The sequence below is a fragment of the Hypanus sabinus genome, chromosome 7 (genome assembly GCF_030144855.1).
Source record: "Hypanus sabinus isolate sHypSab1 chromosome 7, sHypSab1.hap1, whole genome shotgun sequence".
Taxonomy (NCBI): domain Eukaryota; kingdom Metazoa; phylum Chordata; class Chondrichthyes; order Myliobatiformes; family Dasyatidae; genus Hypanus; species Hypanus sabinus.
Genome location: NC_082712.1, coordinates 165,426,147 through 165,570,325, shown reverse-complemented (window position 1 = coordinate 165,570,325; position 144,179 = coordinate 165,426,147). Strand labels below are relative to the sequence as shown.

The 144,179-nt window shown below is 41.5% G+C and overlaps 2 long non-coding RNA genes across 3 annotated transcripts; one reads left to right on the top strand and one right to left on the bottom strand.

The window, feature by feature from the left end:
- Nucleotides 1–63,368: 63,368 nt before the first annotated feature.
- On the bottom strand, nt 63,369–129,235 carry LOC132397370 (uncharacterized). Of its 2 annotated transcripts, XR_009513348.1 has the most exons (5): nt 129,101–129,235; nt 111,999–112,093; nt 72,372–72,484; nt 66,087–69,090; nt 63,369–65,969 (listed from the first exon to the last, which is right to left on the bottom strand). It is a non-coding gene; the product is annotated as an uncharacterized LOC132397370 (long non-coding RNA). The 2 variants fall into 2 exon arrangements; XR_009513347.1 differs by lacking the exons at nt 111,999–112,093; nt 129,101–129,235 and having other exon boundaries at nt 72,372–72,642.
- On the top strand, nt 72,466–74,430 carry LOC132397374 (uncharacterized). Its single transcript, XR_009513354.1, has 2 exons — nt 72,466–72,572; nt 74,183–74,430. It is a non-coding gene; the product is annotated as an uncharacterized LOC132397374 (long non-coding RNA).
- Nucleotides 129,236–144,179: the final 14,944 nt, after the last annotated feature.

Below are 144,179 nucleotides of genomic sequence, written 5' to 3'. Positions count from 1 at the left end.
TCATGTCTCCTCTCATCCTCCTTCTCTCCAAAGAGTAAAGCCCTAGCTTCCTTAATCTCTGATCATAGTCCATACTTTCTAAACCAGGCAACATCCTGGTAAATCTCCTCTGTACCCTTTCCAATGCTTCCACACCCTTCCTATAGTGAGGTGACCAGAACTGGACTCAGTGCTCCAAGTGTGGCCTAACTAGAGTTTTATAGAGCTGCTTCATTACATCACGTCTCTTAAACTCTATCCCTCGACTTATGAAAGCTAACACCCCATAAGCTTTCTTAACTACCCTATCTACATGTGAGGCAACTTTCAGGGATCTGTGGACATGTACCCCCAGATCCCTCTGCTCCTCCACACTACCAAGTATCCTGCCATTTACTTTGTACTCTACCTTGGGGTTTGTCCTTCCAAAGTGTACGACCTCACACTTCTCCGGGTTGAACTCCATCTGCCACTTCTCAGCCCACTTCTGCATCCTATCAATGTATCACTTTACACTTCTAATAGCCTTGCAGGATGAAACCTCAACTATCTGGTGGTTGAGGAAACTGGCTGAGATAACAGACAGCTCCAGACAACTTGCTGGAGGAACTCAGTATGTGGAGGAACTGTTAGGTTTCGGTCAAAGCTCTCCATTACACATGCTCCATCAAAACCTGGCTCATAATAAAACTGATGAAGGGTCTCGGCCCAAAATGTCAGCTCTTTATTTCTCTCCATAGATGCTGCCTGACCTGCTGAGTTCCTCCAGCTTTGTGTGCGTTACTCATAATAAAATTTCATTGATTGGAATTCCTGAAAACATATTATGGGATGATCTTAAAAAACAGAGCAGTTCTAATCAATTAATCTAATGTCATCTCATGGACCGTGACTATCAACACGATCTTACATATCTGTCAAAATGCTGGATCATTTATCAATTGGACCCAACTGAAAGCACAACTAAACTATTTACTTTAGGCAATCTTTACGGTGGAATGAAACATTAAAACAAAATCAGTATAGCTACCCTGCCTTAATAAACATGAAAGTGCACAAGAAGACTGTCAGTTTATATTAGGACTTTGAACCTGGCTCAGATCCTTTGCCAGATCCAATCATGTTCCTCAACAAGGCCTGCAGCTGGATGAGATATTAAACACTCCTGGAAATGTTAACTTTCCACTCCCTTAAAAGTGGCTCTCTTTGACAGTTTGTATTATCTGCTATCATTTCTCCAAGGATTTAAGAAATGTTATGGGGAAATGCAGCAATGTGGGTTTTAAGATCACCTTTGACATTAGTTTCACAGAAAGACTATGCACAAGGAGCTGATCCCATTTTTCCCAAAGGTATTCCGGATCCCTTTCCAATGAAGTGGGTAATGATGGAGGGTACCCTATGGATCACTGAGTCCCCAAACCAGGGCATTAACCTAAAGCATGCAGTATAAGAGAGGATGTAAACCTCCCTGAATGGAACCCACATCACTGATGCTGTGTTAGCATAACATTAACTGCTATGCGAATTTGCCATCCTTTATCAGGTCAAATCAGACTTGTCTTCAAATTTTTCAAATGGTTAATCAAAATAGTGCCTGTGCTCCACCCTCTTTTTATGATTTTCTATGTGTCTTATCATGCCTTAATCTAGAATAAAAAATACTAGAACGTCATAAAATTAAGCAGTTGAATTTTGGATTTGCATCAGCTTGCCTTTTTGTGCAATAGTTCCCACTCACCAGATTTTATTTTTAAGCATCTATTAGCAGTGTTTTACAGGAGAATGCCATATTATACTTAACCTCTGCCTATGGCATTTTATTGCCCACTCTTCTTTCTGCCCTTATAGTTAACTTAAAGTTGTTTCCACTCTCTTGGCTCTCATGGACCAGTGGAAATGCTCTAGATAAATAGATATATAGATACTTTATTGATCCCAAAGGAAATTACAATATCAGTAGCATTACAAGTGGACAGATATAAATATTATAAGAGAAGTAGAAAGAATAAAAAACAAATTAACCACCTACAGTCTGAAAAGAGGAGGTCAGTTCCCTGGCTATAGGTTGACTCATTATAGAGCCTAATGGCCGAGGGTAAGAATGTTTTGGAGCAGCCTAAGAAGAGGACTTGGCAGATCTATGTACATCCTTCAATGGATATTTTTTCTCTTTCAATATTTTTATTAATTTCTACATAGAAGAATACAGAGTAAAAGAAGATATAAGAGTCAAAGAAAAAATATAAAGTAATACCAAATACATTATATTTGAATCACACTTGCAATCTCATTAACCTATATTCATGTAAACTAAATTAAATCATAATTTTGAAATGTGAAGCCCACTACCAAGATCGAAGCTATTTGGTAAAAAAAGAAAAAAGGAAAAAACTCCTTATCATATATTGAAATATGTTATTAGCCAACATCTGTATTTTAACAGCAAATCAAAGTTTTTGAAAATAGTTCAAAAATGGTCCCCACAATGTTTAAAAGTCTTGACTAGATTAAGAAATTGAACAACGGATTTTCTCTAAATTTAAGCATGACATAACATCACATAACCATGGAGCGTAAGTAGGTAGAAAGACATCCTTCCTTTTAATAAAGAGCACCCTCCTAGCTAAAAGAGAAATGAAAGCCAAAATGTGACAAATCGGATGTCTCCAAAATAATATCTTTTCCCCCAACAGTACTGAATAAGGCAGTCAAAGGGATAGGCTTAAAATTTACTTTGAAAAGTACAGAGAAAGTTTGAAATACTTCCTTCCAGTACTTTTCAAGACTCAGACATGTCCAAAACATATGAATTAGTGAAGCTTCTCCATTGTTACATCTATCATGATAGTGAGATATATCCAAATAAAAATGAGATAGAATATTTTTAAAATAAACAACCCATTTTTCAATGGAGCTTGATGAACTAGGAGTAAACTGAAAGTTCACATTGAGCTGGTCTTCGAAGTAATGGCGATTCATTAAAAACTGCTGCATACCAGCAGACCAGTCAAAGCCAAACTACCTAAGAATGAACTGGTACAGTTATACTCAGCTGACAATATTACCAGTAAAACTACATTTAGATAACAGAATGGTGTCTACAGGAAGATTTAATTAAGTCACAGACTAGACCCTGATTACAGAATAGGATGATTACCCACATGTCTAACAGTAAATCAAATTATCTGCTACAAAAATGGGTGCACACTATATCCTAATTAACAAAGTTTCTGAAACCTGGGAGTTGTCACTGCTGCATTCTTTGTCTCTTCTTTTGTCTGCGGTTACTTGTTGCCACATTAGCACAAACCACATCTCTATTTACTAGTTATTCATTTATTAGTTATGTGCAATGTTCCCTCTAAGGTGTGCCTGTGTGCACGTGCACAGATCTTTTGCTATTAGTGCACAAAGATATTTAAACTGCGCATGAACAGTTGTCACTCTTTTCCTCATTGGCATATTAGGTATATTTCACATCCGTACACAATCACATTTCTTTTTCTGGTTCCTGTTGGGAACGGTGTTGACAACATGGCATTTGCAATGATTTCTCTGCAAATTTTAGAATTGGTTTATTTATACTGTTTTTATTGAAGAAATTATTCAGGGCATTATTGCACAGCACAAGATTTTTGTGCATACTGGTCATTACAAATTAAAGAAAACATTGGTTATGTTCTGTGTCATATGGCATGGGTAATTATGGTCTTTCCATGACCATGATTGTTCTTGGCAAATTTTTCTACAGAAATGGTTTGCCATTGCCTTCTTCCAGGCAGAGTCTTTACAAGACAGGTAACCCCAGCCATTATCAATAATCTTCAAAGATTGTCTGCCTGGCATCAGACGTCACATAACCAGGACTTGTGATATGCACCAACTGCTCATATATCCCCCATATTCCTCGCATCCATGTACCTATCTAAATTTCTCTTAAGTGTCAAACTCGAACCCGCATCCACCACTTTCTCTGGCAGCTTGTTCCACACCTCACCAACCTCTAAGTGAAGAAGTTCCCCTCTTAACACTTTACCTTAACCCATGACCTCTATCTAGTCACACCCAACCCCAGTGAAAAAAGCCTGCTTGCACGTAACTTATCTATACCCTTCAGAATTTTGTATACCTCTATTAAATCTCCCCTCAGTCGTCTACATTGTATTACACTAACCTATTCAAGCTGTCCTTATAACTCAGGTCCTCAAGTTCTGGCAACATCCTTGTAAATTTTCTCTGCAATCTTTCAATCTTACTGACATCTTTCCTGTTGGCAGGTGACCAGACTGCACACAATACTCCAAATTAGGCCTCACCAATGTCTTGTACAACTTCAACATGACGTTCCATTTCCTAAACTCTATACTTTGATTTACGAAGGCCAAAGTGCCAAAAGCTTTTGTATGAACCTATCTAGCTGTGACGCCACTTTCAAGAAATTATGGATGGATTCCCAGATCCCTCTGGTCTGCCATACTCTTCATTGCCCTACCACTCATCATGTAAGTCCTACTCTGGTTTGTCCTCCCAAAGTGCAACACCTCAACACTTATGCATTAATATCTGCATTCAACTTCATCTGCTATTTATCAGCCCACTTTCCCAGCTGGTCCAGATCCCACTGCAAGATTTGATACCTTTCATGCTGCCCACGATGCCCCCAGATATGGTATCATCCACATATTTGCTGATCCAATTTACTACGTCATCATCCAGGTCAATGATATAGATGACAAACAACAACAGACCCAGCAGCAATTCCTGTGGCATAAATCTCATCACAGGCTTCTAGTCAGAGTGGCACCCACCTACTACTATGTTCAGGCTTGTCCCATAGGACCAGTATCTAATACAGTTTACTACCTCATCCCAAATGCCAAATGACTGAGACTCTTGACCAACCTCTCATGTGAGAACTTGTCAAAGGCCTTGCTAATGTCCACGTAGACAACATTCACTGTTTTGCCTTCAACTTCCCTGCTAATTTTCTTAAAAAACTCTGTAAAATTGGTTAGACACAACCTACCATGCACAAAGCTATGCTGACGATCACTAATCAGCTCCTGACTATCAGTGGATTCCATTTAAGTGAGCCAGTGGACAATTGCAGAAGCCACTTGTTTGAGACCACTCTTAAAGAACAAAAACAAATCAAGAAAATAGTCGGGACTCTCTTCATTTATTTGGGACTCTATGCCACTTAATTAGGGCAGGAGAATGTTTCCAAACATTTCCTAACTAGTGTCAGTTGCATGCACATTGTTTGGCCATGGACACTACACCATTCATAGCGCAAGCAGTTTTGAAATAACATCACTTGCATATTTGCACTCAAAAAGCAGTGATTTTTGTCACTGATTGTTGGCAAGTAGTAAACAGTGAGACAATTCAATACTGTTTTGCTCACTGCAATTTCAAACCTTCAGGCTTGGAGATGCCAGAAACAGCCAGGACTGAAAATGAAACAATTCCATTCACTACTTGAAAAAATTAGCAACTACAAAGAATTTGAAGATATCAACAATCATCTTGAAAGTTACAATTAAAATAAAGATTTGGAGGATCATCCAAAGCAGTGTTTGAAGGCAGTCCCTTACCTGAAGTAGGTAATGTCTGCCCTGATTTTGTTCATTTACAGTCAATCAAAAGTGAGTCAGCATACACTGGATGATTTCCTCCAGCGATAATGATTAGGGTTAATACACAGTTTTATAGTACTACAGTAGTTTTGGTAGTGTTCTAATTTATTCCATATTTTGTTTAAATATATAATTTGTTACTCGGTTAAATGGTAGTTTGTCTTTTTTATACCTTTTTTAATTACTTCCATTGAACTTCAGCTAGTTGGAAAATGTGTTTAATTGGACCAAAATGTACTGGCCCCGATTTGACTCATATAACCAGAATCCACAGAACTTATACATCTGTCCTCTTAGAATAACTTCCAATAACTTACCCACTACTGGTATCAGATTCGTCATCCTTTAATTTCCCTTCTTATTTTTAGAGCTTTTCTAAAACAATGGAACAACATTAACTACTCTGGTACCTCACCCATGACGAAGGATGTTTTAAGTATCTCAGCTAAAGCCCCTACTATTTCTGAATTACCCTCCCACAGGGCTCAGGGAACACTTTGTCAGGCCCTGGCGATTTTTCCACATTAGTTTTCCTCAAGACAATAAATACCCCCTCCTCTGTAATCTCTATACAGTCCATGACCTCAGTGCTGCTTTGTCCCACTTCCATTGACTTGCTGTCCATCTCCAGAGTAAGTACAGATGCAAACAATCCTTTTAAGATCTGCCCCATCTCTTTCAGTTCCGTGCATCGATGACCATTCCAATCTTCAGGAGGACCAATTTTGTCCCTTGCAAACCATTTGGTCTTAATATATTTGTGGAAGCCCTTGGGATCCTCCTTCACCTTGTCTGCTAGAGCAACTTCTTGTCTTTGTTCAGGCTTCCTAATATCCTTTCATCCCTTCTCTTTAGGTGCAGGCATTCACAGCGGAATAAAGAATTTTTCTTTTAAGCATGTCGCACCAGTCAGCCATTCTTGTCTGGCACGTGGTGTCAGGATTGGTCTCCTTTCGGATTAACTGGGTCACGATATGAACATTCCTGACTTGACCCTTGTATATTTTATGAGGCTGAATGGACTTGCAAGGGGGATGAGGCTGAGTACAGGGCTACGGTGGGAAACCTTGTCACATGGTGCAAGCAGAATCATCTGCAGCTTAATATCAGAAAGACTAAGGAGCTGGTGGTGGACCTGAGGAGGGCCAAGGCACCGGTGACCCCTGTTTCCATCCAAAGGGTCAGTGTGGACATGGTGGAGGATTACAAATACCTAGGGATACAAATTGACAATAAACTGGACTGGTCACAGGACACTGAGGCTGTCTACAAGAAGGGTCGGAGCCATCTCTACTTCCTGAGGAGACTGAGGTCCTTTAACATTTGCCAGACGAAGCTGAGGATGTTCTATGAGTCTGTGGTGGCCAGTGCTATCATGTTTGCTGTTGTGTGCTGGGGCAGCAGGCTGAGGGTAGCAGACACCAATAGAATTAGCAAACTCATTCACAAGGCCAGTGATGTTGTGAGGGTGGAAATTGACTCTCTGATGGTGGTGTCTTAAAAGAGGATGCTGTCCAAGTTGCATGCCATCTTGAACAATGTCTTCCATCCACTCCATAATGTACTGGTGAGGCACAGGAGTACATTCAGCCAGAGACTCATTCCACCGAGATGTAACACTGAGCGTCATAGGAAGTCATTCCTGCCTGCGGCCATCAAACTTTACAACTCCTCCCTCGGAGTGTCAAACACCTGGACCTGGACTTATTTCCACTTGGCATAATTTACTTATTATCATTTAATTATTTCTGGTTTTATTTTGCTATATTTCTACTCTATTCTTGGTTGGTGCGACTGTAACGAAACCCAATTTCCCTCGGGATCAATAAAGTATGTCTGTCTGGCTAGCTCGACACTCGACCCGGCACAGATGGAAAGTTTGCTCGGGGTTGGCCCGACTTGGATTCGATCTCAGGAACCTTCGCTCTGGAGTTGGGCGCTGATACCATTGCTCCTCCAGCCGGCCAATAAAGAAATACAACATAAGCAACTACAAACTACACGCAAAGACTGACAAACAAGCAATGTGGTCAATGCACAAAAGAAGACAAACTCTGCAGTTAAAAGAAGTAAATAGATAAATAAACAACAACAAAAAATGATACTGCAAACATGAGCTGTAGAGACTTTGAAAATGAGTAATCAGTTATGGAACCAGTACAATGTTGAGGTAAGTGAAGTTATCCATGCTGCTTCAGGATAAAAACTGCTTCCGAACCTGGTGGTGTGAGACCTGAGTCTCCTGCACCTCCTTTCCAAATTGCTACTGTGTACTCCTGCATTATAAAGTGACAAACTTTCTGAAGTATTTGTCCAGAATTGAAGCACTTTGTGGTGTTTCATTTGTTATGGCAGATGCTGGAGGTATTTCATTCCTTTGACTTACCGTATCATACCCCATCCACTGCCTGACACAACATTGAGGAAACAAGTCTCCAACCTTTTCAAAAGTTCAATTATAATAATGCCTCTGCCTCCTCTTCTTTACCTAATTTTCAATTTGAATTCAATGAATGCATGTGATAAGTTGAGGAAGACAGAAATAGGCATGTAGTTTACAGTAAGGAAATTATGAGGTCAGAATAATTTGATGTTGAGTCTATTGTAAAGTGGAGGTCAAACTGCAGTTAATTAAGTGGCTGATACTATTTTTTTTAAGGTATGCGGATAAAAATCATATGAAAGCAAACTCAATGATTTAATCCCCGAAGCTCTTCATTGTTAGTCAAAATATGCATGCTCATGTCTCCTGTAATATATTTTCTTTCATTTTCCATCAGCTGGTTATGCCAACTCAAAGTCAAAGCCAAAGTGGAGTTTATTGTCATATCCACAAGTACATGCATGCACCAGTGCAATGAAAGACTTCCTTTGGAACAACTTACTTATTCCAAATTCAATATTGCAAGTCAAATCTATGCTATTATTGCAACTCTCCAATTTGCATTCCTTTTCATATCATTTCTCAGAATTTTCATTATCGATGTTACACAAAATGTTTAGCTGCCCCTGTCTAAGAAACTACGTTAAACAGTTTATCTGCCATTGAATTTATTTAATTGCATTATGTGGAATGGCAACTAACTTTATCATGCCCTTGAGTTAACAGCATTAAGAATTCCATCTCCTGTGAAGGACTTGATGATATGAAGTAAGTGTCCAGCACTACATAGTTAGGTGATAGAGAAAGGGCATGCTCAGACAGATGGTTTGAGATGTTTCTATTTTAATGCAAGAAGTATTATGAATGAAATGGATGAGCTTAGAGTGTGAATCAGTACTTGGAGCTATTATGTCGTGGCCGTTACAGAGACTTAGATGGCTCAGGGGCAGGAACAGTTACTTTGAGTGCCAGGCCTTAGATGTTTCAGAAAGGATAGGGAGGGAGGCAAAAGAGGTAGGGGTGTGGCACTGTTGATCAGAGATAGTACCGTGGCTGCAGAAAAGGAGGAAGTCATGGAGGGTTTGGCTACAGAGTCTCTTGTGGGCAAAAGTTAGGAACAGGAAAGGGTCAATAATTCCACTGGGTGTTTTTTATAGACCACTCAAGAGTAACAGGGACATCGTGGAGCAGATATGGAGACAGATTCTGGGAAGGTGTTTTAATAACAGGGTTGTCATGGGTGGGAGATTTTAATTTGCCAAATATCGATTGGAATCTGTCAAGAGCAAGGGGTTGAGATGGGTTGGAATTTGTTAGTTGCGTCCAGGAAGGTTTCTTGACACAATATGTAGATAAACCTACAAGAGGAGAGGCTGTTGTGAAGAGCAAGAGGATAAAATGTGAGAGTATAGGGCCAATCAAGTGTGACAGTGGATAAGTGTGTATGGAACCGGTGGAGATAGCAGAGGTACTTAAGAAATACTTTGCTTCAGTAGTCACTATGGAAAAGGATCTTGGTGATTGTAGGAATGACTTATAGTGGACTGAAAAGCTTGAGCATGTAGCTATTAAGACAGACGATGTGCTGGAGCTTTTGGAAAGCATCAATTTGGATAAGTCACTGGGACCAGACGAGATGTACCCTAGGCTACTGTGGGAGGTGAGGGAGGAGATTGCTGAGCCTCTGGTGATGATCATTGCAACATCAATAAGGTTGGGAGAAGTTCCGGAGGACTGTAGGGCTGCAGATCTTGATTAAACAACATTTAAATTAACCTTGAAGTAAATAATAAATATGTGTTATTGTCTCCCTCCTTTAAATAAAATGGCTTTTCAGCACCACTGTGCCCTGGGAATACAGTGATCTACTCTGGTCTGTTCTTTCTAACTCTGAGACCATACTTATTCTACAAAATAGTTATTTCATGTAAGAGAGCTCAAATAAAGGCTAGGTCTTCAATGAAGAGATAGAGATTAAAGTCTAGAAAATGGATGTAGTTGCACATAATATCCATGTGCACATCGTACATGAAGACACTTTCACCTGGAACAGATTACATGAGTCCTTTACAGTGGAATCAGTGTAAGTAATTGTGAACTATCTGGTCACCTAAAAAAAATATCAATACAATTAAAGGAGTGCAGAGAAAATTTACAAGGGTGTTGCTGGGACTTGAAGACCTGAGTTATAGCAAAAGTTTGATTAGGTTAGGACTTTCTTCTCTGGAGTGCAGGAATATCAGGGGAGAGTTGATAGAGGCATACAAAATTAAGAGGGGTATAATTAGGGTAAATTCAAGTAGGCCTCTCCCTATGAGGTTGGGTGAGATTAGAATTAGAGGTCATGGGTTCGGTGTGAAAGATGAAATGTTTCAGGGAAATATCTTCATTCAGAGGGTACTGAGATTTTGGAATGAGCTGCCAACAGAAGTGACGAATGCAGGTTTATTTGCAACATTTATGAGAAGATTGGATAGGTACATTGATTGGAGGGCTGTAGTTCAGGTGCAGGTCAATGGCTCCAGGCAGAATAATAATGCAGCATGGACTAGATGGGCCAAAGGGGTTGTTCCTGTGCTGCAGAGTTCTATCATTAAGGACCCTCACTATCTGGGACATGCCCCCTTCTAATTACTGTCATTGGAGAGGAGGTACAGGAGCCTAAAGACCAACACTCAATGTTTTAGGAACACCTTCTTCACTTCCCTCGTCAGATTTCTGAACGGACAATCACCTCATGTACACTAGGTATGTTGCTATTTCTTTAGTGTGCTGTTAACTCATTTGTTTATTGAAGAACTTCTTTTGACATCATCTGTATAATATACTCAGTGCTCTTATTGACATTTTGTTTTGTTCAGGGCAAATCATTATAACAGCAGAATTATTTCTTTCAGTTGGATAATGAGATAAATAAGGAAGTGGTTTTTACCTTTGAAATATATTTCTTCATGTCCAAGCTCTTTTAAACTAGATTATCTCCTACCCCTTGTTGTCGCTCCAGATCTGCAGCCTGTTGTGTCTACGCCTCAGCCCTGTTCTATTTTCGGAAAGGGCATGGTGTTATGCTTATGTGTGTAGAAACCATACAGGTAAGATGTGAAATGTTAGTGTAAAGAGGCAGTAAGCCAACATCCAACAGCAGAACTGCAGTGTTAGGAAACGGCATCATTCTGATCAGCATTAGCGTGCACTATGTGTCAGTGCAATCGATACAGGAAGCCAGTAGCTGTGCAAAGAAAAGGCACCTTCTCAACAAAATTCACTCTTTGTGGAAAGCTTACAGCTACTTGGCTTAAAAGTGGATTTCTAAAAAAAAACCGACAAGAGAAAAATTAGCTTATCCTTTAAAAACTTGAATTTGACATAAACGTTTATGAGCATTTAAACAGCAAATGTGTTTCAGATTCAGTTTGTTTATTTATCAAATATACATCAGATCAAATGTGTCATTTGTGTTAACAACCAACACAGCCTATGTATGTGCTAGGGGCAGCCCACAAGTGTTGCTACACTCACTTCTGTCTCCTGACACTCGCGAATTTCTGTCATACTTCTAGTATGACACAAAATAAGACCAACACAAAATAAGTATTAAGTTTGTCTGTCATTTATTTTTCCCCTATTACTGCCTCGCTAGCATCATTTTCCAGTGGTCCAATGACCACTCGAGCCTCTCTTTTACTCTTTATATATCTGAAAAAATCTTTGACATTATATGACAGCAGTGATAATTCCAATGCACCTCCTCAAGCAATGAAGAGGTCCATACCTGTGTATAGCAGCATTTACTGACCCTTCCAATAAATGGAAAATGCACTTACAGCACAAAACATTGTGCAACAAGAACTATCTAGCCTTGAAATTCAGTAATGTTACACTGTCATTAACCGACCTATCAACATCCTGGTGACACCATAGACCAAAATACAATGGGACCAGCTGCATAGTACGTTAACTGGTCATTGCAAATTAACTCATGGTTAGGCTAGGGTTAAAACAGGGATTGCTGGCAGTATGGCTCTTCTGTTATTCTGGGCTGTATCTAAATATATATATGTGTGTTGGTGCATGGCCAAGTGTTTTAGGCATTGGTCTAGTGCGGGGGTCGGCAACCCGCGGCTCCGGAGCCACATGTGGCTCTTTTACGTCTGTGCTGCGGCTCCCTGTTGCTTTGGGAAATAATTGGTCAGTATTTAATTAAAATGTATTTTATGTTAGTTTGTTAGTTTTTGAAATGTAATTCTAAATTTGAAGATTATGGTGATCTTGTACAATCTAATTAAGACATTGTGGCGACCCATTTCCTGACACATCCGAACCGGCTCACAATTAGCCAGCGTTCAGGCTAAGGGAGATAGCCTACGGGGGTTTGTGAGTACGTGACTTTTGCAGCATCCACGCCCATGGGGGGTGGGTTGAGGGAGGCTTAAAAGCAAGGCTGTTTAATTCGAATAAAGCTATCTTTGACTGCAGTTTACTGACTGCGTGTAGCACACCGCTACAACGTGTTTTTATCGCTGGCTGTCCAGAGGGGAGGTGCTGAAACGCTTTGTCGCGTGTCTGGAAGAAGTGAAAACTTTCCTGGGCAGCAAAGGGCTCACCTTTCCTGAGCTGGAACAGCCAGAGTGGCTGGAAAAGCTACACTTCATGGTAGACATGACAGCACACCTGAACACGCTGAACACAGCTCTTCAGGGGTAAGGACGTACAGCCCTGCACATGTTGGAGGATGTTTTGGCATTCGAGCGCAAGTTGACAGTGCTTGCCAGAGATTTACAGAAAGGCACATTGTCTCACTTCCCCAATTTGAGAGAGTTCAAACAAGGTCACGACATGATAAATTCGGAGTATTTACATTCTGCAATCATCGCAATGCAAACATCGTTTGGGAAACGCTTCTGTGAGTTCAGAGAGGAAAAAAACACATTATCCTTCCCAGTCACTCCCCTAAGCATCGATCCATCCCTACTGAATACGATTGCATTGTCAGGTGTGAGTCAACCTGACCAAGTATGATAAATATTTTAATTGCCTATTATTTTACGTATATTCATATGTTTTCATTGTTCAGTGAAATAGTCCTTTTATTTTTCAGGTTGACAGCTGGCTGACGTTATTTTTGGTTTGCTGCTGGCGGCAAATTTAAGTTTGGCGTTTTTCATAAATACAAGAAGGACTCAAATAGACGTTGAGTATTTTACTTAAAAGTAACCTTCAACCCAACGTCTTTTTTTCGGAGTTCAAAATGTTTTTGTTGCATGCAGAAATGTAATTTCGTTTTCTCTGCAGGAGTTCATCAATTTCATAAATGCAACACATTATAGTTTGTTTATACATAGCATAAAGGCAAAACAAAACGTTGTATGCAGTGTTATTTCATTTTAAATGTCAAACGGGTTTTGCAGCTCCCAGTGTTTTCTTTTCTGTGGGAAACGGGTCCAAGTGGCTCTTTCAGTGGTAAAGGTTGCTGACCCCTGGTCTAGTGATCTGAAGGTTGCTAGTTCGAGCCTCAGCTAAGGCAGCGTGTTGTGTCCTTGAGCAAGGCACTTAACCACACATTGTTCTGCGACGACACTGGTGCCAAGCTGTATCGACCCTTGCTCCCTTGGACAACATTAGTGGCGTGGAGGGGGGATTTGCAGCATGGGCAACTGCCAGTCTCCCATACAACCTTGCCCAGGCCTACGCCCTGGAAACTTCCCAAGGCACAAATCCATGGTCTCTTGAGACTAACAAATGCCTATATAGATACACAAAATGCTGAAGAAACTCAGCAAGCCAGACAACATCTATGGGGGGAAATAAGCTTTCAAGGATCTTGGTGTGAAATATTGCTTATTCCTCTCAATAGGTTTTGCCTGACTTGTTGAGTTTCAACAGCATTTTGTGTGTGTTACTCAAGAACTCCCCGATTACCTGAATGAGAGCAACTCCAATAACACAATTTTGGCTCAGCCAAGCACTCAGTTTCATATTCCGTCTGAGTAGCCTCCAACCTGATGGCATTAACATCAATTTCTGATCATTTATCCCCCCTTTGTGTCTTCTTTTTCCATTCCCCATTCTAGTTACCTTCTCACCCCATCTCCTCTCCTGCCCATCACTTCTGATTCCCTTCCTTCTTTCCCCTATTCCATGGTCCACTATCAGATTCCTACTTCTTCAGCTTTTTACCTCTTCCACGTCTCAGGTGTTTACTTCAAACTCCCACCCACCCACTTTCCTTCTGACCTATTACCTGTCAACTTGCATTCCTTCCTCTCCTCCCACCCCTCCCTGTCCAGTCCTGATGAAGGGTCTCTGCCTGAAATGTCAACCAATTATTCCGCTTCATTGATCCTGCCTGACCTGCCAAGCTCCTCCAGCATTCCGTGTGTTGCTCAAGATTCACTGTCGGCCATCCATTATTTCAAATATTCACTCCTTGCTTCATCACTGCATGGCGGGTGCAATGTAGACCATCTGCACTTGCTCTCCAAGACAATTCCCAGAGTGCCATCCAAAACCGAGACCTCTACCTAAACAAAAAAGACAACAGGCTCTCTTAGAACTCTTCCAACTGCAGGTTCACGTCCAGCTCACACTGTACTACCGCTTGGGAATGTATCACCATTCCCTCATTCTGACTGGGTGAAAATTCTTGTACTCCCCCCCCCCCCCCGACAAAATTATAGGACTATCTTTACAGGAGGGACTGCAGTTGTTCACAAATACTGTTTGCCACTACTTTTTGAAGATAACAATAAATAAACAGGAAGAAATCTGCGGATGCTGAAATTCCAATGCAACTCGCACAAGTGCTGGAGGAACTCAGCAGGCCGGGCAGCATCTATGGAATGGAATAAACAGTTTCAAGCTGATACCCTTCTTCAGGACTGACAGGGAAGGAGGAAAATGCCAGAATTAAAAGGTAAGGGGAGGGAAAGGAGGCTAGCTGAAGCCAGTTGGGGGGAAAGGCCATCCTTTCCAGTCCTGATGAATGGCCTCAACCTGAAATGTTACTGATTATTTCACTCCACAGATGCAGCCCTGCTTGCTGACCAACATTTGAGTAGCAGCAGAGACTTGGGTTGGGGAGGGTTCCGGGGAAGTTTACAAGAAAGATCCCGGGAGTGTCTGTTGGCTCCGGGCCTGTACTTGCTGGAGTTTAAAAGAATGAGGAGGGGATCTTGTAGAAACCTACTGAATATCAAAAGTAACAGAGACAAAATGCTAGAGGAGCTCAGCAGGTCAGGCAGCATCTATGGAGGTAAATAAACAGTTGAGACATTTCAGGCCAAGACACTTCACTTGTTTCCATCTCTTCATGGGAGTCTGTTTTTCCTCCGTACCCGGGTTCAGTTGTTGCCAGTGTTCACCGTTATAGCCAACATAGCAACCCTTACTAACCCGTACGTCCTTGGAACACGGGGGGAAACTGAAGTACCTGAAGGAAACTCGCGCTTCACAGAGAGAACGTACAGACACCTTCCAAAAAGGTAAGTGTAACTGAATGCCATTCGCAGGTGTTACACTAGCCGCTACATTACCATGCTGCCTCTTATGATTGTGTTTATGTACCGGTTCCAGGACAGGACATTCAACCGATTAATGCTCGGGAATTTAATGCTGCTGTAGGAGTTGCAAAAGGAGTCTAGGCCTTGAGTCCTTTCTTTCCCTAGCAACATATGTACTTCAAGTCACCTCTTCATGGCATCCATTCCCCAAAGCCCCTCATCTTCTCCTGCCTTCAGACCTACTCAACTTGCAGAATCTCTGGCCCAGCTTTCAGGATTCAATCTGACGCATCACATCAGCACAATATCCCACAACCAACCTATTAAATTTAGTTTCGGCCAGCGTTCCAAAAATGGTTGTCTTGACAGCGGTGGTGGGGGTAGGGTGTTTATATTTTTACGTCCAGCAATGGTAGTAGCGGGAAGAGAGCATGGCCTGGATGATGGGAATCCTTGACCGTGAGGCAGCAGTCCATAAAAATATGCTCAGTGACAGGGATGATTCATGTCGAATCTGTGCAAACTCCTTAGACAGAGGCAGAAGCACAGAGCTGCAAGTCACTGATTACACACCACACAATCTTCCTTCTACCCTCCTTCATCTAATCTTGCAAGTACATCTTATTCCTCCTTCCCTCTTGCAATTATCCAGCTACCTCTAATTTCCAGTCAGAAGCATACCGCAGTTAATGGTGGAACTTTAAGCTTATCAACAGCAGAGTGGAAAGGTTGTTCACTGCACAGTTCTCTAGGTGCTGCTTGGCAAATACTTCTGATTATGATTCATGCCAAAGCTATTGCTTTTGTTACACATATATTTAAGGAACGGTCCTAAAATAAGTGCAGGGAGGGGTGGAGATAAGTCAGTAATGGGTCACTCCACCCACACAATCACCTCAGGTCTATACTAGTTTATAAATCTGACTCAGAGCAGATTTCTGAAGCAGCCGACTTAACATTTAAGCCTTGAATATTTGTAAGCTAATCATGAAGGCTTACCGTCACATTGCTCAGTGCTGGCAAGGGATGTACAATAAATGCCAGCCTCATGTGCATGCCAAGGAAAAAGTGAAAAATAAACAATCGTCATTATGATGACTTGTTAATGGATTGATGGATGCCAGTTACCATAAGACCATAAATCACAGGAGCAGAATTAGGCTACGTGGCCCATCAAGTCTTCTCCGCCATTCAGTCATGGCTGATTCATATTCCTCCCTCAACCCCATTCTACTACCTTCTCCCTGTAATCTTAGGCACCCCATACTAATCAAAAACCTATCAACCTCTGCTTTAAACATGCCCAATGATTTGGCATCCACTGCTGTGTCTGTGGCAATGAATTCCACAAATTCACCACCCACAGGCTAAAGAAAATCCTCCTCATCCTATTCTGAGGCTGTGCCCTCTGGTTCTAGAATCTCCCAACTATTGGAAACATCCTTTCCACATCCACTCTATCCAGGCCCTTCTGTATTCATTAGGATTCGGTGGGGCTCCCCTCATCGCCAGTTGTAATAACTATAAAGGATAACTTAGAGAGTGGAAAAGGTGTACAGGCAGATAACATCTGTGTTGTATCGTGACCTATCAAAACATGACATACAGACGCTTGTCTGAAGAATAACAGTCCAGCATAGTTCAGGCCCCAGCCTATGATGTACTGAACTTTTACCCTCCTCCAAGATCAATTTAAAACTTCCATTTTCTTTCCTCCATGTAATAGACTCTTCAGTGTCCCTTATGTATCTGCTTCTACCACCACATCTGGCAGTATGCTTCACTCTGAGTAAAAACTTTCCTCTGACATCTCCCCTATACTTTCTTCCAATCACCTTGAAAGTAGACCTTTCATACCGGTACCAAAATAGTTGTTGTGATGCGTCTAGTGTGGTAGTGTAGTGGGAAGTGCTTGTCGCTCTCCCTTTCAGCTTCCGCCACTGGCTAGCGGTCGTGTGAAAAGGAGAGCTGAATGTGTAAGTCTCTCCCTGCCAGTACATAGATTCTCCAACAGAAAACCTCATGTAGTACCTCCTCACTGGTGATCCTTTCAGACTCAGGCTGAGCTACAGAGGATGGGGAGGAGGCCTGGTCTCTGCACACGTAGCACACAGGCCCACCGGTGTGTAGACATGCCCTGGTGCTCGTGAACCAGATCTTCAGCTATGAGTAACTAGCCCCACTGCCTTGTGGGCAGTCTCAGGAGAGACGAAGACTACGGGTGTAAACCCAAACAGCAAATCCAGAGTAGAGCCCCTAAGGTGGCTGGACAACACTGAACATCCTTCCGGCAGCTCCTACAGTCAAGCTGGTGCCAAACATATTGCTTCTTAAACTTTCCTTTGGATTACACTGGTGAGGCCGGGAGGAGGATCTTCATGACTGAGCGCCTCAGGATTTCTTCTGCCCAGGTTTGTGATGATAATCATCATCACCCACTCTCCTTTGAGATAGACGGATGCCAACCAACTATATTAGCCATTTTCACCCTGGGGAAAAAGATGCTGGCTGCCCATTCTATCATTGACACTTACATCTTATAAACCTCTTTTAAATCATTTCTCATCCTCCTTTTTTCCAAAGAGAAAAGCTCTAGCTCGCTCAAATTTTCCTCGTAAGGTAATGATCTCTAATCCAAGCAGAATCCTGGTAAATCTCCTCTGCGCCTTCTCTAAAGCTTCTGTTGTGTATTACCATATGATATGTGTGCACCTGGATTAAAGTAAAGGCGAAGTTACACCTATATTCCCAAACTCTCGTGTCTTTCTTTGAATTAGTTTAATGTTTTGTAACTTCAAAACATAACAGCTTCCCCATCCTTTCTATAATGAGGTGACCAGAACTGAACTCAATATTCCAAGTGTGGTCTATCCAGAGTTTATAGAGGGGCAGAAATATAAGCTGAAAAATATTAAATATTAGTAGAGTTTTTTCATTCAAAACTTATTTTTTTAACAGTAATCAACAGTAGAATGGTATACTTTTAACCAGGAGAAATGTGGAGAGGCTTCTTGCAGAGGGTGAGGCATGCCTAGAATTCTCTACCTCCGGAGCTGTGGAGATCATCAGAAGATTTAGAGTCATAGAAAAGTACAGCACAGAAACAAGTCATTCAGCCCATCGAGTCGATGCTGAAACCATTCAAAATGCCTACTCCCATTAACCTGCACCGGGACCAAAGCCCTCCATACCCCTACCATCCATGTAGCTATCCAAGCTTCTCTTAAATATTGAAATAGAGCTTGAGTGCACCACTTGTGCTGGCAGCTCATCCCACACTCTCATGACTCTCTAAGTGAAGAAGTTCCCCCCCACCATGTTCCCCTTAAACTTCTCACCTTTCACCCTTAACCCATGACCTCTAGTTATAGTCCCACCCAACCGCAGTGGAAAAAGCCTGCTTGCACTTACCCTAGTTATACCCCTTTTAAAATGGAAGTTGATAATTTTTTGGAAGTTGATGGAATTGAGGGCTAGGGGAGTCTAGCATGGAAAAACAATTGAGGTCTGTGGCAGATCAACCATGATCATAATGAATGGTAAGGCAGACTTAAGGGCCCAGGTGACCTGTTCCTGCTCCTAGTTTCTTGCGATCTTAGGTTGTTGCACTAAAGTTCCAGCAGTATACAAGTTCGAATCTCATTGTGGCACCTGTAAAGGTAAGTCTGGGCTTGATGAGTCGAACTGTCTTATTTTTTGTACTGCAACAATTCTGTAATTCATTGACAATTAGCAGCATGCTCATAAATTAATAAGAAACTGAGTAGCAAGTTCCAGAGATTACTGGATCCAAAATATTATGGATATTAATAATTTCAAAGAAGCATTGTTTGAAATTGCATTCAATCAATAAATCAGGTCAGTGGAGAAGATTGCCTGGTGTTTACTTGAAAAGAAGTTGGGAATTCTCCAGCCACTGTGATCAGTGTTCATCACTCATTAGGAGATTGGAGGCGGAAAGGGTCAATAACTTTAAATTCCTTGGCACTATTATTTCAGAGGGTCTGTCCTGGGATCAACACATAAGAGTCGTTACTAAGAAAGTAATGCAGCGTCTCTATTTTCTGATAAGTTTGTGCAGAATCGACATGTCATTTAAAACTTTGACAAACTTCTTGTAGGTGCGCAGTGGAAAGTATCCAGACTGGTTGCATCGTAGCGTGGTATGGATACACCAATGCTGAAGAATGGAAAAGCCTACAAAAAGTAGCATTCCAAAAAGTATTTGTACTTGGGCTACAAAAAGTAGCCCAGCGTACCACAGGAAAAGCCCTTCCCACCATTGAGCACATCTACAAGGAGCATTGCAACAGAAAAGCAGTATCCATCATCAAGGGCCTCTACCAACCAGGCCATGCTCTCTTCTCATCAGGTAGCTGGTACAGGAGCATTAGGTCCCACACCATCTGGTTGAGGAACAGTCAAGCTCCTGAAAAAGGACAGATAACTTCTCTCACAACAACTCTAAACTGATTCCACAACTTATGGACTCATTTTCAAGGACTCTATAACTCATATTCTGGGATGTGGTGGCATCCATCAGTCTCGAGAGACCATAGATCTGTGCCTGGAGTTTCCAGGGTGCAGGCCTGGGCAGGGTTTGTATGGGAGACTGGCTGCAGGCCTTCCCCTCTCCATGCCACCGATGTTGTCCAAACCCATGCAGCTTGGCACTGGTGACGTCGCAGAGCAATGTGTTAAGTGCCTCGCTCAAGGACACAAACACATTACCTCAGCTGAGGCTCGAACCAGTGACCTTCAGGTTATTAGTCTGATGCCTTGCCCACTAGGCCACACACCTAGTATTTGTTTGGATGTATTTGTTTGTTTATTTAGTTACTCATTTTTATTGTACAGTTTGCCTTCTTTAGCATATTGTTTGTTTGTCCGTCTTTGTAGTTTTTCACTGATTCTGTTGTATTCCTCTGTTCTACTGCGAATGTCTGCAACAAAATGAATCTCAGGGTAGTATATGGTAACATCTACGTATTTTGATTTAAAAAAATACTTCAAGCTTTGAACGCAGAACTTTGACTCATCCTAAACAGAAAAACTAATCATTCATCTCACTACGTTTGTGTGAGCTTACTGTGCACGAACCGGCAGCCAGAAACGAACGAACAACAAACAAGCAGCTCCCTCAAGCAGTTTATTGGTGCCTAGACATGGTCGGGATGTAAAAAATACTAAATAAGCCTCAGGAGAGATTCAAGTTTAGTCACTGAGTCGGAACGAGTGTGGTGGTATTGCCCACCAATTCTATCTCCTAGGTGCCTCTGGAACTGAATAATGGGAGGGGAGCACAGAGTGTGGCTGATGATCTCACTTATTCCCTGGCAGCCAAAGACAAGTTTATCCTTTAATAAATTTTAATCTTTCTTTTAGCACTAAACCTACACCAAACACAAGGTCAGGCCCATTGTCAAAGCAAAATAGTTTGGCATAATTCTTTCTTATTGTTTCTTGTTGCAGAAGTTAAGTTGCTCACTGCCTTGCTTTTTTTTCCCAATTATTGACTCCCTTCCTCCAGTTTATTTTGGACTTGCATCAGCTGTGGGTAACAGTGAAAGGGAGAGGTCTATTTTCCATCTTGCGTTGTGTCTCTGAGCCTGGGATCAGTTAATTCTGCACCTCTCAACACCAATCCGATACCAAAATACTGCAGATGCTGGAAATGCAAAGTAAAGCAAAAATATTTTGTGAGCATCTTTGCTCCATCTGCTATGCCAGCTGAGATCTCCCAGTGGCCAGCCATTTTAATTCCACTCCCTCCTTTACCCACACCAACATATCTGTCCTTAGCATCCTCCACTGCCAGGTCCAGGTTAAAAGCAGCTCACATTCTCCAACCTGGTGCCATGGAAACTGAATTCTCAAACTTCTGGTAACTGCTCCCCTCTGTGCCTTTACCCTTTTGCCTCTCTCGCTAATCAATAGACCAAGACCATAAGATCACAAGACTTAGGAGCAGAATTAGGCCACGCAGGTCGTCAGGTTAACTCCACCATTCCATCATGACTGATCTATTGTCCTTCTCAATACATTCACCTGCCTTTTCCCCGTAGCATTTGATGCTCTTACTAATCAATAATTATCAACCTTTGTTTTAAATATACCAAATAACATGGCCTCCATAGCTGTCTGTGGCAATGAATTCCATAGTTTCACCACCCTCTAGCTAAAGAAATTGCTCCTTATCTCTGTCCTAAATGGCTGTCTCTCTATTCTGAGGTTGTGCCTTCTCGTCCTAGATTTCCCCACTGCAGGAATTATCCTCTCTATATTCATCGCATCTAGGCCTTTCAATATTCAAAAGGTTTCTTAATATTCAAAAATACCTCCTTTCTTCTAACTTCCAGCAGGTACAGGACCAGAGCAATCAAATGCTTCTCATACGTCAACCCTTTCATTCCTGGGATCATACTCATGAACCTCTTCTAGATCATCTCTAATGCCAGCACATCTTTTCTTAAGACAAGGGGGCCCAAAACTGCTCACAATACCCTAAGTGAGGTCAAACCAATTCCATATAAAGCCTTAGCATTACATTCTTGCTTTAAGATTCCAGTCCTCTTGAAATGAATGTTAACATTGCATTTGCTTTCTTTACTGCCAACTCAGCCTGCAAGTTAACCTTTAGGCAATCCTGCACAAGAAATCCCAACTCCCTTTGTACCTCTGAATTTTGAATTTTTCTCCCCAATTAGAAAATAGTGTACACCTTTATTCCTTCTCCCAGAATGCATGACCATACACCTCCCTACTCTATATTCCATCTGCTACTTCTTTGCCCAACTACTTCAAGCAGGCTTCAATTATGCCAGTGCCCAAGAAGAGCACGGTGACCTACCTACAGGACTATTGCCCAGTTGCACTTACATCCACAATGATGATGTGATTTGAGAGGCTGGTGATGCAGCATTTCAACTCCTGCCTGAGGGGCAACTTCAATCTGTTTCAATTTGCCTTCTGGAGCAACAAGTCCAGAGCAGATGCCATTTCATTGGACCCTAGAACATCTGGGCAGCAAAGGTGCATACGTAAGGATGCTCTTTATTAATTACAGCTCAGCACTTAATCGATCATCCTCTCAAAACTAATCAATAAGCTCCAAGACCTTGACTTTAATACTCCCTTGTACAACTGGAAACTGGATTTCCTCACTTGTAGACCCCAGACAATCTGGATTGGCAAAAACATCTCCTCCACGATCTCCATCAGCACAGGTGCACCACAGGGCTGTGTGCTTAGCCCCCTGCTCTTCCCTCTTTACACCCATGGCTGTGCGGCTAAGCATGACTCCAACACAATATTCAGGTTTCCTGATAACACTACTGTTGTGGGCTGTATCAAAGGTAGAGACTTTAGGAGGGGGAAATCAGAGGTCCATGAGCCAGTCCTCATTGGAGGATCAGAGTTATAGAGGGTTTGGTACATTAAATTCCTGGGTGTTACTATCTCAGAGGATCTGCCCTGAACCCATCAGATAAATATAATTGCACAGAAAGCATGGCTTTCTGTTGAGATTTGGCATGTCATCAAAAACTTCTATAGATCTGTAATGGAGAGTGTATTGACTGGCTGCATCACTGCCTGGAACGGAAACACTAATGCCTTTGAACGGAAAATCCCACAAAAGGTAGTGGATTTGGCCCAGTACATCAGAGGTAAAGCCCTCTCAACCATTGAGCACATCTACATGAGATGCTATTGTAGGAAAGCAGCAGACATCCTCATTACCCTGGCCATGCTCTTTACTTGCCTCTGCCATCAGGACTTGGACCAACAGGTTCAGGAACAGTTACTACCCACCAACCATCAGGCTCTTGAACAAAAGGAGATAACTACACTCACTTGTCCATCCATTCAGATGTTCCCTCAACTAATGCTCTTACTTTAAGGACTCTTTGATTTGTTATTTCATGTTCTCATTATTTATTGCTATTTATATTTGCATTTGCACAGTTTGTTGTCTTCTAAACTCTGGTTGATATTTTATTGATCCTGTTATAGTTACTATTTTATAGATTTGCTGAGTATGTCCACAGGAAAATGAACCTTGGGGTTGTATATGGTGACATATATGTACTCTGACAATAATATTTACTTCAAACTTTGAACATTCTCCTAATCTGTCTAAGTCCTTTTGCAGATTCCCTACTTCCTCAACACTACCTGTCCCTCCACCTATCTTCGTATAGTCCACAAACTTGGCCATAAAACCATCAATTCCGTCGTCCAAATCATGAACCTATAACATGAAAAGAAATAACCTCAATACCGACCCAATTATGTTCTTCTCTTCAGTGAGGTGCTCACATACTACATCATGGTCTAATGACATATACTATTCACGTACTTATATATAATCTGCAATGAATTATTAAAACAAACAAGGAATAATTAATCAAACAATATATTTACAATATTATTCAAATATTACTGAAATATTAAATACACTACACTCCTCCATGCCTATCTGTAAATTCCAACTCGGTATAGAATGTACCTCCAACTCAAGTATGCAATGTATTTCTCTCTAGTCATCTCATATATACTCCATAATACGACTACTATAAAGACATCCACAGCATAGTAAATTATAAATTGTTCCACTCAGGCCTAAAATTGTAATCTCTGTGGAGGATTTCTTACTCTTGTGGCATCACATCTTTCCTGACAAGGGAGGTCACTCTGCTTGGCAGGAGAGACTTTTGGCTGCGAAACGATCTGAGGTGCTGCAGTCTCCTCCATGGTGGTTGTAGGAGTTGACTCTGGGACTGGAGGAAGTGGTTATGACAGCTCTGGACACTTTCTTCTCTAGCAATTGACTCTGCTGTCCTCAACTGAGTAATGCATCTTCTCCAGATGACATCAGATGCAATCTCACTGTGTAGGAGAACGGTCCAGTTCTGTCATTAATCATTCCAAGTACCGAAATTTTGATCATCTCTGTAGTCCCTCGCCAGGACTGCTTGTCCAGGTGTAAAACATTGAATCTCCTTGTTTGAGGAGCCCTCAATTTTCTCAGCATTGAACCTCCTGCATAATCCTTCTGAGATTGGGTTTGAGGAGATCAATGGGGTGAGCACAAAGGGATGACCCAGGAACAGCATAGCTGGTGACTTGTTGGTAGTGAAGTGAGCTGCATTGTGGTATGCAAGGAGGAAATTGGCGAGCTTCTGATTCAGTGTCTGTGTAGTGTGTTCTACTGACATTACTCACAGTGCGTTCTTTTAGACTCTGGACATACCTTTCCGCCAAGCAATTTGTAGCTGGGTGGTACGGTGCAGACATAATATATCTTATTCCATTCATTTGCAGGAATGACAGAAACTGTTCTGCAACACTTCACCAGTGTGCACGATTGAAGTGGAGGCTATTGGGAACACTTCTGGCCACTTCGTAGCTACACTCACTCCTACCAAGAAATTTGTGCCCATCAATATGTGCCGAACTCCTCTGCCAGGGCAATACAAGCCATTTCCACGGATCTTGTTCTTGGCATCTTCTGGACTTGCTGGCATCCCAGACAGCGTTTGGCAAGCTGCTTGATCAGCTGATCTATCCCAGGCCAACAGACAAAGTTTCAAGGCAAGACTTCCATTTTGCCCTATGTGACCAGCAAAATGTTCCTCCAACACTTTAGCTCTCAGCTTGGATGGTACAACAATTCTCAAGCCCCAAATAAAGCAACCTGCGCCAGCATTCATTCCAGTGCTGGTAAAAATGGAGGAACTAAAATTTCTGCTGCACGTCCCTGTCATTTTGGGATGCCACGTACACCCGAGACAGTGTGGGGTCTTTTTTGGTTTCCCTTTGGATCATTCCTGACATAATAGTGACACTTTCTATTTGCTTTATGGAGAATACATCAAGAAGAGTGTCCTCTTTTGTAAATATTTCAGGTATTTCCTTTTCCCAGAGTAAACGGAACAATCCATCAGCATTTCCACCATTAGATATTCTCTTGAATTTAATCTTGTGATTGTGTCCTCCAAGAAACAGAACTCATCTCTGCATTTGTGCTGCAGCTTTTAATAAACATTCTTCTGTAGATTGAAAATGGACACCAGTGACTGATGATCCGTAATGATGGTAAACTCCCTCCCATACAAGTACTGGTTAAAAATTTTTACACCACAAAGCAGACTCAAGGCTTCTCTGTCAATCTCTGTTATCGTGTGCCATTTTTCTCTGCTGCAGGAAAGGGAATGTGATACAAAGGCTATAGGGCGTCGACTTCCATCACTTGTAACATGTGACATCACTGCACCTGTATCATAAGGCAAGGCATCACAGGAAAGCTTCACTGGACAGTGTGGATAATAATGTGTGAATACAGCATTTGATGTCACCGTTTCCTTTAACTTTGGGAAAGCCACCCCGTACCATTTTGTCCACAGCCATTTCTTCCCAATCTGCGGTCAGGTATTCAAAGGGTGGAGCACAGTAGCCAAGTTTGATAGGAACCTGTTACAGTAATTGACAAAACCTGAAAAAAGGATGCAAATGTGACATTGTCTTTTGACTTTGGCCCATCCACCACTGCTTGAATTTTCTCAGCAAATTGATGTAATCTTTGTGCATCTCACACAATTCACACATGTTGCATCATGCTCTGAGCCCATGATCATTTTAACGCTTTTGGGGGTGTTTCTTGTCATCCTTATCGGTAACAAATGATGTCATCCAGGTAACACTGAGTGCCTTGGCAGCCTTGCAGCACCTGGTCCATGGCTTTCTGCCAGAGTGCAGATGCCACCCCAAAAATAAACCTATCATAGCGATAAAGCACTTTGTGAGTGCTTATGGTGAGAAACACTTCTTCCATCTTCATCTGTAGGTAGGACTCAGCTAAGCCCACTTTGCTGACATGTTTCCCTCCAGAAAGGTTTTCAAAGATATTCTCCGTCCTGGGAAGATGGCATTGATCTACTTTGTTGACGATGACCTTAAAATCATTACATATCCTGATAAACCCACTGGCGTCGCCCATGGGTACAACTCAACCTCAGAAAGAATTCCTTCAGCCTCACGAGCTACATTATCAGGGATGGTATAAGGAAATGGAAAGGCTTTGTGGAACTTGGGTGTTCCATTTTAATTTAACTCTATTTTACACATGACATGTTTAAATTCTCCAATGCCATCTTGAAACTCGGCTGTGGCATCAGCCAGTACCTTTCTTAATTCACTTTCAGTTGACTCTATTTCAGGGAGTGTGGCATGCAAATGGTTGATGGATCTCCAATCAAGCTGTAGTTGTCTCAGCCAATCCCAACCCAACAATGCTGGCCCTTCTGTTTTTACCATATACAGAGTGATGTGGCTTGTTGGTGTTGTATTTCACAGTTATAAATGTCATTCACACAGGCGTTATCTTTTTTTCCCAGTATAAGTTGGATATCTGCAGGTTTCAGATTAATATCTTTGAAATGCTGTTCAAACTCATTTTGTGCAATGACTGAAACAGCCAAGTCAGTGCCCAATTCCATTTTATTTAATATGCTGTTCACTTCCGTTGTAAGCCATATTGCTTGTCTCTTGATGGTTTTTACAATATCAGTCTCAAAGCTAGCCAGTCTGCATTGGCTGTGAGCCCCTGCCACAAAGTCAACACACTTCGTTTGGCCAATCTTGGAATTTTGTTCATGATCACATTCATTCCTCACTGCAACTTAATTGCATCTCTAGCTGCTGTTTCCTTTGAAACAGTAATCTCAACTGTTCTCTTAAATGTGTGTTGAGCTTCTGTCAGGAGCCATTTTTTAATGCATTCTTGTAAGATTCTACAAACTAAGCAATCTCTCATGGTATCATTATGCCCATCACTGAATGAACAATGCTAGATAATTTCTTCACTTCAGCCATGTAAGTTGAAATGGACTCTCCTTCCGTTTGATTCTGCTTATAAAAATTAAAGTGCTCCGGTTCTAAACTATCCTACATTACATTCACAAAGCTAATTTTGGCTGGTTTGCTTGGAGTAGTCAGACTTTAAAGAAAATTGTATGTTGTTCCACCTATTGCACTCAGTACAACTGGATCCACTTTTCAGTGACCATTTCATTTGCTTCAAAATGCTCAATTTGTTCTGCATACATCATCCGTTGTGTAATTGAACGCATCTATCTTTGCGATGGAACCGGCCATTTCAACTTAATTTTTATTTATTATTATTATCATTCGGTGCTCATTGTTTATGTCCATTTTCTGCCTTTTTTAATTCAACCATCTCCCTCCCCTTCCAAAGAAAAGCGTACTATGCTCTTTCTTAAACTCAAACATCTTGCTGTGCTTCAACAGTTAAGTAGCCAAATGGGGTTCATTTTAAAACTTACTCGTTGTCAATGGTATGTTTTGTAATTCTAGAAACAAATCAAAAGCTGGGAAATGGGTCCACTTAGTTTTATTTTGCTTTTCTTAAGTGATGCACTCACATATGATGCGGTAGTGTAATGACGTATGCCGTTTTCGTACTTGTGACGTATCACTGTAATGAATCATGTAACCAATCAGAGAATGCTTAACCAAGCAATATATTTACAATATTACTCAAATATTACTGAAATATTAAATACACTACAGACTCTTTGTCACTGGCAGCCAACCAGAAAAGCTCCCCTTTATTACTGCATACATAACAAGTTGATAAACAATTGTGTGGACCGAAATTAAGCTGAGATTGTAACAGCAGAAACTTTTTTTAAAATTCATTTTGTTGGGTTTTTTTTTTGTTTTGATACCCTCTTTCTGCATAGACAAAGGAATTAAAGACCCGAAAAAGTATTTGCAGTCCTGAGTGTATTTTTCCCAGGCCACACAACCTTAAGAGGGCAGCAGTAGACTCCCTTTCGTGATCCTCAGTTTCAAATTTTAATTGCTTATTTTTATTGTTTGCATGATTTGCTTTTTCTTTTGCACATTGGGGGTTGGACAGAATTCTTTTATTTAATGGTTCCATTGGGTTTCTTTGTTTTGTGGCTACATGCAAGGAGACAAATCTCAAGGTTGTTTATAGTGTGCATACTGTATTTTGTTAATAAATGGACTTCGTAATTCTTAGAGTATTATTAAGGACTCTCGTCAATGGAGACATGCCCACTTCTCATTACTACCATAAAGTAGGAGGTACAAGAGCCTGAAGACCCACACACTATGTTTTAGGAACAGTTACTTCCCATCCGCCATTGGCTTTCTGGGTGGTTCTTGAACCCAAGTTCGCAATCTCTTTAGTAAACTACTTATCTACGTTTATTTTAACTCTTAGTAATTTCATGCCCTTGAGCCTTGTGCTATGTGCTTTCAGCTTTTGTATCTTAAGACCATAAGACAATAAGTTATAGGAGCAGAATTAGGCCATTTGGTCCATTGAGTCTGCTCCACCTTCATCATGGGTGATCCAATTTTCCTCTCAGCCCCAGTCTCCTGCCTTCTTCCCGCATTCCTTCAAGAATCTATCAACCTCTGCCCTAAATATACATCAAGACTTGACCTCCACAGCTGCCTGTAGCAAAGAATTCCACAGATTCACCATTCTCTGGCTAAAGAAGTTCATCTTCATCTCTGATCTAAAAGGACGCCCTTCTGTTCTGAGGCTGTGTCCTCTGGTCTTAGACTCTCCCACCATAGGAAACATCCTCTCCACATCCACTCTATCAAGGCCCTTCTTCATTCAATAGGTTTCAATGAGGTCACCCCTTATTCTTCTGATTTCTAGTGAATACAGGCCCAGAGCCATCAAATGCTCTTCATTTAACAAGCCGTTTGATCCTGGAATCGTTTTCATGAACCTCCTTTGAACCTTCTCCAGTTTGAACACATCCTTTCTAAGATAAGGGGTGCAAAACTGTTCACAATACTCCAAATGAGTCCTCCCCAGTGCTTTATAAAGTCTCAGTATTACATCCTTGCTTTTATATTCCAGTCCCATTGAAATGAATGTTAACATTGCATTTGCCTTCCTCACCACAAACTCAACCTGCAAATTAACCTTTAGGGAATCCTACACAAGGACTCCCAAGTCTCTTTGCATCTCTGTTTTTTATACATAGTTAACCCTTTCATTTAAAAAAAAATAATTTATATATTTTAAAAATTGGATAGGTATATGGACAGGAGAAGAATGGAGGGTTATGGGCTGAGTGCAGGTAGGTGGGACTAGGTGAGAGTAAGCGTTCGGCACAGACTAGAAAGGCCGAGATGGACTGTTTCCATGCTGTAATTGCTATGTGGTTATATGATTATTTCTTCTACCAAAGTTCATGACTTCACAACACTATGCCATCTACCATTTTTTTGCCCATTCTCCTAATCTAAGTCCTTCTGTAGCCTCTCTACTTCCTCAGACCTACCTGCCCACCCCACCTATCTTCATATTATCTGCAAGCTTTGCAACAAAGCCATCAATTTCATCATCCAAATCATTGACATATAACTAAAAAGAATTGGTCCCAACACAGACTCCTATGGAACACCACTAGTCATCGGCAGCCAGCCAAGAAAGGTTCATTTTATTCCCAGTCCTTGCCTCCTGCCAATCAGCCACTATTTTATCCATGCTAGAATCTTTCCTGTAATAATATGTAGCTTGTTAATCAGTCTCATGTGTGCACCTTGTCAAACACCTTCTGAAAATCTAAGTACACAACATGAACCAATTCTCCTTTCTCCATCCTCCGCGTTATTTCTTCAAAGAATTCCAACAGATTTGTCAGCCGAGCTTTTCCCTTGAGGAAACCATGCTGACTACAGCCTATTTTATCATGTGCCTCCAAGTACCCTGAGACCTCATGCTTAATAATCAACTCCAACATCTTCCCAACCACTAAGATCAGATTAATTGGCCTATAGTTTCATTTCTTCTGCCTCTCTCCTTTCTTGAAGAGTTGAGTGACATTTGCAAATTTGCAGTCTTCTGGAACCATTCCAGAATCTAGAGATTCTTGAAAGATCATTACTAATGCCTCCATGACCTCTTCAGCCACATCTTTCAGAACCCTTCTCACAGCTTTAGACCACCTGGACAATACAAACACCTATGTCAGGATGCTGTTCATCGACTACAGCTCAGCATTTAACATCATCAATCCCACATCCTGATTGATAAGTTACAGAACCTGAGCCTCTGCATCTCCCTCTGCAACTGGATCCTCAACTTCCCAACTGGAAGACCACAATCTATGTGGATATAGATAATATTTCCTCCTCTCTGACGATCAATATTGGTGCACTTTAGAGGTGTGTGCTTAGCCCACTGCTCTACTTTCTCCATAACCATGACGGTGTGACCAGGAATAGCTCAAATACTATCTATAAATTTGCTGATGATACAACCATTGTTGGTAGAATCTCAGTTGGTGTCGAGAGGGCGTACAGGAGCAAGATATGCCAACTAGTGGAGTGGTGCCACAGCAACAACCTGGCACTTAACATCAGTGAGACGAAAGAGCTGATTGTGGACTTCCGGAAGGGTAAGACAAAGGAACACATGCCAATCCTCATAGCGGGATCAGAAGTGGAGAGAGTGAGCAGTTTCAAGTTCCTGGGTGTCAAGATCTCTGAGGACTTTTAACTTGGTCCCAACACATTGATGCAGCTATAAAGAAGGCAAGACAGCTACTGTACTTCATTAGTTTAAAGAGATTTGATATGTCAACAAAAACTTCTATAGATGTACCGTGGAGAGCATTCTGACAGGCTGCATCACTGTCTGGTATGGGTAGTGGGATGAGTACTTCGCAGGACCGAAAGAAGCTGCAGAGGGTTGTAAATTTAGTCAGCTCCATCTTGGGTACTAGCTTAAAAAGTCCCCAGGGCGTCTTCAAAGAGCGGTGTCTCAGAAAGGTAGCATCCATTATGAAGGACCTCCAGCACCCAGGGCATGCACTTTTCTCACTGTTACCATCAGGCAGGAAGTACAGAAGTTCGAAGGCACACACTCAGCGATTCAGGAACAGCTTCTTCCCCTCTACCATCCGATTCCTAAATGGACATTGAACCCATGAACACTAACTCACATTTTAAATATATATTATTTCTGTTTTGGCAAGATTTTTAATCTATTCAATATATGTATACTATAATAGACTGTTGCTGCAAAGTTAATAAATTTCACGACACATGCCAGTGATAATAAACCTCATTCTGAATCTGATTCTATTTCATCTTTACATTCTTAATGATTTTTTCACCTGTCTTCTTTAGTAACCTAACCCAATCTTCTAATTTCCCACTAATTTTTGCTCTACTATATGCCTTCTCTTGGGCTTTTATGTTGACTTTGACTTCTTGTGTTGATCACAGTTGTGTTATCTTTCCTTTCGAATACTACTTCCTAATTGGGACGCATATATACTGTGCCTTCCAAATTGCTGCCAGATATTCCAGCCATTACTGTTCTGCCATCATCCCTGCCAGTATTCTTTTCCAATCAATTCTGGCCCATTCCTCTCTCATGCCTCTGTATTTCCCTTTACTCTGCTGTAATACTGATGCATCTGACTTTAGCCTCTTCTTCTCAAATTTCAGGATGAATTTGATCTTATTATGATCACTTTCCCCTAAAAGTGTTCTTTTACCTTAAGCTCGCTAATCAATTCTGGTTCATTGCACAACACCCTATCCAGAATAGCTGATCCTCTAGTGGGCTCAACCACCAGCTGCTCTAAAAAGCCATCTTGTAGGCACAACTTCTGGGCTGTTCACCTCCCATTTAAGAATGCTGAGGACTCAATCCGAGATACCCTGGTACCCAGGAGGCAACATACCATTGGTGAATCTCATTCTTGCCCACACAACCTCCTGTCCATTCTCCTAACTAATGAATCCCCTATCACCACAGCATGCCCCTTCCCTTCCGTTCCCTTCTGTGTCACAGAGGCAGACTCAATGCCAGAGACCCGATCACTGTGACTTTCCTCTGTTAGGCCAGCCTCCACCCAGTAGCATCCAAGGTGATATACCTGTTGTTCAGATGGATAGCCATAGGGGTACTCTGCACTGGCTTCTTTTGCCTTTCTGACTGTCACCCAATCTCATGTGACCTGCACCTTAGGTGTAACTACTTCTCTATGCGTCCTATCTATCACCCCTTCAGCTCCTGAATTATCTGGAGTTGGTACAGTTCCAGCTCCAACTCCTTAACGTGGATTGTTAGTAGCTGCAGCAGGATGCACTTCTCATAGTTGTAGTTGTCAGGGACGTTGGCAGTCTCCCTGCCTTCCCACATCCCACAAGAGGAACATTCAACTATCCTGCCTGACATCTCTACTGAACTAACCGTGCAAATATAAGAAGGGAAGAAAAAGAAACTTAACCTGGAGCTTTACTGTTGCTCTCTCTGACTGAAGACCCACTGCTCTGACTGTCCATTCATAAATCTCTTCTGCTGACATTGAGGGGAGAAGAGCAAAGATCTTACTGAATGTCAGGATAGGCTCAAGAGGACAAATAGCCTCCCGCTCCTGCTTCTTATGTTTTTGCATTATCAGGCTTTGGAGCAGATGGGCACCACAGCTGGTTTTGACTTCTCTTGGCTAAGGAAGAGGAAAGATTATTATCCATGGGTCGGGTTAGGATAGACTGAGCTCAGCTGCTGTGCTAACTGTAGTTGACATTCACTACTTAAGCTAACATGAGGGGAATGGCCTCTCTGACAAGGTGCTGGAGAGCTGCCAGCACCTGTGGAGCTGGGCACCATCAGGAGTCAGTTCCTGCACGGTGGCAGAGAGAGCTAACAGCAGCCAGTGAACCAGGCCTTTTCATGAAAGGAAGAAGTGGCCTCTTTGCCACGTTATTCATGTCCTCAGAGTGTCCCCAAAGAGCTTCAAAGACAATTAAGCACTTTTGAAAGGTAGTCCCTCTTATTCTGTAGCAAGCATGGCAGCCAATCTATACACAGCAAGATTGTATTAGCAGAAGTTTGAAAATGACTAACAAATCCATATTATTTTTGAAGTTTTAATATCACATGAGCAAAACATTTTTTTTCATTTAAGTCATAAGGTCAGAATTAGGCTTTTCAGTCCATCAAGTCTGCTCCACCATTCAATCATGGCTGATTTACCTATTCTGCATTCTTCCCATAACCTTCGACACCCATCACAGAAAGTGGCCCTTCAGCCCATCCTGTCCATGCTGACTATCAAGTACCCATCTATACTAATCTGTAGCTTTCCGTGCCTTGGCAATTCATGACTTGTCTGGATGCTTCTTGAACATTGCAAGGGTCTATGATACACCACCTTTTCAGACAATCCATTCCAAACACACGCCACCCTTTGAGTGAAAAATACTTGCTATATTTCCTCTAAACTTACAACTCCATACCTTAAAACTATGCTGAAATACCTCACTTATTCACTCATAATGCTACCTTAAGATTCCTTTAAACTAGTTGGCAATAGTTGTTAAATAAATCAAGAAAGTGTTATCTCAGAATGGATAGACCGATCTGGAATCTTTTAAAGTATTTCAAGGGAGACAAATATTCCCGCTATATTCCAAACAACAGGTGCATCGAGTAGCATGTTGTACAGTCTTCATTTTACACCAAGTACTTTCTGCACTGATTTTACATTACTTCACCCTTTAAGGAGCCTGCGTAGAAAGCAAGTCACCCGGAAGTTATATCATTCAATAATCATCCAACCAAAAGTTTAGAACATCTGTCCGTTATAATGGAAATGGAAGGATTGTTAAGGCCCGACATATGTGGGCCATTTTCCTGACAAAGGGAATTTTGCATCTGTTATTGAATGGGCCCTTTTTTTCGTAGATGTTAGAGTTTGTCAGGAATCTGCTCGGACTGTTTTTCTGCTTGCCAAACTGTACCCTCAGCCTCCCCATCTGTTCCAGCATTTTCTGCTCCTGTGCCAAGTAAACATAGTTCAACTTAGGATTGTCTGTTTAAACTTTTTTTCTCACATTTTGCATCACCGGGTATATCACATATCTGCCATTTGCAATGACATAATAAATATCTTGTAATGTAAATTTCCCCAGTATTACAGCATAATCAGAGTGCTCATCATGAGGGGAGCAGATTTGTGAATTCTGTCTGCACAATACGTGTACTTAAATGTTCCCTTTTCAAGAAAAAGGAATGAAGACTCTATGAGTGCCTGGTATCAAGATAAGTCAAAGGTGAATGCAATTACTTGTTATATCAAGGAGGGCTTCAAGTAATTGATCGCCCTCTGAATTTGATTCAAGCATAACATATTGGAAATATTCAGTAGGTCAGGCAGCACCGATAGAAAAAGTGATTATGTTTCAGGTCAAAGTCAAGTTTATTATTATATGCACAAGTACGTGCATGCACAGGTGCAATGAAATACATATAAGCAGCATTCACAATAAAAACATAGACATTTTTTTCAATTAGAACAAAAATCAAAGTCCAATTTAGTGCGACATTATTAAAGTAATCAGATCGTGATGCCATTCTTTTTTTGTGTTGTTTCCCTTTGAATGACTTAAAAGGTTTTCTTTGCTTTCTGGCTATCTGGAGAAGACAAAACTCAGAGTTGTACATTACATACATAATTTGATAATAAATGAATCTCTGGATTTTTAAACTGTAATGATTTAGATTGTGCCAATTGGTTCAAGAACCAAATAGTTGAAGGGAAGCAACTGTTCTGGAATATGGTGGTGTGGGACTTCAGGCTTCTGTACCTCCAGTCCTATGGAATGTGAGATGACAACCTCAAGGCTCCCAGGCCCCAAGAGCTTTAATTTCACATATCAAGTACCTATAAGGTTTTTTTTTTGTTATTTGCTTGTATTCCATTCAGTTGACAGAGGGTGATATGATTTAGTACATTTATCAGAATTCACAATATGTAACAAGTAACAGTTTAACTCCCTTTGTATCCGACTCTAAAACACATCTGAAAGACGCAGGACATGCAACACAGAGCAGACGATTTGTCCAAAAGATGTTTCCTCAATTCTCAAACTGTTGAAGTACTTCTGCTGATTCAAATCTTTCAATCCATGATTGCCAAGTATCAAGAGGAATTCCAGCAGAGTTTCAACCTTCTTGTTATATTAAGAAGCCATTGAACATCATATAAGATCATAAGACCATGAGACACAGGAGCAGAATTGGGCTATTTGACGTATTGAGTCCATTTACCGTTCGGCCATGGCTGATTTGTGTATTATTCTTATTATTTCAAAAGCTCTTCCAGAAATCATGAGGAAAAAGCAATGGTTGAGGGAGAATGCTACTCAGCACATAAATTTACAACATGGGATATTCTTTGCACTATTAAAAAGGAAGACTACAAGAAAATGGAAGGATCAATGCATTAGACTTTCATACCATCCTCAACATCTGAATCACTTCCTCCTCTTCACCAGTAATCCTTCTAAGAGTGGGAGTTTTTAAAATTTTTATAATTGGTGGACTGTCTGATGCCACCTGTAAAGAAGTGCTAAGCTCCTGAAGATTCCTGAAGAAGGACATCTCAGGAAAGCCATGCAATTATTTTAGAACAGGATGTTTTCTAAAACTAAGGAAAGGCGATGATACATTCTCTGCCAGACTGCTGCTGTGTGACACGTGTCTTCACAGTGAGCGAATAAGTAAAGATAAAGAAGCAACAGAGAAAAGCACTAAGCCAAACAGATTCACTCACCATGGGTCCTGGCCAAAAATGCCAAAGGCCATGTCCTCAAAGCTCGAGAGCTCCTTCAAATTGAGAGGACCCCCACCAACACGCACACATTCACAGTGATTGCAAGCAGCCGTCTCCTGGAAGTACTCACAAGACATCCAGATGTTAAAAATTGGCACAGCCTCCAGACAGCCATTCGTGGCTAGACCACATCCTTTCTTGTGGGAGCACATTCCAATGCAACGTGCAAGTAGTTTCTGGTGGGAGCTTTGCTTCACAGGACACCCATCTTTCAGTATATTTGGGGCCTCATGGCGCAAAGTGTTTGAATGTCCCACAAAAATGTCCTGCAAACCTCTCTGCCACAGAGACAGAGGGAAGAAATTTCTATGCATGTTTGCTCTCAACTTACATTTATATATCTTTGTTAAACATAATAAAAGATATAAAGACTCTTCAGACACCTTACAGATGAGATGAAAAACCAAAGGCATTGAGTCATATAGCATAGAAACAGGCCCTTCAGCCTGTTGAGATTCTGCTATCATGCACCCATTTTAGTCCCACTATATCCCTAGATTCTATTACTCACCTACACAATGAGGCACTTTACAGTAACCTATCAACCAATGCGTGCTTTGTCCGATCTATATTAGAGATCTTAAGGATCTTTATTAAGGGGATCAGTGAAGTTATCCTGACCCATTAATATACTTCAGTCAAAATCACTAAACCCTGGGTTGAGACCTTGCTGTGCACAAAGCAGCTCTACCTTCTTTACAGTTCAACAAAAGTGCTTCAATGGATGCAAGCGCCTTAGAGCTGTCAAAAATCATCTTAAATCAAGCTCTTTTCTGTGACAAGGGGATGGTAGAAATGCTTGGTCAAAGAGTAAGGAAGCAGCTAGGCTACCTGAAGGTGACATAACTCACTGTTCTGATTTGTCCCCAGGTAGTCCTACCTCCTGAGGCTGACTGTTCCATCCTTCCATATTCCGTAGGGCTTTCCATCTGCCTACAGGACGCAGCCAAGCAAACAAAAATACCAGCGTATAGTAAACCAAAAACAGCATCCAGTTCCAAATTTCATGCAAGGCTTAGGGCATTTTACAATAGCTTGTAACCCAAGTCCTATGAGTTACACATGATGCACATGTTCAAAGAAGCGTTCATATGTAGGAAGGCAGGGTGAGACATGGTGACTGGTCTCTCCCTCGGCTACATGCTAAGATCAACTCACAATGAATCATATTAGTTCTGCTAATGTCTTCACTTCAAAGAGGATGTTGGTTAAGAAACTGAAGTCAATTATAGTTGATTACTCTTAGGTTGGCATGTACAACTGATGACTAAGCCTAGGTTATCTCAAAGTTCATTTATTACCAAAGTATGTACACTTTATACAACCTTGAGATTCATCTCCTTACAGGCAGCCACAAAACAAAGGAACACACCAGAACCCTTTAAAATAAAAAAAAATGAATGCCAAACACCCAATGTGCAGAGAGGAAAAAAAGCAATATGTGCAAATAACAAAAGGAAGCAAATAGCATTCAGAACGGCAGTTCATGGAGTCAGGCATTACTGCAGCCAGTTCAGAAGTCCATTAGCTGCAGAGATGAGTAAACCTCCTGGAGCAGTGAGTTGAACCCAGCCCGTCCCTCGCTTCCGGCACCAACACCCTGACCACTTCCGTCTGGCCAGTGCTTAAGTCGTCCAAACCTCAGGTCATTCCCCATTCTCAACCCGAGCCCTGCCATTTTGATACGCTCTCGGGCCCGGGGCCCACAGCCTCGTTTGGCCTATACTTGACCATTCCAATTCAGCTGTGAGGAAAGATTAGCTAGATTTGGTCATTTTACTTTGAAGGATAGAAAATTATAAAGGAACCAAAAAAGTAAATAGAAAGGGTCTACCTTCTTAGGAGAGGGACATACAGTAAATTTAAAAGCAATTGGTTAAAAGTTTAGAGGGGAGATGAGGGAGTATAGAATTGGCTGCCTGATATGGTGGCAGCAGTAGAAACCCTCATGAACACATAAAGTACACTCAGTGTCCTCTTTATTACACCTGCTCATTAATACAAATATCCAATCATCTGGCAGCAACACAATGATTAAAAGCATGCAGACATGGTCAAGAGGTTCCGTTACTGTTCAGACCAAATGCCAGAATGGCAAAGAAATGTGATCTGAGTGATTCTGACCATGGAATGGTTGTTGGTGCCAGATGGGGTTGATTGAGTATCTCAGAAACTGCTGATCACCTGGGATATTCACACACAACCCTCTCTGGAGTTTACAAAGAATGGTGTGAAAAACAAAGAAAAATCCAGTGCGCAGTAATTCTATGGGCTAAAACACCCTGTTAATCAGAGGGGTCAGAGGAGAAAGAGCTGACTGTTTCATGCTGACAGAAAAACGACAGTAGCTCGAATAATGACACATTACAACAGTAGTATAGAGAACTCTGAATGCACAAAACATCGAACCTTTGAAGTGGGCAGGCCACAGCAGCAGAAGACTATGAACATACACTCAGTGGCCACTTTATTAGGTATGAGATGTAACTAATAAAGTGGCCACCAAGTGTATATGTTGATGGAAACATGAAAGAAAGTGATTGTCAAAAAGGTTGAATTAGGCTGGATCATGCTTCGTTACCAGAATAGACAAATGGTCTTTTTCTGTATTGCAAATTTCCTGTGGCTCCATGATTCAAACCAGCCCATACTACAAATGGCTTACAGCAGGCACTGAGTGAATATACCCACTCTTTATTGACTCCAGGTGAATCAGGACTGTGGCTTGGCTGCATTCTCTCAACAAAATTAAGAACTTCCTCATTGGTCGGCTGAAAACACTGCCATCCTGACTTTGAAATATATTGCTTCTCCTTCACTGTTGGGTTAAATTCCTGGAACTCCCTAGTCTCGTGGGAGGAGCTGGTATCAGTGCGACTACAGTGATTCAGGAGGATGAGTCACCAACAGCAAGGGCATTCAGGACTGGACTTTGTCTTTGTCTTGTGTGTGACTTCCAAATCCTGCAAATAATTTAAAAAATAAAATTGCTTCAAGAACCATGATCCAAAGATGGTTCCAAAAGCCTTTCCTTTCAGATCATACTGTCTACTGCTTGCTTTGCCAATCTTCATAAATCTGTGCCTTTGATTTTTAGTCCACCCGACAATAGAAACAGTTTCTCCTTATTTATTCTATCTAAACCAATTTAAATCACTTTTGTCAACACTCCCAATGAAGATGAATACTCGTTGTTCCTATGGAACTCCTTTTCAGTGCTGTGGTATCCAGAATGCACAGCCTGAACCCTCCTCATTCCCTCGCGCAAATTCATAAAGGCACTTTGCTCATCTTTTCCACGTGTCCACAGCTGCTAAAAGAGCATAAGAAGAGAGCTAAATTATGCTCTGGTTTTTTTAAACATAAATATTGTCTTTATTTGTCAAAAGCCTCCAAGAGGACAACAGCCTCGTTGTAAGGTTTGGATGCTGGTGTGCCTCAATGACCCAGAGAGTTATGCTTTGACTCTTGGTAGAGTCACCCCTGCCGAACAAGTCAGACTAAGAGTGGTCACCAATCCTCCAGGTTTGGGGGTTCAACTCAGAGTTAACAACCTTGACTGGTCAAAAATTTTTTTATGGAAACAGCAATGTAGAATGTGTGTGATGGTGTTCCTGAGTCTCCACCCAGGATTTGCAAGTTTGACAGTAGCGAAAACCAAGAAAGAGCTACTGGCACGATGAAGAAAGCCAAGATTTAGCACCTTCATTGCAGCCCTGAACGCCAACATCGTAACAGGCAGTAACACAGTTACTATATTAAAACACACAGTGAATTGCACTATTTGTGTTAACAACCAATACAGTCTCAGGCTGTTCTGGTGGCAGCCCACAAGTTCCATCATGCTTCCAGCACCAACATAGCATGACGACAACTTACTAGCCTTAACATACAAGTCTTTGGAATGTGGGAGGAAACCGGAGCACCCAGAGGAAGCCTGCATGGCCATGGGGAAAACATAGAGACTACTTACAGACAGCAATAGGGGCTGAACCTGGGTCACTGGCACTGTAAAGCGTTACGCTAACCACTACACTACCATGCCTGCCCCACTCTGTGGTTACCCGCCCTTGTCCATATATGATGCAGCAATGCGGCAGAGGAATGCAGCAGTCAGTACTGCTTCTTCACTCCACCAGGGATCAGGGCTCAGTTACCGTGAACGGAGATTATATATTCTGCCCACTAGAGCATCAGTCTTACAGCTTGGGGTGCCAGAGTTCAGAGTTCAATTCCGGCGCTCTCTGTAAGAAAGTTTGCACGTCGTTCCCATGTGCATGGGGGTTCCCTCCAATTGCTCCAGTTTCCTCCCACAGTCAAAAGACATAATGGTTAGTAAGTTAATTGTTATTGTAAATTGCCCTGTGACTAAGCTGGATTAAATTGGTTGGTGTGTTTCAGAGGACCAGATGAGCCCTTTCTACAATACATCCCTAAATTTAAAAAAAATAAAGGGCAGCTTCTATTTCACTGCTATCAGACAAATGAACAGACCTCTTGAACAATAAGATGGACTGTTGGCCTTACAATCTATCCCGTTATGATCTTGCACTTCATCATAGACAGACAGACATATTTTATTTTATTTACTTTATTTACCTGTACTTCACTGTTTCAGTAACTTATACACTTCATTCTGCATGGCTGCTTTGCTATCTCAGTGCATAGTATAATGATTTGATTTTTATAAACAGCATGCAAGACAAGCTTTTCACTGCGTCTTGGTACATGTGACAATAATAGACCAATTAACCAATAAACTGTTCTGTTTAAATTAAAAGTAAAAGCATATCTCTATAGCAACACCCAAAATGCCTTAGGAATACAGCAGATCAGACTGTATCTATGCAGGGGAATAAACAGGCAACATTTCAGGCCAAGACCTTTCAACAGGACTGTCAAGTAGAAGCCAGAATAAGAAGGAGTGGGTAGGGGAAGGAGTGCAAGCTGGAAGGTGATAGGTGCAGCCACATGAGGGGAAGGGCAATGAAGTGAGAAGCTGGGAGGTGATAGGTGGAAAAGTTAAAAGGCTGAAAGAAGAAAGAATCTGATGGACAAGGACAGTGGACCAAGAAACAGTGGAGAAAGAAAAGGAGGAGGGGTACCAGAGGGAGGTGACAGACAGGTGGGGAGAAGAGAAGAGGTAAGAGGGGAACCAAACTGGGGAATGGAGAAAGAGAGAAGGGGGACAGTTGAGAAATTATCAGAAGATGGAGAAATCAAAGTTCACACTGTCAGGTTGGAGGTTACCAGTAGGCAAACTCTTGCTCAGAAGATTCTGGTGCTTGGGTTAGAGAGATTAGCCAACAACAAACATTGTGCTCAGAGCAACTAGAAATATACAGATGGGCTCAGGTGGAGAACAGGATCATATTATATTTCTCTGTTTTTCTTAAAGTCCCATGGAGTCTGTCATATTGACATAAGAAACAAGTCTGGGTCTTCCATAACATCTCATCTGATAGATGGTACTTGTGGCAGTTAACTCTTCGTCAGTACTCGACTATGAGTGAATGTCTCTTGATTGGGACTTGAGGCCAGTTGCAAGGATGTCTGCGCTCAGAGAAATTTCCATACTTGACTAATTATACAGTAAAAGAACTTCAATCTGAACCTCAGGACCAAGCAGTATTCAGAATTGTTGACTCTTAGCCAGCATTTAACAGTGGTATTTTTGTGTCCCAATGTCCTTTTGAAATGTTAGTTCTATTTTTATCACATTTTTATGTAAATATATACCATGAAAGTCTGTGTGTTTTTTTGTACTCACGTGCAAATTCCACACATTACAACCATTCAGGTAATGGGAATTTGCTTTTAAAGGATTCACAAATCCCTGCCCACAAGTTTGAGATACAGTATATAATTTACAATTGTATTTTTTCTTAACATACATTATAGAAAATCATAATGCAGATGGTTGACTAGGAGAACAACTCTCTGCTCCCCGCAATGTCTATATTGTATTTCTTAATTTTGGCAAATAATTGTTGAACTGTCTCTTCCTTAAGTTCATATTTCAGGTATTTTTATTATGTTATGTATTTAATATTTGAGTAAATATTAAGTATGATTAAGCATATTTTGTTGTTTATAAAAATTAATTAAGAGTTATACGTAAAATTACATGAATGGCATACGTCATCACGCCACAAGGCTATAAGTGTGTGTTTCACTGAAAGTAAAAATGAAATAAATACACATCTCCCAGCTCCATGTTCTCCTTTCAATTAGTTTTATGTTTTGGATTTACAAAGTTAAATAATGGCAACATGGAGGGTTGAAATGAACCCAAGACAACTACCTACCTGTTGAAGCCCAACGAGCATGCAGTTTGCTTACAAATTTAACTACTCCAACCAAACCAGACAAAGTGAGCTTTGCCAATATCATGAAACTAATGCAGTAACATTTGGAACTGAAACCATTGCTGATTGCTTTCATTAGTGGAAATAAAAGGAAGGGAAATCTATTTCCATTTACATGGCTGAATTGCAGAGGTTGTCTGAGTGTTGTAAGTTCAGTGATAGGCTAGGTGCAGTGAGAAGTTTTTTAGTTTATGGATTCTTACAAGAAAGCTTTCAAAAAAAAACACCCTAACTGAGTCACAACCTACATTTAAGCAAGCAGTTGAAATTGCGGTGTCAATAGAAACCACAGCCAGAGACATAATTGAGTTGCAGTCAGGAATGAAAGTATGTATGATCAAAATTGCAATATCTAAATAGAGGCCAGCCAAGCTGAACCATTGTGGCAGGGGCTCACACACACCAGACCAATGCAGATTTAAAGGCAAAACTTAAATAAAATTCAGCAAAGTGGGACACATGCAAAAAGCATTCACTGCAGTCATTCATAACACCTGACATGGCTGTACATACTCTATAAGACAAGTTATCACAGGCAAGCTTTACTAAACAATGTGGATCATAATGTATTAATACAACGTCTGATGTAACCATTTCCTTTATCTTTTTGAAAACCACCTCACATGCTTTCTCCATTGCATTTCTTTCTGATCTATAGTAATCAGTTCAAGGGGTGGAGCACTGTAGCCAGGTTTAGCAGGAACCTGTTATAGTAATTGACAAATCCTGAAAAATAACCACAGCTGTGACAAGTCCTTTGGCCTTGGGGCATTCACCACTGCTTCCATTTTCTCAGCACACTTGTGTAATCCTTGTGTGTGAATGGTGTCAACACAGAATGTGATGCTTGGCTTAAAGAATTCACACTTGTTGCATCATTAGCTGAGTCCATAATCTTCTAATCTTATTGATACTATCTTGAGGTTTTGGAGATGTTCCTTGTCATCCTTACCGGTAACAATAATGCCATCTAGGTAAGAGTGCCCAGGCAGCCCTGCAGCACTTGGTCTATAGCTTTCTGCCAGAGTGAAGGTGCAGCTGTAACGTCAAAAATAAGTCTTAGATGCTGATAAAGCACGTTGTGAGTGTTTATGGTGAGAAACACTTTGGCCTCTTCTTCCATCTCCATCTGCAGGTAGGGCTCAGCTAAGTCCACTGGGCTGAAGTATATTGCCCCAGAAAGATTTGCAGACATATTTTCTATCCTGGGCAGAGGGTATTGATCTATTTTCAGTGCTGGGTTGATAATAACCTTAAAGTCAATACAGATCCTGACAGACCCATTCTTCTTGACTACTGGGACCACTGGTGTTGCTCATGGGTTCCACTCAAACTTGGAAAGAACTCCTTGAGTCTCCAGGTGATATAGCTCACTGGCTACTTTATCATGCATAGTGTAAAGAACCAGATGGGTTTTGTAAAACTTGGGAGTGGCATTTTCATTTAACACTATTTTACAAGGGATATGTTTGAGATTTCCAAAGCCATCTTTGAACACTTCTGTGGCAACATCCAGTACTTTTCTTAATTTGCTTTCTGTTGACTCTATTGCAAAAGGATATGGCATGCAAATTTTGGATGGATCTCCAGTCAAGTAGTTGTCTCAGCCAATCATGGCCCAGCAAAACTCCTGTTTTTACAACATGCAGCTTGTTGGTTGGAGCATTTGTTACAAATATCATTCCCACTGGAGTTGTATTCTCTCCAGTATAAGCCCTTAATTGGATATCTGTAGGCTTCAGTTTCGTATCTTTGAAATGCCATTCAAACTCGTTTTGTGAAATGAATGAAACAGCTAAGCCAGTGTCCAATTTCATTTAGTTAATTCGCCATTCACCTCTGGTGTAAGCCATATTGCTGGTCTCTTACCCGTTTTCACATTTTCAAACTCAAGGCTACCCAGTCCTGTGCCACTTACATCAATAACAGATTTTTCATCAACAGCATGGAGAATAGTGCTCTTTTTGAAACTGTAACTTGATTTTTTAGATCTTTTTCTCTTCCTGTGTTTTTGTCTTCCTGACAAGGTCTTTTTCCTACTTTGTCATGTTTTGTGTATGTTTTGCCTTCAAACCTGCATTAATCTGGTGCTGGTAAGCCTCTGCCACAACGGTAACACAATTTGTTCAGTCAGGCCATCTTCTGCTTAGATGTTATAATTTTGTTCACACTCACTTTCATTCATGAAAGCACCTCACTTGCGTCTCTGTCTGCTCTTTCCATTAATACAGCTATTTGAACTGCTCTTTTAAATGTATGTTGTGCTTCAGTTAGGAGCCATTTTTGATTGCTTTCTCGTAACACTCCACAAACTCAACAATCGCTCAGCGTCATTACAAAAGCGACAATGTTCAGACAAGTACTTCTATTCAGCCACTTAAGCTGAAGTGGACTCCCCTTCCTTTTGAATCCCCTTATTAAAACCTAAAGTGTTCTGCAATCAACAATGGTTTTGGTTCTTAAAGTTCCACAGTATTAGCAAAACTGATTTTGGCTGGTTTGGTTGGAGCAGTCAAACCTCTCAGCAAACTCAACCAACGTTTGCTTTTTTTGAAGAAAAAAAGCGTGCTGCACTGACTCTTTTTACTCTACCATTTCTCGCTGCACTTTTTAAAAACTTTAACGTTTCACAGCACACTTCAACAGACAGGAAGTCATCCTCGATTCATTTAGAACTTACTCATTGCCACTCTTAAGTTTTGTAACTCCAAACCATAAAAACTAATTGAGAGGTAAACACAGGAGCTGGGAATGTGAGCCTAACTTTGCTTTTGCTTTTAAGCAAGGCGTACAGTTATCACATGGTAGTGTCATGACTAATGCAATTCACTTATTTTTACATAAACACATAATTGATTATTTAAACGAAGAAGGATGCTTAATCAAGCAATATAGTTACAATATTACTCAAATATCAGTAATATTAAATACACAACGTATATGGCAACCCAAAATGGCTGAAATGAGCAACAGATGTTCTCTGGAGAAACTCAGCATGCCAGGCAGCATCTAAGGAAGAGTGTAAACAGTTGATGTATTGGCTGAGACCCTTCATTGGGACCCTACTTCATGTGTCCTGATGAAGGGTCTTGGCCCGAAACATCATCTGTTTATTCTTTTCATAAATCCTGCCTGGCCTACTGGGTTTTTCTAGCACTTTGTGTGTGTTGCTTTGGATTTCCAGCATCTGCAGATTTTCTCAACTAAAAGATATTCCCTCATTTTTATCAGTGCCAGGATGAACTTGGCTTTGACCATGGTTGCCTTATGCATAGATTGAGAGTTGTTGTACCATACAATCTATGAGCTAAAGTGCTGGAGGAGCTAAGTGCCGATCATCTAGGTGTGGTCAAAATGAAAGTGATGGCTTGATGCCTTGTCTAGTGGCCTGGGATAGATCAACACTGCCTGGCACTGATTGGGATGCCAACACATACAGAAGAAAGTTACCCAAAGCTGGCAGAACTACCTGCTGCAGAGTCAGAGTCAACTCCTAGAGCCACTGTGGAGAAGGCCCCAGAATCTGAGATTGTTTTACAGCTACAAGTCTCACCTACCAAGCAGAGTGACCTCCCTGGTCAGCAATTGAATACTTAGGCCTGAATGGGACAACTTAAAATTTACTATGCTGTTGATGTCTATATAATAGTTGTATTATATTGTGTATTGTGTATATCATTGAATTTCATTTTATATTAAGTTGGACTCTATAGCTAAACAGGAAGGAGTGTTGTATATTTAATATTAGTAATATTTCAGTAATATTGTAAATATATTGTTTGATTATGCATCTTTTGTTGTCTACGTGATGCATTACGGGTTACCTGTAAAAGTACATGAATGGTGCATGTCATCACAATGCAAAGCCTTAAGTGCACGTTTCTCTAAAAGTAAAAACGAAGTAGATATGCATTTCTTGGCTCTGTGTTTTACTTTCAATTAGTTTTGCTTTGGAGTTCTAAAACACAACGTATTTGAACTGGCACAAAATGCTGATGGAACACAGCAGGCCAGGCAGCATCTATAAGGAGAAACACTGTTGACGTTTTGGGCTGAGACCCTTTGTCAGGACCCGAAACGCCAACAGTGCTTCTTCTTATAGATGCTGCCTGGCCTGCTGTGTTCCACCAGCAGTTTGTGTGCGTTGTTTGAATTTCCAGCATCTGCAGATTTCCTTGTGTTTGATATTTGAACTGAATAGCTTCTACTTCAGATTTGTTCTCGTGAAAATGAAACTACAAAGACAAGTAATGTAAGAATTAGACTGTGGAGCTGGCTGGTCAGAAATGCCAAGACAATGAACAAGTATGAAAATGAAGCAGAAGGTGGCCAGGATTTCTCACAATCCTGCTCCACCAATCAGTGAAACTAAGGATGATCTGATCTTGCTCTCAACCCAGATTTCCCATCTGCTCTCCCACAATTCAGACAAATTGATCTATTAGAGCCTCCAAATATCTCCAAAGGCTCACTTCCCACTTCCTTTTTTGTGTAGAAATTTTTAAACATTCATGGTTCTGTAGGAATTTCCTCCTCATCTCCATCTTAAATAAAGCAAACATTACTCTCAAGATCTGTCCCCAGACTCAGTAATTCCACCTATAGATACCTCTGTACAGTACCAACATTTCCATGCTTGTATACTCCATCTTGCAATGAAAATCTACATTCAGAGGCCACTTTATTAACTACACTTGTGCACCTGCTTGTTTATGCATATATCTAATCAGTCAACCATGTGGCAGAAGCTCGATGCATAGAAGCATGCAGACATGGTCACGAGGTTCATTTGTTGATCAGACCAAACATATGACTGGGGAATAAATGTGATCTAAGTAACTTTTACCATGGAATAATTGTTGGTGCCAGGCTGGGTAGTTGGAGTATCTCAGAAACTGATGGCCTCCTGGGATTTTCACACGCAACGGTCTTTAGTGCTTTCCAGAGAATAGTGTGAAAAACAAAATCATTCAGTGAGCGGCATTTTTGAGCACAAACAAAATGCCTTGTTAATAAGAGAGATGGAAGGTGAAGGACCAGACTGATTCAAGCTGACGGGAAGGCGATAGTAACTCGAATAACCACATATTACAACAGTGGTGTGCAGAAGAGCATCTCTGAATGCACAACACATAGAACCTTGAAGTGGATGGGCTACAGCAGCAGAAGGACACAAACTTGCATTCACTGGCTACTTTATTATGTACAAGAGGTATTTAATAAGTAGCCACTGAAAGTATGTTTCACTTGCTTTCTGACTAACTACTGCACCTCGAAGACAATTTTCTGCATTTCCTACATAAGTGTGCCCAGGGCAGGATTCTGTTCCATTTCAATTTAAAGTTCAAAGTTCAAAGTAAATTTATTATCAAAGTACCGGTATAATTGAAGCCTGCTAGAAGCAGGTGGGTTCCTCACACTGTTGAAGCAAGAGGTTAAAAATCTCAGTCAGCTCTCCAGCCAGTTAATCAGCACAGGTCTTTAGTATACCATATTCTGCATTTCAATTCTTCCTGCTCCACTTTTCCCCCGCATTAAGACTAATCAGAACATGAAGAGAATAGCTCTTTTTAGATTAGCGAGCGTGGCTCCTCTGCTAACATGCTGATGGCAATGCTACAATTTGCTACTGTGGTCTCCCTATGCTTTTGAACTTCAGTGACAACAAGCGTGCAAACAGACAAAAAAAAAAGGCAGTAGCTCAATGCTGAAGAAAATTCTTCACTGTGCAAGTTAAAAATATTGCAAAAAATTGTCTGCCAAGTCCTTGGCAGTAGCAGCAGCTGCTAATTTCATCTGTCAAGACTTGCCATAGCTCACTCTATCCATTGTTCTGACCAGCAGCAGTGAGTCAGAAGAAAATACACTCAAAAGAGCATCTGTTTATTCTACTTATAAAAGCATCATGCCCTTTGTAGTGTTGAAACAATAAAACCCATGAACATAACTTGTGGATTCATGACTACTGCTTTTTTTAAAAAAACACAAAAGCCATTCGGAAGGATATTCCCACTGGACTGCTACATAACTGCTTATGACAGATTGAAGGACAGATGAGTGCATTGTTTTATTGCATTACCATATGAACACAGTCTTTTTGCTTGTGCTCGATGTTGTACAGTTGACTTTGACTTTATAAGAGCAATTGACAATCTAGGGCACGTGTAAGTGTAAAATAACAGTGCGTCCAACTCTTTTTTGAGTTTTCCCCAGAGCTTTTGACTGGCAGCCCCAAAGGAATTTCGAGTCAACAGCATTCAATGATACATAGAGGGCTTTCTTGCTGTCTAAGCCTATTTGCTTATTTTTTTAAACTTAGACATACAGCATAGAGCAGGCTCTTCCAGCCCAACGAGCTGCATCACCCTTAACCGAATCACAGGACAGTTTACAATGACCAATTAACCTATTAACTGCTCTGTCTTTGGACAGCAGCAGGAAACCAGAGCACCCGGAGGAAACACGTGTGGTCAAAGGGAGAACGTACAAACTTCTTATAGACAGTGACAGAACTCTGATACCCCAAAATGTAATAGTGTCGTGCTCTTTCTACAGCTGTGATCTGGGGAGAGGCAGTGCACCATTAACCCTTTTATGCATAAATAAAACAAAATATAAAACATTAATTCATTAAGCTTGGAGCAGGTTGTGAGGAAATGTGGATCTGGTCCAAACAAACAACCAACCAACACCCCCATTTCCCCAAGCTTCATCCACCAGCCCCTGCCTGCTCCAATAATAAGAAATTAAACTTGTCATATCTGCATCAGCGGGAGTGTGCATCTCAGTGTACCTCCACACAGGCCAAGTCTGTTCATAATTTCGATCCATTTTCATCCCTTTTGAAATCCACTCAGCCACATTAAAGAGAGGGAGGGAGAGAACAGAGAGAAAAAAGCAGACCAGATGAGAGGTGCTAACAGTTGTCCACTTGGCCATAAAGCTAAAGAGTTTCCAAATGGGTGACGTGTTCTCTTCTAGGGCCGTTGTTTGAGAGCAGGGACCTTTACAATACCAGCACCTGCCAGATCATGACCCTCCTTCACAAAGTTGACGACAGCATGACACTGTTTTGCCACGCGACTGGCACAAGGCCCTATTGTTAATTTAATCCACATTGTGCAATCATTTTTCTCCCCCTTTAAAGACAGTAACACGCTGCAGGCTGTTACAGATGGACCAAAGTGGAAGATTTTCCATCTGTTGTAAGTTGTAAGCATCAACAAAGGTCAAGCCCACATGATTATTCTTAAACTCTCAGTCTGCACTCAACAAAACGTCTCCATTGTTAATAAAGGAGCACACAGTGTCATTCAATTGTCCAGCAGACACTCGGTGACTTAACACACAGTTTAACACTCTGTCTTTCTAATGACCACATTCTGTAAGGAAAGTCATTGCATGGAACCTGTAATGGCTTTTTAAGAATAAAATTATGAGGTCAATATTTCACGTTATAAATGCCATATGGCAGCGGATATTCCCACTTATATATTTCCTTCAGCAAACAGAATCAGGTCTAAGATTAATGCTTGTTTTTATTACGGTGTTATCTATTTTTAACCATTTTATTGCTAACTGCTCAATAAGCTTTGCCACTTCCTGAAAACTAAATTTTGAAAAAATTTGGCAATTCATATTTTATGAAATATCTACGGTAATAACTGAAGTTATTTAGATAAATTTATTTTCTGACAGAATATTTTTGTTTTAGAACCTATTTGCTCATCAAATTCATGCTTGACAGAAAGTAAGTTTCTGATTTTCCTTTCACAGACGAAGAAGGTTCAAACAAGGTGACAGAAGCTCACAGATTCATATTCCCCATGTCCATCATTATGCTGGGAGTCTAGTTGGTTAGCACCGGTAGATTGATTGGGGATGACAGTCAAGCCTGGCTTCATTCAACATCCATGCATGCAGAGCCTCTGGTCAGGTTCACTGAATGGCTATCGATATAGGAACCATGTGCTGATTCTAAGATACAAAGGCAATAGGGACATTTCAAATGCTGGTCAAGGTCAGATGAGCTGACAGACTAGGAATTAAATAGAGTACGGAAGTAGAGATCCTGAATGCCAAAGACCAGAGTTGGTGACTCGGGAAGTCGAGGCCCACAGGTCAAGTCTATGAGTCTGGGCCAGGGACTGTAGGTTGGAAGCCTGATATCTGTGAGTCTGAGAGTTTGCAGCCAAGGACAGGAGGCCCAGAGGTTGAAGATCTGTCTGCGTTGTGAAGAGGAGGGGAAGGGGTTTGCTTTGCTGCTGTTACCTTGTTCCGTTCTGTTGTTATTGTTGCTGCTTATGTTGTTCTGCTGTGGATCGTGGGCACGCGATGCTGGTGGGATGTGTAGCGACACTTGCCGGCTGCCCCTAGCACACCCTCAGGTGTGTTGATAGCATTTCACAGTCTGTTTCAATGTACAGGTGATAAATAAATCTGACTCTGAATCTGAGCTCCAGAGTCCCTCAATAAAGGATGCATCTCTCCACCTGAGCTATTCAGTCTTAAGTATTAAATACATTTCTTTATTCATTTTATTTTGATGTGAGTAGAACTGATCAGTTTGCATTCATTGCCCATTTTTAATTGTCCTTGAGAAAAATGTCTGTGAGCTACCTTTCTAGCTTTGAATGCAGATCACCTTGACTGTTTCCCTTTCCACAGTAACTGACCAACTTGTTGAGATTTTCCGGCATTCTCTGCTTCATTCCAGGTTTCAGATCCAGGGGTAAGACAGTAGCTAGGCAGTTAGTGCAATCGCTTCACAGCGCCAGCGGTCATCAATTGGGGTTCAATTCCTCCCACTGTCTGTAAGGATTTTATATGTTCTCCCCCTGACCATGAGGGTTTCCTCCAGAGGCTCCAGTTTCCTCCCACATACCAAAGATGTACAGTTAGGATTAGTGAGTTGTGGCCATGCTATGTTGGCGCTGGAAGTGTGGTGACACTTGTGGGCTGCCTCAGCCAAATCCTTGGACTGTTGGAATTTGACACAGAATGACACATTTCAGTGTGTGTCAATGCTTTGACGTACATGTGACAAATAAAGCTAATCTTTATCTTTATTTAAGCTCCAGAAGGACCAGAAATGTGGAAATGGTGTAACTTTTGAAAGGTAGAGCAATGGAGAAGCAAAGAACATGGAGAAAGAGCAGTTACTGAGGAAAATATATGATGGAGGGAGGAAACATTAAGTTCCCACTCCAAGGAAACTAGTGTACAAATCTAACTGAATTTCCTGGCTCTATCCTTTCCTCATCTTTGAGAGTTCACCTCCATGCTGCTGTAGGCTTCAATTCAACCTTAATGTCTTCCTGTTCTCCTAACCGTGAATGTATGTCTGCCCACGAAACGAGAGATACTTCAGTGGTAGGCAAGTTTTTGAAGAAGATCTTGAGAGGAAGGATTTAGGAGCATTTAGAGAGATATAATCTGTTTAGGGATAGTCAGCATGGCTTTGTCAGGGGTAGGTTGTGCCTTATGAGCCTGATTGAATTATTTGAGGATGTAACAAAACACATTGATGAAGATAGAGCAGTGGATGTAGTCTATATGGATTTCAGAGAGGCATTTGATAAGGTTCCCCATGCAAGGCTCATTCAGAAACTGAGGAGGCATGGGATCCAAGGAGACCTTACATTGTGGATCCAGAATTGGCTTGCCCACAGAATGCAAAGGGTGGTTGTAGATGGTTTGTATTCTGCATGAACGTCAGAGACCTGTGGTGTTCTGCAGGGATATGTTCTGGGGCTCCTCCTGTTTGTGATTTTTATAAATGACCTGATGAAGAAGAAGAAGAGTAGGTTAGTAAGTTTGTTGATGACACAAAGGTTGTGGGTGCTGTGGATAGTCTGGAGGAACGTCAGATGGTACAGCGTTACATTGATAGGATGCAGAACTGGGATGAGAAGAGGCAGATAAAGTTCAACAAAGAAAAGTATGAAGTATGAAGTATGGTTCATTTTGAAATTTCAAATTTGAAGGCAGAATTTAATACTAATGGTAAGATTCTTGGCAATGTGGAGGATCAGAGAGATCTTGGGGTCCATATCCATAGGACACACAAAGCTGTTGCATAAGTTAACAGTGTTGTTGAGAAAGCGTATGGTGTCTTGACATTCATCAACCATGAGATTGACCAAGAGCCAGGAGGTAATGTTACAGCTATATAAGACCTTGGTTAGACACCACTTGGAGTATTGTGTTCAGTTCTGGTCACCTCACTACAGGAAGGATGTGGATACCATAGAAATAATGCAGAGGAGATTTAGCCTGGACTGGAGAGCATGCCTTTTGAAAATAGATTGAGTGTACTTGGCTTTTTCTCCTTGGAGCGACAGAGCATGAGATATGACTTGATAGATGTGTATAAGATGATGAGAGGCATTGATTATGTAGGCAATTGCTTTTTACTATGTATGCCAATGATTTGGACTATGGTATTAATGGATTTGTGGCCAAATTTGCCAATGATACAAAGATAGTTGGAGAAGCGGCTAGTGTTGAGGAAACAGAAAGCCTGCAGAGAGACTTAGATAGTTTAAGGGAATGGGAAAATAAGTGGCAAATGAAATACAATATTGGAAAGTGTATGGTCATACACTTTGGTGGAAGAAATAAACAGGCAGACTATTATTTAGATGGGGAGAGAATTCAAAATGCAGAGATGTAAAGGGACTTAGGAGTCCTTGTGCAAGATACCCTTAAGATTAACCTCCAGGATGAGTCCATTATGAAGAAGGTTAATGGAACGTTGGCATTCATTTCTAGAGCTATAGAATGTAAGAGCAGGGATGTGATGTTGAGGCTCTATAAAGCACTCATGAGACCACACTTGGAGTATTGTGTGCAGTTTTGGGCTCCTTGCTTTAAAAAGGATATACTGACATTGGAGAGAGTTCAGAGAAGATTCACGAGAGTGATTCCAGGAATGAAAGGGTTATTGTATGAGGAATGTCTAGCAGCTCTTGGGCTGTATTCCCTGCAGTTCAGGAGAATGAGGGGGGATCTCATAGAAACATTCAGAATGTTAAAAGGCCTAAACAGATTAGATATGGCAAAGTTATTTCCCATGGTAGGGGATTCTAGGACAAGAGGGGACGACTTCAGGATTGAAGGACATCCTTTAGAACTGAGGTGCGGAGAAATTACTTTAGTCAGGGGGTGGTAAATCTGTGGAATTTGTTGTCACAAGCGGCTGTGAAGGCCAAGTCATTGGGTGTATTTAAGGCAAAGATAGACAGGTTCTTGGTTAGCCAGGGCATCAGATGGTAGGGGGTGAAAGCAGGGGACTGGGGATGACTGGAAGAATTGGATCCGCTCATGATTGAATGGTGAAGCAGACTCAATGGGTCTACATCTGCTCCTAGATCTTGTGATGTTATGACCATATGACTGTAAGATCCATGCTTTCAAATGCTTCAGTGAATGAGTCAGCAATGATTTGGTGCCTGGTTTCCAACAAGACTGGTTTGAAGTGAGATCCTCAAAAACATGGACCACTCGTGTGGGGATATTGTACATTGATGATGATATTTGTATTCCATCTGCATAATTAACAACACGATGGAAAGAATTTTCTGATTTCAGGGAATCCCTATCTCAATGTCCCCCTTCTCTTCTTCCAGTGTATCTCTAGACTTCCCATTTTTATTCCCTTCCCATACTCAACACATAGTTCCCATTACCCTTTTTGTCCCTCTTCCATTTTTGGCCCCATAAACCTTCTACCCATCAGATCTCCTCTCCCACTTGGTGCCATTTGACCTTTATTTCACCCCTACTAAAGTTTGCCATTACCTTCTTCTTTACTAACAGATTCCAGCTCTTGTAACTTCTCTGTTCCTGTTTCTGTCTCCACCTTTAATCTCCACTCCCCTAGATCGCTCCATCTACTGCTTTTTCACCCTGCCTGCTTTCACCTATCACCAACCTACCTTTGTCACTGTCCTCCATCATCTGGCTCCTTCTGCTGTTCCCTCACCCATCTTTGGTCCACCTATCATCAACAAGCAACACAAGACAGTGTGGATGCTGGAATCTGGAGCAACACACAAATAAACAGTCTAGTCCATACAAGGTGTCATTACCCAAAATGTTGACTGTCTATTTCCCTCTACCTGACCTACTGAATTCGTCCAGCATTTGGTGCATTGTATCACATTGGCCTGGTACTCATCACCGACCCGCAACCCTCCACACTCCTCTTTATACTTACTATCTCCCCTCTTCACCCAAGTCCTAATGTAGGGTCTCAACAGAAAAATGCCAACAATTCCTTTTGCCCCATGGATGTTACTTAAACAACCAGGCACTGGATTCGGAGAACAACCAATTGGAGTCCAAGACTTATCAATAGGAGTTGAGTAGTATGATGAATTCTGTTGATAGACTTGCTATAGCAGTGCAAAAATATTGAAAAGCTTTCTTAGAGCATCTCATGTTAATAAATAAATTGACCGCAACTTCCCATCTAATTTTGTCCAACGATGAGATATTTTTAACAACTTGGAAAAAAAACTTTTAAAACATCCACCAAGGTGATGTTGCTATTATGGTAAACTGCAGATACATCTAAAATGTTGACACTATCTTTGGGCATAGTAGGAAGTTAGGCAAGATGTGAATCACTCAAGGATATGCTGTGTTAGTGTTTGTGTTGTGGTTGGGTATCTGCGGTTTCATCAGCATTTGTTGATATATTGCAAGTTGTTTTATTTACCCAATGGAATAGCTAGACAATAGCCATTTTTTCTCCTTGATTGGCAAGTAAGACTTTAGTAACTAGACTGTACTTACTCTAAACATCTAACAGAGAAGTCAGCAGGGAATTTATTTCCCATCAATTAATCATCATAGTTATTCGTTCCACTTGCAAAGGAGAGATTGCCAATTACAATTACCTCCTGAGACAGGTGGGATAACCCTTCACTGAAATCTCTTCTGAAGGCCAGTGGCAATATATTGATTAATAAGACCCACTGATGCGATGTCAGACCTTCAAAAGATATGACTTTTCTTTTCCATTGAATTCTTTTTTGTCTTGCCAATATTGTCTGCATATATTTTTTAATGCATTTTTGAGAAGTGGATATCTCGAAGAATGTCTTTCCCTAATAACCCTTGAGTTTCATGAGCCACCTGTCACTTGTCTGGTGAGACAATTTGTCAAGAGATTCCATGAATCAGGCCCAGTGGTGAAGAAATGGTGACATGGTCTGCAGGTTGCAAGGGAGCCTGCAGGTGGCAGTGTTCCCATGTGGCTCTCCTTGGTGATAAAGGTCATGATCTGGGAAGGACTCCCAGAGTAATTTAGAGAAGTAATCACTTTTGCAAGTGATATGCTCTATGTGTGGTGGTAGAGGATTGGGGGGAAGAATAGAGTGACAGCTGAGTAGACTGCTTTGTCCTGGACATTGTCAAGCTCATTTATTTATTTAGAAGTACAAAGTGGAATAGGTCCCTCAGATCCTACTGGCCATGCCACCCAGCAACCCAGCAACCCACTGATTTAACCCTAGCCTAATCACGGGACAATTTACGATGACCAATTAACCTACTAACTAGTACGTCTTGGACTATGGGGGGGAAATCGGAGCAGCTGCAGGAAACCCATGCACACATGGGAAGGAACATACAAACTTTCTTACAGTGGATGCTGGAGTTGAACCCCAAACTCTGACACGCTACACACAGTTGAGCCCCAGCAGAAGATGTTGCTGATTTGGAAGATGTTATATACTTACCCCAAGTGGAGGAAATTCTATGCTTATGTTGATTTGTGGCTTGTAGAAGGAGGAGAGACTTTGGGAATTGGGATATGAAGTATAGGCTGCAGGGTTGACTGGATCTTAAACCCATAGGTCTTATGCAGCAGATTCATTTGAGGCTTTGGTCAGTGACATTCCCCAAAATTTTGTAGACTGGGATCTCGGTGATGGAAATTCCATTGAATATGTAAAGTAAATATCTACCTCCTCTCTCTAATTGGAGGTAGTCATTCTCTGGCAATTTGAGCTACTACTGTTACTTGCTATTCAACAGCCCAAGGCTGCTTCTGCTACATACAAGCACGGACCACTAAAGAATTTGTGGTCAAGTTCTCTATGTTCACAGCACAGTAACATTTATGTTTGTGCAATACACACAAAATGCTGGAGGAACTCAGCAGGCCAGGCAGCATCTATGGAAAAATGTACAGTCAACATTTTGGGCTGAAACCCTTTGGCAAGACGGGAGGAAAAAGCTAAGGAGTAGATTTGAAGGGGGGTAGGGGAGAGGGAAACGCCAGGTGATAAGTGAAATTTGGAGGGGGGGGGTGAAGCAGAGAGCTAGGAAGTTGATTGGTGAAAGGGACAGAAGGCCATGGAAGAAAGAAAAGGGGGGACGGGAAGGAGCACCAGAAGGAGGTGAAGGACAGGCAAGGAGATAACATGAGAGAGGGACAAGACGATGGGAAATGGAGAAGGGGCCAAAACGTTGACTGTACTTTTTTCTACCGATGCTGCTTGGCTGCTGAGTTCCTCCAGCATTTTGTGTGCGCTGCTCGGATCTCCAGCGTCTGCAGATCTTTTCTTGTTTGATATTTATGTTTGTTATGCATCTTTGCCTCATCTAACTTCCTGGAATTACACTCTTTTAATCATGATACTTAGCAACATAGCAACATGTATCCCACCAAAGTATTGATATGTCACCAAAGACCAGCAAATTTCCGCAGATGTACCATGGAGAACATTCCTACTGGTTGCATCACAAACTGCTATGGAAGATCCAACGCCAAGGATCACAAGAGGCTGCAGAAGGTTGTAGGATCAGCCAGCTCCATCTAAGGTACAAGCCTCCCCACTATCAAGGACACCTTCAAAACGTAGTAATTCAAGGATGCAGCATCCATCATTAAGGGCCCTCACCATCTAGGATATTCCTTCTTCTCGTTGCTACCATCATGAAGGAGGTACAGAGTCTGAAGATCCACAATCAATGCCTTCTTCCCTTCTTCCATCGAACTTTTGAATTAAACATGAGCCCATGAACACCACCTCAATTTTTGCTCTCTATTTGCACTACTTATTTTGTTAAAATATTTCATATTGTAACTTCTAGTTATCTTTTATATATCGCACTGTACTGCTGCACAAAACATCAAGTTTCATGACATATGTCAGCGATAATGAACCTGATTCTGAGTCTGATTCTGAAGACAACAACTTCAGCAACCACTTGGAGAAATGTTGTTGACTATAAGAAAGGACCGGAGGAGCGTTCCTCATTGGACAGCTCTTTCAGAGCGGTAATCCAGCAATGGTGGGCAGCATTGCTAGCTTTTGAGAAACACAGTTCATGAAACTGTTTGAAGATTGGCTTAAGAAGCCACCGCTTAGTAGAAAATAGAGCAACTGATGCTAAAGTGATGGTGTCATCTAATTATCCACTCTGTAACACCACATGACACTAAGACAAACGAGCAGAATTAGGCTGTTTGGCCCATCGACTCTGCTCCTACATTCCTTCATGGCTGATTTATTTTCCCTCTCAACTCCATTCAGAATCAGGTTTATTATCACTGGCATGTGTTGTGAAATTTGTTAACTTAGCAGCAGCAGTACAATGCAATGTGTAATAATATAGAAAGAAAATAAATAAGTAAATAAATTACAGTGTATATATATATTAAATAGATTAAAATAATGTAAAACAGTAATAATATATTAAATAGTTAGGTAGTGTTTATGGGTTCAATGTCCATTTAGGAATTGTATGGCAGAGAGGAAAAAGCTGTCCCTGAATCTCTGTATGTGTGCCTTTAGACTTCTGTACCTCCTTCCTGATGGTAGCAATGAGAAGAAGGCATGTCCTGGGTGATGGGGGTCCTTAATGATGAATGCCACCTTTCTGAGGCACCGCTCCTCGAAGGTGTCTTGGATACAAGGGAGGCTAGTGCCCTAGATGGAACTGACAAATTTTTTCAACTTTCTGCAGCTTCTTTCAGTCCTGTGCAGTAGCAACCCCACCCTCACCCTATACCAGACAGTGATGCAGCCTGTCAGAATGCTCTCCACAATGCACCTATAGAAGTTTTTGAATGTTTTAGGTGACAAACCTAAATTTTTTCGAAGTCCTGATGAAATATAGCCACTGTCTTGCCATCTTTATAGCTGCTTTGATGTGTTGGGACCAGGTTAGATCCTCGGAGATCTAGACACCCAGAAACTTGAAGTTGTTCAATTTATAAATAGACAGTAGGTGCAGGAGTGGGCCATTCGGCCCTTCTAGCCAGCACCGCCATTCATGTGATCATGGCTGATCATACACGATCAGTACCCCGTTCCTGCCCTCTCCCCATATCCCTTGACCCCGTTATCTTTAAGAGCTCTATCTAACTCTCTCTTGAATGCATCCAGAGACTTGGCCTCCACTGCCTTCTGGGGCAGAGCATTCCACATATCCACCACTCTCTGCGTGAAAAAGTTTTTCCGCATCTCTGTTCTAAATAGCCTACCCCTTATTCTTAAACTGTGGCTTCTAGTTCTGGACTCACCCATCAGCGGGAACAAGCTTCCTGCCTCCGGTGTGTCCAATCCCTTAATAATCTTATATGTTTCAATCAGTTCTCCTCTCATCCTTCTAAATTCCAGTGTATACAAGCCCAGTCATTCCAATCTTTCAACATATGACAGTCCAGCCATTCCAGGAATTAACCTTGTGAACCAACACTGCACTTACTCAATAGCAAGAACGTCCTTCCTCAAATTTGGAGACCAAAACTGCACACAATACTCCAGGTGGGGTCTCACCGGGGCCCTGTACAGCTGCAGAAGGACCTCTTTACTCCTATACTCAATTCCTCTTGTTATAAAGGCCAGCATGCCATTAGCTTTCTTCACTGCCTGCTGTACCTGCATGCTTGCTTTCATTGACTGATGTACAAGAACACCTAGAACTCTCTCCACTTCTATGAGGATTGGTTCGAGTTCCCTCATCTTACTCTTCCTATGTCCACAATCAGCTATTTCATCTTACCGACATTGAGTGCAAGGTTGTTGCTGTGACACCACTCCACTAGCTTGGATGATAGTTGTTAAGGCAGCTCACACTACTCTTCTTAAGGACTGGTATAACTGTTGCCTCTTTGAAGCAGTTTGGAACTTCTGACCATTGCAGTGAGAGGTTGACAATGTCCTTAGGTACTTTGTCAGTTGGTTGGCACAAGTTTTTAGAACCTTACCAGGAACTCCATCAGGGCCTGTCACGTTGCAAGGGTTAATCCCCCTGAAAGACAGCCTGACATTGGCCTCCAAGACAGAGATCTCAGGGTCACCGGATGCAGCAGGGATCGTCAGATCTATACTTATTTTCTCCCTTTCAAAGAGTGCATAAAAGGCATCGAACTCATCTGGTATTGAAGCATCACTGCCATCCATGATGTTGGGTTTCGGTTTGTATGAAGTAATGTCCTGCAAACCCTGCCAGAGTTGCCGTGCATCAGGTATCGCCTCCAACCTTGCTCAAAATTGTTTCTTCACTCTTGAGCTAGGCCTCCACAAGTCATACCTGGTTTTCTTGTACAGACCTGGTTTATCAAACTTAAATGGAGCTAGATCTAGCCCTCATCAGGCAACAAACCTCCTTGTTCATCCATGGCTTATGATCGGGAATGCACAGTAAGTTTTCATAAGCACACACTCATCCACAAGGGTTTTAATGAAGTCAGCAACAACTGTACTCTCCTGCCTTCTCCATGTAACCTTTAGTTACATTAGTTACATTAGTCTTTACTAATCAAGAACATATCAACCTCTGCTTTAAATATGCCCAATGACTTGGCCTCCACAGCTGTCTGTAGCAATGAATTCCATAGATTCACCACCCTCTGGCTAAATAATTTCCAAGTCAACACACAAAGATTAGTTTCAAACACATGTGTATTATGTTGCACACAATTCTGAAACAGGAGAAGACACTTTTTTTTACTTCCACTCCATTGGTAGCACTTCTACCTCAACATCAGAATATTTGGAATCAAGGCAGTTGGTAGGACTCAGAATGGTGCTCCTGTGCAGAAATGAGGCTGTGCTGCCCTCCCAGAGATACTATCCTTTGGGTCAGGCATTGAGCAAGTGCTCAGTTTTCTTCTTGTCTGAATCCTCAGCCTCAATCAAAGCAGAGCAAGGGACTTCTCATGTTGTCCTGCAACTGTTACGACGTGCACCCAACTGTGCCAGCTTCCAGGGTTTAGACGCTCCGATTCTGATTGGAACATATAAGATTATTAAGGGATTGGACAAGATAGAGGCAGGAAATACGTTCCAGCTGCTGGGAGAGTCCAGTACCAGAGGGCATGGTTTGAGAATAAGGGGTAGGTCATTTAGGACAGAGTTAAGGAAAAACTTCTTCTCCCAGAGAGTTGTGGGGGTCTGGAGTGCACTGCCTCAGAAGGCAGTGGAGGCCAATTCTCTGGATGCTTTCAAGAAGGAACTAGATAGGTATCTTATGGGTCGGGGAATCAAGGGATATGGGGACAAAGCAGGAACTGGGTATTGATAGTAGATGATCAGCCATGATCTCAGAATGGCAGTGCAGGCTTGAAGGGCTGAATGGTCTACTTCTGCACCTATTGTCTATTGTCTATTGATTCTGCAGAATATGAATAGCTGATGCAGCCCCTTTAAAGACTCAGGCCCGCCCTGCTAATTGGCGGCCAGGTTTTGACAGCAGGATTTTAATATTTAAAGAGCACCAGAATGGAGGTTCAGTGCTCAATCGTCAGTTCATTTGACATCTAGTTAAGAACCCTGCCTCATATGGTGTCTCGATTCCAGCCTTGGGTTCTTCAACGCTTGGGTCCTAACTATCCTCGCAAAGCATTTATTAGACTTAAACAGTACTGTGCAAAAAGTCCTGGGTGTTTATATATATATATAGGGTGCCAAAGACTTTTGCAAAGTACTCGAGCGATTTTATGTACTGCACCGTACTGCTGCCACAAAAAACGTATTTCATGACATATGTGAGTAATGATAAACCTGATATCAGTCTCTATTGTGGACTGAGAGTGGGATGATGAAAGGGAGAGGGGAATCATGCTTGGGAAAAGGGGAAGGGAGAGGAGAGGGAATGGGAAGCACCAGAGAGACATTCTGTGATGATCAATAAACCAATTGTTTGGAATCAAAGACCTTGCCTGGTGTTTCAGGGCTGGATGTGCCTACACCCTCTGCCCCTGGCACTCCTCTGCCACCACTCCCAAAGCACTCTACACTCGACATTCCCAACATCCTTTGTTCCCCACAGATTTACAAATTTGCTCTCTGCTCCACGTTGACAGATATAGTATGTGCAAAACACTTAGGCACCCTAGATATATATATAAATATATATCCCTAAGATTTTTGCCCAAGTTTGGCCGTTCAAGTTACGCAGTCACAAAAGAACACCGTGGGCTGCAAATTACTACTTCATTTGATTCACGATTAATGAGGTTACAGAAAAAGTCAATGTTAGATCAGGCCCAATTTAGTTAAGGTTGATGCTGGCAGAATGAGCCCTGGGATAGAAATAAGCCAAATTTACACGCAGAAAACATAGAAGTGTACTGAGCATTGAAAGCTGGGGAAGCAAGTGTAGATACCAGCATTCAATTCTAATGGTTTGTTGAACTAAACTGAATAATATAATGCATTATATAGAATACATTGCATAGCAGGTAGTGCAATTGCTTTGCAGTGCCAGAGAACACTGGTTGGTGTTTGATTCCTGCCACTGCCTGCAAGTAGTTTGGATGCTCTCCCTGAGCACAAGGGTTTCCTCCAGCTGCTCCAGTTTCCTCCCACATTTCAAAGATGTACAACGAGAATTAGGGTCAATGAGCTGTCGGCATGCTGCGGTATGTTAGTCACAGAACTGTGGTGAGACTTGTGGGCTGGCCCTATCACCATTCTCGCTGATTTGATTTGAAGCAAATGACACATTTAATTGTATGTTTTGTTTCAATTTACCTGTGACAAATACAGCTAATATTTATTCTTTAATATTTATTTCTTCCTAATTCTTTTAGGATGACACTTTGCAAATGTAATAGTTGGGAAAGTTTTAGCAATTCATAGACATAAGAGATTCTGCAGATGCTGGAAATCTTGAGCAACGCACACAAGATATTGGAGGAACTCGGCAGATGAAGCAGCATCTATGGAAAGGAATAGAGAGGTAACATTTTGGGCTGAGACTCTTTGTCAAGACTGGAAAGGAAGAGGGCAGAAGCCAGGATAAGAAGGTGGGGTTCTGGCTTCTGACCCCTTCCTGTCTGATCTGATGAAGGGTCTGATCCTGAAATGTCAACTGTTTATTCCTCTCCATAGATATTGCCTGACCTGCTAAGTTCCTCCAGTGTTTTAGCTACGCTAACTATGTATGTATAAAACAGATTTGTTGGGACAATGGGAGACTGAAAATGTCAATATCTATTCTGAATGACACACTTTGATCCCCCAGTGCATTTGCTGAGCATTTCGAATCTTCAGGGCAAATTCCCCATTCCTGCCCTGAAAGAAAATACATTTACAGTTCCAAATTTATATTTTTCCCATGACTGTCATTCATAGATTGAATCAGGTTAAAAGCCACTCATGAGAACGTACTGATGAAGTACAGCAGAAATTACCCTGACCAACCAAGAAGGATTAAGATCTCATATTTCATCCATCAATTAATTACTCATCAGTCCATCAAGGTTTAATAGAATGATAATGATAATAACATTTATAGAGCACTTTTCATACAGACGATGTAGTTCAAGGTTCTTTATAATGGGATAAAGTGCAAACATAAAAATAAAGATGAAAAGATGTTAGTTAAAAGCAAGGTTAAAAAACAGGTTTTGAGCTGGCACTTAGAAGTGCCAACTGAGTCTGCATCCCTTATAGTATTGAGTTTCACAGTTTACGAACGTAGCTAAAAAGAAGTTGATCTGTCAATTTTCTTTTGGGAGAGATTGTCTGAATTTAAGAGACGAACAGAAGAAAAGCTCAGAGCTCGGGAAGGATTATAAAATGAAAGACATTCTGTGATGTACTCTGGTCCCAAACCATTGAGAGCTTTAAAAACAAGTAAGAGAATATTCATGGTTCTGTCTCCTGGATGATCAATAGAAAGAAAATAAGAACTCAGGAATGAGGAAAAGCTGGTAGGGGCATTTAGTTTTTACATAGAAATTCTATCAAAGGATCAGAATTTGTTTGGCAGGAGAACAGTACAGGCAAAACAAATGATTATGAGTTAGAATAAATAAATAGTACAAATGAGGAATAGTGAGAAAGTGTTCATGGGCTCATATCCCACTCAGAAATCTGATGGCAGCTGGGAAGAAACTTTTCCTAAAACATTGAGTATGGGCCATTGGGCTCCTGATGGTAGCCATGAGAAGAGGGCATGTCCTGGATAGAGATGGTCCTAATGTTTGATGCCACCTTCCTGAAGCACAGGCTTTTGATGATGTCTTCAATGGCGGGAAGGCTTGCACCCTTGGTAGAGCTGGCTGAGCCCACATCCGCCAGAAGCCTCTAACGATCCTGTGCATTGGTGCCTCCATACCAGGCCATGATGTTCCCCATGGTACTTCCGTACAAAGAGAAGTCCTTTCAGCCCAACAGATTGATGTCAAAGCAAATGGCTTTCATGCCCCTTCCCACCACTCTTCTCCAAATCAAAGCAGCATGTCTTTGCTTTCCCATTCATGTACTTTCCTATTTTCCACTTAAATGCTGTTGAATCTGAGCATGTTTGGAGTGGACTCCAGAAATGGAGCTGGCGCCAGATGTGTTAGCATCTTTTGCATTTGGCTCACCCCAGGTTTACAGCTGCTTCACTTAAGTCCACTATGCTGAAGTACTGGCATTTCTCTGTGTAGGATGACCAGGATCAGCTGTGGTTGCATCAAGTGCAGTCCAACATTGACAATTCCTGGAGTTCCGTGACAATGTACAAATCAGCCATTATGAAATGGTAGAACAGATTCAATGGGACGAGTGGCCTAATACTGCTCCTATGTCTTATTGTCCTATGGTAATAGCAACACGCTAACTACTACGCTACTGCGGCACTTCCTTGAAAAGCTGTAGAACTGAACGGATTTACAAATACAGGGCCGATGAGACCATGACGGGATTTTGTAATATAGATCAAAATTTTAAAATCCAGGCATTGCCTATTTCCAATTCAAGGTAGAGTACAGAGTACAAGGGTGGCAGGCAAATTCCTGCTCCATGTGGCACTCTGCTGCGTGCAAATGAAATACTTTTCATAGCAATATGCACCCTTCTCAAACATCCAGTGAAAACCTTTTAATTTCCTCTCTTTCTTCCGTCCTTTCTTGTGTAATCCATTCTTCTCATACCAGGTGTCAGATTATGGGTCTGCATATAACCCATGTCTTACTGACTCCACGTGCTACTCAAGGTGTATCTGGCCAATGCACTGGCCACAATTGTAACCTGGTGTTTTACAATGAACTGATCCAACACTTTGTAACTTGGCATTCAGCTCACTGTGTTCATTGCTGTGAAAATGTTATTTGGCATGCTAAGCATGCTAGGAATTCATTATCACCCAGAACTCTTTCTGGTTCACCTTGGTTATTCCACTCTATACATGTCACATCCATTGTCCTTCCATTGTGAGGTGTTTTGCTTTGGTCCATGCCGAGTTTTGTCAAATACTGATTTGCCTACTTTCCTGAGTTCCCTTTATCAATTCCCTAGCTCCCCGGAATCAGAATCAGAATCAGACTTTAATCGCCAAGTACCTGTGCACATACAAGGAATTTACTTCCGGCAGATGTTGTCTCTCTGCTCATAACAATAACAATGATAAATATAAATGAAAATATAGATTATACATACAGGTAGTGCAATCCAAGTAATAGTTAGCCGACAGTTAACCGGCAGTTAACTGCTCAGCAAAGTGACCGCAGTAGGGAAAAAACTTCTCCAGTGCCTATTAGTCTTAGTCTGGAGGGATCTGAAGTGCCTACCAGACGGAAGCAGTTCAAACAGTCTGTGCGCAGGATGGGAGGAGTCCTTTATTTTGTTCCCCGCCCTCTTCTTCAACCTGGAAGAGTACAGGTCCACAATAGAGGGCAGGGAGGCTCCAATGATGTGCTCGGCAGTCCTCACTGTGCGCTGTAGTCTGGTTCTATCCTGCTTGGTGGCGGCTCCAAACCACACAGTGATGGAGGTGCACAGGACAGACTCAATGACTGCAGTGTAGAACTGCGGCAGCAATTCCTGAGGCAGACCATATTTCCTCAAGAGCCGCAGGAAGTACATCCGCTGCTGGGCCTTTGAACTTATCAATTTATCATGAGCTTCATTAACCTGTTGATGGTAATACTGTTGAAATAAAAAGCAAGAAAATTAACGAGCCACTCCACCAGGAAACAAAACAAAACACTGAGACCCACTAAAAAGGGTGAATTATACTTGGTGGCCACTTTATTAGGTACTTACTAAAAAGTGGCCTCTGAGTGTACATTCGTGGTCTTCTGCTGTTGCAGCCCTCACACTTCAAGGTTCAACATGTTGTGCATTTAGAGGTGCTCTTCTGCTCATCCCTGCTGTACTGATGATTGTTTGAGTTACTGCTGCCTTCCTGTCAGCTTGAACGAGTCAGGCCATTCTGCTTTGACCTTTCTGACAAGGTGTTTTGTCCAGAGATCTGCTGCTCACTGGGTGTTTTTTTTTTGTTTTGTTTTTTGCACCATTCTCTGTAAATTCTAGAGACTGTTGTGTGTGAAAATCACAGGAGATCAGCAGTTTCTGAGATACTCAAACCGCCCCATCTGGCACCAACAAACATCCCACAATTCAAAGTCACTTTCCTCCCCATTCTGGTGTTTGGTCATGACAACAAATGAACATCTTAATAACTTCTGTGTACTTTTATACTTTGAGTTGCTACCATATAATTGGCTGATTAATTTGCATTAATAAGCAGGTGTACAGGTGTACCTAACCCAGTGACCACTGAGAGTCTCTGAAACAGTCATGAAACAAGTTACATTTGAAACCAATAAGCGGCCAAATTAAAGAAGAGATGCTACAAGTTTTATGCAATGCAATGTCAAACAGTTTGAAGTATTGCTATAATGACTAATAATTTTAAAAACCTTCTGTATCCTTACCCTACCCCTCTCATTGACAGTGAGAAAATGCATGAGTATTCATGCACACATCTTGGCTGTAGAACAGTGGTAAGGGATTAGCCTTGCATGCCTAGGACAAAGTCCACCAATACATGAAGGTTCAGACAAGACTGAAAATAGGAATATAAGACGATAAGAAATTAGGAGTCATATTTGCTCCTAATGATCTAGACTCCACAAATATCCAGGCAGAGGATTACAGCAATTCACCAGCCTCAGTGAGAAAATGTTCCTATCCATGAGGTTTAAAAGACCACCCCTGACACCTTGTTCGAGATCCTAACTCCAATAGGAATATTTCAGCACCAAACTAGACTAGGCAGAAGATCTGGAACACATGGAGTAGATGTGCTGTAATGCTTTGTTTTACATTATGACTTTAAGGGAAAGAGGATCATATGGCTGTGTACCTGTTGAGATAAAAGGCCTCCTTCAGTGCTGATCAGATCAACCATGAATTGACGGAGTGGCAGAGCAGACCTAAGATGCTCTAATTGCCCATTTCTTCTCCTATTCTGACATTCTTCCATCCATAATTCTTGACCTCAGATCTGTACTCTGAATTCTCAAAATGTTGCTCTTGGATTGGAAGGGCGCTCTCTGCATTGTTACTTAAATGTGTGACAGCAACATTCTTCCCCAGCTGGGCTACACAAGACGTGAGTGCTCAGTCACAGCAAGCAGCTGGCTTAACACACTTGTGTTTTTTGTAGGAAAATCAAGATTTTGGGCAATAGGCAGAAAAATGGAATTGAAGGAAAGAGTTCTGATTCTGTCAATAATAATACTTCTCAAACTTCAGTAAGCTAAAGAATTCACAGCACACTAGAGTGTAAACTGCAGTGTCATTAGATGCAGTCGTAGAGTCATAAAGCCATAGAGCAGGGTTTCTCAATCTTTTTTATGCCATGGACCCCTATCATTAACTGAGGGGTCCATGGACACAGTTTGGGAGCCTCTGCCATAGTGCATACAACAGAGAAACAGGCCCTTCAGTCCATTTTTCTGCCTAGTCCCATCGACCTGCACCCAGACCATTGCCCTTCATATCACCCCATCCATGTACCTATCCAGAATTCTCTTACTAAATGGGACAACTAAACCCACATCTACTATTTTTTTCTCTTTTCCTCCTTTGACCCTCATGGATTTGTCATATTTCTTAACTGTACCAAAGTTACTTTCTTCCAACTATTGTGAGTGCCACATTTTAACCATTCTTGGTAAAGAAGGTTCACTTAAGTTCCCAATGGTATATAAGTGATCTTTGGCTTTGAATACACACTATGATATGGTTTCTATAGCTTTGGCAGGGTAGAATATTTACAACAAAATTCATGAAAGATCAGAAATACTTTGTCATCTCTATTTTAAATTGGTAATTTTACTGAAATTGTGCTTGATTTCGACATTTTCTCCATATCAACCCTGTGCAGTTTATCAGAATCTTTTATTCCAGTCATATAGCCATACTTTCTTCCAACACATGCTAAATACTGGAGGAACTCAGCAAATTGGGCAGAAGGGAGTAAACAGTTGACATTTTGGGCCTAGATCCTTCATCAAATCTCAGCCTAAAACGTCAACCATTTGTTTCCCTCCAAAGATGCTGCCTGATTTGCTGAGTTCCTCCAGCTTTTAGTGTGTGTTGCTCAAGATTTCCGGAATCTGCAGAATCTCTTGTGTTTGTCATTCTCTCTACCAGTCTCCTTTGAACATAGGCCCAGGCCGCTCAGTTTTTCACTATCGCACAACCCTTTCATCTGAAGTGTACTGCCAGACAAATACATTGCACCCTGGTTTATAAGACAATAAACTTAACTTAATCTAATCTAAGCTAATTGCTGAGGAACTGGGAAACTATATCAGCCCCACCAGTACTTTGAGCAAACACTTTGATTATTCAAATAAATTGGCATTACGCAAGCAAAGCAGGGATAAAAATGTACATTTTCTCAAGACTACCTTCAAAGAAGAACACTGGAGCATCCTGTAATAAATAAGGGGAATACTGACTTGTTCTTCTCACAGGAGACAGAGTGGACTGGCACTTATAATTGAGGGGATCTGCTCTCACTAAATTTGCTCATATTGACAGGCATTTTAATCCACTCCCAGTCTGAAGTGCATGATCCACATTAAAACTTCAGCTGAGCAAGAAGAATAAAACAATACTGTCCTGAGTCCTGACGAAGGTTCTCGGCCCGAAACGTCGACAGTGCTTCTCCCTATAGGTGCAGCCTGGCCTGCTGCGTTCCACCAGCATCTTGTGTGTGTTGCTTGAATTTCTAGCATCTGCAGATTTCCTCCTATTTGCAGAATAAAACAATTGTCAGGTGTGACATTAAGCCATGGCCCAGTGTGACAGGTGTGGCTGACATCCGACAAGTATGTTCCTGCAAGGAGTTAACATCCCTTTCAGATTATCAAGTAAAAAGTCAAGACATTTCATTTACTTGAAAAACGGGAAGAAGAAGCCTTGGCAAGTCAAAGCTTGCTAGCTACAGTTGCTGTTCTCAGACAACATATAGACAGTCTCTACCTGCCAAGATAACTAGACGTTTGGTCGAAAAGTCAGAAGAATATCATTCATACTTCTGCCACCTGGTGCAAAAATCTGAACACACCCACTATCCACTAATGATCAAGTTTTATTGATTGTGGATGTTTGTACGGATATCACCGTGTGATACCATTGCTGTTCTCAGCAGCTGTAGGAAATAATAATGCATTGACCAAGCCCTCCAATGTAACTATTTGTTCTTCAAAAGGCACTTTATTATAGGAAGTACATTCTTCACTTTTGACATACGTTGAACAATCCAAATTGTTTAAACAAGGTACAGGCCTCAGCAAAATACACACACATACACACGTAAGTAATAAAACTTCGGCAAGTTATCACAATTATTTTACCAATGGCAAACTTAAAACAAAACATCATTTTCCAAGTTTACATTAACATCTGCAGTCAGTTGAGATGCTCACATTAAACAATGATGAACTTCAGATGACATTAAGTGAAGTAAATGTACACTCAGTGGCAAATTTATTGCATACCTCCTGTACCCAATAAAGTGGCCACTCAGTATATTTTTGTGGTCTTCTGTTGCTGTAGGTCATCTGCTTCAAGGTTCAACATATTGTACTTCCAGAGATGCTCCTCTCCACACCACTGTTGTATCGCACGTCTATCTGGGTTACTGTTTCTTTCCTGTCAGCTTGAACCTGTCTGGCCATTTTCCTCTGGCCTCACTCATTAACAAGGCATTTTTACCCAAAGAACTGCTGCACACTGGATTTTTTTTTTTTGCTTTTTGCACCGTTCTCTAGAGCAGGTGTTCCCAAGCTTTTTTATGTCAGGGGCCCCTACCATTAACCGAGGGGTCCATGGACCCCTGTTTGGGAGCGCCTGTTCTAGAGAGTGTAGGCATGAAAATCCCAGAAATCAGCAGTTTCTGAGATATTCAAACACACCTGTCTGCCACCAACAATCATTCCACGGTCACAGTCACTTTGATCATATTTCTTCCTCATTTGTCTGTTTGGTCTGAACCTCTTGACCGTGTCTGCATGTTTTTATGCATTGACTTGCTACTACATGACTGGTTGATTAGATATTTGCATTAACCAACAGTTGTACAGGTGGCCGCAGGGTGTTCCTACCTTTGGTATCATAATAGAAAGATGTTTATTAAGTGGATTTACAGATGAATGGTGGCATTTGACTATTATAGATTAATGTCCATTAACTCTTGTAGTATAACCTTGACTAAAGAGTCCGACCAAGCATTCCTCACTAAACTCCCTTCAGAAAAACAAGGGAAATGGGTGCAGGTTCAAACTATTCAGTTCCCTGACTCTGCACTGCCATCTTACTGGGGTGGCACGGTAGCATAGGAGTTAGCATAATGCTAATACAGTGCCAGTGACCGGGTTCGGTTCCGCCGCTGCCTGTAAGGAGTTTGCACATTCTCTCCTTGTCTGCATGGGTTTCCTCCAGGTGCTCAGGTTTCCTCCCACATTCCAAAGACGTACAGATTAGTAGGTTAATTGGTCACATGGGTGTAATTGGACCTGAAGGGCTGCTAACATGTTGTCTCTCTAAATAAAATTAAAATAAACAATGGTACTGTTGGCCTCAGCTCCTCTTTTCTTCCTGATAATCGGAACATGTAGTCCCTTGAAATCCAAAAAAACTACTTTGTATCTTTGACAAAACTGTATAATGTTTGTCTGTAATGTAGGGTCAGAAACAGAACGAGAATTTCTTCAATCGAGTGGAGAAATTTATGCTTGCATTGACATTCCTAATCACGTGACCCTGTAAGGTTCACGCATTGAAAATGAAATACAGCAGAATTCTGAACTGTAACCTCTGCCTTATTAAAGTTCAAAGTAAATTTATTATCAATGTGTATAAGTGTAATCATATACTACCTTGATGTTCGTTTTGTTGCAGGCAGTTACGGGAAAATTTTGGGTGGAGCTTAGGAGGGTGATGGTGCCTATGGTGACTCCTTTGCTTGCACCTCAGAAACAGCTCTATTTCTATCTTTAATATCTCTTTATTTCCCAAGACTCTGACCTGGAGTAACATGCTGACTTTGGTTCATTGCCAGAACGGGACCCGCTCTCAGGGTCTCACGACTGGCCACTATTCAATATGCCAAGGACACGGCCTACACACCTTCGGGGTGCCAGTTTTCCGTGGCTCTAGAGGCGGGTGGGTGCCACCACCTGATGCGTCGTGAGAGACGGAAGATCGTAAGCAGCAAGCTGCTTCTTTGTCTGTGTGCCCAGAGATCTGAGTTCTTTGGGCACAGAGCTCAGAAGAAGTGACGCAACAGACTTTTAACACCTTAAATCGGCGAGTTCTTTGCTATGTCTCCTTTCTCGCTATGAAACAGGGACACCACTTTTTCCCCTGAGAGAGCGTCTGTGGTATGTCGAATGACCAGGTGAACGACTAGTCTTTGGGATAGTACAAATCTGTGTCTTTATTGATGCTTTGCTGCACAGTGGAGGGTGCCGATGCTTTATTGCTGGTGGGGTGGGGGGGGCGTCATTGCTTTGCTTCTGCTTATGCATGGGAGGAGAGCTGGGGGTGGGGTTGGGAGTTCTAACATTTAACTGTCATTCATTATTTGGGGCACTCCTCCATTTTCGTGGATGTTTGCGAAGAAAAAGAATTTCAGGATGTATATTGTACACATTTCTCTGACGTTAAATATACCTTTGAAAATAAAAAGTAATAGAATTTATGAAAAAACTTTACATAATCAAAGACTGACAACCAATGCATAAATAAAGACAAATCATGGAAATATTTTTTTAAAAGTAAATAAATAACCTGAGAACATGAGCTGTAGGGTCTTTGAAAGTGAGTCCATAGGTTGTGGTTTCAGTTCAGCATTGAGGTGAGTGAAGTTACCAACACTTGTTCAGGAGCCTGATGGTTGATGGGTAATAACTACAAGCTAAGGTTAAACTTTACCCTTTGTTTTGAAGAAAAGAAAGTACTGAATTTATAAAATTACATTGAGACGGTATTCTAATAACTAACAGTACTGAAAATTTTAAATACTACCTCTATCCTTGGATATTCCTTATACTAGTAGAATCTGCTGAAAATGTTCAGTTGATAGCATTTCCATTTTCGGATTCTTTTTATTCGCTTTGAACCTTCTTGTATTTGGAGCTCTGTGAAGCAAGAACGACAATGCTTTGATTACAACCTCGTAGGTAAACACTTTGCCATTGACATCAAGACGGCCGCTTATTCATCAAGGTAAAGCACATAAAGACACAAGGCTTTGATATCCTGTTGCGTTATGCAGTTGTAAAGCCTCCAAATATGGGCACAATAAACTGCAAACACTTTAATGATTAAAAAAGTGGTGAGTGCACTTGTATCAATAGAGCCTTTCCGTGACCAAGTCTGTTGCCATTGGCAACTGCAACAACACACACACACACACACACACACACACACACACACACACACACACACACACACACACACACACACACACTTACTTGACAAGACTCCAAGCAAAATAAGTGGAACATCTGTTATCTTCTGTACCTGAATTATTCTGCACGTTTGAACCTTGTTCTATTAAATATCAATTATAATGACCAACTCCTGGTATTGCACATGGAGCACCAGAAAATATTGTGTTTGTGGAAAGACGGAATGGTGGCTATGCTCCCGGGTAAGAGCTCAGATGCCTGGATTATTCATCCATGCCCAAGATTTCATATCACAATTAGAATACAAAGCTAGTATGCAGCTTAAAAACGTAACTGAAGGTTCTCCACACAAAACACCGACTGATAATTTCTCTCCAAGGATGCTCCCAGATCTGCTCAGTCGTTCCAGCATTTTGTATGTGTTGCCCTGGATTTCCAGCATCTGCAGAATCTTTTGTGTTCATGACTGCTTGGCTAATTTTATAAAAAGCAAGAGTAATTAAGGGTGGAAGTATATTGTGGCCTTGACAACGATTCAACATTATGTTCATTAATACAACAAACATATTCATATTTTAGGGCAGTTTTGCCCTTTGAATCTGTGCCCGCATTCATGCCCACACTTATGCTAACCGCTTTTATTCCTATTAACACCGTGGGACGCTATGGTGACGTAGGAGTTAGCGTGATGCAGTTACAGCTCAGGGCATCAGATTTTGGAGGTCATTTCTGATACCGTCTGTGAAGAGTATGCACCTCTTTCCCGTGAATGCATGGACTTTTCTGGGTGCTTCAGTTTCCTGCCACAGTCCAAAGATGTACCAGTCAGTAGGTAATTGGTGAACGTAAGTTGTCCTGTGATCAGGCTAGTGTTAAATAGGTGGGTTGATGGCGGTGCGGCCTGCTGGGCCGGAAGGGCCTGTTCCTCGCTGAATCTCTAAATAAATTAAAAATAACTTCTCCAGAACAACCCCACCACACACACCTAAACACCACAGCTATTCCCAACACCAATTAATCAATCAATGTACACGTCTTTAGGCTGTGGGAGAATCAGGTATGTTTTTCGGTGTCAGTTTTTAAAAAATCTCATTATAAGAATTAATTTATTTAATCAGTAAATGAAAAATAAAATTATATTTTTGTGTAAACCTCTTATCACCTGCCGATCACCTCCCCTTGGGCCCCCTCCTCCTTCCCTTTCTCCTATAGTCCATTCTCCTCGTCACCTCCTAATTATTCTCCATCACTTCCCTGTTTTATTCTGGAGTCTACCTTTCCATCCCTGAAGAAGTGTCTCAGCCCAAGATGTTGACAGTTTTTTTAATTTCCATAGATGTCGCCTGACCTCCTGTGTTCCTCCTGCGGTTTGTGTGGGTTGCTTTGGTGTAATTTTGTTTTCACTTGACATACTGTTCCCCACAGGAATCAGGAAATGGATTAAACCCTGCTCCCCATCAAAAGCAAGTCATCTGTCTTTAAGCAGCAAAACAACATCTGGAGAATGTCCAATCTTCATCCTCTTGGCTAATTCTGAAGAAAAGGGGTATCTTCTAAGATGTGGTCAATATTCCACCCTCAACACATGGTGGAATCTTATTAGATGGTCAAAACTGCTACAATTGATTATGTAATTAAACAAGTACGATGTATTAAAGGAACGGTTGCTTATACACAGTGGCCACTTTATTAGGTACACCTGTGCAACTTCTCATTAATGCAAATATCTAATTGTCCAATCATGTTGCAGAACTTCATTACATAAAGGCATACAGACATGGTCAAGAGGTTCAGTTGCTGTTCAGACCAAACATCAGAATGGGGAAGAAATGTGATCCAAGTGACTTTGACCGAGGAATGATTGTTAGTGCTAGATGGCGTAGTTTGAGTACCTCAGAAACCATTAATCTGGTACAGATGCACACACCAGTCTCTGGACTTTTCAGAGAATAGTGCAAAAAACAAAAATCTGTGAGCAGCAGTTCTGTGGGCAAGAATACCATGTTAATGAGAGAGGTTAGAGGAGAATGGTCAGACAAGGTGACAGTAACTCAGATAAACATGAGTTCCAACAGTGATGTGCAGAAGAGCATCTCTGAACACACAACACATTGAATCTTGGTGGATAGACTACCTATCTGCCCCTAATAAAGTGGCCACGGAATGCATAGAACCTCTTCCATGTTAGCAGGACATCCCATACCAATTCAGAATCAATGACAATGTTTCTGAGGCATAATTACTGTTCCAAATACAGGAAATCAATCAGCTTTCATGAAATACTGTATGTGACATTTTCCCTCTATCGATTCGGTCTACACTTCTCACTACCTCCAGTAAAACAACCAGCATAGTCAAAGACCCCACCCACCTCAGACATTCTCTCTTCTGCCCTTCCACTTCAGGCACAAGGTAGAACAGACTGAAAGCACGTACCACCATGCTCACCGACAGCTTCCATCTCACTGTTATCAGTCTCTAGAATGGACCTCTTGCACAATAAGATTGACTCTTGACCTTACAACCTACCTCGTTATGATCTTGCACCTCATTATTTACCTGCGCTGCACTTCCTCTGTAGCTTTTACACTTCGTTCTGCCACGTTACTGTTTCACCTTGTCCAACCCCAATGCACGGTGTAATGATATGACCCGCATTGGCATCGCGCAAGACAAACTTTTCAACGTACCTTGGGACAATAAGCTTGCTCAAGATACATTTCAGGCCACTGCCTGTGAAGAGTTTGTATGTTCTCCCCATGACCTCATGTGTTTCTTCCGGGTGCTCTGTTTTCCCCCACACTCCAAAGGTGTACCGGTTAGTGGTCATTGTAAATTGTCCTGTGATTAGGCTAGGATTAAATGGGAGGATTGCCCGGTGGCATAGCTTGAAGTGTTGGCTGAGCCTACTCCACACTCTAGCTCAATAAATAAATAAAATGAAATTAACACCTTCATAATATTTATATGAAAAACATGAAATGTAAGGCAAATAGTTTCAGGATTTTATTAAAAAAAATCATTGTGGGTTGATGCCTGCATTACACTAGTGGCATAATGAAAGTATAAAGATCAGCTTCATTTGTCACGCGTCCATTAAAATATTGAAGCATACAGAGAAACGGGTCATTTTTATCAATGACCAACACAGTCTGAGCATTGCTGAGGGCAGCCCGTAAGTGCCGTTGTGCTTCCAGTGCTAACATATCATACCCACAACTCAGAACACCTCATTGGCAGGTCTGTGGAATGTGGGAGGAAACCGGAGCACTCGGAGGAAACCCGCATGAACATGGGGTGGAGGGGGGGAGCATTCGAACTCCTTGCAGACAGCAGTCAGAAGGAACCTCGATCTTACAGCTGGTGGCGTAAAGCGCTAACAGCTACACTACAGTGTTGCCATGGTCATCGCTTTTCACGCGAGGCTCTGGGTTCTCCAGACTTCCTCTGCGCAAAGCAACAAAGTTATGTGAAAGGATGTGTCTTCCATGTTCCAGTACAGGCCTGCAGCAAAATCATTCTTAGCAAGAAGCTTTGTTGTCCTACCTTACATAGATTCAGAGGAAGCAATACCTCATTCCCAATGAATTAGCACTTGCAATGCAGTGTTTATCTAGCTACAGAAGTCCAACCCTAATTCTATTGATTTTTAAATGATGTACAAATATCGATTTTATTCCCTATTAAACAGCTAGGGGTTTAAGCCTTAATTTCCAAGGTGTTGTAAGCTGCCTATCTCAGCAGGGTGAGTTCCGTCAATTCTGATGTGAGCCACTAGATGGAGCATCAACTGGTGTTGATGTTGGCACTACTAAACCCCAATTCACTTAAATAGCTCCTATCGGTTAATATGGTCTTGGAGAAAATTGTTCTATATATAGTACCAAGCTATATATAGAGCTGGAGACCAAAATCCCTTCGAGTAAAACAGAGATGAAAGTTTAGACAAATTAAATCTTTCACCACCTCCTAATTGTATTAACACTGGGAAATTGCAATACATTTTAATCCCTTGGGAAGGTAAAAGAATACTATCATCACGATTTCCTACTTAAAGCTATTTTTCTCTTCTCAGCTCATTCCAAGTCTCCATGTACCACATTCTCAGACAAGGAAATTCTAGAAAAATGTTTTTGTCACCACTGTATTAAAACAGTAATATCAAATCAGCCACACTGCAGTTTTCTTTGCCTCTGATTTTTTTTATACCAACACCATAAAGTAAAATTTGCCCTAAAAAGAGAAAGAATAAAAGTTCATTTATGTAATGCCTTTATTATATTATGCACCCGACTGTACCAGCTTCTGGGGTTTAGATGCTCTGACTCTCCAGAATGTGGCTAGCTGGTGCGGCCCCTTTAAAGATTCAGGCCCACCCCGCTAATTGGCGGCCATGTTTTGCCGCCAGGATTTTAATATTTAAAGAGCAGCTCAGCTGAAGTTTGGTGCACAATCATCGGCTCTACTTTGGATTCTTGTCTAGCGTCTAGTTTAGAACCCTATCTTTGTTTAGTTTCGTACTGTGTCTCGGTTCTAGTCCCAGATACTCCAGCACTTGGGTTCCAACCATTCTTGGCGAGATCTCTCATCACAGCCTTCTCTGAATTCAGTTAATCCAAAAATACATAGAATGCCAAAGGGAACTTGAAGCATTGGCAGGCCTCTGCTTATGGGCTTTCAGGTGATTTGAGGCTGTAAAAGTGCTCTGTGATTACTTTGATTTTCCCATCTTCCTGAAGTATAAGCTCTGCGAGACCAATCTGAATCAAGGTGTCCCACAATATTCCATCTCTCCTGTCGTTGAGTGTATTGTCTCCAAGGAACTAATATTTACCACAGAAGCAAACTCCAGGGTCAGTGGACTTGGGATTAAGGTATACTCTCCCTCTTTGGGCACAATGGACACAACAGCTCTTTAGATGCTGAGAAGTTAAATCCTATCATTCATGCTCTGTTGGTCAGTCTTCAAATCAGTCCCTTTAGAATAGAAAAGAGGAGGAATTTTTTAGAAGCGCAAGAAAATCTGCAGATGCTGGAAATCCAAAGCTACACAAAAGTGCTGGAGAAACTCAGCAGGGCAGTCAAGATGTTTCAGGCCAAGATGCTTCATCAGGACTTTCTTTAGCCAGAGGGTGTTGAATCTGTGGAATTCACAAAGTCATTTACAGGTTCTTGATTAGTAAGGGAATCAAAGGTTACGGGAGAATGGGGTTGAGAGGAGCATTAAGTCACCATCCTGGAATAGCAGAGCAGTCTGGACCTAATTCTGTTCCTACATCTTGTGGTCTTAGAAGGAATTAATAGTTACAGAATCAAACTGACATTGACATAAAACTGATGCAACATTCCCTGGAATTGAATTTTACTTCTTTTTAGTGTAACCTTTGATTTTGTTTCCTTGTTCTCCGCAATGGAATGTTGCAGACAAAAGAGCCAACAGCTTCAGTCAGGTCTGGATTCTTGAAGTCAGTAACTTCTTTATTTGGACATCCAGCACTTCACAAAGAACACAAGGAAACAGAAGAAAAAATAAGAAAAATACCTTGTCTCCAACTGAGACAATCACTAGGAATTCAACGTGCCTTCCCTGCCCTATCTCTTCAGCTTAGTTCTCATGGGGCACAAGTAATGCTCGTAACTTTTGACCCTGGATTTATCTAAAGTGGGTCTTCCATGATTTTAATCCCTTGGCTTGTTGTATCATGCTCTGCCAGAAAATATGCATGTGTTTAACGATGCTTATAGTGTAAATTTGCTTTTTACTTCAGATAACCCAGTTCTGTTGGTCAGAGTGGCTACTCATATCATTGGTAATAATTTTCTACGTGGTCGACCACACTAACTCCTATGGGTTGAGCCAGATTTGCAGAATTCACCACGACATGAGCAGCAAACATATGCATCACATTCTCAGCATGTCCTTGGTGTCCTTACAAAGTCTGTATGGGCCCTGAAAATGCCAATGAAGAATCTCAGCCCAAACTCCTACTTGATCATTTCCTTTTCTACTGCCTGATCTGCTATGCTCCTGCAATATTTTGTGTGCTTTGCTTGATGTCCTTCAACAGGCCTTCTTATCACCTCAACTAATCACAAACAGCTAAAATTAATCCAAATCTATGCAAAACTTCAAAGTTCAAATTTCAAAGAAAGTTTATTATCAAAGTACAAATATGTCACCATATCGAACCTTGAGATCCATTTTCCTGTGAGCATACTCAATAAATCTATAGAATAATGACCATAACTGAATCAATAAAAGACTGCCCAACTAGGGCATTCAACCAGTGCAGAAGACAACAAACTGTCCAGGTACAAAAGAAATAACAATAATAAACAAATAAGCAACAAATAGAGAACATGAGATGAAGAGTCCTTAAAAATAATACATTTATTTTAAAACACATTAAACTGAAAGCATAAATATATAACACAATAAAATTAAACAAAACAGCTAATCTTTAATGAAGGTTTGGCAGCTCTATTCAAATGCATGGTCAGCATATAGCTCAGGGGCCTGGTACAAAAGTGTAGAGCACCTCAGATTAGCAATGCACACAAGCACCCTGCATTCAATATTGACTCCAGGGACATAGTGAGAGGTCAAATATGCCTGGATATGACCTACGGCACAGGCCACAGTTCTGTACTGCAAAAGTTCTTTGTGGAATTACTGGCAAATTATCAGCACGATTCTGCCCCCTGTAGCTGGAGCCTATTCAAAGTGGGCAAAGATTTGTCTCTGTAGCTGATAGTAGGTCTAAATCTGTCGAGTTTTAAGTCAGATACTCTGATAAAATAAGAGTTATGCGCAATACGAAAAGGGGTCACTTGGATCTAGTTGACAATCACATGGCCCATCCTTTGGCTAAAGGAATTCCATTCCTCCTCTGTATTCTTATGTTGGTGCAATCTGGTGGTGAATTTGTGGAACCGATTGGCACAGATGGCCTTGGAGGCCAAATCGTTGTGTATATTTAGAGCAGAGGCTGATAGGTTCTTGATTAACAAGGGTGTGAAAGGTTGCAGAGAGAAGGCAAGAGAATGGGGTTGAAGCGGATAATAAATCAGCCATGATCGAGTGGAACTCCACCATGGATGGTATCAAGCCCAGCTACAAAAAGAGGAGAGTTGACTATGGGGCTAGCAACCCCATCCTGTAAAAATCCAGACCTACAAGAATGTACAGGAAGTGTACAGAAGCTACACAAAACTCATTTCTGGGAGAGGAAGGATCTTCACCTATAAAATGTATGAAGTCGTGTGGTGAAATCTGAAGCCATAATGTCCATCTATTTACCATAACCTTCTATCTATCTATCAAACCTTCTATCAGTCCAGGCCAGAAGACCCTGGTGAGCTGCTGACAGCTACTGCTGATGCCTCAGTAGTGGAGATGGACTTAAGAGGAAGAAAGAAAAATGATCAACTGGTGCATCAGATGGACTGAGAGAAAATGTTACCACGCGGGATACTTGTAAATCTCTCCCCTCTCTCCTTAAACCTATGTCCTCCAGCTCTTGATTCTTCAACCCTGGGGAAAAGACGTGTGTACTGACCCTATCAATGTCCTTCATGATTTTATACACCACAACAGAGCTCCCATCATTCTCCCACATTCCAAAGGGATAAGTCACAGCCTATTCAACCTCTCTCCATAACTTAGACATAACATAAAGATCTTTAATCCTCATGTATGTGAAGGATGTAGGAAATAAGGTCAATTCAATTCAGTTCAGATCCCAGTAACATCCTCATAAATCTCCTTCCAGCTCAATGCCAATTTTCCTTTAGCAGGGTAACCAAAACTTGAATGCAATATTCCAGATGTGGCCTCAACAACATCTTGCACAACTGCAACATCCTCAGTTCTATGCTGACAAGGGCCAAGGTGCCAAAAGACCTGCATTGTCATTGTAACATCACAAGCACTAGAAATCCCCACTAATTTGGTGAAAATATGTTTCTTCATGAACCCTTTGACACACCCCAAATGATTTTCTCTAATCCCGCTGACGACCTTTCCCATGATGAAGTTGATTGTAGGGAGCCTTGTTTTGGTTTCTGGAATTACGTATCCAAAAGATGTAGCAAGGCCTTCAGAACTGGCAGAGCGTAACCTGAGGCTTGGAAGTCAGTGGCTTAGGAGCGGACACTTTCCACAGCTTTTTTTCTGTCCGATGCAGTAGCTCCTCCACACTAGACAGTGATGCAACTAGTTAGAATGTTCTCCATGGTACATCTGTAGAAATTTCTTACTTTGTTAAAATTAAGGATCGATGTGTTGGCAGAGGAAGAAATTTGCAAATACCCGATAAGAAAACTACTATAACTGAACATGTTGCTTAATGTATAGTGTTTTAAGTTCTGTCTCAACAACTATTGACAATTAAGATAGTCAAAGACAAAGTCAAAGTTTATTGCCTTATGCAGAAGTACGTGTATGCACAGGTGTAATGAAAACTTATTGTGGTTGCGTCATAGGCTCATTACATGAAATACACAGCATTCACTAGAAAAACATAAATTGTAGACTATATTGCTGCAAGTAGGCTCTTTTAGTTAGACAAATTAATTTATGATATGACTTTAAAATTAGACTTGTCATTACAAACATCAACTGTTTTACAGTTAAAATGTGTTCACATTGATAGTCAACAGGGTATTGATGCAACAGCAGTTCACTTGGGTGTGTTTTCTTCAGATGAATACAACAGGGATAAACTGATCATGACAAATCTTTAGAATAGCATCTGACATGGACAGTATTTGATCATTGGCTTGAATGTATCACTGATATACAGTACTGTGCAAAAGTCTTAGCCACATATATAGCTAAGGTTCTTAAGACTTTTGCACAATACTGTATTTGTCAACGTGGAGCAGAGAGCAGGTTTGTAAATCTGGCGGGAGCAAAGGATGTTGGGGATGTCAAGGGTGGAGCACTGCAGGTGGCATATGGAATAGGTGGCAGGTGGCAGAGGAGTGTCAGGAGTGGGGTTGGTATAAATGCAGACACACTAAGCATAGTTATATCATTCCAAACAATTGGTTTATTGATCATTACCGAATTTCCCTCTGGTGCTTTCTACTCCATCCCCTCTTCCTTCCCCTTTTCCCAACCGTAATTTTCCTTTCCCTGCCCCCTTCCCACTCTCAGTCCACAATAGAGACCCATATCAGAATCAGGTTTATCATCACTCACATATGTCACGAAAGTTGTTTTTTTTTTGTCAAGTCAAGTCAATTCAACTTTTTATTGTCATTTTGACCATAACTGCTATGTACAGTACATAGTAAAAATGAGACAATGTTTTTTCAGGACCTTGGTGTTACATGACACAGTACAAAAAACTAGACTGAACTGCGTAAGAAAAAAAACACAGAGAAAGCTACACTAGACTACAGACCTACACAGGACTGCATAAAGTGCACAAAACAGTACCGGCATTACAATAATTAATAAGCAGGACAGTAGGGCAAGGTGTCAGTCCAGGCTTCGGGTATTGAGGAGTCTGATAGCTTGGGGGTGACATCAGTACAGTGCAATACATAAAATTACTACTGTACTGTGCAAAAGTCTTAGGCACCTCAGCTATATATATGTGTCTCAGTCTTTTGCACTCAGTTTTTTAATCCATGCCTTTGAGTTTGTAATTTAACCATTGTTCAGTCATTCCTGCATCAATGGTTTAATCAAAAGAACATGTATTTGTACACTTGTTTTATCAATCCCCAAAGTGAAAGAAAGCCAAGTTTTATCTCTTAAAGTTAATAGTATATATTCGTTGGCTACTTTATTGTACCCGCTGAATATACATGTGCAAAAGTTTTAGGCACCCCAGCTATATATATGTGCTAAAAACTTTTGCACAGTGCTGCACAGTTTAGCATGGGCGCAACAAGCAATGTACCAAATGAAATTACTCTATGTAATTGCAGCTAAGTTCTGATTGACAATTTTGTGCACTTCTAACAAGTTTCCAGGAATAGGTGGCAGCCAGAATAGTTAAACTTGCAAAACGTTACATTCATCACTGTAGAAGCAGAAAATGGAAGGTACCAAATATAATTCAAAGTTTAAAGTACAAAGTTCAAAGTCCAACTCATCCATTTACTTTCCAGGAAAGTTTGGTGGAGCTATGTACAATTTACTAAATATGCCATCTAATTCTGTGACCATTCTGCCAGATTTATTCCTTGTGTAGAGCTTGTGTCCTCTTCAGTACAATTATTCCACTTCACAGCGATATCAGCAGTTCACATTCTTTCACATGAGCCTGAATCACTGTCATGTGAATAACAAGCAATAACAATAAAATGTGACCACAAACCTGTGCTAATTGAGGGCCTAACAGCTTCATTTTTAGTTTTTTTTTAAAAAAAAGTTAAGAATCAGAACAAATTAAAACCTTTTTGCTCTTAATAGATCATGGGTCACTCTGGCATCCAGTTGATTGGCATGTCCTGGTGGCTTGTTCAAAGCTACAGTGTTCAGGGCATCATACTGACATGTGTGGATCATTGACTGAGTGGTAATGATGGAATCATCTTCCCTTGCTGTCAATCAGCTATGCCCTTGGAGGAACAAATCACACAACCCAAGGCAATTGGCAGAAAGCACCACAAACACACATAAGGTTCATTCTTCTTTCCTCCTTTGTGGAAATGCATATCCGCAGACTTCAAAGATCACATCTGGGTTTTAACTACATGAAAGGAGAGATGGTAGGAGTTCTTCATGCATGCAATTTTCCTTAAAATAGTGAGGAATTGACCTTTGTCATGGTTCACAACTTGATGTGGAGAAACAGTGGTCACTTTATGTTCAGTTTCCTACCTGACCTCTCAATACATCATCAATTAACAGCAAGATCTCTGCACACTGCATCTCACATGCTCACGGGTGACGTTGGTGTAGTAAACAGATATAAACATTTACAAATGGAGAACTCTACTTGATTTTTCAGAATGATCAGACAAACTCAGACAAAGGCACATTCTGCCCAGTGTTAATAAGCCTGTTTACTCTGTCTCAGCTACTAATATTTTTAAGAATAACTTTTTATTTCTTCTCTCTCTCTCTGATGTAACATCCGTTCAAAGGATCACATTACTTCCTCGAGCTTTGAGGATAGTTAGGGATGCCTCTTCAATCACACATTCCGTAACTTCTAACTGACACATACTTAACCAAAGCTAGATAACTTATTTACAAATAAAGCTGAGGTATAGAATAAAAGAGTAGGAAGTCCAATTGCATAAAACATTACTTACAGCACAGCTAGAATATCACGTGCAATTCTGGTGACAGTATTGGTTCTATTGGAGAGGGTGTAGAGGAGGTGTATGAGATTTTTTTCCAAGGCTGGACAATTCTAGTTTTGAAGAGATGTTGTCTAGCCTGTGGTTGTTTTCTTTGGAACAAGGGAGACTGAGGAAAGTCTTTAAGTAAAGCAAAAACATTGTAAGACACTTGGACAGAATGAATAGGAAGGTTTCTTCCCTTAACAGCGAGGGCAGAAGCCAGGTGGATTGCCTTAAGTTAACAAGCAGAAATATTTTTCACTCAACATACACAAAATGCTGGAAGAACTTAGCAGGCCAGGCAGCATCCATGGAAAAGAACAAACAGTCGACATTTCAGGACAAGATCCTTCTTCAGGAATATATTTTTGACTCAACATTTTTCAGTGTCTGAAAGGTGTTTGAAGGTGGAACCATTCCTAGTTAAACTAATCAGAATCTGAAGTACCAAAGCCTTCAGAGGTTCAGATCAAGAGCTGAGGAGTGGGATTAAGCAAAAGAACTTACCACATGAACAAATGATCCAAATAGCTATTATAGTCTATAAATAGTCTCTTTTTATGTTGTATATTTCTCTGAATCTATATCTCCTTTTCATTCACATTGAAAGATTCCTTTGAGTCTGAATCATAATCAACTGAGTTCCATTGTGAAATTAGCCAATTTTCAGACCATCTGTAAACCTTATTCATTACACTGACATTCATTACAAAGACATTTATTTCAATTCAATTTAGAAGAAAGTTGGTCATGTTTAAAGTATGCATAACTGTTTCTCTTCCATGGAGCTACCAGTCCAAATTCATACAACAGCAACATATCTACCCTTTTTGACAACTCACCTCCACACTATTCCTAGCACCTCATTTGCCCTGAAAGTAGATCTGTACATTATGCATAGGACTTTTCCAAATCTCTTAATTTCCTAAACTATCCCACGCTCAATTAAGCTGTCACTATCCTTACCACCATCAAGGAAACTTCAACAGGCGTTGCCCTAAAAAGTTAGCATTCATCATTAAGGGCCCTCACCATCCAGGACAGACTACCATTAGGGTGGATTTGCAGGAGCCTGAAGCCACACACTCAATGTATTAGCAGCAGCTTCTTCCCCTCCAACATTAGATTTCTGGATGGCCCATGAAATCATGAACACTGCATCAATTATGCTCTATTTTTGCACAACTTATATATTTTTAATATCTCCTATTGTAACTTACAGTGACTTTTTATGTCTTGTATGTACTTACCACGAAACAAAAAAAAAGACAAATATCAGTGATTCTGCATTTGATTCAGAGTTTCATGAGAATGGGGACGGGGTAAATGACTGACACTTCATAAGGAGCAAAGTTAAAATGTTTCCAGCACTTTCTTTTTTCATTTCAAATTTATGGCTTGGGTGGTTCTTTGATTTCTAGTCTAAAAACCTTTTGAGCATATTGAGCTTATTGCTTACCCGCACTGCAATTTCCCTACTCTATTATAATATGTTTTGCATTATTATTGTATTGGAGTTAGCTGCTTCCCCTCCACCATCAGATTTCTGACCTGACGATGAACTGCCTCACACTTTGTCCTATTTTTGCACAACTGAGAGGGGCACAATTGAGGGCATCCTGTCTGGCTGCATCATTCCCCGGTACAGGAACTGTACTTCCCTCGATCGCAGGACTCTGCAGCGAGCAGCCCAGTGCATCTGTAGATGTGAACTTCCCACTATTCAGGACGTTTACAAAGACAGGTGTGTAAAAAGGGCCCGGAGGGTCATTGGGGACCCGAGTCACCCCAACCACAAACTGCTCCAGCTTCTACCATACGAGAAATTGTACAACAGCATAAAAGACAGGACCAGCAGGCTCCAGGACAGCTTCTTCCACCAGGCCATCAGACTGCTTAATTCGTACTGACACAACTGTATTTCTATGTTATATTAACTGTCCTGTTGTACGTACTAGTTATTATAAATTACAATAAATTGCACATTGCACATTTAGACGGAGACATAATGTAACGATTTTTACTCCTCGTGTATATGAAGGGTGTTATTAATGGTCAATTCAATTCAATTATTTTTTAATATGCTTATTGTAACTTATAGTTTTTTATGTATTGCACTATGCTGCTGCTGCAGGCAACAAATTCCACAACACCCCGTTCCTCCTTTCAGATATTCCTGAAAATTCTCCCTTTGTCTGAAATATCTTTGTGTGCTTTCCAATCTCATGTGGTTTGACAATGAACCTGAAAATTACATTCAGATATTTCATTACATTGAATACATGTTCTTGCGGTTTCTTCCTTGAAATCACATTTCACAAGAACAAAAGGGAATCAGAATCAGATTTAATATCACTGATATGTCATGAAATTATTTGTTTTGCGGCAGCAGTACAGTGCAATACATAAAAAAATTAATAAATTTCAATACTAAGTACAATACTGTGCAAAGTCTTAGTCACATATATAAATGGCTAGGGTGCCCAAGACTTTTTGCAGAATTATGTAGTAATTTTATATGTTGCACTGTACAGCTGCCACAAAAAATAATAAATTTTATGACATACGTGAGTGATGATAAACCCGATTCTAATATGGGGTCTCTATTCTGGACTGAGAGTGGGAAGGGAACAGGGAGAGGGGAATCGTGTTTGGAAAAAGGGGAAAGGAGAGGGGAGGGAGCAGAAAGCACCAAAGAGCAATTCTGTGATGATCAATAAACCAATTGTTTCGAATCAAGTGGCCTTGCCTTGTGTCTCAGGGCTGGGTGTGTCTGCACTGGTGCCACCCACCCACCTCTAGCTCTCCTGCTCTGTCACTTGTCCCACGCCCTTCTCATAGTGCTCCAAAGTTCAAAGTAAGTTTATCATCAAGGTACCTATTTGTCACCATATACAACCCTGGGTTTCGTTTTCTTGTGGGCAGACTCAATAAATTCTTAATAGAATAATAACTATTGCCTGAGAAAAATGTTATGGACTTATTTCTTTCCATTAATCCACTAGGTAAAGGTTTAATATCATTTATTCGAGATAAATTAGCAGCCTTATGACGTGCCCCTGTGGATAAAATTAAAATGGCATGGGAGCAGGATTTAAATACCTCCTTATCTGATGAGACTTGGGACTCGATTCTCAAATCGATTAATTCAACCTCTCTTTGTGCTCGGCATTGTCTTTTACAGTTTAAGATTGTTCATAGAGCCCATATGTCTAAATCTAAATTAACTCAATTTTACCCTAATATTAGTCCACTTTGTGATAAGTGCAAAAGGGGCGAGGCCTCTCTCATTCATATGTACTGGTTTTGTCCTAGCTTGGAGAACTTTTGGAAAGATGTCTTCATAACGTTATCATATATTCTGAATCACCACCTAGAACCAAACCCTTTAATTGCTTTGTTCGGTTTCTGGGGTGAGACAGGTTTACGTCTGAGTTCGACAAAGTATATTAGCTTTTGCCTCTCTCCTGGCTAGATGTTTAATCCTCCTTAGATGGAGAGATGTTGCCCCGTCCACGCATGCTCAATGGCTTAACGATATTATGGCCTGCTTAGACCTTGAAAAAATTCATTATTCAGTTCTTAATTCGGATTTAAAGTTCCATAAGGTCTGGGGACCTTTTATTGAGTACTTTTATAACCTTCCTCTTAACTAAGGTTTTTTTTTCGGTCCCTTGCTTTCAGCTCCTTTTTCTTTTGGTAGTAGGCATTAACATCTTCTGTTGCTAAGTGTATTTACAGCTTTGGGGGTTTGATTGTCCTGATTTATATTCTCTATATTGTGTTGTGGTTGGTCTGGAGTTCTTTTTGTGTTGCGGGGCTTGGGGAGGATACTAATTTTACTTGTCTTCAATTTGGGTGCTTTTTCAATTATCTTTCTTTGTATCATATTGTTATTGTATGTTTATTTTTGCACTGTATCAATGTTCTTCATTTTGATCTGGGGTTTTTTTTATCTGTAGTTATGTAGAAAATGTATAAAAAAACTAATAAAAAAAGAATAATAACTATAACAGAATCAATAAAAGAATTGTAAGCGAGTCCACTGGTTGTGGGAACATTTTAATGATCAGACAAGTGAAGCTGAATGAAGTTATCCAGTTTGGTTCAAGATTCTGGTGGTTGAGGGGTAATAACTGTTCCTGAATCTGGTGGTGTGAGCTCTGAGGCTCCTGTACCTCCTACCTGAAGGTAGCAGCGAGAAGAGAGCATGACCTGGGTGGTGAGCGCCCCTGTTGATAGATGCTGCTTTCCTACAGAAATGTTTCATGTAACTGTGCTCAGTGGTGGGGAGGGCTTTACTATGATGGCCATCACTTTTTATGGGATTTTCCATTCAATAGCATTGGTGTTTCCATATCAGGCTTTGATGCAGCCGGCCAATATACTCTCCACTACACATCTATAGAGGTTTGTCAAAGTTTTAGATGTCATGCCGAATCTTTGCAAACTCCTAAGGTTGAGGAGCTGCAGTGTTTTCTTCGTAATTGCACTTACATTCTGGACTCAGGACAGGTCCTCCAAAACGATAGCAGTGAGGAATTTAAAGTTGCTGAACCTCTCCACCTCAGATCCTCTGACGAGGACTGGCTCATGCACCTCTGCTTTCCTCGTCCTGAAGTTAATAATCTACCCTCACGAATTCTCAACATCCTTTGCTTATGGCAGATCTACAAACACTCTCTCTGCTCCGTATAGCCAAATACAGAACTGTACAAAAGTCTTAGGCACCGTAGCTAAGACTTTTGCACTGTACTGTATATACAAATTAAATAAATAGTGCAAACAAGAGAATATAGAAGAGAGACAGCATTTGCCGTCTCTTGGAAACACAAGAGACTGCAGAAGTTGAAATGGGGAGCTATGAACAGTCTCCTGGAAGAAATTGGTGGTTCGAGCAACATTGACAATTCTTTTCCTCCAGCAAATGCTGCTCGACTCGAGTTCTCCCGCTCGATTGTCTGCTGTTTTCATGAGAACAATTTTGGCTTCCAAGCATGTAAAAAATGTTCTCACAGCGCTTCTGAGCTTGGACATAAACAGGAATAACAGCATGACTTGGGCAACCAAATGGTCAAAGAATTCAGAGAGTTACTTAATGCTAGAGAAGAGTGATCCCCAAAAATACTTTGAAAAAAATCTTCAATTTTTTTTAAATCTGGGAGTCCATGGGCAAACAGATGCTTCTTTAAATCTGGGCAATGCCTGGGTTTAATCCTGTAAAATAGCTCGCAAGGAGCTGATCACTTTTTGATTTGAACGTGACTGTCACATGAATCACAAGGTCTGAGCAAACAAACATAGCCTCTCAGTCAGGGGTTAAAGGAAACCAGGGACTGATTACATTGCTATGTTTGGGGGGGATCATTTCACTGATAAATCACAGTGGAGTAACCAATTCTTTTAAATCTTGCCTCAGGCATGTTTAAAATAAATATACCAGAGGTTTGTGTGATTAGTGGAAATAATTGCAGGCATTCATGATCAATTAGCTTTAAGTCTTGATCAATTACTGTTCAAAAAGCCCTTATAATTGTTACCATGCCCTGAATGCATTTTTTTTAGTGGTGGCAGAGACAGTGTGAAATTTTGGATATTTCTGCTGTATTTGATGTAATATAGTTGTGCAAATTTGATCCCTGTAAGGTTTGATGCTCTCAGTGTACTGCCACCCAGGGTTCAAGAGATGAAAGCTTGATATGGGCCTGGAATCTTATTTCCTTAATTTGACTTGAGATATTCCAAGTTGCATTGGCATTGCATAAGACATTGGCGAGCCTAATTTGGAGTATTGTGTACATTTCTAGTCACCTACCTACAGGAAAGATGATCAATAAAATTAAAAGAATACAGAGTTTGGATGGAAAAACTTGATAAGATATTTTATTACACTCTCTCAGAAGTCCCATTATGATAGTAACCTCCCTGTTTGCTGGAGAAATTGTGGAAATCAAAATGCAAATCATTATCATATTTTTTGGGACTGCCTTGTTATCAAAAACTATTGGAGGGGGATACACAATGCCCTACAAGACATCTTTAAATGTGAAAGACCCTTGGAGAGTAAGACCATATATTTTGGGTATATACCTCAAGAATGGTTGAAAAGAGATAAATATTTAATGAATATACTGTTGGTGGCTGGTAAAAAGACTCTTACTAGGAAATGGTTATCACAGGAGAGCCCAACTTTAAATACATGGATGGAAATTACAATGGACATTTACAAAATGGAGAAGATAACAGCATCTGTTAATCATAAGCTGGAACAATTTGATTCATACTGGGAAAAATGGTTTAACTACATAATGCCTCATAGGCCTGATATTATTCTCACAAATCAATGAAGCTGTTGTAAAAAAAATCACTCCCTACTTGTACATAGTTCTTTCCTTTTGCTTGTTTTTTCTTTCCACTCTTTTCTATAAGTGTATACCTCAGATAAATACTTTGTGGAGGTTTGTGATATATATGATTATATGATATATACGTACAATGTCTGAAATACATCTTATGGAAATGTTTGTTTGATGATGAACTTCAAACAAAAAAAAGAATACAGAGAAAATTTACAAGGATGTTGACAAGAATTGAGGACCCGAGTTATAGGGAAAGGTAGAATAGGTGAGGATTTTATTCCCTGGAATTTAGGAGAATGAGGGGAGATTTGATAGAGGTATACAAAATTATGAGAGGTATAGATAGGGTAGATGCAAGCAGGCTCTTTCCATTGAGGTTGGTCGAGACTAGAATGAGAGGTCATGGGTTAAATATTTAAGGGGAAAAGGAGGGGGAACAGCTTCACTCAGAGGGTGGGTTAGAGCATGGAATGAGCTGCCAAAGGAAGTGTTGGATGCAGGTGTGATTACAACATTTAAGAGAAGTTTGGATAGGTGCAGCACAAGGATGGGAGGGGTATGGAGGACTGTGGTCCAGGTACAGGTCAATGGGACTAGACAGAATAATAGTTCAGCATGGACTAGATAAACTGAAGGGCCTGTTTTTGTGCCATTGTGCTCTAATGCTCTATGTCTCTAAATGTGTGAGATCACAAAGTTCTTGGATAGCTCAGTGACATTCCCCAGCAAGGCAACTCCAGCGACAACTTCAGATCCAGATTCAAGCTCGCAAATTGCTGGAGGAACTCAGCAGGTCTGGCAGCGTCTATGGTGAGGAACAAGCGGTCGATGTTTCAGGCCAAGACCCTTCATCAGGACTTGTTGACTGGCTCTTGTGGAGTCAGTGTGCCACATATCCCTGCACATGGGCTCTTTGAGGATGAGTGTGATAGGTTAGTTCCATTATCAGCCTATAGGACATTTCACGTTGTGAAACAGAGCCTTGAAAAACTCAAACAAGTTGAGGCCCCATTCTAGGAATGGGTCCATAGTGAAATTTTAACTCGTGTTAGTCAGGGAAACCTATCTCAGCTAAGGGAATGTCATTCTACTGAGTCTATATGTATACTATAAGTGGGAAAGTTGCAGAACCAACAAAGAAAGCCATAGCCACCACTGCTCATCTACATTGCTTCTATTTTGCATTTATATTTCTATAAATGTGTGGTGGAAAGCATTTTCACCGGCTAAGGCTGATTTATATTTACGCGTACGGGCTACACCGTAGCCGATTTTCACTTCTGCGTAGGCTCTACGCCATAGCGAGCATACGTTGGTGTGCGCCGAAACGCTAGTTGGCGGTGGGGATTCTATGCCACTGTGTTGAGTTTCCTCGTGAGAGACATGGACGAGGAAATGCATTTCAAACATCTTTGCATGTCGGCAGGTAGATTTGACGATTTGGTTCATCTATTTCGCATCGGTGTACAGACGTGGAGGAGAAGAAGCAACTGGAAATGCGTAGGGGGAAGTGCGATGCTACCAAGCGGACCAATCACAGTTGTTGCGGTCTGCGTCGCCGCAACGCATGAGTTACTTTTTTGGGGAGGTGTACGTCACCCTACTGCGTAGGGTACAGCGTAGGTACAGTGTAGGGTATGCCATACCTACAGCATAGATGCAACGCACAGGTATAAATCAGCCTTTACACACAGCCTAATATGCAATGATGAAGAAGGCATGCCAGCAGCTATACTTCATTAGGAGTTTGAGGAGATTTTTACAGGTGAACGGTGGAAGGCATTCCGACTGGTCACTTCACCACCTGGTGTGGATGTACCGATACACAAGATCACAGGAGGCTGTGGAGACAGGAGGGGCTGTAAGCTCAGACAGCTCCATCAAAGGTGCAACCCTCCCCACCATCAATGGTATCTTCAAGGCGAAGTGCCTCATGAAGACAGCAGCCATCACTTAGGGCCATCATGCCCTCTTCTCAATAGGAGATTAGGGAGAAGACACAGGGGGCCGAAGATACACACCCAATCATTCAGAAACAGCTTCTTCCCCTCTGTCAGCAGACTTGTGAATGATCCATCTCCTCATGAACACGACCTCAAGATTCCTCCTTTTTGCATTATATATTTACTTTTGTAATTCATAGTAATTTTATGTCTGCTCTTTACTTCTACCACAAAACAACATATTTCACATCGTATAATTCAGTGATAGTAAATGAGATTCTGCCTCTAATTCCGGTTCCTCCTTGAACTCCCATCACTGCTTTTTAGTTTGATTGATTCCTGAATGGCATGCAATGGCAGATTGTAACTATTTCCCATAATAGTCTGCAGGACATCACATGTGGTGAAGCAAAGAGGGACATATCCTTGAACGACCTTGGCAAACTGAGCTTCTGTTCCAGCAGTGGGTGCCCAGCACAACTGGCTGTGGTCCTCCTGAGGCAACAGTTAAAGTGGCTTGGTCATTAGACTCATTGTAGTCACCAGCTTTCTCCATCAATTGGCAAATAAACTGCATAACAGTTGCCTTATGGAAATCCCTTTGAGTTAAAGTTCAAAGTTGAAAGTAAATTTATAATCGAAGTAAATATATGTCACCATATACAAACCTGAGATTCACTTTATTGCAGGCATACTCAATACATCCAATTACCATAATAGAATCAAAGAAGAACAACCAGAGTGCAATAGTCCAGTCTATGTTTGAGCCCATGCCTGTTCAACCCCAGTTAGAGCAACTGCTTTACCACGCTAACAATCACCAATTGAGGATCAATTTGCTCTGCTGCCTGTAAGTAGTTTGTATGTTCTCCCTGTGACCATGAGGGTTTGCTTCTAGTGCTCTGGTTTCTTCCTGTATCCCAAAGACGTAAGGGTGAGGATTAGCGAGCTGTGGGTGTGCTACACTGGCACCTGAGGTGTGGCGACATTTGCGGCCTGCCCTGTGCGATCACTGCTGATCTGATGTGGTGCAAATGAGGCATTTCACTGTATGCTCTGTTGTACATGTGACAGATAAGAGACAGATTATATAGGCGGTTCTGTCATTTAATATCTTTGAGCTGCAGCACAGTGGTTAAGTCAGCAGCTTATATCAGTAGTTGGTCTAGAGGCACGAGTTTGTATCTCAGCCCAATCGCTGGGGCTGGTGGGAGTGAGATTTAAATAATTAAGCAAACAGATAATGATGATGGTGACAATTAAACCACCAGATTTTTTTTATTATTGAGAGACAGCTGCTATTATTACCCAGACTTGTCTATGTATAATTTCCGGCCTAACAAACCAGATGACTTTTGTTTCATTGGCTAAACCAATTACATAACATTCAGCATTGCCAGTGGTCTCCACATCTTAATATGAATAAATGGATAAGTAAGTGTTCACTTTTGCCATATTTGAACTGCATATTACTCTGGACAACCTTACAGTCTGACTGATGGCAACTTTAGATATCCTACTGACTGCTTCCTCATGAGGAGGTAATTTTATTTTATTTTTTATTTCATTTGGAGATACAGCATGGAAACAAGCCCTTCCGACCTAGTGAGCCTGAGCCAGCAAATCACTCCTGTGTGACCAATTACCCCACTAACCCAGAGGAAACCCATGCACTCACACTGAGAATGTACAAACTCTTACAGGCAGCAGTGGGAATTGAACCCAGATTGCTGGCACCCTAATAACACGATGCAAACCGCTACACTACCGAGCTGCCACCTTTGCCAGAGTGGGCAAAACTGACAAAAACAAAAAACCATTGATACGGGAGGGAGCCCCTCAGTATGTTTTAAAACCTATGAATATGAAATCAGCAGGCAAAGATAATATTTACCCAAAAAAGGGTTGTTTAATCTGTCATTATATGAGGAATAGGAGGAGAAGCAGGTCAGTCGTCTTCTCGAGATGACTCTTACATTCAATGATATCATGGCTGATTCTCTGTCTCTTCCCCTTTTTAGACCAATTTCCACATCTTTTGAACATAGAACATAACAGTACAGGCCATTTGACCCACAATGTTGTGCTGACCTTTTAACTCTAAGATCAATTTAACTCCTACCTCCCACATAACCCTCCATTGGTCTATCATTTATGTGCCTATCTAAGAGACACTTAAATGTCCCTAATGTATCTCCATCTACCACCACCTCTGGTAGTGTGGTCCACACACTCACCACTTTGTGTGAAAAACTTACCTTTGACATTCCCCTTACAACTGTCTCTAATCACCTCAAGATTATGCCACCTCACTATACCAGTTTCCACCCCAGAAAGAGGTCTCTGGCAGTCCTCTTGATCTGTGTTTTTTATGAAGTCACCTCTCATTCTGCTCTGCTCGAAAGAGAAAAGCCCTAGCTCACACAATCTATCATCATAAATAAGACATGCTCCCCAATCCAGGTAGCATCCTGGTAAATCTCCTCTGCACCTCTGTAATAACTCCCCTAGCATCCAAAATCTTGGCAATCTCAACCTCAAAAACTAAGCACCAACATTTCTCTGCCAATAAGTTCTAAAGGTTAACAACTTCTTGATTAAGAAGTATTCCAACAACTTTATGCTGTGACTTCACTTATTGAAGTGTCTATGTATTGAGGAAGCACCCTCCCAATTTCTGTCAATTCCTTTTACAATTCTAACAATCCCAAATGCCAAATTAAGCAAACAAAAGCACCTGACATAATTCCCAAATTTTACTAGCACTCTCAGCAAATTTTATGTATCCATTTCACTAGCACTCGCAGGCACAACAAATCAGCTTTGCTTCCCAGGAAGGGTGGCTGAATCTATCAGAAATGTTGGAATGGAAGAATGGTAGATTTGCATCACTACAAAGGTAAGGTCTAATTAATGGTGGGCCGAGTGTGACATAATGATTGTCTCTGATTTAATACACTCATTAGATACACCTGCATACCTGCTTGTTAATTTCAAATATCTAATCAGCTAATGATGTGGCAGCAACTTGATGCATAAAAAACATGTGGTCACGGTCAGGAGGCTCAGTTTTGTTCAAACCAAACATCGGAACGGGGAAGTAATGTGACCGAAGTCCTTTGACTTGGAATTATTACTGGTGCCAGATGGGGTGGTTTGAACTTCTCAGAAGCTGCTGACGTTCTGGGATTTTCACACACTCTCTCCAGTTTACAGGGAATGGTGCGAGAAATTTTTAAAAAAAGTGTCCAGTGAGCAGCATTTCTGTGGACAAAATGAGAGAGGGCAGAGGAGAATGGCCAGGCTGGCTCAGGCTGAGAGGAAGGCGACAGTAACTCAAATAATCACGTGTTACAACAGTGGTGTGCAGAAGAGCATCTCTGAACACACGACACGTCAAACTTTGAAGTGGATGGGCTACAGCTGCAGAAGACCACACCGGGCTCCCCTCCTGTACCTAATAAAGTGGCCACTGAGTGTATGTTCTAACAGCTTACGACGAACTAAATCTATACTCCATTTGCTTCACAAGCATGTATACAATTAAACAATTCTTTTAAAGAGGCCCTCTAAACTTCAAAGTTATGCCGCTCTATATCAAAGACACAACTTAGTTTGCTTTTATTACTAAAATATCCTTCTGCTTTATATATACAGTAATTTTAATCAATATCCATTGTTGAATTGTCACAAATTATTGACAAAACTTCTAGTATTCAAATCTTCATTGATATTGACTGCAAAGTCAATAATCCAGTTTCAAACTACTTGGGTTTTGTTGAAAATATTGTCCCTACAATCAATTAATTAAAATAAAAAGTGTCTGTTTACAGTCTTGGAGAATTGTACATAGCAGCTTAAACTAATAACTGGTTTCCTCCAGATTATGGGACAATTACAAGTGGAGACTTGTTTAAATAAACACCACAAATAACATCGCATTTAATTAACATTGATTTAAGTAGCTCTATCATAAACCTGTTCACTTAAGCAAAAACAGGTGGAGCTGAGTTTTTCAAGGAAATTTAATCATTATTTCACAAAGGGAGTTCTTACTCAAAAATGGAAGGGAAATCCGTGGATGATGGGTCAATGTGATTTGATGAAATGATTGTCGACAGCAAATATAAATCATCAAACTCTCCTTTTAAGTAATAAAGGTGATAGAGAGGTCAAAATACAGTGGGAAAACAGTTCATTAGGAATTGAATCCATTAGCAGATATTCTTTACATGCAACCTACACATAAAAAGATTATTTCCCCTAGGCTAGATCACTCTGGCAATCTTTTGTTGGCTGTCCGTTGACTTAGATTGTGTTTGTGCACCTGATCTGATGTGTGTTTGGAGGTGACTGTAGAGGACATTTCTTGAACGGCATAAGCATTCATAGTGACAACAAGAGAATTGTCCTGACTCCGTAGGCATGGCTGGTGCTGTTGCTTTCCTCTTCCACCAGCGGTCTCTAGGTCTGCGTGTCACCTATCTTCTAAGTTTAACAGATGCGCTCCAACCAATTCTGTCTGGTGCCATATGTTCTTGCTATAAGCAATGCTAGCTTTCATACAGTCCTTATGTCTCTTATGAGGTCCACACGGTCTCTGCATCCCCGTGATAATTGGCCATAGAACAGCTGTTTATCACTATGGTAATCTCTTCTGTGTGAAACTGCACCCATCAACACATCGGCCTTGGGGACACATGCAACGTTCCTACAGTAATTCATGCCCTCAGCCCTACCATCAAAGTTTTACCTGGTCATCATACAGAAGGTAACCTTCCAAAGGAATGACAACAATATGGTCACCTAATATCCTTTTATCAATTCCATTAGGTTCAGACCCTTGGGAATAGCAGGGAAGCTACCTGCACCTATTCGGATGCCCCTTAAATATCCTTTGAAATTCTTTAACAAGGCTTTCTGTTAAGGAGGAATTGGGCGATTCATCTTGGTTTTGCCAGTGGTGCCCACGCTGTAAACATTGAATAAATGAAACCAAATCTCCTGATGTGCAAAATGTACCTGTTTAGTCAGAAGAGCCATCAGCTGACATACCCTTTGTGCTCACAAATAGTGATACATCAACACACTGAAGAGGGTAATCCTTTCACGGATGGTATATTAGGAGCAGTACTGTAGCATAGCAGTGCATGTAATGCTAATATAGTGCCAGCAACCTGGGTTCAATTCCCACCCCGCATGTAAGGAGTTTGCACGTTCTCCCCATGACTGCATGTGTTTCCTCTGGGTGCTCTGGTTTCCTCCCACATTTTAGTGATGTACAGGTCAGGAGCCTTGGGTCCCATACAGGCAGTTTCAGGAACAGTTATCCTACAACCGTTAGGCTCCTAAACCAGCACAGGTAATTCCACTCACCTCAACTCTGAACTGATTCCATAGCCGACAGACTCACTTTCAAAGGACTCTACAATTCATGCTCTCAGTATTATTTATTTTTCTTTATTTGGACATTGCATCTTTGTCAGACTTTATGCATAGTTTTTCATAAATTCTATTTTATTTCTTAATTTTCCTGTAAATGCTTGCAAGGAAATGAATCTCAAGGTCGTATATGGTGACAGACAAACTTTGATATTAAATTTACTTTGACTATGACTTTGACTTTAATTGGTGAATTGGTCACGTGTGTACTTGGGTGACATGGGCTTATTGGGTCAGAAGTGCCTATTACCACACTTCTCTGAAAAATAAATAAAATCTCTCCATTCAATAGGGCATCAAAGAGCTCCCACTTTCATCTGGCCCTCAAGCTGCTTCCATGTGGCAGATTTCAAATGTTAAGAGAAATTTGGATAGGTTCATGAATGGGAGGGGTATAGAGGACTATGGTCCAGGTGATGGGGCTGGACAGATTAATATTTTGGCACGGATTGAATGGGCCGAAGGGCCTGTGTCTGTGCTATACTGCTCTATAATACATACTGAAGATCCGAAACTATCTGATACAAAAGTGCCAGAAGTTTGTGTCAATGTTGAATTTAGCAAAATTAGATTTTGCAGTCACTTCTCCCAAGCCTAACATTAGACCACATAAAATAAGGCTTTTCGTTTTTAATGCACAATCATGGTGAAATGCACAGTGTGAGAAACATAATGGACTGTTTAATCTAATGTTATCACCTCAAGATGTCACTAGACTAATTTGTTAGTAGCATAAAAAATGTCCAGCAGCTAGAAACAAAGAATTGATTTATAATTTTTTATGAGTTGTTGCAACCACTGGACTCCCAGTTATGCTGTAAGATGTGAACCTTACACTCTGAATCTATAGATACAGATGTTGAAAGGTAGGAACTCTGGCAAACAGTATGTATATAACAGTACTGTGTTCAGATAGTCATTTTTTGTGATCTTGGTTTAGGGATAAAAATTGCCCAGGCAGAGGGGATACACTCAGTGGCCACTTTGTTAGGTACACCTGCTCGTTAGTGCAAATATCTAATCAGCCAATCATGTGGCTGCAACTCAATGCATGAAAGCATACTGACATGGTCAAGAGGTTCAGTCATCTTACAGGCCAAACAAGAAAATGGGGAAGAAATGTGATCGAAGTGACTTTGACTGTGGAATGATTGTTGGTGCCAGACAGGGTGGTTTGAGTATCTCAAACTACTGGATCTCCTGGGATTTTCACACACAAGAATTTCTGGAGTTTACAGCAAATTATGTGAAAAAAAAAACATCCAGTGAGCAGCAGTTCTGTGGGGTGAAAATGCCTTGTTAATGAGAGAGGTCAGAGGAGAACGACCAGACTGGTTCAAGCTGACAGGAAGGTGACAGTAACTCAAATAACTATGGGTTACAACCATGGTGTGCAGGAGAGCATTTCTGAATGCACCTTGAAATGGATGGGCTACAGCAGCAGAAGATAGCAAACATACATTCAGTGCCGACTTTATTCAGTACAGAAGGTATCTAATAGAGTGGCCATGGAGTGTAGGTTTAAGATGTGAGTGCAAAGATTTAAAAAGGACTTGAGGTGCAATGTTTTCCCAAAGAGGGTGGGGGGTTTATTTGGAATGAATAGCCAGAGAAAGGGGGAGAGGCAGGTACAGTTACAGGATTTAAAAGACAAAAGATTTAGAACAGGGGTTCCCAACCTTTTTTTATGCCATGGACTCTTACCATTAACCCAGGAGTCTATGGACTCCAGGTTCACAACCTCTGGTTTAGAGAGTTATGTGCCAAATGCAGGCAGATCGGACTAGGTTATGAAGGCACCTTGGTCCGCATGGATGAGCTGGGCCAAAGGGCCTGTTTCTGTTCTGTATAACACTATGATTCTATGAGGATTAATTCCTATTTGTCTTTGAAATTGTCCCATTAGCTATTTTACATGGGGGATGGGGATATCACCTCATTCAAAAGACAAAGGCCATCATTTTTGTCCTTCCTCAACGACCAGAAGTCCAGATGTTGAGGTTTGGTGGCTGAAGCCCTGAGTCTGTCTGCAAGTCTGGTGTCAGTCTGTCCTGGGGTTAGAGGAGTGACAGTATGAGTGTGAGTGTGTGGTGTTTCCTGCAGCTTGCATCAACACATCCTTAGGTTATATTGTTTGTTAATGCAAACAATATATCTCACTGTATGTTTTGATATACATGTGATAAATAAATGAATCGGAATCCTCATCAGCCCAGACATTATGTTCAATTCTAATGAATGAGAGTTGAATAAAACCCTTCTGATGCAGAGGTAAAAGACTTATCAATGAACTGTTCCCACAGATGGTTATCCAGTGCCCTTTCAAATTCAGAGTTACAGGAATATCTTAACCATAAATTCAATTCTGAGATGACAATGCATAATTACTGAGCATATTTTTGAAAGGTTGCCTGACAGATTGGCATGATTCCTGTGAGGTGCTACAGATTTCTGTGTCTGAAGCCAGAATCCCTACCCTAAGGTGTAACTGAGAGCTTGACAAGGGATACGCTGGAATGTTATTGTTTTCTTTTTGGTGAAGACAATGAACAAAAGAATCATGGGGCAGGTGAGGAGGAATGTTTTGACGTATAGATAAACCCGAATCTGAAGCTGAATGTTTATGTTGTAATGTGAACAAAAACTGAAGCTCGTGATATAGAAGTGTCGCATTCAACAAATGACTAACAGGCATCATATTGAGATCCTCTTGGAGGAAGAGGCCTCCTGACCCAATATTACATGACATTTTTATATGCTAAAATTCAGAGGTAACAGCAGGATAACTCTATAGTTACAATGTATCTACAATGCTTCCTTTGAATTACATATAGTTTTCACACACCTCCTTTGCACACTCCAAGCACCAAAAACAACTGTTTGCATTGTCTGGTTTGCAATCAACTCCACTTTATGGCTCCAGGAAGAATATTGTTCAGAGCTGCATTTTACATTCAATCTACAATCCACATTCATGTCTGAAGATTGGATGCTGGCCTGGACTTGCTGACTCACAGAGGTCAAGCCTTTGATGTTTGAACAAGTCGACCCATGGGCTTTGACCTTTAGGCCTCCGGGTCTGGATTCACTGACTTCGGTCTTTCACCTGCGGACTGACCGATCTCTGGTCTTCAACCTTCAGCTTTGCCCTCCAGACTTCACCAGCCTCTGAGTACTAATCCAGGATTCAACAATAACAAGTTTGACCTTTAGCCCCCGACTCCAGAAAGCACTCATCACAGGTTTCTCCTTCAAGCCTTGACTTCTGGATTCACACCGACTCCCGACTCTGCTCTCTTGCCAACCTGGGGATCATTGGTCTTCCTAAGATTTTCTCTAACAATTTGCCTACCACTAAAGTAAGACTCACTGGTCTATAATTTCTAGTGAACCACAGTATAACTCTCACCAAGGATAACAGCTATAACGATATAACTCTCACCAGGGGATAACGGGTATAAGCATAGGGTTGGACACCAGGGATAACTCTCTTTTCCGTCTTAGAAATATTATCGTGGGGTTTAACGATGTTTGACAGAATCAGAATCAGGTTTATTATCACTGACATATGCTGTAAAATGTGTTGCTTCATGCAGCATTACAATGCAAAATTACTATAAGTTACAAAAATAAATAATGCAAGAAACAAATAGCAAGGTAGTTTTCCTGGATTCATGGACTGTTCCGAAATGTGATGGTGGAGTGGAGTCTAACGGGGCAAAGACGGAGGAATCCTTTCACACGGACAGTGCTGAATCTTTGGAAGCCTCTAGTCTGGAGGGCTGTAGGTACCCAGTCAATTCACTCATTCAAAACTGAGCTCAATACATGCTTGGATATCAAGGGAAACAAGAGTTATGTGGAAAGTGTAGAAAAATAAACCAGCAGTTGATAAATTATGGAGCAGCCTCAACGGACCCGATGGATACTCCTGCTCCTAATTCTTACCTTCTCATTTCCTTATTATCCCTTCTCTCCATCTAGGAATATAACCAGGACCCCAATTTTATGGAGGCTGCAGGACAAAAACAGCTTGTCCTGGGTTTAGAGGACTGTATATGTGCCTGGGAAGAGGGAGGGAAAGAGGAAGAGGGTTTGGTTCACTGCTATTACTTTGCTGCCTGTTTGCATTCTATTTTGTTGTGTTCTTTGTTGTTCTGCTGAGCATTGTGGGCATGTAATGTTGGCACCAAGTTGTATGGATACGCATCCTTGCACATCCTTGGGTATGTTGATTGTTAATGCAAATGATTCAAAGAGTCGAAGTATGTTTATTATTGAAGGATGTATGCAGTATGCAACCCAGAGATTTGTCTTCCCACAACCAGCCACGAAAGAAAGAAAGCCAGGAAACTCATTCAGAATCAGAATCAGCAAGTGTTGTGCAATTTGTTGACTTAGCAAACATCAAACACCAAATACGTAAAACAAGAACAAGTCACGCAAGTGACAAAAAAAGCAAGTGAACAACACACAGAATATTAAACATCAAACCGCAGAGACCTTGAAACAGTCTAGGAACATTCAGTTTAGTTCAGTACGGTACAATTTAGCGCAGTGTTGTTTGTTGACTGCAGGCCGCAGAGCCAGTCTGTCCCAATCAAAATCATGCAAAGTAGCAATTTTAAAAAAGGGTAACTATATATCAGAAGTATATATAACATGAACTGCAGAGTTCTTTAAAAACAACCCAATCCGCTAACTGCACCAATCAAATCTTGCTCAAGGCCCAAGACTCCCGCACCTTCCACCAGCTGCAGCGAGCGTAAGGGCAAAACGTTTCACTGTAAGTTTTGGTGTACATGTGATAAATAAATCTGAATCTGAACCCTAATCTCAATCTAACACCGCAGATAGTGCAGGACAGTACCGGAGAGTCAGCTGTGACTGCCTGGCTTCAATTTGACTCAGCAACAACAAAGCTATTGGATCATAGCTAGCATCTTTAATGTCCAAAAGGGCATGCTACAATATATTATTTATATTTCCTCTTTTGAATATCATGACATTTTTATCCTCGGACGGTGGATATTACCTCCTTTGATTTATATTGTCAGGGAACAATTTTGAATTTCTGCTATTTTACGAGACAAATTTAAATGCGGAATCAGAGTCAGGTTTATTGTCACTGACATTCTCTCAGTGGCCACTTTATTATATACCTGCTGTAGCCGATTCATCTGTAGGTTCAACATGTTATGCACTGAGATGATCTCCTTGTCACCACATTGTAACCATGGTCATTTGAGTTAAGGTCACTCACAGAACTGTTTATTTTTGTTTCTACCACCATTGTCTGTAAACTCCAGAACAGGGGTTCCCAACCATTTCTATGCTATGGATAGAAACTGATTGGAACTCCTGCTCCAGAGACTGTTGTGCGTGAAAATCCCAGGAGATCAGCTGTTTTGAGATACTCAAACCACCCCGTCTGGCACCAATAATCATTCCTCGGTCAGTCACCTAAATCACATCTCTTCTCCATTCTGCTGCTTAGTCTGAACAACTGAACCTCTTGACTATGTCTGCATGCTTTCATGCATTGAGTTGCTGCCACGTGATTGGCTGATTAGATATTTACATTGACGACAGGTGTACCTAATAAAGTGGCCACTGAATATATGTTGCCCAGGGAAGAAAATTTGCAATCCTTACCCAGACAGGCTTAGAAGTGACCTTAGATTGACCAATGTAGCTGATTCTAAACCATATCTTCAGCAGAAGGGCTATTAGGTGTGAACAGTATTAGGTGGTATTGCAGCGCATGGAAGACTGAATGTTAAGATTGAATCTGCTTTCATTGCCCTTTCACACAGTGTATTTATACCATAACAATTCTATACCCAAAATGTTTACTCTCATCCCTCACTCTCCAATCAACTGCCTTTAGTCTCTTCTACTTGCTAACTTCCTGCCATCAAAATCAGTTATCCACACAAAATAATCTTCACAAAAAACAGATATCCACATCGATACCCACTGAAGCAGATCTCCACACATTCAGATACCCACACAAACAGACCTTCCACATGACAGATAGCCACACAAAATTCTCCGAAGTCTGAAATTCTCTCTCCCAAGTAGCCTCATACAAATGAGATCGTTGATGGGCAAGTTTACAGAACCAAGATACAAGGAGATAGTTTAAAAGTCTAACTGAATAACAGATCAGATTCAATGGGCTGAAAGGCCTATTTTGCTCTTAGCAGTTCCGTGTAACTGAAGTCCCTCATCAACTCTACCATATGATAAAGTCATCATAATCGAGCTTCACTCTTGGGAACTATACCCAGTGATCACTACCACACTGTTCTTTCATTTCTGCATGCCTCTGTCAATAAACTACACCATAACATGGTGGTAAAAATATTTAACACCAGTGTAGACACATTGGGGCCACCCTAACCCCTTTGGGAAGCTTTATCCCCTTGATTAGTGCAGCTAAGCTGAATCGAAGGTCAGGATTTGAGAAGGAAAGGTTTGTTTCAAACATCACCATCTGGCAGCTGTTGCTGAACTCGTAAATTTAACTATTTCCTTTTAACTGGCAAAATTTGCTTTGAAACGTGTGTGATTGCTTTAGATTCCCCTTCCATAAATAAGGCAGCTTTTAAAATCAGTCACTCTGTTAAAAAAAGAAACTGCTGCAGTAAGTGCCCTCTTCACTCTGCATCCATGGTGATTTCTGCCTCGTGTTGCAGGGAAAGATTTGTGGACAGTGGTGCAGTGGTCAGAACAATGCTTTACAGTACCAGCAACCCGGGTTCAACTCCCACCTCCGTCTGCAAGGAATTTGTACGTTTTCCCCAAGACCATGTGGGTTTCCTCAGGACCTTCACTTTCTTCCCACCAGTCCAATGACATACCAGTTGGTAGGTTAATTGATTATTGTAAAATTGTCCCACAATTAGGCTAGGGTTAAATCAGGGGATTGCTGGGTGGCATGACTTATAGGGCCAGAAGGTCCATTCCGTGCTGTATATATACAAATATAGAATTAAAATGGCTGGAAGAAGCTTTATCTTAAAGCTTCCCGGACTTATTTCACATGCTCAAAAATTAACAGTCAATATAAAACTTATTGACACAGAAATTCATAAACACAAGAGTTTCTGTAGGTGCTGGAAGTACAAAGTCAACATCATCATCATTATGTGACATGTCGTATGACGTGAGTAATCATGATCCCATGACCATGATTGTTCTTGGCAAACTTTTCTACAGAAGCAGTTTGCTGTTGCATACTTCTGAACAATGTCTTTACAAGATAGGTGACCCCAGCCATTATCTTCAGAGTTTGCCTGCCTGGCATCAGTGGTCATATATGCACCAGCTGCTCATACGACTGTCCACCACCTGCTCCCATGATTTCACATGATCCTGATCAGGGGGCTAAACAGGTGCTACACTTTGCCCAAGGATGACCTGCTGGCTAAAGGAGGGCAGCAACGCCTTACACCTCCTTCGGTAGAGACGTGGCACCGTCCCACCTCCCCAAATCTACAGCAACACACACAAAATGCTAGAGAAACTCAGCAGGTCAGGCAGTATCCATGGAGAGGAAATAAGAGCCAACATCTCAAGTCGAGAAACGTCCCAATGAAGGGGCTCGGCCTAAAACACTAACTCTTTATTCCTCTTCTTAGATGCCGCCTGATCTGCTGAGTTCCTCCAGCATATTGTGTGTGCTGACACAGAAGTTCAATCTGACATCTCACATTTTAGTCATTATAAGTTGAAATGCAGTGTTAGTAAGCTTTAGATACACGTGCGAGAGTAAGCATTCGGCACAGACTAGAAGAGCCTAGATGGCCTGTTTCTGTGCTGTAATTGTTATATTGTTATCAGCTCAAACACCCTGATCCTTGAAAGCACATACATATAAACAAGGATGTTGTTGGACTTGTGAACATGAGTTACAGGGAGAAGTTGAATAGGTTTGGATTTTATTACCTGGTGCATAAGATAGTGAGGGGAGATTTGATACTGACATACAATATTATCAGGGGTATAGCTAGGGTGAATGCAAGCAGGCTTTTTCCACTGAAGTTGGATGAAACTAGAGCTAAATGCCATGGATTCAAGCTGAAGGGTGAAATAGTTTCAGGGTACATGAGGGGAAATGTCTTCACTCAGGGGTTGGTGAGAGTGTGAAATGAGCTACCAGCAAAAGTGGTGGGTGTGGATTTTACTTCAACATTTAAGAGATGTTTGGATAGCTATGTGGATGGGAAGGGCATGGGGGGCTATGGTCCAGGTACAGATCAATGGGACTTGGCAGAATAATAGTTTAGCATGGAATATATGGTCCAAAAAGCCTCCTTCTGCACTGTACTATTCTGTGACTGTGATATATCAACAGTGCTTGTCACATTACAAAGGACACATATTTCACACATCTGCTCACTGGCCCCCACATATGCAACAACGAAACATTGCAGGCTTCAAACAACAACCTAACTCAGCAAACAACCCTACCAGGGGCAACATCCCCAAGATGGGTCACAAAGTAACTCTATTCACTTCTTTTCTTTCTCCTTCAATTTATTTCAGATGTGGTTCTGCTGCTGTTGGAACTTGTTGTCTATATTCTGGCAGTGCTGTTTCAGGCCAAATGGGCGATCTGGTGCTTTGCTATCTCCAAGAGGGCTCTGTGAGGTGGTGAGCAAAGTGTGCGGTATGAAGGCTAGGGAGTGTGGGGACTGCTGCCTGAGGAAGGTGCCAGTGTGTGACTGTCTCTCTCACTCACTGCTCTCAAGGGAAGGTCTTTGCATTCACGTGATCTCCCTCCCTCCCTCAATGCTGTCAGAGCAAGGTTTAATTGACATGGTTTGTAGCTTGGACTTAATGTCATGTTCTATTTTCTGTTCACTCCTTTTTTGTTGTTGCTATTTGTTGGGGGATTTTTGAATGGGGACAGCCTGTGGACAATGAATACTGAGCTGAACTGAAATATGCCTTTCGATTTGATGTTTTACATTTTGTGCTGCTGTTTGTGCGATTTGGCTTTTTTGTGCTGAGGGGTGGTGTTTGATGTTTTTTTCTTTGAATGGGTTCCATGGTTCTTCTGTGCTCATGGCTGTCTATGGGAAGATGAATCTCAGGGTTGTTTGCTGCATACATACTTTGATAATAAATCCACTTTGATTCCTTTGAATTGAATTATTCAGCAGTTGCTTTAAATTGCACATTCATTTCGAACTCCATTTCCTTAATTTGGTGGCATTTGTTAGTCTCGCAAGACCATGGATCTGCGCCTGGAAAGTCTTGCTTCAGTCTGTGTTGGCACAGCAGCGTCTGTTGTGGCTGTAGAGGCCCACACGGGAGTGACAGTCTCATCCGAGATTTCCTTAATGATGTGTTAAAGAGCACAGCTGTAGAAAAGAGTGTGAATCCTTCCACGTGCACAGTGAGGTGACTCCACCAAATACCCAGACAAACTGGGGCATGTACCTCATTGTGGCAAATATTTTTTATGCACTGAGAATTGTCTACCCATGTTATTTCATATACAACAAGATGGACTCTTGGCCTCATAATTTCTTGGTGTTCACCTGGTTGATAATCTCACCTGGTCCCTCAACACCAGCTCCATAGCAAAGAAAGCCCAGCAGTGTCTCTACTTTCTACAAAGGCTGAGGAAAGTCCATCTCCCACCCCCTATCCTCATCACATTCTACAGGGGTTGTATTGAGAGCATCCTGAGCAGCTGCATCACTGCCTGGTTCAGAAAATGAGCCATCTCGGATTGCAAGGCCCTGCAGTGGATAGTGAGGTCAGCTGAGAAGATCAGCAGGGTCTCTCTTCCCACCATTACAGACGTTTACACTACACGCTGCATCCGCAAAACAAACAGCATTATGAAGGACCCCACACACCCCTCATACAAACTCTACTCCCTCCTGCCATCTGGGAAAAGGCACCGAGGCATTCGGACTCTTACAACCAGACTATGTAACAGTTTTTTCCCCCAAGCTATCAGACTCCTCAATACCCAGAGCCTGGACTGACACCTTACTGCCCTGTTGTCTTGTTTATTATTTATTGTAATGCCTGCACTGTTTTGTACACTTTATGCAGTTCTGGGTAGGTCTGTAGTCTAGTGTAGCTTTCTCTGTGTTGTTTTTTTTTTATGTAGTTCAGTCTAGTTTTTGTAGTGTGTCATGTAACACCATGGTCCTGAAAAAACGTTGTCTCATTTTTACTATGTACTGTACTAGCAGTTATGGTCGAAACAACAATAAAAGTGACTTGACTATTAACCTTGTTATAATCTTATAACTTCAGCATTTCCCTGTACTGTAATCTGAGTAGCTTTTACACTTCATTCTACATGGTTATTGTTTTACCTAAATATACTGTGTAAATGGTCTGATCTGTATAAACAGTATGAAAGACAAGCTTTTCACTGCATCTCAGTACATCTGACAATAATAAGCCAATTCCAATATCAGTACTTGCATCTCACTGGCAATTATCTGCAGAATGATTTTCATGTATAACAGGTAGGCTTTATTATTGAAGAGCTACTTTCCATTACTGATCACTATTACTCTAATACAGTGCATCTGTAAGATCATAATGCTCTTGAACTCAATAACTCCCCTTTATCTAACACTACCTACACCAAACTGTTTGGTTAATTTCAGGTCGTTGATAGGAATCCGCACTTGGGAATGGAATTCATGACAGGACTGAAGACAATAGACTTTGTCATCCTAATATTTAGTTGGAAGAAATTTCTGCTCACCTAGCACCAGATGTCAGACAGTCAGTGATCTCAGGGATAAGAGATAAGGTAAAATCAGATGGTGCTTTGGTAAAATGGGAGTTAGTCACAATTTTCAACGTAACTCATTGAGCCATGCAAAAACTTTCCTGTTTACATAAAGAAACCAAAGAATTTCTTAACAGTATTTCATTGGAAAAAGATTCTGCAATCAACAACTAACACTTCCAACATCCAATAAAGAAACAAATCTATGGTTTCTCATTATCCAGTGAATAATTGTTTATTCTTCTTGGATATTGGAAGTCTTTGTTACTGATTGCAGAATTATATGTCTAATGAATTAACATTGACATTTACAAAACATAGTATATTTTCTGGATAAGAAAGAAAAAGTGTGGAAGTCATCGGTAAAGTCACCAGAGCAACACTAAAGTTAGTGGATATAGAAGTGTTTTATTCAACAAAAATCAGCAGCAGGCATCATATTGGGACCCTCTTGGAGAGAGAGAGGCCTTGCGACCCAATATTACCAGACATTTTTATATGCTAAAGGTCAAAGATGATAACAGGACAATTCTATAGTTACAATGTATCTCCAATGCTTCCTTTGAGTTATATATAGCCATTACACACCTCCTTCTTCGCACCCACACTCCAGCCTTGCAAATAAAATGCAAATTACAATTGGCTGGCTTGCAGTCAACTCCAGCACACAGCCCCAGGAAAACTATCATTCAGGGCTACATTTTAAATTAATTCTACAATCCACGTTCAGGTCTGAAGATCGGTTGCTGAAGTTAATATTTGCTCTATACCCTAACTCCAGAATATGCCCTAACACTACAAGTCCATAGATGGAAGTTGCCCTGTTTTAGTTGCTCTTTCTGGTGCCACTTCCTTCACCATATGAAGCATACATACAAAGGTGGAGATATCTCCACTAAATGTGAGAAGAACTCAAATTCTTATCAGATGCCATTGACTTAAAAGATAACGGTATTTTCTTCTTTCTGCAGGTTCTACCTGACCTGCTGAGCATTTCCATGCATACTCTTTAGCTAGAGCCAGGACTTTGGAAATGTTGGAGAGACAATTGGATGAAGTGATTTATGCAAATGAAGGATGATAAACATCCGAAAACATCTCTGTCCACAGATGCTGTGTGATTTGTTGAGTCTCTCAGGCATTTTCTGTTTTTATTTCATATTTCAAGTGACTGTAGTTACTTTGGTTTTCAGACATCTCTCGCATAAAATGTTGAAGCTGGAAGTTATTTGAAGATTTGAAAGTGGAGGTGACAGATTTTTGTTTTCCCCTGCTCAGGATCATCAAGGGTTACAATGCAAATTGAGTAGATGAAGTTAATACACTGTTCAGCCAATGTCTCACTGAAAGACAAGCTCAAAGAGCTGAATAGACAACTCCTTGTCCTCTGCTCATGATTTTATTGTTCCTGAAAAACAATGAGAATTGCTTACTTAGTATTACAGAATGCTTGCTTTGCCTTTTATGTTGCACTGTGTTGCGAAGGCCTGGCCAGGACTGAACTATATCTATCTCTTTATACATATATATAGAGATAGATAGAGTGTTGGTCATAAGATCACCATTTCTGAAGGTATGGGGCCTCATGTCATCCATCAGAGAGGGCTAATTCCTTTTCTTTTCAGGGTCTGGAAATCTCCGAGCCATTTTGTAGTCAATGTACACCCCAACACACCACCACATAAAGAACCGCACTAACAGAATGATCACAAGGAACACCATTAGTAGTACTTCCGATTCCATATTAAATCCAAGGGAGAAAAACTGGAAATAATGAGCTCATTTAAAATCACCCTCGGAGAACTAATTGTCAAATGTAGTGTTTTTTCCTCTCTCTGTTCTTTCAGCCTGTGCTATGTAACCTGGTAAATGCTTTCAGCATTCCAGCTGAAATGATCTCAGAGGGCATGTGACATTTATATAGTGCAGCTGACAGATTAAGGACATGTACGAGTTTCATTTAGTCCACTGTGCTAATTCGAGAAAGGAACTGGCGATCTTAAGGGTGACAGTAAAGAGAAAATGTTGGCATTAACCAAGGATTGCTGATCCAAGCTCACAGAATCCTATGTTCTATGCGTTTGTGTGTGAGAGAGGGAGAGAGAGACTATGATTGTGAACACGCGCGTTTGTGTGTGTGTCTGTAAATTGCAGTTTTTTTTCTCTCCTGACATTGACGTAATTCCGAATCCTTTGCGGCCCCAGCTGCTCAGCAAAATCCAGTAACCCCTCCTTCTCTCTGGGTCTATCAACAGGGCAACATTGGATCTTCCAGCCACTAGCAAAGACAATTGGGTTTTTATTCTGTGGAGAAAGACACAGGATTAGCGTTTCAGCTTGCCGACCCTTCTTCAGAACTGAAAAGCATCAGAAATTTAACAGACCTCTTCCCTACACTCCAGTACCAGAGAACAAGAGGGTTAACTTATAGGGACTGGATGCAGAAAACAGGCATGTGTGCCACGAATATGGAAAGAGGATGTAAAAGGCATTTACAAACATGGTAGAAACCCACAAAACACATGGAGATAAATTATAATCTCTGCTGGGAGAGTCCAGAACAAGGGAGCATAAAATTAGTGCCAGACCGTTCAGAGATGATGTCCAGAAGCATTTCTTCACCCAGAACGTAGTGGAAATCTGAAGCAATTTCCACAAATGATTAAATTTTTTTTTAAAGTGGATTAACAGTTTCCAGATCCACAGTGGGTATATTAAAACGCAGAGCAGTCATGTTCTAATCCAATAAACTGCACAGGTACTAATTATTTTACTCAACCGCCTAATAGATATTTCCCAGAAAGTACTTGCTTTAAATTTAAGTTATTTAGTCATGCAAAACATGCTTAATTAAACATAAGTACAGATACATTAACCAGGTTTTGCACATATCGACACACAATCACTAATACCCGGAAAAATGCACTCACCCACACACATCCTCACACATACAAACACGCTCTCAAACATACACACACACACATTCACCCACACATAAATGCCTTCACACACACAAACAGACATATGCTATGTAAACAACTATGCACACATTCAGACCCAAACGATGCAGAGCATATACAGAATTCAAAGCGACACTTCAACACTTGCAACTTGTTTATTCAATACATTTTGTCTATGCACTACAAGTCTTAGCAAAGGCAGAAATCGATGACAGTGCAAGATGTCAGCACGACATGGTCATCTGAAGAAAAATGGGATCAAAGATCAGCAGGTCCAATCCAGCACTGAGCCCGCGGTGCATTGGCACAGCAGTGGTGCCCGCAGGTGTGTGCCTTTCAGAAACATGGATGACATCTAGCAGGCATCTCAAATATCAGCGCTTCAATGTCCCAAATATTCTCCAAATACAAGGATAAAGAAATCAATCAGCGTCCAGTCTGAGGCCAACATACCTGGATCGTGGCTTTAACTATGTTCAGCTTGCATGGGTGGGATGGTCACACTGATCACACGGCCAACACGCGACTTGGGAAACAGACACTCCATCCTAAAGATTAAAGATTAGCATTATTTGTCAAATGTACATCAAAACACACAGTGAAATGCATCATTTGAAAGGACGAGCGACACAGTCTGAGGATGTGCTGGGAGGCAACCCACAAGAGTCACCATGTTTCCAACGCCAACATAACGTGCCTACAACTTACCGGCCCCTAACCCATTTGACTTTTTTTTGGAAAATGGAAGAAAACTGGAGCACTCGGAGGAAAGCCACACATCCTAAGCTCTATTCGAGAGATTTCAGGAGGGTAAAGAAAACACATTAATAATGTTACCAAAACATCCTTGAGGAATGTAAGTAACATCCCCATTTATATGTTGGAATTGCAGACAGATGACAACTCAGACCAGAGTAGGAGAATGCAGAAAAGCAATGGTCAATGGGAGCATACAGAGGCCAAGCAAGATGAGCTGAAACACAGAACTTCATTAACAGACAATGTACCTGCCTCATTTCCAGACCCCCCAAGGTCATTTTCAGATCCTATAATGGCCTGATCAGCTGCCTTGGATGCCATAGAACTAGTGTGGAAGCAAGTTACCCTTCACTCTGAGATTCAAGATTGTTTAATGTCATTTCCTATACACAAGTGCAAAAGAACAAAATAATTACTACTCCTTATCCGATTCAGCAAAAAAAAATAAGATCAAGAACACAGTAGTAATTTAAAACATTAAATATAAATACGTAAGATAGATTACCGTGGATTGATTGTATATCCATAATGACACTAGGCACAAGAGTGTCTGCACATAAGGTGACTGACAAGAAATGATAAATTAGTGGTGGTTGGGGTGTGGAGGGGTAAGTTACAGGGTGGAGGTGTTGATCAGTCTTACTGCTGGGGAAAAGTAACTGCTCAAGCCCAGTCATATTGGCAAGGATGCTATGTAGCCTCCTCCTTGATCGGTGTGGGACGCACAGACCATGAGCAGAATGGATGCGATCCTTCGTGATGTTTCCGACCTTTTTCCAGCACTTTCTGTATATATGCCCTTGATGGCAGGTAGGCTGGTGTTGGTGATGCATTGACTCCTGTCTGCTGTAGTGCAGTTTCGGTGCCATGCAGTGATGCAGCATGTTAGGGCGCTCTCTACTGTGCATCTGTAGAATGACATGAGAATAGACGTGCATAGTCCAGCTCTCTTCAGGTTACTCAGAAAGCAAAGACATTGGTGAGCTTTCCTGATGGTGCAGAATGTGTCCTGGGAGTTGTGCTCTCCCAGGAGTTTGAAACTACTCATTTCCACCACTGTGCTGCCGATATGAAGAGGGGTGTGACTGATGTGACTTCCCCTGAAGTTCATAACCAACTCCTTGGTCTTATTGACATTGAGGAAGAGATAACTTGCCTGGAACCAGCCGTCGAAATTTTCCACCTCCTCTCTGTAGGTTGTCTCATTGTTGCTGGTGATGAGCCCCACGACTGTCATGTCATTGGCAAACTTAATGTGATGACTTGGTTGTCTGTCCACGCAGTGGTGAGTGAGCAGAGTATACAGGAATAGGATCAGCACACGGCCATAGGAGGAAGGGGGCACCCGTGCTGTGGATGATGGGGAGAGAGGAGCAATCCTGACTCTGACGTCTGTTGGTTAGGAAGTCCCGCGTCCAGACGCACAGGGGTGCCTTCGGGAAGTCCCACGTCCAGACGTACAGGGGTGTATTTAGGCCTGTTTGTTAACCAGGGACTGTAGGACAAGAGTGTCAAATGCTGAACTGAAATCCAGAAACAGCATTTTGACATAAATGTCCTTGCTTTCATGGTGCGAACGCAGCTCCACAAGAATCAAGAGCGGAATTAGGCCATTCGGCCCATTGAGTCTGCTCCACCTTTCCACCATGTCCTATTTTTTTTTTATCTCATTCAACCCATTTGTCCTTCCTTCTTACTGTAACCTTAATAATAAAGAACCTATCTGCTTTATTTATTTATTGGGAAAAAACATGGAGTAGGCCCTCCCAACCCTTCAAGTCACACCACCCAGCAAACCCTGAGTTAACCCGAGTCTAATAATGGGACAACTTATCATGACCAGCTAACCTACCAATTGCTATGTCTTTGGACTGTGGGGCACCCGGAGGAAACCTACACCATCATGGGGAGAATATACAAACACCTTACAGACAATGGGGTGAATTGAACCCAGGCCACTGGTACTGTAAAGCATTGTGCTAACCACTACATTACTGTGCCGTTTTAAATATACCCAGTGATGTCCTCCACTGTAATCTGTGGCAATGAATTCCACAGATTCACCACTATCTGGTTAAAGAAATTCCTCCTCATATCTGTTTGAGAGGGACGTCCTTGTATTCTGCAGCTGTGGTCTCTGGTCCTAGACTCCCTCATTCTTGGAAAATGAGAGACTGACTAAAAAGGAAAACCCTCAGTTAAACATTCTACACAACTTTGCTCTTTTCAAAAGTACAATGCATAACCCCCTTCACAGTTTTACTTTGACCTCCTGAAAATGACTTGTGTCACTGACATTCCATGCACATTTTGGCAAAGAAGTTGAAACTTGACTCATTTCAGTGGAATGTGGTTACATTAGCAGTCTCCATTGGATAAACATCTAGATTTAAGATTCAAGGTTCAAGATTCACTGTCCCTTGTTCCTCCTGTCCGCATAGAACACCGATTCTAGAACCCATCTGACCCTTGGTGGTCCACGCTGAGATGCCGACCCATCATTCAGCTACAGATGTCCCACATCCGCGTTGTTGGCTTTCAGACGCGGAGCAGAGGTTTAAGCTCTGACCTGACCTGTAATTTCCCCACATCCCAGTCTCTAAAGCATAAACTGACCCCTAATTCAACTGTCCCAAAACCATCCCCATTTACCAAAGGCAACTGAAAAGCAAGTAAGTTTGAATTGCTACCTTGAAAGAGATTGCAGCTCAGCACCATCTTACCCTCATAATTATGATCATGAGATCAGAACTCAATAGTATTCTCTTGTATTGCTCTTAACAAGGTTAAAACAAGTTATGTATCAAATTTTATTGCTTATTTTCAAAAGTTATGCCCTTATACTGCAAATTTCCACAAGCACAGTATCCATAAGCCCATAAGACACAAGAGCAGGATTAGGCCATTCAGCCCATCAAGTCTGTTCCACCATTCCATCATGTCTGATCCTGAATCCCACTCAACCCCTTCTTGCCATATCCTTTGATGCCCTGACCAATCAGGAAACTATCAACTTCCACCTTAAATATACCCATGGACTTGACCTGTGGCAAAGCATTGCACAGATTCACTACGCTCTGGCTAAAAAAGATCCTCCTTATCTCTGTTTTAAATGGTTGGCCTTCAATTTTGAGGCTATGCCCTCTGGTTCTGGATATCCCCACCAAAGGAAACATCCTCTCCACATCCACCCTATCTAATCCTTTCAACATTTGGTAGGTTTCAAGATCCAAAATAAGAATCAGGTTTATTATCACTGACACATCCTGTCCTTTGTTTTGCAGTAGCAGTACAATGCAAGACATAAAAATATACTTTAGGCCACTTTATTAGGTACACATGTACACCTGCAGATATTTAATCATCCAATCATTTGGCAGCAACTCAATGCATGAAACATGCAGACATGGTCAAGAGGTTCAGACCAAACATCAGAATAGGGAAGAACTTTGATCTAAGTGACTTTGACCATGGAATAATTCTTGGTGCCAGACAAGGTGGTTTGAGTATCTTTGAAACTGCCATTTTCTTGGGATGTTCACATAGTCTCTAGAGTTTAGAGGGAATGGTGCAATTTTTTTATCCACTGTGGGTGAAGATGCCTTGTTACTTGGAGAGGTCAGAGGAGCATGGCCAGCCTGGTTCACGCTGACAGGAAGGCAACAGTAACTCACATAACCATGTGTGGCAACAGTGGTGTGCAGGACAGCATCCATGAATGCACAACACGTCAAACATTGAAGTGGATGGGCTATGGCAGCCGCAGGCCAACGGGAGGTACATCCCTAATAAAGTGACCACTGGGTATATTTTATGGGCTGTGTTGTTTTGCAGCAGCAATACAATGCAATGCATTAAAATATCTCAGTTATGAAAACAAATAAATAGTGCAAAAAACAAATAAAGAGTTAGTTTCCATGGACCATTCAGGAATCTGATGGCGGACAGGTTTTCAGGCTCCTGTACCCCAACCCTATTTCCTCCCACTTCTGAATGTCAGATTCTCCCGATGTGTCAAAACACAATTTCTGTCATGTTGTTGAAAGCATTTCCTCCAAGTCTTGTATCATAATCTCACTTCCAGCTCAAATACCTCTTCCTTCTCAGCTAAAGTAAACCCAATCATGTTCTGATTCATCTGCTCCTCAGTAACTCAGCAAGAATGTGACCTCATTCTGTGGTCTATCAGAAAGTTCAATGTCTCATTGTGAAACTTAAGGATCCCTGTAATATTCACTTCAATATTTCCTTGACAATTTCTACTGACCTTTCCATCTGACCATTTAATGCTGAATAGTATAGTGTAATAAATTCATGTGTTTGGTTTCAAAAAACACTCAAATAGAAATGAACAAAGTTGAGGCCTGTTATCTGAGATTAATTCTTCTGGAAGGGATTAAATACATGAGAAAATAGTTTTAGTTTTTTCCTTTATAGTGGTACAGAGCCCAATATTTCTCACCTTGACTCACTTTGTGTAACTATCCAGGAACATTAAGAGGGTTTCAATGCTCTCCTCTCAATATTTTTTGGCCCCTCTTTGGGGAAAGTCACAATGACTATTTCCAACTGTGTGCTAGTGTACTTACTGGCTTGACTCCCTACCTTTATCTACCAGCTTTTCAGGTCAATAAACAATTTCTGGTCATTGCCTTTATGCTCATAATGCCAATTAGAAATCCTCCTAGAATTTTTTTTATTTTCAGCGTTTTCCTCTTGGTCCCGCGGGATCAAGGAAGATTTGCTTTCGATGTAGTCTTGTGGATCCTGAGGTGGTTAATGTGGGAACTGCAAGCTCTGGCACAGAGTGGATCATTTGAAAAGTGGTCCACTTCTTCCACTATGTACACAGGACATCTGTGCCCCCAAAGTAGGGACTCAGAGATCCCAATGCCTTTTCCACAATTGCTCCTCCGTTACCACGAACAATCATAAGCCAGTTATTGTAGGAGTCAATAGGAAACTTATGTCTTCAAAGAGACTTTCATATCCTTTGTTTCTTTTTTTTTAATGGGTTAAGCTCCTCTTAAGACATAGATTGGAAAAAATTTCAACTGTAATACTCTATCCCTCAGAACACTTGGAGTGACAATTAACACACTCTTACCCCATGAACAACATACATCACTGGCATACATGTCTTCATCTGAATGTTTGTTCGACTAACTCCATCCTTTAAAAAGTCTTTTGTTCTTAATGTGCTTAGAATAATATGTGCTTTCACAGTATGTCCTTTACTGTAACCATTGCTACTTCCTCCACCAAGATGATCTCCATCACCCACTATTTATGACATTTGCTGGGAGCATTGTAGATGAAGGACCAGAAGCCTTGTTGATGATCCCTACCACCTATCCCACAAACTCCTTGACCCACTATCATCAGGAAGGGGGTACAGAAACATCAGGACTAGAACTGCTAGATGGCGTAACAGCTTCTTCCCTCAGGCTGAGAGACTAATGGATACTCTGCCACCACCAAGGTCTCATCACTAGGATAGCAGGCTGTTTACTGCTTACTGTACTGTTTATTGTTTACCCGTGAACTACATTCATTTTGAATTATATTTTATCAACTTATTTATAGTGATATTTTGCTTTATGTGCTGAATACATTATCTGTTTTGTAGATGCACCATAGTCCAGAGGAACATTGTTTCATTCAGCTGTATAGATGTACAGTCAGATGACAACAAATTTGTTCTTGAACTTGAATTTGGACTTGAGCTTACAGCAAGAAAATCTTACAGTCACATACTGTGCCTGAGTCATCATGTTAACAATGCATCTGCAATAGCATTTTGTTTAAAAATGTTATATTTAATTGTTTCCAATCCTGAGGTATTGATTATATTCAATAATAAGGTGAGGAATAGCTTAATTAATAGGCAGAAAGCAGCCAGTGAGTGGGTGGGCCAGTGAAGGAGTGGAGATTTGAGGCTTTGACTCGAGAGATTCTGGCAGTTGGACTGTGCAATCAAGTCAATCAAGATTTGAATAGCTCAGCAGAAAGCCATTGATTAGACAATCAAGATTTGAATAGCTCAGATTCAGCAGAAAGCAGCAGATTAGGCAATTGAGGTCAGGTGACCAAGTAGTTTGAAATGTTCAAACAAATAAATAGAGGATTACCTCAAGCAGAGTGACCAGTGAGTGGGCGGGCCAGTGAAGGAGTGGAGATTTGAGGCTTTGACTCGAGAGGCTTCGACAAGAAGAGGTGGTGGATGAGCTTCACTCCAAGTGAGGTAAGGCCGGGTAAGTTCCTTTCAAAGGAGAAAGTTTCAAAAGTTGAGGCAAGTATTGGGTAGGTCATGGCAGCTGAGATCGGCCCCGTGGTTTGTTCATCCTGCAGCATGTGGGAAATCAGGGATACTTCCAGTGTCCCTGATGACTATGTGTGCAGGAAATGTGTCCAACTGCAGCTTCTGGCAGACCGCATCGAGCGTCTGGAGCTGCGATTGAATTCATACTGGAGCATCCGCGATGCTGAGAAAGTCATGAATAGCACGTTCAGTGAGTTGGCCACACCGCAGGTAAAGGCTACACAGGCAGAAAGTGAAGGAGTGGCCACTAGACAGTGTAGCAGTAGGCAGGTAGTGCAGGAGTCCCCTGGGGTCATCTCCCTCCTGAACAGATATACTGTTTTGGATACTGTTGGGGGAGATGTCTCATCAGGGGAAGGGAGCAGCAGCCGAGTTCATTGCACCGTGGGTGGCTTCTGCGGCACAGGAGGGAAGGAAAAGGAGTGGGAGAGCTATAGTGATAGAGGATTTGATTGTAAGGGGAATAGATAGGCAAACGAGACTCCAGGATGGTATGTTGCCTCCCTGGTGCAAGGGTCAAGGATGTCTCTGAGCAGCTGCAGGACATTCTGGAATGGGAGGGTGAACAGCCAGTGGTCGTGGTGCACTAGGTACCAACGATACAAGTAAAAAACGGGATGAGGTCCTAAAAGGTGAATTTAGGGAGTTAGGAGATAAACTAAAAAGTAGGACCACAAAGGTAATAACCTCTGGATTACTACCAGGGCCATGTGCTAGTCAGAGTAGAAATAGGAGGATATTTCAGATGAGTACGTGGCTTGAAAAATGGTGCAAGGGGGAGAGATTCAAATTTCTGGGGCATTGCAACCAGTTCTGGGGGAGGTGGGACCAGTATAAATAGGACAGTCTGCACCTGGGCTGGACTGGAACCAATGTCCCAGGGGGAGCGTTTGCTACTGCTGTTTAGGAGGCTTTAAACTAATGTGGCAGGGGGATGGAAACAAGTGCAGAGAGACAGAGGGGTGTAAAATGAGGGTAGAAGCAAAAAGTAGTGTGAAAAGTAAGTGGCAGGCAGGCAAATCCAGGGCAAAAAGCAAAGAGCTACTTTTCAACATAATTGTATAAGGGCTAAGAGTGTTGTAAAAACAAGCCTAAAGGCTTTGTGTGTCAATGCGAGGAGCATTCATAACAAGGTGGATGAATTGAATGTGCAGTTATTAATGAATATGATACAGTTGGGATCACAGAGACATGGCTCCAGGGTGAACAAGGATGGGAGCTCAACATCCAGGGATATTCAATATTCAGGAGGGATAGACAGGAAAGAAAAGGAGGTGGGGTAGCATTGCTGGTTAGAGAGGAGATTAACGCAATAGAAAGGAAGGACATTAGCCTGGAGGATGTGGAATTGATATGGGTAGAGCTGCATAACACCAAGGGGCAGAAAACACTGATGAGAGTTGTGTACAGGCCACCTATCAGTAGTAGTGAGGTTAGGGATGGCATTAAACAGGAAATTAGAAATGCGTGCAATAAAGGAACAGTAGTTATAATGGGTGACTTCAATCTACATATAGATTGGGTGAACCAGATTGGTAAGGGTGCTGAGGATGAGGATTTCTTGGAATGTATACGGGATGGTTTTCTGAACCAACATGTCGAGGAACCAACTAGAGAGCAGGCCATTCTAGATTGGGTATTGAGCAATGAGAAAGGGTTAGTTAGCAATCTTGTCTTGGAAGGCCCCTTGGGTAAGAGTGATATATGGTGGAATTCTCCATTAAGATGGAGAGTGACATAGTTAATTCAGAAACAAAGATTCTGAACTTAAAGAAGGGTAACTTTGAAGGTATGAGATGTGAATTAGCTAAGATAGACTGGCAAATGATACTTAAAGGATTGACAGCGGATATGCAATGGCAAGCATTTAAAGATCGCATGGATGAACTACAGCAATTGTTCATCCCAGTGTGGCAAAAGAATAAACCAGGGAAGGTAGTGCACCAATGGCTGACAAGGGAAATTAGGGATCGCATCAAGTCCAAAGAAGAAACATATAAATTAGCAAAAAAAAGCAGCACACCTGAGGACTGGGAGAAATTCAGAGACCAGCAGAGGACAAAGGGCTTAATTAGGAAAGGGAAAAAAGATTATGAAAGAAAGCTGGCAGGGAACATAAACTGACTGTAAATGCTTTTATAGATAACGCAAAAAGAAAAAGATTGGTCAAGACAAATGTAGGTCCTTTACAGTCAGCAACAGGTGAATTGATCATAGGGAACAAAGACATGGCAGACCAATTGAATTACTACTTTGGTTCTGTCTTCACTAAGGAGGACATAAATAATCTTCCGGAAATAGTAAGGGACCGAGGGTCTAGTGAGATGGAGGAACGGAGGGAAATACATGTCAGTAGGGAAGTGGTGTTAGGTAAATTGAAGGGATTAAAGGCAGATAAATCCCCAGGGCCAGATGGTCTGCATCCCAGTGCTAAAGTAGCCCAAGAAATAGTGGATGCATTAGTGATAATTTTTCAAAACCCCTTAGATTCTGGATTAGTTCCTGAGGGCTGGAGGGTGGCTAATGTAACCCCACTTTTTAAAGGAGGGAGAGAGAAACTGGGGAATTATAGACTGGTTAGTCTGACATCAGTAGTGGGAAAATGCTAGCGTCTGTTATCAAAGATGTGATAACAGCACATTTGGAAAGAGGTGAAATCATCGGACAAAGTCAGCATGTATTTGTGAAAGGAAAATCATGTCTGACGAATCTTATAAAATTTTTGGACGATGTAACTAGTAGAGTGGATAGGGGAGAGCCAGTGGATGTGGTATATTTAGATTTTCAAAAGGCTTTTGACAAGGTCCCACACAGGAGATTAGTGTGCAAACTTAAAGCACATGGTATTGGGGGTATGGTATTGATGTGGATAGAGAATTGGTTGGCAGACAGGAAGCAAAGAGTGGGAGTAAACGGCACCTTTTCAGAATGGCAGGCAGTGACTAGTGGGGTACCGCAAGGCTCAGTGTTGTTTACAATATATATTAATGATTTAGACGAGGGAATTAAATGCAGCATCTCCAAGTTTGCGGATGACACGAAGCTGGGCAGCAGTGTTAGCTGTGAGGAGGATGCTAAGAGGATGCAGGGTGACTTGGATAGGTTAGGTGAGTGGGCAAATTCATGGCAGATGTAATTTAATGTGGATAGATGTGAGGTTATCCACTTTGGTTGCAAGAACAGGAAAACAGATTATTATCTGAATGGTGGCCGATTAGGAAAAGGGGAGATGCAACGAGACCTGGGTGTCATTGTACACCAGTCATTGAAGGTGGGGATGCAGGTACAGCAGGCGGTGAAATAGGCAAATGGTATGTTGGCATTCATAGCAAAAGGATTTGAGTACAGGAGCAGGGAGGTTGTACTGCAGTTGTACAAGGCCTTGGTGAGACCACACCTAGAGTATTGTGTGCAGTTTTGGTCCCCTAATCTGAGGAAAGACATTCTTGCCATAGAGGGAGTACAGAGAAGGTTCATCAGATTGATTCCTGGGATGGCAGGACTTTCATATGAAGAAAGACTGGATTGACTAGGCTTATACTCACTGGAATTTAGAAGATTGAGGGGGGGATCTTATTGAAATGTATAAAATTCTAAAGGGATTGGACAGGCTAGATGCAGGAAGATTGTTTCCGATGTTGGGGAAGTCCAGAATGAGGGGACACAGTTTAAGGATAAAGGGGAAGCCCTTTAGGACAGCGATGAGGAAAAACTTCTTCACACAGTGGTGAATCTGTGAAATTCTCTGCCACAAGAAACTGTTGAGGCTGGTTCATTAGCTATATTTAAGAGGAAGTTAGATATGGCCCTTGTGGCTAAAGGGATCAGGGGGTATGGAGAGAAAGCAGGTACAGGGTTCTGAGTTGGATGATCAGCCATGATCATACTGAATGGCGGTGCAGGCTTGAAGGGCCGAATGGCCTACTCCTGCACCTATTTTCTATGTTTCTATGTTTAATTTTACATCCTAAATGTTGCCACTGTCAAAATTGCCAATTTAAGATTAGGGAATGCTAACAAAGGCTTTTGGACTGAGACCAAGGCAAAATATCTGTCTAACAATAAGTAATAAAACTTTTTCAGTCCCGATATAATCCATAATGTCTCTTTCTCAATTTGGATGTAAATTTTTTTTTTTACAATCATCCATTACTGATTACACCGCATGATTCATATTTCATAGCATTAAAAGTAAGATTCATCATATGCATTGCATAATGGTGAACCAACAAAGACTTGTTTCTCACATTCTTCTTCACATAAATGATGTGCCTTTTGCTACTTTTAGTCTATGTTTTATATTTTGTCTTACTTTAGTAACCTGAAGTAATGGGATCAGCAGTATTGCAAATCTAGCCACTTATTTAAGATTCAAGATTGTTTATTGACGAACAACAATCTTGAAACTGGAACCTCGAGTGGGTGACGGAGCTTGAAACAGTGTTGATCTCATTATTTTAAGTCACAAAAGAAAGCAAAATATAGTCTAATATAATGTGGTGGCATCCGTCGGTCTCGAGAGACCATGGATCTGCGCCTGGAGTTTCCAGGGCGCAGGCCTGGGCAGGGTTGTATGGGAGACCAGCAGTTGCCCAAGCTGCAGGCCTTCCCCTCTCCATGCCACCGATGTTGTCCAAGGGAAGGGCACTAGGACCCATGCAGCTTGGCACCGGTGACATTGCAGAGCAATGTGTTAAGTGCCTTGCTCAAGGACACAAACACGCTGCTTCAGCTGAGGCTCGAACCAGTGACCTTCAGGTTACTAGTCTGATGCCTTGCCCACTAGGCCATGCGCCAACACTCTAGATAATAATATAATACATGATTTAAATTCAGTAATATTTTAATACTTGCTTGCTTCTACTTTCTCTTTGAGTAGCTGTAATCTATTGGCATCTACCTTTAATCGAACAAAACCTGCTTTTGGCACAAATGTCTCTTTTGAAATTTATATTGTATTTGTGTACCCTCCAGAGCATCTCTTCCAATACTTGTTCCGTATTTGTCACTGTTGGTATCTCAGCTGGTATATTATGAAGTGCATTGCTACTTACTTGCTATGTTCTGGATGAAATTTGCTTTTTTGGAAAACAATTTATGAAATTGCTTAATTTTTTGGAATTTTTTTTTCTGGTTACATGAGATGTCTCGATTCAAAAACAGACTGACACATGTGGGCTGTCCCCGGCACATCCTTAGGTGTGTTTGTCGTTAACGCAAAGAACTGTATGCTTTCATGATCATATCATAGATAAATCTGAATCTCAATGTCTGCACTTAAATGCATTTCAACTGCTTCTAAATGCTGCTGGATATTAAGAGCATTTAGAAAAATGACTACAGACCACTGGCAGTCAGGAGACCACCAGGCCAGTTCAGAGCAAGGTTTTAAATGCAGCTGCCTAGTGACAGCTCATGGACTTTTCCATCCTCTGATATAGACTCCAGGACCCCAAGACGCACACAACCATTGACATTTGCGTTTAACCAAGGTTAATCGGCGAGGCAAACGGTACCGAAACCTGAGATAGCACAAAATACTCAGACATTCTGACATCAGATTTCCAGTTCTTTGCAACTTCTGATGCTTTAAGGTTAAAAGGTTCATGTAACAGCTAGGCAAGACTTCCCTTTTTTGCATTGACTCTTGCTGTTTCCACAGATGCCACTAGACCTACGATGGAGCAGGTAGTACTGCTGCTACTGTGGTCCCATGCTGACCTGCAGAGCAGTCTAAATGGATCTTGCATCTTCTCCCTTTAGTCATATCATTCCCTCCCAAATCCCAAAGGCATGGTTGTTAGTAAACTGGTTCCTGAAAATTATCCTCAGAGTATGTCAGAGCTAACAGTGTAGATTTGATAACCATAAGACACAGGAGCAGAATTAGGCCATCTGGCCCATCGAGTCTGCTCCACCATTCAATCATGGCTGATTCCTTTTACTTTCCTCCTCAACTCCAGTTCCCGGCCTTCTCCCTCGTAATCTTTGATGCCGTGTCCAATCAAGAACCTATCAATCACTGCCTTAAATACACCCAATGACCTGGCCTCCACAGCTGCATGTGGCAACAAATTCCACAAATTCACCACCCTTTGGCTAAAGAAATTTCTCCACATCTGTTTCAAAAGGGCGCTCCTCTATCCTGAGGTTGTGCCCTCTTGTCCTAGACTCTCCCACCATGGGAAACATCCTTTCCACATCTACTCTGTCTAGGCCTCCCAATATTCAAAAAGTTTCAATGAGGTCCCCCTTCATCCTTCTGAATTCCAGTGAGTACAGACCCAGAGTCATCACATATTCCTCATATGATAACCCTTTCATTCCTGGAATCATCCTTGTGAACCTCTTCTGGACCATCTCTAATGCCAGCACAACTTTTCTAAGATGAGGGGCCCCAAAACTGTTCATAATACTCGAGGCGAGGCCTTACCAGTGCCTTATAAAGCCTCAGCATCACATCCTTGCTCTTTTATTCTAGACCTCTTGAAATTAATGCTAACATGGCATTTGCCTTCCTCACCACTGCGTCAATCTGCAAGTTAACCTTTAGGGTGTTCTGCACAAGGACTTCCAAGTCCCTCTGCATCTCAGAATTTTGGATTTTCTCCCTGTTTAGAAAAAAGTCTGCACATTATATTTCTACTACCAAAGTGCATGACTGTGGTACTTTCCAACATTGTATTTCATTTGCCACTTTCTTGCCCATTTTCCTAATCTGTCTAAGTCCTTCTGCATCCTATCTGTTTCCTCAACACTACCTGCCCCTCCATCAATCTTCATATCATCTGCAAATTTGGGAACAAAGCAATCTACTCCATCATCTAAATCACTTATATACAGCATAAAAAGAAGTGGTCCCATCACCGACCCCTGTGAAACACCACTAGTCACTGGCAGCCAACCAGAAATGGATCCTTTTATTACCACTCGCTGCCTCCTACCAATCAGCCAATGCTCTAACCATGTTAGTAACTTTCCTGTAATACCATGGGCTCTTAACTTAATAAGCAGCCTCATGTGTGGCACCTTGTCAAAGGCCTTCTGAAAGTCCAAATATCCACTCCAACCCCTGTATCTATCCTACTTGTAATCTCCTCAAAGAATTCCAACAGGTTCGTCAGTCTGGAGGAAACCATGCTGAATTTGTCTTATCTTGTCCTGTGTCACCAAGTACACCATCACCTCATCCTTAACTATTGACTCGAACATCTTCCCAGCCACTGAGGTCAGGCTAACTGATCTATAATTTCCTTCCTGATGCCTTCCTCCTTTCTTAAAGAGTGGAGTGACATTTGCAATTTTCCAGTCCTCTGACACCATGTCAGAGTCCAATGATTTCTGAAAGATCATTTCTAATGCCACCACAATCTCTAACGCTACCTCTTTCAGAGCCCTAGGGGTGCAGCTCACCTGGTCCAGGAGACTTATGAACCTTTAGGTCTTTCAGCTTTTTGAACACCTTCTCTCGTGTAGTAATATCTACACCTGCTTCTCTTCCTTCACATACTAAGCATGTCAGGGGAAAATGAGTTACCAAGAATAAGTGAAGGAGTGAGATTGACGAGATTGCTATAAGACCTGGCACAGACTTAATGGGCTGAACGGCAATGTTCTGTGTAATAAAAAAATATGTTCATCCACTATTAACTGTTTTTATTTCAGGTCTCCAGCACTTGCCGTTATATTTTTCTTTTTTCAAGACATCTTTTGCATTCACTGCTAATGAAAGATTTACCAACATTATGTACACTTTAAGTAATTTTTCAATCCCAAGGGACCATCTAAGATGATGTTCCAGAACCCACATCATTCAGAAGGATAACTTTTATGTACTTCTCCAATAGTTTGGTTTTGCACAGGCACGTTCCCACCATTGCCTTGTGGTCAAAGTATTTCCTTACATCTTGTTTTGAACTGTAACACTCATGTACCAGTGTAACCGGCCTGCAGAGAACAGTACAGCACAGGAACGGGCCCTTCAGCCAAGATGTTGTGCACAGCCGATTAAATTAGCAATCAAGTGGCTGACCAAACTAATCTCTTCTGCCTACACAATGTCCAGATCCTTCCATTTTCCTCACTTTCATGTCTCTATCTAAACGTCTCTCAAAAGTTCCTAATGTATCTGCCTCGACCATACCCGAGGCAGCATTTTCCAGGCGCCCTCCATTCTCTGGAAAAAATCATGCCCTTCAAATCTTCTTTGAAATTATCCTCCCACCCCGCCACCACCTTAAATACATGCCCTGTGGAATTAGATATTTCAAACTTTGGAAAAAGCTACTGTCTGTCTATTATATCTATATCTATCAATCTTATAAACCTTTCAGATCTTCACTCAGCCTCTGCCGCTACAGAGAAAACACCCCAAGTTTATCCAGCCTCTTGTTATAGAACCTACATTCTAGTCCATGCAACATCCCAGTAAACCTCTTCTGCACCCTCTCCAAAGCTTCAACATCCTTCCTATAATGAGACAACTAGAACTGTATGCAATACTCAGTTCCCAACTCTCCTTCTCTTAAGGTGATGCATTTACTGTCCAAGAACTAGAATACACTGAACACAATTTTTCCCTGTGCTTTTTATCAACGTACTAATGTTTCCCTCCATAGAGGCACAAGAGTCCATATAGCAGCGCCTCTACTTTCTTAGAAGTTTGCACAGAACTGGCATGTCATCTAAAAACTTGATGAGCTTCTTTAGATGTACAGTGGAGCCTATCCTGGCTGGTTGTATCATGGCCTGGCATGGAAACACCAATGCCCAAGAACAGAAAAGCCTACCAAAATTGGTGGATACAGCTTAGTCACAGGAAAAGCTCACCCCACCATCAAGCACATCTACAAAGGAGAGTGCCTCAAGAAAGCAACATCCATCTTCAAGGACTCCCACTATCCAGGCCATGCTCTCTCCTCTCTGCTGCCATCAGGAAGGAGGAAAAGGACCCTTCTGTCCTACATCACTAGGTTTTGGAACAGTTACAGTATTACCCTAACCACCTCTTAGACAATAAAGGTGAGCTCTTGATATGTCGGTTTAATTCACTATGGCCCTTGTAATGTATTTGTCTACCTGCACTGCACTCTCTCTGTAAATGGCAACAATGAATTCTACTGTTTCTCTTTTCGCTTTCATACTTCCTCATTATATTTCTGTATGGAATGATCTGCCTGGATGAAATGCAAACACTAGCCTTTCACTGTATCTTGGTACATGAAACTATAACAAGGCAAACACCCCTCGGCCTCAAATCATCCTCTGTGCAATTGGATCCACGATATCCTCATTTACAGACCCGAGAAATTTCGGCTTGGCAACATCTTCTTCACAACCTCCATCAGCACAGGAGCACCAGAATGCTATGTGTTCAGCTCCCTGCTCTACTTGCTTTATACTGATGACTGTGAGACTAAGCAAAGCCCCGGTGCATTACTCGTGTGTGCTGACGACGCTCTGCCATAGGCTAAATCAAAGAAGGTGATGAATCAGCAAATAGAAGGGAGATTGAAAATCTGGCTGAGTGTTGCCATAACAACAACCTCTTACTCAATATCAGCAAAACCAAAGGGCTGATGATTGACTTCAGGAGGAGGAAACCAGAGGTCCATGAGCCACTCCTCATCAGCAGATCAAAGGTGGAGAGGATCAACAACTTTAAGTTCCTCAGTGTTATTATTTTACAGGACCTGTCCTGGGCCAGGCATGTCAGTGCAATTATGATGAATGCACAGCAGTGACTACTTCCTTAGGTCTTTGCAAAAATTCAGCATTACATCTAAAACTTTGAACTTCTCTAGACGTGTAATGGAGTGTATACTGGTTGTTTGCATCACCAGCTGGTATGAAAACACCAATGCTCAAATGGAAAATCCTACAAAAAGTAGTGGATACAGCCTAGTCCATCATGGGTAAAGCCCTCCCCACCACTGAGCACAGCCACACGAAACATTTTCACAGGAAAGCAGCATCTATCATCAGGGGCCCTCATCACCCAGGTCATGCTTTCTTCTCGGTGCTGCCATCAAGATGATACAGGAGCCTCAGGACTCACTACCAGATTTGTATGTAGTTATTACCCCTCAAACATCAGGCTCTTGATCCAAAGGGGATAACTTCACTCAACTTCACTTCATCATTGAAATATTCCCATAACTTATGGACTCAATTTCAAGGACTTTTCATCTCATGTTCTCGATATTTATTGCTGCCATTTTGATCCAATTATCATAACTGAACCAAAAAAAATAGCTTCTACTTCTCACTCTAGCCCTCTCTGCTCTTTGAGTTATTTTTGCCTTGGTTCCTGCTCCTCTTCCCCCTGAACAGCTCTATTCCTCCGGGATCATGTCTCCTGCTCTCTCTCAGTCTAACATTCAGCTCTCAGCAATCACATTTTCCACTCTGGTCCTGCATGAAAACTGGTCCAGACTGGCATTAAATCAAAAACAACAAACCAAAAATTACTTACTGCTGCAGTGCCCTGCTGTTTAACGATTGTAGAATATTTTTCAAGACTAAGGAGGTCTTCATATGTGAAAGAAAAGGGTGAGACAACTTTCCCCTGTGCCATTTAGTTTGACAGCAGTGGCTATTTCAGTTTTACCCAAATCCAGCTTCCCTCCCCTGGGTTCTCATTATAATGAGACAGAAGAGGCAAAGTTCAAAACTTAAAGGCAAGGTGACCGAGTAAATTTAAAGTATAGATAAGCATCCAGAAGCCTAACCTACTGATCTGAGGATGTGAATTCAAATTCTACCACAGCAGCTGGAGAAATTAAATTCAAGCCCATAAGATACAAGAACAGAATTAGGCCATTTGGACCATCAAGTCTGCTCTGCCATTTCATCATGGCTGATCCATTTCCCCCTCAGCCCCAATCTTCTGCATTCTCCCTGTATCCCTTCATGCCCTGACTATCAACCTTTGCCTTAAATATACCCAATGACTTGGCCTCCAAAGCCACCTGTAACAATGAATTCAACAGTCATTGAATAAATCTGGAATTAATGTTCTAACATCAATAATGGTGGCTGGGAAACTGTTAAATTGTGATGAAAATCCATCAGTCTCACCAATCCTTTTCAGATCCTGCTAATTGGATTATAAATTGACATGGAGGCTGAAGGGCCTGTTACTGTGATGGATGACACCCTGACTCTTTGTAAGAAATCTGCTATCCTTTGTTGGGACTTTGTATGACTGTCAACCATTCTTCAAAAATGATCTCAGAAGTCCTTTAGGCCCAATGAGGAATATGTCAGTGGTCTGGTCAGCTAATCCCTGTGAATGAATTAATTGATGTGGGTTCTATTGTAACATTTGATATTGGGATTGGAATTGGTTAATTATTTGTCACATATACTAAGATATAATGAAAAACTTGTCTTGCATACTACTTGTATGGATCAAATTATTAAACTGTGCACATTGAGCTAGAAGAATATATAACAATATTTTTACAGAAGAATAAAAATATACAATATTTTACAGAATAAAGTGTAAAAGTGACTAATTGCAGTAAGATAAATAAAGATAAATTGTGAGGTCAAGAGTTCATCTTATCATATCAGAGGTCCGTTCAAGAGTCTGATAACAGTGGGAAAGAAGCTGTCTTTGAGCCTGGTGGTTTGTATTTTCAGGCTTTTGGATCTTCTGCCCAATGAGAGGGGAGAGAATGACTGAAGTGGATAAAGTCTTTGCTTATTCTGGCTGCTTTGCAGAAACAGTGAGAGGTATAGGCAGAATCCAGAAAGGTTAAGCTGATTGCTATGATGTGCTGAGCCGTGCCCACAATTTTCTGCAGGATTTTTTTGTGCTCCCGTGCAGAACAGTTGCCACATCAAGCCATTATGTATCCAGACTGAATGATTTCTATGGTGCATTGATAAAAAAATAGTAAGAACCAACAGGGGCATGTCAAATTTCTTTAGCCTCTAAGGAAGTAGAGGTGTTGCTGAGGTTTCTTGGCCATAGCATGAACATGATTAAACCGGGATAGGCTATTACTGATGTTCACACCAAGGAACTTGAAGCTATCAACCCTCTCAACCTCAAGATTACTGATGTAGACAGGAGCATGTGCACTGTGCCCATTCCTGAAGTCAATGGCCAGGAGAAGTCTCGATAGGTACATAGACCAGAGAAGTAAGGAGAGCAATGGTCCAGGTGCAAGTAGATGGAAGACCAGGTTAATACAGTCTAGATGGGTCTATGGCCTGTTTCTGTGCTGTAGTACTCCATGGCTCCATGACTCTTAACTATACCCAAATGATACTCTAGTTTACATTCAATGAAATTTACTCTAATGTAGGACAGTATAGATCCAAAACAATACAAAATTTGAAACTAGGATCCGAGTATAGGTTTAGAAAAGGTGTCCTCTGTATCTGCTCCCTCCCCTGACTTTTGTTCATACCCTTTTACCATGCATCTTTGGAAAGCCCAAGTCTAGGACATGCAGGGAGGTGAATGAGATTACTTAGAAGGAACTGTTTTTGAAAGTGATTGCCCTGACGAACACCACTCCCCAGATTCACTCTCAAATAGCCACATCTCCTTTGACACATATCAACACGGAGTCACTGCTGTTAGGAACATGCTGGAGGAAGCAAATACGAAGGTGCTGTTTATGAGGCTTTTAGATAGACACATCAAGATGCAAGAAACAAATGATTTTGATCATGTGCAGGCAGAGGGGATTCATTTGACTTGGTGTCATGGTCATTGCAGACATCATGGCCAACGAGCATGTTTTTTTAAATTTAGCGATACAGCTCAGAGATGGCCCTTCTGGCCCTTCAAGGCTTGCCTCCCAGCAACTCGCGACAATCCTGATTAATTCTAACCTAATCACAGGACCAAATGGTACGTCGTTGGACTGTAGGAGGAAACTGGAGCACCCGAAGGAAACCCACACTGTCATGGGGAAAGAGTACCTACTCCTGCCGCTGTCTGTAAGGAATCAAACCTGGTACGGTAAAGCGTGCTACGGTGCATTATAGCAGAGTGGATCAGATGGTGGGTCAGTTTCTCAGCCTGACACCTTGGCGGTGTTGCACACTTTGGAAGTCCCTGACTAGAAAGGCAGCAATGCATTTGGAGCATGAAACAGACTGTGGAAGCAGAGGCATGGCCAACATCTCAGATCAAAGCCCAGCATCAGAATTGTGAGGGTAGGGGGAGATGAGCAAGGTAAAGAGGTGAGAGGGAGGCAGACGATGGCACACAAAAGGAGGAACCAGGTGAGAAGGACATGAGGAGGGACACACTGCTGAGGGCAAAAGAGAAGTAAAAACCATAGAGGGGAAGAAATAAGAGAGCATCAAAGCAAGCCCACTTTATTGTCATGGGCACAAGTACACGGAGGTAAAGGGATAATGGAAAATGTTTCGGCAGCAGCACTACAGACAAGTAGGAACAGGTAACACCCCAGAATATTGGGCATGACAGTAGTGTAGTGGTTAGCACAATGCTTTACAGTACCAGTGATCCGGGTTCAATTCCCGCCACTGCCTGTAAGGAGTTTATATGTTCTCTCCGTGACTACATGGGTTTCCTCCGGGTGCTCCGGTTTCCTCCCACAGTCCAAAGACTTACCAGTCGGTGGGTTACTTGGTCATTGTAAATTAGGCTAAGGTTAAATCAGAGGATTGCTGGGCATGGCTCAAAGGGCTGGAGGGGCCTATTCTGCCCTGTATCTCAATATGTAAATAATATAATATAAATTATACAATATAATAAGGAGAAAAAAAGACACTCATATTACTCACATTGAAGAGAGGAGAAAAGCTTCTTCAAAGTAGGCAAACCATAAGGGAACTTCAGAGCTGAGAAATAAAACAGCACTGTATTTGGTACTGGCTGGCCCTATTTATCCTAAACCAACCACAAGCAGCTGAAGGAATTTACAGGGAAACATAAAATGCAGGAGAAACTCAGCAAGTCAGGCAGCAACAATGGAGAAAAATAAGCAGTCAGTGTTTATTCTCCTCCATCGATGTGGCCTAACCTGCTGAGTTCTGCCAGCATTTTGTCTATTGCTCTGGATTTCCAGCGTCTGCAGAAACTCTCGTGTCTGTGAAGGAATTTACAGAGCTAATTGAAAGTTCACACCTCTACCAGCAGGTACGCAGTGGCCTGCCAACAGCAAAACACTTGATGATGCATTAAAAACAGAATGCTCAGCAGGTCAGACAGCACCTGTAGAGCGAGAGAGTTAATTCTTCAGGTCGGTGACGTTTCAGCAAATGTCTGTTTTTATTTCGGATTTCTACCACCCACATTATTTTGAATTTGGAGACTGAGGTTGGGGGTGGAAAATACAACTTTGAAGATGAACCAACAGGAGGTAAAAAAATATCCATTCTGTTCAGTTTATGGTCTGAATGTTCAATCATAACCCAGCCGCTGAAACAAATGTACTGTATTACCAAACTTCTCTGTTTCAATCCTTGTTAAAGACTCTTCTTGGAACCGTTTACAGTATAGCCTCTTGTTAAAAGTACAACTGCATAAAATGGTAGTGGACAATTCATTATGAAAAACATGCAGAAGAATCTGACACAGTATTCGGTACTTACACCTCTCTCTTGCCGAGTTGCTCCAGCTGAGTTTGACTCTAATACTGGTTGAAAGACCCTTCCGGCCACCGATAATTGTATCACGAGAAGACTGCAGTATCTTATCTTGGAATTTCAGTAGAATAGGTAGAGTGAGTTATACTTTGTTCATTCCTTTGAAAGCTAAGGTCATGTCAAAGACAATGAGATAAACTCACTACCTATTCTACTGAAATTCCAAGATAAGATACTGCAGTCTTCTCATGATACTATTATCGGTGGCTGGAAGGGTCTTTCAACCAGTATTAGAGTTATAGTATTATGATTTCTTATCTTCAATGTCCGAGTCCGAAAGCTTTTCAAGCAAGGTCAGCCTTGAATGTGAATATAGAAATATACCCACATTGGCTAACATAAAGTAGTGTGATAGTTTTGGTCCATAAGCTTCCTTTTATAATACGACAAATCTATCCCCTTGGGGACCAAGACACAGTAAACATGAGATTTTGAATCTTGAGCAAGACACAAAATGCTGGAGAAACTCGGCTAGTCAGTCAACATTTACGAAAGTCACATTTCAGATTGAGACCCTTCATCAGATTGCCACCTACAACACTTTGGGAAAACTCCTAGATTTGTTTATTATTATTGTTATTTTTTTTGTATTGGAGATGTAGTCCCTTGTGACCCAACCAGCCCATGCCACCCAATTATACCCACGTGGCAATATAACCTTCTGGTCCATACATTGTTAGAATGTAGGAGGAAACCAGAGCACCTGGAAGAAACCTACCCAGTCTCAGGGAGAACGTACAAACACCTTACAGACACTGACGGAGTTGAAATTGGGTCACTGGTGCCGTCATAGCATTACACTAACCACTATATGATAATGTATGACGTATGGTTCTCTGAGTTCTTCATCTTCCATCTGTGTTGGTTTAATGCTGCATCTTCAGCTGTGCAGAATTCCACTCAATGCTGCTCTGATTCACCAGACGTTGCACACTATTTCTGCCACTCAAGACGGAATATACCACTGAGCCAAAATTGCAAACAAGATTTAAAATAAATCTTAGTCATAGTGCTGCAGCACAGAAGCAGGCCCGTGTGTTCTACGTAGTCCAGTCAGCCCACACGTGGATCACAGTCCTCCATACCCTTCCCATCTGTGTACTTACCCAAACTTCTCTTAAATGTTACAAACGCACACCCACCACTTCCGCTAGCAACTCGTTCCACTCTCTCGCCACCCTCTGAATAAAGAAGGCCCCCCCCTCATGTTCCCTTAACTAGTTCACCTTGCACCCTTAACCCATGAACTCTAGTTCTAGGCTCACCCAAATTCAGTGGAAAAAGCTTGCTTGTATTTATCCAGTCTATACCCCTCATAACTTCATATACCTCTATCAAATCTCCCCTCATTCTCCTACGCTCCAGGGAATAAAGCCCTGACTGATTCTGCCCTCAGGACCTCAAGTCCTGGCAACATCCTTGTAACTGCCATCTTTTGATTTAATTTGTATATTTCCTGTAGATAGGTGACCAGAACTGTACACAATATTCCAAAGTCGGTGTCACCAACATCTTATACAACTTCAGCATAACATCTCAACTCCCAACATGCTGGGAAAAGAATGAAAACACATTCAGCACTGCAGCCTCATCATACACAGTAATCTGTTAGTCTCTGCAGCTTAAAATGGGACTGAAATCTCTAGCTAGTATAGCCCAGATTCAGGGGTTAGAGTTTCCTACTTGCCTGTGGGAAGGGCGACACAGTAGCATGGTGGTTAGCACAATGCTTTACAGTACCAGCAACTCGGGTTCAACTCTGCTGCCCGTAAGGAGTTTGCACATTCTCCCCATCACCGTATGGGTTTCCTCTGAGTACTCCAATTTCCTCCACAGTCCAAAGACATACAGTTGGTAGGATGATTGGTCATTATAAATTGTCCCATTATTAGGCTAGGGTTAAATCAGGGTTTGCTGGGCAACACTGCTGGAAGGGCCTACTCCATGTTGTATCTGAATAAATAAGTGTATACAAGGAAATGTGGAACCCTCTTCTATAGAAAACTTCTGAGACAAAGTAGTAGTCAATTTTGAAAAGGAGATGAGCTGAATTTGATTTGGCAAGATTGTTAAGGGTTACAGAATTGATGGTGTTAAAATACAGATTATCCACAGTTCTAGATTATTAATCGTGGAATTGAATTTAGGAGCAGAGATAATTTTGCAGCTATATAGGACCCTGGTCAGACCCCACTTGGAGTACTGAGCTCAGTTCTGGTCACCTCACTACAGGAAGGATGTGGAAGCCATAGAAAGGGTGCAGAGGAGATTTACAAGGATGTTGCCTGGATTGGGGAGCATGCCTTATGAAAACATATTGAGTAAACTCGGCCTTTTCTCCTTGGAGTGAAGGAGGATGAGAGATGACCTGTTTGAGGTGTACAAGATGAGAGCCATTGATCATGTGGATAGTCAGAGGCTTTTTCCCAGGGCTGAAATGATTTGCCACAAGAGGACACAGGTTTAAGGTGCTGGGGAGCAGGTACTGAGGTGATATCAGGGATAAGTTTTTTTACTCAGTGAGTGGTGATTGCATGGAATGGGCTGCCAGCAACAGCAGTGGAGGCGGATACAATAGGGTCTTTTAAGAGACTTTAGGATAGTTTTACATGGAGCTTAGAAAAATAGAGGGCTATGGGGAAGTCTAGTAATTTCTAAGGTAAGGACATGTTCAGCACAACTTTGTGGGCCAAAGGGCCTGTATTGTGCTGTAGGTTTTCTATGTTTCTAACTGAATAGCAGAGCAGACTTAAGAGGTTTAACAGCCCAATACTGATCTTATGGTCCTAATTGCTCTACAAGCTTGGTTGCTCAGGTGTGAGTGGAATTTTCCCCCAAAGGTACATGGAATCGAAGGGTGTTGAAATGATCAACGAGCTGAGCAGTGTTTAAGTGAGTTGCCACCCAGTGTTTGGCAGCACATTACGTGAGATCATCACTTGGTTTCCTGCAGAATAAAGTGGCAGTGCCACAGAAGTCAGTGTAATCACATTCAGCCTAATGGCTACAGCATGAGGGTTGGTGAGACTGGGCTGTGTTCCCAAGCCTGAGGAATGTGCCGAAGCCACACTTAGAGTTAACCTGCTAATACATCCAGATCATCAGTGGAAGATTTCTCATAATGCCAGAAATGTGATCTTTTCTCCAAAACAGTGAGCTACTTCAGACCCTGTAATAGTCCTGAAGAGGCTCACTAAAAAATATCCCAGGAATAAAAGGCCCAACATACGTGGGGCCACAGTCTGCAGCTCAGTTATACATTCTCCACTTGATGTGTGATCCAGTTTTCTCCTACATTCCAAGATGTACAGAAGAGTTGGGAAATCAATTGGTTACAAGTATAATTGGGTAGTGACAATAGACAATAGGTGCAGGAGTAGGCCATTTGGCCCTTCGAGCCAGCACCTCTATTCGCTGTGATTGTGGCTGATCATCCACAATCAGTACCCTGTTCCTGCCTTCTCCCCATATCCCTCGACTCTGCTATCTTGAAGAGCTCTATCCAACTCTTTCTTGAAAGCATCCAGAGAATTGGCCTTCACTGCCTTCTGAGGCAGAGCATTCCACAGATCCATAACTCTGGGTGAAAAAGTTTGTCCTTGTTACGCCTGGGCCCCCCCCCCTCCTTTTTGAGAACCGCAAGATCGCTATTAAGTCAGGACAGGAGACTCAGGGAATGAGAGAGACGTTTGGAATGTCCTGGCCCCCAGCGATACAAAGCCACGGAAAAGGTCATTGTCTCTTGGAGACGGAATTGTGTATTGAGTACTGTACTTCATGGAAGCCCTCAGGCAACGTGGGCTGGTTGGGGGATGGCATCATTCCACCCTGAGTGACATCTGAGACCCCGTGAGTGGGGATAAAAGAGGGTCTGGGGAACAGCCCCTTTAGACGCACCAGAAGAAACGCTAGAAATCCTGTAACAGCGTAATAGCGAAAGCCGGTAGAAAGCCACGTGCGTCCTTTTCCATTTGCCTCGGAATTGGTGGGTCTTGCCACAGAAGGACGGCTTTAGCCAGCAACAAAGGGGAAATCAGCCCCAACGACTCTCGAAGGATCGACATCATAAAAGGAATGGGCAAGTTTTAATCCGTCTCTCTCTCCAACCAAAAGCTGCAGCTTGAATGAACTTGAGTGACTTTTATATCTCCATCGGACAATACATTATCCCCTAAACAACGATAGAGCTATTTCTTATTGAGTATTATTATACCCGCACTTTTAGATTTAGTATTGACGACGTATATTATCTGCATGTTTGCATTGATATTATTTTTGTGTATTTTTATCAATAAGTACTGTTAAAAATAGTACCATCAGACTTCAATGGACCTCTCTATCTTTGCTGGTAAGTGACCCAGTTACGGGGTACGTAACATCTTCAACTCTGTTCTAAATGGCCTACCCCTTATTGTTAAACTGTGGCCTCTGGTTCTGGACTCCCCCAACATTGGGAACATGTTTCCTGCCTCTAGCATGTCCAATCCCTTAATAATCTTATATGTTTCAATCAGATCCCCTCTCATCCTTCTAAATTCCAGTATATACAAGCAAGCTCAATAGGATCAAATTGCCTAATATAAATGATGTATCTCTGAGTAAATAAAATTTAAAAGAGCGGTTGGTGGCTCTGGGCTTGTCATTAATGGAGTTCAGAAGGATTAGTGTGGATGAGGGGAGGGTGGAATCTTATTCAATCTACAGGATCCTGAAAGGCCTGGACACCATGGATGTGGAGAAGATGTTTCCATTAGTAGGTCTAGGATCCAAGGGCACAGCCTCAGAATAAAGGGACATCCCTTCAGAACAGAGTTGAGATCTCTTCAGCCAGACACTAGTGATTCTGCAGAATTTGCTACCACAGAGGCTAAGTCATTGAGTCTATACAAGGGAGAGATTGATAGGTCCCTAAGCAACACACGCAAAATGCTGGAGGAATTCAGCAGGCCAGACAGCATCTATGAAAAAGAGTAAACAGTTAACATTTTGGGCCAAGACCCTACATCTAAGGGTGTGGGGAGAAGGCAGGAGAACAGAGTTGAGGAAAATCAGCCATGACAGAATGGCAGAGCAGACTCAGTGGGCTGAGGGCCAAATTCTGCTCCTCGATCTTATGGTCTTTTTGTGTTAAATAAAGAAGAATTAAATTCAAAGGATTCAAGCACAAATTAGGTGAGGCACATAATTATACTGAAGTGAAAGCAAAAAATGCTTTAGATATTCATCAGCACCATAAAAGGTAAGGAGGCTGAAAACAAGATCATAAAAGGAGAGGAGAAATCTTCACTCCCTCAACCAATCTGCATTGACTCAACTCTCCTCTAGTCTATACATTCAACTTTCAATATGACAGTATCAACACCTGTCCAGGCAACAGTATTACAAACATTTGCAAACCCCTGAGGGAAAAAAATACTCACCAGTACCACCTTGTTAATGAATGGCTGGTCCCTGGTTCCATATAATGAAATACACACTTCATTGTCACTTTATTAGGTACCTCTTAGTCTTCTGCTGCTGTAGTCCATCCATTTCAAGGTTCAACATGTTGTGCATTCAGAGATGCTCTTCCTCACACCACTGTAGTAATGTGTGGCTGTGAGTTACTGTCACCTTCCTGTCAGTTTGAACCAGTCTGGCCATTCTCTGCTCTTTCTCACTAAGAAGGAGTTTTTTGCCCACAGAACTACCCCTCATTGGATTTTTTTTTGGTCCTCCCACCATTCTCTGTAAACTCTAAAGATTGTTTATCTGTGAATATCCAAGGAGAATCTGCATTTTCTGAGATTTTCAACAACCCACCTGGCACCAGAAACTTTCCATGCTCAAAGTCATTTTGATGTCATTACTTCCCTCATTCTGCTGTTTGGTCTGAACAACTGAACCTCAAATATGTCTGCATGCTTTTAAATATTGAGTTGCTGCAACATGATTGGCTGATTAGATATTTGCACTAACGAGCAGGTGTAAGGTGTATCTAACAAAGCAGCCACCAGGTGTAATATCCTCCATTTCATCTTGCAGACCGCTGAAAAATGAAACGGGGCTTGTTTTGCTGTTGTTGCTTTGTCATTTGTTGTGCTCTGTTTTACTGTGACCTGGGTTGTTCTGTCAAGCTTGCTGGGCATGTTATGTCGGTGCTGGAGTGTGTGGTGGCACATGTAGGGCAGTCCCAGCACATCCACGGGTGTACTGACTGTTTATGTAAATGATGCATTTTGCTCTCTATTTTGATATGCATGTGATAAATCTGGATTCAGATCCTATTGGACAGAGAGAGCCTTCCACAAGTTTCATCCACTTGAGGCCAGTCTTAAGCAATCTAGCAAAGGTCCAAAATTCAAGGGCCCTGTGTAAGGTGTGCAAAAGGTAGCCACATATTGTTTTAGTTACTGCTTTTAATGAGACCCTTTTCCTCCTGGCTTTGCAAATCTCCTGCGATACATTGACAAGTCTGAGCTCAGAGCCTTAGTTTCACCTCCCTGTTCCTGTATCCATGCCACTTTGACATTGGCCACCCTGACTGAGACTGAAAAATGGTGCCCTTTGTTTTGTCAGATTGCATATAAAATTGTTCTGGAAGCTCTCATTTACTGAGCTTGGATGACAATGCCCAGATTAATTTCCTGTTGGTCCATGCAGCTAGAAAAATGACAGGAAGCTATTATCCCATCAACACGACCTCTAAACCCCAGAGGTCAAAGAGCAATGTGCTAATCTACTACAGTACCCAGTACCTACGTGCAATGTAGGAGCTCGATATAACCACCCTGTTACCACCTCATTAAGGTAAAGCAACAAAGACAGAATTCAGCTGTTTACCTTCTGTTCAATGTTTTTTGTTTCTTTTTCTCACTATAGGCCTTGAAAGAAATTATATTCTGAAAAAGAGAAGGGGGTCGCAATTAAACTCATAATTCCAACCTAAGAAAGGTTTAGAAAGGCTAAATAATTTTCACCATCTTGCCTGAATTATAAATCACAACATAAGTATACTGAACTAAATGAAATAGTGTCCACAAACTACCCTCATTACCTCAAGCTAGTTCTCATTAAGCCTGATTCCCACAGACTTCCTTCCTGTCCTCTGCTTTGCACTTTCTTCATTGAGTTATGCTGCCGATGGGTTCTGTAAGGTCTATTGAAATTTGCTATTCGGAGTTTGATGGTGTTTGCAGACCTGTCATACCTTCATCTGAAAAACATTGAGCTGTGTTCAACATCAGTAAGTCACAACCACTCAATTAACATCAGAGAATCAGAACCTGGTTTAATATCGCTGGCTCTCTCCCCTCTCCCTTCCCTTTTTTCCAACCATGATTCCCCTCTCCCCGTCTCCTTCCCACTCTCAGTCCACAATAGGTACCCTTATCAGAATCAGGTTTATCATCACTCACATATGTCATGAAATCTGTTTTTCTTTGCGGCAGCAGTACGGTACTGTATACTGAGAATATTATTCTGTATTGAGAATATCACTATTGATATTCTCTCTATCAATGTCTCTTTACACCTGTCATGTCACCTCACATTGTCTTTTGCTTCAAAGAGAAAAGCGTTAGAACACTCAACCTTTCCTCATAAAATATGGTCTCTAATCCAGGTAAATCTCGTCCGCACCCTTTCGAAAGGTTTCACATCCTTCCTATAATGAGGTGACCAGAACTAAACACAATAGGAACATTGTTCACAGCAGGATCATTTCAGTTTGACTCAGTTTTTCCTGTCTGCTCCTTAATTCCCTCCACACAACCCTCAATTCCCCACTCACTCTTTTGTTTCTCTGCTATATTCAGGCTAACACCAGAGTTCGGCAAATTACTGAGTATAATGATCAACATCATAAATGGAAATGCGAAGAAATTAAAGTAATATAAGTTTATCAATTCCAGCTAAGCATGAAGCTGTTGAACGAAGGTCATGTATATCCTTTTAAAGTTTAAAGGTCAAAGTTCAAAATAAATTTATTAAAATACATATATGTCACTATATACTGACCTGAGATTTATTTTCTTGCTGGCGTTCACATGAACAAAGAAATACAATAGAATCATTAGTACATTACACAAATGCTAACAAACAACAAGCTTACTAAAGAAGTCGAACTGTGCAAATACAACAAGCACAAATAATACTGAGAACATGAACAGTAGAGTCCTTGAAAGTGAGTTCGTAGGTTATGGAAACAGTTTAGTGTTGAAGTGAATGAAGTTATCTGCTCTGGTTCAGGAGCTTTTTGCTTGAAGGGAAATAACTGTTCCTGAACCTGCTTCCCTTCCCTCATTCGAGGTAGCCAGTTTCTCCAAAAGAAGCAGTGATTCGTGTGCACTCCTCCCAATCTACCATACTCCATTCCGTGTTAACTATGTGGCTTCTCTACAGTAGAGAAACCCAATGTTGATCAGGTGATTGCTTTGCAGATCATTTGCACTCAGTTTACAGGAGAGACTCTGAGCTTCTGGTGGTAGGCCAAGTTAATTCCCACTTCCAGTTTCGCTCTGGAGTTTCTGTCTATGGCCGACTGTGCTGATACAGTTAGGTCCAATGCATTTCTTTATTCTGAGCCTGTACGTTCAGATCCTAAACTCTCCTGCTAAAGTACAATCAAACTTTGGCCTTGAAGCCACTTCCCGGTCTCCCATAGGTGGTGTATGTCAGCCTTTCTGTGTAGCTTTTCATTGATTCTATTGTATTTCTTTGTTCTACTGTGAATGCCTGTAAGAAAATGAATCTCAGGATAGTATATGTTAACACATACTGCACGGACTTGGATGATAAATTTACTTCGAACTTTGATCTCTCTTGTGGTTTAAATGTTCATCAGCCTCCCATTTGCACAATGAATTTATCACCGTAACTCTCTGACGTCCAGGATTTGGCAGATTCACAATCTTCTGAGAAAATAAATTCCTCTTTATTTCCACATTAAACAGTTGACTTTTTGTTCCAAAACTTTAACCACAATCCCAGAAATTTCTGGTAAGAGGAATGTCTCCTCAGCATGTCCATATTCCTGGGAATCCTATGTTTCAATCCTATGGTCTTCAATAAGGTCAATTTCATTCCTCGACTGGAATTGGTATGGGTTATTATTGTCACATGTACCAGTATATAGTTTGCTTACCATCCATAAAGTTCATATACTCCAAGGTGGGAAAAAGATAAACAGTGTTGAATATACATAGTCTTACAGTTACAAAGGAAGTGGTTCCTTGAGGCTGTCATAGTTGTGATTGGTGGGATGAAAGTAGAGGGGATAAGCTCTCACTACCTATTAAATGGTCCCAATGATGTATGGCTCAAATAGCCTCTGACAACCAAGTCTAGCTCCTGGTCTTTACTTGTGGCTTATTTACTAAACCCAGTAGAACCATTTCTACTGACAGGAGATGGGTTATTGGCATCGTAAAACCAGTTGCTTCAGGCAGATAGTGGTCATCAGTCGTGGTTGACAGCTCATCTGGGAGAAGAAAATATCTGATTTCAACCCTCTGTTGCCCTGTTCACACGCGGGCAGTGAACCCCAAGGAAAAATCCAAAGCTGAATGAGATGCCACAGGATGTGGTTCAGGCAGGTACATTAACAACATAAAAAAGACAGGTACTTACTGCCTGGTACTCTGCTGACATTTAGGGCAGCAATGAATCCTCCACCTCGGGCAAAGTTCCTTCATCGTCTTAGTAACTTTCTGACAGTCATGTAGGTCCTGGGTGGAGACTCAGGAATACCGTCAAACTCAGATGTAGAAGAGTTCTTCATTGCTGGTTCCATAACAATTTTGTTTTACCAGTCAGTGTTGTTAGCCCTGAGCTGAACCTCCAAACCCGGAAGACCAGAGACATCTCTCAGTCTGTCCTCCACCCTTTCATCTGTTTGGCATGGGTGACCCTAACAAGAGCCAAAGCATGAAGACCTGACTACAGCCAACACAGCTCTCCGGGTCATTGATGCACGCAAGCCCCTGAACCCAATGACAAGGTTGTGGTCCTCTTGGAGGAAATGGACAGGTACATGAATAGGAAAGGTTTAGTGCAGGGATTACCATCTTTTTTATGCCATGGACCAATACCATTAAGCAAGGGGTCCATGTACCCCAGGTTTAGAGGGATATGGGCCAAACGTTGGCAATTGGAACTAGCGTAAATGGGAATCTTGCTCGGCAAGGACCAGCTGGGCCAAGAGGACTTTTTCTGTGCTGCCCTACTCAATGACTCTTACTCTGTATGACAGCAGTGGGATTGAAGCTGGTAGTTCATGCTCTCAGGCTTTTGTATCTTCTGCCCAATGGGAGAGGGGAGGAGAGAGAATGACTGAAGTGGGAGGGGTCCTTGATTATGCTGGGTGTGGGAAAGCTGAGATGGTGACTGTGGGAGGGAGTCTGGTTTTCATGATAGAGAGGGCCAAGTACACCACTTCAGCCCATTGAGTTTGTTCCACCATTCTGACATGTTTGATTTATTGACCCTCTCATTCCCTTCTTCCTGTAACCTTTGGCATTCTTACTTATCAACCTCCACTTTAAATACACCCAATAACTTGACCTCCACAGCCATCTGCAACAATGAATTTCCACATATTCACTACCCTCCAATGAAAGAAATCCCTCCTCATCTTTGTTTTAAAGAGGCATCCTTGTACTCCGAGACTGTGCCCTCTGCTTCTAGCCTCAACAACTATAGAAAAAATCCTCTCCACATCCACTCTATCAATTCTTTCACTATTTGTTAGTTTTCTATGAGATCTCCCTCTCATTCTTCTAAACTTCAGTGAGTACAGGCCCAGAGCCATCAAACGTTTCTTGTACATTAATCCTATCATTCCTAGAATGACTATTGTGAACCTCCTCTCCAACGCCAGCATATCCTTCCTTAGATAATCCTCCCAACTTCTCTTTATACACCAGCCCCTTCAT